This window comes from Odontesthes bonariensis, chromosome 7 (genome assembly GCF_027942865.1).
Source record: "Odontesthes bonariensis isolate fOdoBon6 chromosome 7, fOdoBon6.hap1, whole genome shotgun sequence".
NCBI lineage: Eukaryota > Metazoa > Chordata > Actinopteri > Atheriniformes > Atherinopsidae > Odontesthes > Odontesthes bonariensis.
The window spans coordinates 19,344,905-19,474,742 of NC_134512.1; the positions used below are offsets into that span (position 1 = coordinate 19,344,905).

The following is a 129,838-nucleotide window of genomic DNA, read 5'->3' on the forward strand; positions in this document are numbered from 1 at the left end:
TTGAAGAAAACTTATTATATATCCTTAATTGTCTTTAGGGCAATCATTTCCATTTTTCTCACTAAGAGTGACAGACGTGAGCCATCCCATTGACCATAATTAATCTGTGTTTAGAAGTACTCTTCTGCATAGAAATGGAGACATAGCCCAGGGTCTGGGGACCCGTGTCACAGGACTAGCTGTCTGGCCCCATGCATCTCGATGTAATTATCCCATTGCCATGAATAATGGGACAAGGGGGATCCCAGTGATGCTTTGATAGAGATGAGATTAGTTTAATCAAGTTCATTGCTTGGGCTAGGCCACCGAATCTCATCATCGTTCCTCTCAAATCACCGGACCCTCACCCCACCTGCCGAAGCTCCCTTAACGCCTGCCACATTATCCAGAAAAATTTATGACATCGTTAGGTTTAAGTGCTACCACTGTTAGGACAATGCATACTTAAAACAGACGGCTTTGTGATTAAATGATTCATATTAAACTGGGGAAAAGTAGGAGTCCTGAATCTGTGGGGAGTAACAATCATGAGTCTGTGGGCACAGTCACAAAATGGGAAAATTTGCGTGACTACCAAATAATCACATCTGCTCAAAGATGAAGAAATTTTTGTGCCTTATGTTTAACTTTCAAGTCATCTGTTTGTGTTTTGTGCATCTGATAAATTCAGCTTTAACGTTTAATTTTACTCTCCATTACCAAGTCAAACGTGGGATTTATCATTGTAATGTGTTGCATCCCTGAGGCAGATATTCATGTAAAGCAGAAAGAACATTACATAGCTTTCTGTGTATTTACACACAACAAATCATGCTTGGCAATAGTGACAAACCCAGCTTGCGTCTAAGTCATTGGACTCCTATGGTGATCTTAGATAGGAGAAATCTATGGACACATACTTCCTTCAGCACACCATCACTCTGCAGCTGGGCTGACGTCAGAGGACGGAGCCCAAAATGTCTACAGAGGACTACAACTTTGCAAACAAAGCCCGAAGTCAAGCCTCTCACTTTGACTTTCTCCTATCTCAGTGTCAACACACAGCTCCACAGCCCCCTCAAGACATGAAAAAAAAAATTACCACTGTTACTGCACAATTTGGGAGCCATTCATCAAAAAAGACACTGGATTAATTAAGCCCGAGGACGGAATTAGCCTCCCTCTTCACTCATCAAGGTGTACCCTTGGCCTGGGGTAGGAAATGGAGGTGGGGACTCTGCACTGGTGAGGGGGGTGGGTCGCAGTGGGGCTGGTGATGTCATTTAACTAGCATATGTTAGTGCACTATGGATTCATGCTGGGACAAAAATTAAAAGCTCTTTATCCCCAATTTTCATATGATGTATGACAATAAATTACTCAGAAGGGAATACTATACTACACTGTTCAGTACATATTAGCTCCATGACAATATTAACCACAGAGAAAAGCCTTTTACAAAAATTTAGAAAATGATTAAACAACAGAACTTCTGTCCTTTCAGGGCCTTTTTTCTGCAACATCAGAAACACACACCCATTTCTGATGAATATTAAATGTTGAAGCCTCATATAACACAATGAGATTCAGCCATCTAAAGTTGTTTTTAGTTGAATAATTACATCTATAGGAAGAGGACTAGCGACAGGGACACAGAAGACAAAGAAGAGCGTTCTGTTGTTTTATGTGTTATGTAGGCCTGTAATAAGCAAAGATTCCCTCTCCTATGTACAGAGATATGACACGCATACGTTCATTAAACCATAGCATCCTGTCCCTGACTGAAGGGGGTCATGCTTTTGATGAATGGACTGAGCAGTGTGTAGCTTGGGGCTAAGACTCAGAACCTCAAGAGGACACAACTCCGAATACAGCGAAGGAAGGCAAGAAAGAACAGAGGAAATGAGGGAGAGCGAGGTGAATTTGGATTACCCGAGAGTTCTGTCTCCCCCGAGTCCTGCAACCAAGATACATTATGAATCTAATGTGCTATTATTCTCTATCACCCCCCTAAGCCTAAAACATCTGTCCTTGGGGTGTCTCCAGTAATAGACAAGGGCTTACGGACCCTTCGCTAAGACAAGACAGAGGCTTCTACAAGGGCCCTTGACGTCCGACCGACTTAATCTGCAAGTGCTTCCACAAAATCGACATTGCCTAGAGAGGATAGCAATCAGCAGACATGATGTTGCAGAGCATCTTTATTGTAGCAGCAGTGCTTCCACAGCAAAGTCTGGCTTTTTAGTGAAAAACAACTGTAATCCTTTTCAGTGGTTTCAATCTTGTAAACACAAATTTACCCCAACTTTAAGTTTCTTCGAGATTAGCTTTAAATGTGCTGCATTAGTTTTGCATAGTATTACAGTGGTGATTTGCATTGAAGGACTGATTTTATGTGCTTTTCAAATTATTTTATGACAGATGGAGAGTTATCTGCATGAACTTAATGGCAAACTCTCATTATTCTGCAAATGTTTAGTGTATAAAAGGCTTTATATCAACACCCCAGTCAGTGATGATTTTAATGTGATGATCATTTTTTTATGACTGAAGTCAAATTTTTATCAATGACTAGTTGTGCTCCTTACGACACTTACAATCCAAATGTTAACATAAACTCTAAATCCCTAATGAATCTTGTGTGCTTAAAGGATAAGTCTGGTGACATTCTGTATTTTTCCTAATGTCCTCATATCCCATGAAAACTAACAATTAATTTATCATAACAAGTCCAAGACAAAGCTGCATGTGCCTGAATTCCAAGAGCTATTGAAAACACATGAAGATTAGCACGAGTAGAGTAGTTTATTTAGCATCTATCCCACCAACCCCCCGACGGCGCTGTCACTCATAAGCACAAAAGCAGAGGTCCTTGATCGTGGAACTTTCAGCAAACCTGAATGAAAAAATGAATGTGTCCAGATCCAACATCAAAAGACAGTGCTTGATGGGACAATGCCTCACATCTGGAAACAATTTTCAAGCACATCCTCTAAAACTTGTTTGAGTAATCCAACAAACCCAACAAATCTTCAATTCATACAAACATAGTTGTTGTTTGTATATACTCTTACATATAACCTAAGAGGCTTTCAAAAATAATTTGAACTGAAGTTTCTGTCATTTATTGGGTTTATTGCTGAAATATCATAGAACATATGTGATCTTTATCATTTATGAACAAAATGCTGGGAAATTTAAAACCACAGCAACACAGAGAGAAGCTGAGACATTAGAGATCTATGCACAAATACAGATTTATTTTTTTTCAGTTTTACACATTTCAACATTTCGCAAAGTGCCATTTCATATCGAAACAATAGAATTTCAACACTGCCCGACAACAATTTATTTTTTTTACCTAAAACTCACCGTACCTGTGCAACAAAGCAACTCCACAACATCAGAAAGTAATTGTTTTAATATGACTGGAGATGCAGTATTAATGATACTCACTTTCAACATGAAAGATCTGTTAATGGAGGCATAGTATTTGATGTTGTATTTCTACTAATTGATTTAAATATAGTCAAAGAGCAGAAGTATTTGTCCTGGGGGCTTTTAGGCCCCAAAGCTGTGATTATGAATGGAACCCGTTTAATGAAAAGAATATATCTTGATTCATTAATTATTAAAGAGTGAGAGATAAAACACCATGAGTACTCATTAATTTAAGAGAATTAATATCTCTTTGTTACACAGGATAGCATAGCAACAACTCTTCTATTAGAGACGCTAAAGCCCCATAGGTTCATCATGCAGACTGCTGCATGTGTATTAAATAGGAAGTTTTGTTGCTAAAGATATGATGTGAGCTGAACAGATGGCACAAACCTGTGCCTTTCACTTCAGTTTCTGTTGAGCAATTAAAAGTTTCTGGCTGTTTTTCTCCTGCCCCCCCCCCCCCAATGTACAGATTGCAAACATGACAAGAGGTCAAATATCTGCGAGGGAAAAAGGAGTGGAACAACTGTTCCACCAAGCTGCTTTGGCCACAGCTGGTTTACACACAAATGAGTATTCACCTGAACGAGGATTGGAAATCACCCTCCACCAAAGTGAATAATTAGTGGCATAATTACCAGGCTTAAAATGAATCTGCGAGCTGCCCTCTCTCACAGCACCATCAAGAATAACAGGTGTTGAAAGTGCCTTGAAGGGACAGAGATTAAAGATTATTTCGTTACACTGTGTCTCCTTCAGGCACAACTATCTTATGTTTTATCCTATCATCCACAGCCAGGGTCGTGTGGGGGCTCATTTTCCTCTGGCTTGGCAGTTTTGGGAACCAGGCATTTGACAGAGAGTGAATGTTGTTTAATCTGGGAGTGTGAGCCGTCCTTGAGCTTCCCGGACTCTCCATGTCCACATAACCTCCAGCTACACGGAGGTAGGTTCCACTAATAGTTGTTATTAGCAGCCAAAATGTCTTTTCCTTGTAACAAAAAGCATTTTGGTGCCAGTGTGAACACACGTATGTTGACTAAAGCGTCCCATCAACAGAATAGTGATGACAATAAAATGTGTCAACATATCTGATTAAATTAGTGGTCCATACCTGTCTGATTTCAGTGGCAGCCTTATGGCTGTGTGTACTCCCTGTTTTGACTTAAGCAATGAAGCAAGTGAGCCTAAGGGTGTTTGTTCTTGTAAGAATTACTTAAAGACTTGTCAAGATGCCACAACTCATGCTTCAGCTCCCAGGCTCTTTCTGTGTTGGTTATTCAGAGTTCCTGTGTGTTTTTGAAATTGCTACAGCAGGTGCAACGCATGTTAGACCCTGTGAATTAAATATTTGTTTCTAATGCTGAGCAAAGTGTATTTTGTATTTTAATCAAGGAAAACTCGGAAAGTCTCAGTAGTATTATACGGAAAGGGCAAAATGATAAATTGTCATTATATCGGCAGGAACAAAATAATGCTGAACCGTATTGTCACAGTATTCTTGTGCTACACAAAAGGATCAAGCTGCATAAATAGCTGTTTGGATGAGATTCCTTTGTGTTTCGCTGCAGCGGTGACTAGAATATGTGAATGTCTATGCAAAATCAAGATGAATGTGCAGTTAAAAGAGACATTGGTTGAGTATAGTATCAATATGACATGCTGCACTTTATCTTTTACCCTGCCCTGTTGTCCTATAATGTTATATCATTAGTTTCCCTGACAATGATTTAGCATTCAGCCGTCTACCCCATTGACCTGTGCTGTGTTTAAATGTAACCTTCTCTTAGCCCTACCCATCATTTGTCACCTCTGAGCTGTCAAATACACACAAATTGGACACAACCTGCCATGGCCGTTTGACAGCGAGACACAGAGGGGCTGCAAAACAGAAGCAGGGCAATCAGCTGCATCTATCACATTTACATGGTCTGGGAGGGTTAGCGAGTTGTTCCTGAAAGATTACTGCCTCTAATTTCTTTGGGGAGGGTGGGACCTTGGGTCTGCTGGCAAGCTTGCTTTTCAGGTCAGGGCTCCCTGAATGTTAACTAAGATCCAGGAGCAGGTCAGCAGGCAGGCCAAGGGACCAGAGGAAAGCCTGGCTTTCTTACACTGGTGGCCAGTAAGTCGTGCAGAAAGTTGCCATCCATCTTTGGCACAGTCCTAATGATCTGTTCCAGGTGAGGTTTGCGGTTGGGAAGCCTGTCCGGGTTGCTCTCCACTGGTGCCTCCATGCTGCTAAGTGGAACACCAATTCTGAAATCTCTGCCAGCTAAAAGACAAACTTGCCTCCCAAAGAAATGATCCAGGATTTTCACAGGAGGAGGCAGCATTGTTTGATGTCTTCGTCAACCTTTTGGTTGTCTTCTTCAAGCTACGCTGCAAGACATTTTCACATGCCGCTACGGAGGAGCACTCTGCTTTCAGGAATTTAATTTTTTAATTAACTTTTACTTTGATCTAAATGATCCAAATATTGCAACTCAACCTCAAACTGTGATGAGCATTGCAGCTGTATTACGGCAGTTGTGGATTTTCATCTTAAAGTGCCATTCAGACTCGTTATGTTGCAGGTGGCTAAATACATGAAATGCACAAGTGCAGTATGTCCTATGAAGCGGTAGAAAATACTTGCATTCGCATGAGTCCAAATAATGTTGCAAGAAACTTTTGTGTCATTTTTTGTCAGTATTATCTTGGACACATCTGTTTTGCACAGTAAACCAAAGTACATGCTATACATTTGTGATGAGAAAAAAAATGGGATATCATTTGTTGTGACTGCATGTCATTAAAAATAGAAGACATCTGAACTAAATGCTCATTCATTTCATCCACTGTTTAGAGTATAATGCTCCATTGATAAGTATTTAATAATTATTAGTATCATTAAAAGCTGAGGACATACTTAATTAAACAACTATGAAGGTTGGCACTCTCAAATGTTCTCAGCAGATCTACAGTAAGCCCATGAAGTTGTTTTGTGCTCTGCTTTCATTTGATAATCACACAGCAGAAGGAGCGCCATGTGTGTTGTTGCTCCTGCCTCATGTTGGAGTTATTTGTTACTGCAGTGTGATGCATTGGTGCAACAACATCCCTCTCTCCATTCAGTTAGTAATGAAAAACAAGAGAGTGATCTTATTTCATGCAGTCAATACCATGCAATACACAAGTACAAATGCAAAATACACTGAAGAAAAAATGTCCAACATGTACATGACTTACTTTGAATGTTTGAAGGGCTAGAAAAAGAGAGGAGGACAAATTTATGTATGCTACATTCACTCAATCAATTTCTACAGTCCAAGAGCTGACCAGAACGCTTCGATGTGTTCACCTGTCTTCACTAAGTTGTGCTACAAAGCTCTTTTTTTTCCCTTTCTGAAGTAAATGGTGCTTGAACGGCAGAGAGATCGCTCATTGTTAACCATATGGTTTTGTGCAAAAAGGTCACCAGTGTTTCTGAGGGTTAATATCAAATGCCCAAACAGAGACAAGGGGGAGCCACGCATATTAATGATGGGTATATATTCCCTGGTGGAATATATACTGTGAGCGTTCAGTCACAGACAACGAGTGAGCGTTCAATCCATTCGTGTTAACACGCATCAAGTTTAAAGATACAAACATTATAAAAGGTTGCAGTGAAATGTGTATAATATCTCAACTTTCCTTTGCCGACATTTCTTTACACTGACCGTGAGGGGGGCGATTCTCCCCTCAGCCACAGCAAGAAATATTGACTTTTAACACTACCGTTAAAACAGCTGGATGCCGAAGGCCATTACAAGACTGTGCAAAAGCCTTCAGCCTTTTATGGAGTGCGTTTATCCCACAATTCTGCAAAAGGAGACCAAAACAACTATTACTTCTTCTGAGAATTAGCAAACAGCTACCATTCCTATGACATAAAAGGCTCCGTGCCAACATGCACTGGAATGATAAAATATTGAAACGTCTATGAAACAATAATGTGAGTTCTTGCTACATCTGTCTCTTGCTAATTGAGTTGCTACCAAGAATGTTCGTACTCTGGAGAATAATTTGTCAGTGCAAAACATGGAATGGACCAATTTATTGGTTGCTACAGGCTGTAGAGTTCCAACAGTCTTTGATCAACCTTTTTAGGTCAGTATCTCGTGAAATACAGAGAAGAGAATTACACAGCAGAGAAAATATTTTGTCTTTTGAAAAGACAAGGAAAAGTCTTTTTGTAGTTCCACTGTTTGGCTGTAATTGTGAATACATGTTTTAGAGGACTTGAAGTCGGGGAGAGAAAACAGAGGCTTTTGTGTTTATTGTTTTACGTGGATGGTAGCATAAACATTCATAGTAAAACAGAGGCAGAAGGAGTCTTTATAAGTTTTGGTTTTTCTCATCTCTGACTGGATATATGATGCACGCACTGACAGTTGTCGACTTTTCATACGCGCTGACTTGACAGTGTACTTCAAAGAGTTTCGTGTTAGCTGAGGGGTTTGAGCCAGCTTGAATTGTGAAAATTTTTTTGGCATTTTGACAAATCATGTATTTAACACTGTTTGATATCTAAGTCAAATCTAAAAATTCTGTTTCGCCTCAATGATGTTGTAGCTTGTTAATGAGTCAGTAGTAGAATTATTGTGTTGGTCTTTAATACGAGTGTGGGATGGCAAATTCACTTTTATTGTATTTAGGTAAAGTGCTTTACATTGATGTATATCACATTACAACACCTCTCAAATGTGGATCACATGGGCTCAGTTAGGAAATATTCATTTACTTAGCATAGGATTTCAACATAAACATTAGAATGCTACTATTATCTGAGCTAAGTCTACCTTATTGTAAATAATGTCACCAGAAAATTAATTAAATTTATTTTTCTGTAAAAATCAGGATGTGCTCATTTTTAACAGAATGCGGCAACAAAAGCTGTTCTTGCCAAATAATGTCTGTATTAAAAAAGCTCATCGTGAGGTTGTGATTTGACTGAGTAATTGTACATCTTAGAGGCCCACATGGCAAACTGAAGACTCAGAACACTGAAGTCTGAAAGATAACCACAGCCCATATCTACAGCTGAATGAACTCGGAGCTGGTAAAAGGCTCTAAAATCCTCCAATAAACATGTCAGTTATGACATGAAGAGCAGTAAATGGTACATTTCTGAAAACATATGTTCTTTGTTCATGGAAATTATTCTTCATGGCCTGCTGAGTTCAGACAAAGCCATCAGTCACGAAGCTTCTTCTGAATAATTTAACCTTTAAACAAAATGTTCATTTATATCTTATTTTTTTCTTCCATCCCTTTACTGACTACCAAACACACTGAGATGTTTTTGCCCGACCTCTTTTGCCCTGAATATATTTAAGCACACTGTTTACCGTTTGTGAATACTTTGCCTCAGCACCCATCAACTTGGGACTTGGAGCAGTCCTACGGTACATTTCTAAATTCATCCCACCTGTTTAACCTGACTGTAACATGTTATGATGACAGATGGCAACTGAGTAATTCAAAATACATGAGCATGGAATGTTCTGAAATAATATATCACTTTACCCGTAAAGCAATGCATTGGTGTGCACTTAGGAGTGCAGCTGGCCATTCTCTATCCAAGCAAATTTTGTGATGAAAAAGGCCAAGAGTCTACGTGCTGATCGTCATCTCATCCCATTCATTATACCAATGAATGGTCCCTTGGTCACAGGGCTGGAAAATGTAGTTCTACTGGATGCAAAAGAAAATTCTGAGTAATTCATTTAAAGATGCTGAATTGCTTTAATTAATCAGTAAATCGTGAATTAGTTAGTAGAGGTATATTCTCCTGTGTCCCGTCAGATATGCCGTCTCAACACCATGCCATTTCTTTGCTGGTCTGCGCCTACGTGAATCTAAATTAATCTAAAGGACACATTATGGAACCAATTAAAGTTTAACAGATTTTTAAGTCTTCCGAGTTCATACAAATCATCAAACACAATCAGGTTTAATGTGGCCACAAGCACTGCGTTTATCAACAACGATGATAATCTGCTCACAAAGCAAATAACCACATGATAAATCAAAATCAGGCTGCAATTAAAACCCTTGTGAGACAATCAAACTGGAAAAAGTCAGAATTATCACTTAATTTTGGCACAATAAACTAAAACATGTTTGCTTGGAATATATCCACATTCCATGATAGTGAGGTCATGCAATTAATTTTTACTGAAAACATTTCAACAAGGCCCTCAAGATAAGATATCAGGTTGCGCAGCTCACTACATCATTAGCTCACACATGTACAGCGTCTCAGAGGACCTTTAATTTGAGTAGGAAAAGTCTGTTCCTTCGCTGTGAGGTTAAAGAGTGGGTGACAAGTGAAGAAAATCACAGTGGAATGCATTAATTAGGTAGACCTAAAAGCATATTTATCAAAGGCTAAGCCATATGGGAATTATCTTAGAAAGGATCTAATAAAGACAAGACAGGTTAATAGAATAAAAGGCCTTGAATAGAATGTGTGCTTATACATAAAATATCAACCACATCTCACATGTAAACCAATTATTAGGATGTACGGCTTAAATGTTACAGCAAGCTGACTCTTACCAACTGAGATGACCTTCATGTGGTTTGACAGTGACAATTGGCTTCTAATGCTCGCTCTGATTAAAATGTCACAGCCTCTGACTTCATTCATCTTGGTAAGATTCCACATGAAATGGCCCAATATTTGCTCAGAGAGAAAAAGACTGATTACATGAACATGAATATGCTGATATCAAAAATAAATATTTAATGAACTCCCATAATCAGAAAACAGTGGTCCACGGAGGAAATAAACAGCCCAGTGATTCTGGCTGAATCATCTAAATGGTGTCAATCACATGTGAATAAAGAGGGCTCTGTTCCTGGGTTGTGATGACTTATGGTCCCTCGGTGGCGATTGAGACAGACGGGGCTGATTGAGAGAGCTTATCTTTATGAAGGGAGCCATGGAATTGTTAACTGGATGTGATGGTTTGCGTCCTCCGAGCCGAGCTGGGAAATAAAGCTGCTGCGCTCCAGCTGCGTTGCCATCATTCACAGAGGTAATGATCTTTGTCTGGCTCAAAAGTAAGTAATAGTCTGCCCACAGGTTAGTAAGGTTATGACACAGCATCGCTGGCAGAGCTGAACTTCAACCGATGAGCAACGGTCGGAATGTCAATACATTTGCAAATCGATCTGATAAGATTTTTAATGATCAGAATATGGTGTAAAAACTAAAGTTTGTAAAGATTCCGGAAAAAAAGACGAACAGCTCTTTATTTCTACCCCTGGTCTTATGATCCAGGAATGTTGCAGCTGTTTTCATCTATTTTCTGCGAACACACACAAAAGTGCTCACAATCATATTTGCTAAATGCTGTTGGTGTTGTTCAGGATCAAAAGGGAGGCAGGGATGTGTTTAGTGGATGCAGTTAAATAATCTAACTCCATTCAATTATCTTCACCAAGATAATTAATCAATTCAGTATGCACATCCGAGTCTCAGAGGCGTCTTTGAGATAATTGTTCTCATTGACTTGAATAATTATTTGTTTGCTGATTTAATTATTTTCACATTTGGAAAACAAATGAACGTCCGCTGGTACACACTTAAGAATTTTTTTCTCTGTTTCAATATTAGTAGGTGAAAATGCATCGTACATCTGAGTGTCAGACTGTGACCCCAGTGATATGAAAACTACTTTATGTAAAAAAAAATTAGCTGAAATCTGACACAGAGTTTATGTCATTATGTGTACTCTTCAGAACGCCAACCTCAGCGTGAGGAAGGTCAATAAAACATGAATTGTTTCTGCCTTGTGGCTACAATACAAACCACATCGAATCAAAGACTTATATTTCTCAGATAGGAGGTTAGCTCTGGGTTACAGACACAGTGTCCTCATTTCATGACTGGCATGGTGGAAAACAATTGTTGGAGTCCTCGATTCGCACCATTACAAGTATGAGCAAGACCTTACGGCTACTGCAGCAACTAGCACAAATTACTAGGGCCAATTTAATGGCACTCACTACTGTTATTCATAATGCTGTTTTAAATGTTTTGCTCATTTGTTTCCATTTAATATTTCATCTTCCCTTAAATATTAATTTAACTTCCTTCTTAAATTTTTCACCAGTCTCTTTGCAGTTGCTATCTTCTTGCCTCCCTTTTAGGCTTTGCAATCATAAATAATTATTCATCTACACCAAAAAAGAGATTGCATAAAACATGCACATGAATCCTTTTTGTCTTTTCTCATTAGTGATATACTTCGGGTAGCCTAAATACTTCCCGCCACCCCATTTATGGGAAGTGGTTGGAAAATCTTTTTAAGGATCCTGCTTCACAAATAGGATGCAGCCTTTGTTTCTGATCCTTACGTTCAACCGTCCTTTCATGATAAATTGAGGGGTCTGCTTTTATGAGGAGAAATGATCCTGACACATTCTGAATTAGACAATGATGCTTTAGCTTTTATTGTGTGGGTCAACTCCAGGGGTACTGTGGTCCTTCTGTATATACAACAATCCCTGTTTATATGCACTTAGTTGTAAATTGGGGCCCGAGTTTTATAATGAACAATAAAATGTAAGGTAAAAAAAAATAATAGATAAAAAATTACATTATTTCTTGTCAGATGTGGTTATCTCTTTTTAATATTTCTGATATTGTGCTCTTTCACATTTCATTCTTTGATAGTTTGGATATGTTACTCTAACTATTGTTGCATGCTAATGATATAACCTGGCTGAATAGTTTTCTTGGCAAAAGTGTCAACATCCTTCTTAATTTGACAATTTCAACACGACTCGTGAGCTATATAGTGTCACGATGGAAAGTGGAAGGGACGCATAAACTCTCAATTTGCCCGGATTATCCCTTTGTGATGAGGCCTAAAGATCCAGGAGAGTAAATAGCAATGTGTTAATTAGAAATTAAAATAAGTGATCCGCTCCACACAGAGGAAGCATTAACCAGACAGACTCATTAAAATTGTATTTGCTCTTCTTTTTGCAGGGAATTCTGAAAACTGAAAAAAAAAAAAGAAATAAAAATAAGTATTTAAACTATCTTCAAATGAACAAACTATTGTGCTTTGGGGTTTTTTTTGTTTTTTGCTGTTGGGTAAAATGCAGGCGATAGAGTTTACCAGAAAAAAATACTGACAAAGTGACGACCACATCCACGTAATTTTGATAGCTAAACTAAACAAGAATTTACAGTATGCGTGTATCCTGGATCACAAAATAAAAATAAAACACGACAGCATACCATTACTAAAATCAGATGAAACTTGGAAAGTGAATTGAAAGTTGTTTCTTGAGTTACCAAAGTTGACAGATTCAATACGCATCAAACATTTCGTTTTTTTTTTATAGTGGTAATGGAGTATTTTTTTTCAGTAAAGTTATTCCCAAAGACTGTAGTATTTAAGTGAGCTTCTGCCTCCACCTAGTGGAAATGGTTGGTCGCAAGACTTACTGAAGTGATTCATGTAACTGATTTTAAAATCAGATTAAAACTCCATCGGTGGAAAGAAGCACAGTTAACAACACATTACTGATATTCAATTGCATTAAACGTCATTAATCAGTTGATAATACTGTTATAGGTTTCACAATCAAAATGTGAAAATGTTACTTGGATGAAAACAGTCAATTGCAGCTTCTTGTGTCTGTATTCTCAGTACAGAATACAATGAGTGTCTGAGGCTTATGTCATGAGCTTTAGGCTACTTACCTGTAAATATTAACAACAAAATGTACATCAAACACTAAAGTGACGCAATTCCGACAGAGACATCCAAAAAGTTTGTGACGCAAAATACTCTCAAATGGTTACAAAAGAGATGCAACATAGCTAACGTATAATACAAAACTGTGTCAATTTAATTCAAACGACCAAAGGATGTCTTAAAAACGACCAATATGAAAATAAACAGCCGCAAATACAAAAAGACTATAGCCTACAGATGTCTAACTGTACAGACAGAAACAGCCAAAACTGGGACGCAAAACAGCCACAGACAATGTAGAAAAGACAGACAGAAACAGCCACATTGAGGTGCAAAAAGTAACAAAAAAAAAATGAAAAGACATTTGTAAGAAGCGCTCCTGGAGACACGTGAATTGTATGTGCATGGACTTTTATAGTTAGTCTCTTTTTCAGACTCGTTGAGGGGGGGGCGCTTTTACACATTTGAGCCCAAAGACAAACCGTCCACGGTGTCGACCGGTACATTGTCTGGTGGGATGTCAGAAACTTTGATAAGTTCAGTAAACTGGTTTTATCGATATGCCTAAGATGGATCCACGGAACAGCGCTCCTAATGTTGTGTCGTAGCTCTCGGCTGGACGGACTCGTGCTTAATAGCGGGCGTTAGGTGGAATAACATAGTTTTTCATTAGCCGTAGCTGCTAGCTAAGTTAGCCTCCTGTAGCCGAAAAGCTAGCGTGACCAACGTTTGTTACGTCCACAGGAGAGGAGAGCGCTGTGACTTGGAGAAAGGAAGGAAGGAAACTGATAAGTAGGATCACTGCGCACTGTTGCTTGTGCAGAGCTAGCACTCTTCTGGCCTCTCAACTTCACACTGTGACGCATTTAGAAAAGGTGACTAAATCCAAGTACCCTGTGTGACATTTGACACTATTTGGTTAATTAGAGATGTTGTGAGGGCGCAGAGCTAGGAGCTGGCAGTTTGTGTTTTGGCTAGCTGTAGAACAAGCGAGAGCTAACCCGTTAGCTGCAAACTTCTAAAGAAGTTGTGTCAGTCCGGTTTTGCAAGTTGATCAATTTAGGAAAACCAGCTGACCGGGTGTTTTTTTTTTTCAAACGGACTCTCGCACTTAGCATCAGGGGCGAACGGAGAATAAACTCATGGCATCGGACGTGATAGAGAGTGAAGCAGCGTTGAAGGGTGTGAGTGAGATGAGTTTGAACAATAGCAGTCTAGATTCTGTCACACCCAGCAGGACTCATGAAGATTTGGGAAACAGAGAGACTTCTAGTCCCTCATCTTCCGGAGTGTCGGGAGAAGGTGATGAGGAGGATTCCAGCGAATTTCAGACTAGCACAGCTTCTACTGTCGAAAATGGCGAAGAGGCATTTGAAGAAAGTCTAACAAAAACAAGAAGTACGCCTGGGGCGAGTACACCTCAAGACAATGTGCAGAAACAGTCGAGAGGAAGAAGCTCTACCCCAGTCAGCCTTCCCCAGCCACACTCAACACCTGCACCCATTGGGAGGTCTGTATTTTCTTATGTTTTGCGTATGTGTTGGTTACTTGAAACTGTTAATGTTATTGTTTCATATCTTCATCTCTTTAATTCTGCTTTTCCAAACGCCAGCGGCTGAGTCAAATGTCTCTGTTACGTACAAGTGTCTTTATCCCTTTAAGTGCACTGGATTATCTGAAAGTTGTTTGACAGGCCAGAGATTGTTGAGCGTGATTGCCAAGAAGCTGTGCCTGGGCCCATTATGGTCATTTGAACTTCCCCAGTTAATTGCTACTTTTCCTAAAAGTGAAATAATAACTGGTAGTGTGATATATTTATTTATACAACTTGGATTTGCTCTCCAACTGATTTTGCTATACAAGTTGTAGCCAGCACATGGAAATTCAAACAAAACCCAAGTCAATAAAAGCGGAGTACATAAAGCAGTGAGCAGTTACTCCAGTGGGAAGTTGGAGAAGACTAACTAAGAAGACTGGTGTCACCTCCTTCCCGTGTGTCTTTGTTTTATAATCCAAGTATCTCAGTGCTTCCATGCAGCCTTGATTGGGCAAACTTCAAGATTCCCCCACCCCCCGCTGCAAAAAAACTGTTTTCAGGTTGTAAGAAGAAAAAAAAAAAAAAAAAAAAAGCGTCTTTAAAGACGGAATGAGTAAGAGCCCCAAGAGCTGCCGAAGAGCTTGAATTTAGGTTTAGACGTTGGCTTCATTTGTTTTCGTCTGACATGCTGCTGCTCTTATGGCACATCCTCTGCTTTCATACTTTCAGATATTGCACATTTGCCTGTGGGTCTCATGTTCAATACCAAGTCCAAACCCCTATTGCTTATTGTTACAATTTTTGTAGCATTAGTTTAAACAAAATAGACACAAAATAATCTGTATTGTGTAAAAACTTTCTTTTGATATGTTATCATAACTTTAGGCAAGGCATCTTTATTTATATAGCGCATTTCATACCGCAGGCAACTCAATGTGCTTTGAGTTGCCTTTTTAATCTTTAGTCTATAATCTTTTTTGGTATCCTGTCCATCATTGCCTTGGCATTGTAGGTTAGCAAAGATGTGTGGGTGCAAAAATGTTTTTGTTTGGAAAAAGATGACACACAATAGGACCCCCCCCCATACCAGCTTTTCAACAAAACCCGTTTTCCTAATTCTTGCCTCATCCACACACAGCCAGCGAAAGGTGAGGATGTATCTTTTTCAGACCTTTTGCCATTCTCCTGCTTGTACCTTGATCAGGAGAGAGCAAGAAATGTTACGAGTTAGATTTAGACTTGACCTGCCACAGACAAAAACAAGTTTAAACAACAAAACCTTCAGTTCACTTCAGGACCGTAACAGCGGGCGATTCGTTTCAGCATTGCTCATAACTGCTGTTGCAAAACTGTTAGAAATGAGCACAGCTGTTGTCCTGAAGTTACCCACTGTGTTGCTTTTTTCTGTGAAGGAACCAATCCTCCACGGAATCGCAACCGCTTGCACTGATTGGAGTATCTTTCATTTAAACCCGAAGATAACTTTGTAAAATCCAAAACCCACTGACTAGCTGAAAAAGGGCATCGTAACATTGACTGTTTACATAACCATGATGGGGCAAGTCAAACTCTTGCTGACTAGAAGGGATTGCTCTGCTACCTGATAACTGGATGCTTATCTGGACAACAGACTTAACTGGAGCTATAACAATGAGCCTGACTACATGGAGGGACAGTGTAGACTCACCTTCTGGAGGAATCATTTTGCGCATCTTCTATAAGTCTGTGGTCAAAAGTGCAATCTGCTTTACAGCCGTCCGTTGGGACAGCAGCATCTGAGGCGGTGACTAAAAGAAGCTGAACAAACTGATCATTAGGGCTGGCTCCATGCTGGGGCCTGCTCTGGAGCCCCTGAAGTGGATTTTGCAAAGAAGAAAATTGCAATCTATAGTCTATAATATCGATAATGTTAAAAGAGGTTTATTGCTGCCCACAGCAGTAACTCTACTCTGTGACTTTATGTTGCAGAAAATGAATAAATAATCTTATTCAGTTCAGTAACATAACTTTATCTGGTTAAAACACCGTAATGAATCGGATTTAAAAAGTGTTAAAGAGAGAGCTCGTATCACAGAAATATTGCTGATATCATAATCCAGAAAACTAATTGTTTATTTTTCAGTCGACTCACTTTACAAAGATTTGCCTTCACCGTGACATTTCTTGAGTGAAATTGGAGTGTGGAGGAAGTCCTAGCCTAAATCTAACCACCCTCCATTGATCTGCATCATAATTAACCCTTCATGAAGTACAGTGTTGTGTTGTTTAAGCATTTAAATTCTTATTGGTCTTTTCCAATTGACTTCTAAATGTAGGTAATTCCATTTATTTAGCCATCGTGCTGGGATAGAAATGAGTTACTTCCAGGAAAGCACATTCCCGTTGCAGTTTGATTCCCCCAGTGTTCTGTTGGGATTAGCGCTGCGTATAAGCAGACCGCTAAACTGATTTGTTATGAAATGTTGAATGCAACATGTGCACAGCGTCCATACGGAAGCCCAAACGGTTGTGGATTAGTGCATCAAAGGGAGCTCTGTACAGCAGCGATACAGATACCATGGTCAGTATTAGTTAGTAGTCTTGTGGTTTACAAACTAAGCTTGTAAGCTTTTCAAGAAGCCAGCGAGCTGATTACGATGCCAATTGCAAGCTGAAACTCCTAAAGGGCATTCCTGAACATGGGACTGTGCGTTTCACTGTATGATGATTACATCCATAAGGAATTGTGACAGTATTGTAAATGCAAGGTAAACAAGTGAGATGTATAGAAAGAAATATTCTCGCTTGTACTTCCAGGGTGTGTGTTCATGCAATAGATAAGAAAAACCTTTTAATGTGAAACTGCAGCAGAATTCTTCTCTATGGTCCATAATACCATCAGGATTCAGAGAATCCAGTGAACTCTTCGTACACCGGGATAGTGCGGAAAGCCAGTATCAGATGGTCTACATCAAGAATCTCTTGCGTAGGAAAGATAACCATCCGCATGGATTTCACAGATCCTTCATCCTGCCCTGCTGCTGATTTTTAGTGCAACTTTCACCATCAAGACTGTTAACAATGAGATATTGAACTCAATTTGTGTGCTTTCTCTTCCCCAGCCTGGAGCGGCAAGAGTCGGTCGCTACAACAGAGGCCCGTTTAAGAATGGAAGGAGTTGAACTGAAGGAAGAGTGGCAGGATGAGGATTTTCCACGGTATTGTGTCATGCATGCATTGTTCCTTTGTAACTAGCTTTGTGTTTTGTAAGTCCATGAATCACACGTGTACTCAAGGCATGACTACCCTCTAATTACACATTAGACCCCTCCCAGAGGAAGAGGAGCTTGAAGATGATCTTTTTGCAGGAACCTCAGAGGAGCGAGACCCTGGTAATCACAAAATCAATCACACAACATCACACCATACATCCCTACAGGGACCAAGGAGAGTATTAAAGAACTTTTTCAAATATATATTTTTTTCTATTTAATCCTCAAACTTGCATGAACGATAAGAGACATTGGTGGTTATCATCTGTCCTCTTTACCCTTGTTTGTGCATTCTAAAGTCCATATGAAAGAAGTGAGAGGACTTGGCAGTCTGAGTTGGTACAATCATTGGTTCATTCCAACCTTGTTAGATAGCGTTTAATTTCTGGGCCTTAAAGGTTGGGTAGGGGATCTTTTTCTGGAACATTTTTTACATATTGCTTGAAATACTCTTCACACCCCCATTGCAACCAATTAATTAAAAGTTTTGACACAAATATGAAAAATTTTAGTGGCCTCTAGAACGTACAATCTAGGAAAAAAAGTATCCAATCATACTGAACGGACCGTTCACAATGATTGGATACTGATGCCGTCTATCAAACTGCAATCTGCTCCTCCCTCCCCCTCCTTCCCCCTGTGCGCGTACCCTGCTCCGTGAACGAATTACGCGTCCAGAAGCTTGGCAGGAAGCTAAACTAGAGCCAGCTTGGCTAGCACCTAGCATTATTAAACGTATAGTTAGCATATACTAAATACAGCAACGATCGATGCTTGCTGTCAGAACAGCGCTCGTTCACCTTTGTGCTCGTGCGCGTTCATGTACTCTAGAGGCGTGCCTTCGGGGGGAAAGTGAAGTAAAGGGTTGGAACTTTTTACCTGTGTATTTTCAAAATGCAGCTTCGCGGGACTCAAAATCCAGGATCTCCTACCCTACCTTTAATTGAAGCGACTCAGACCGCTGAAGACTTGGCGAAACCTTTAGCGCCAACTAACACCTGGATTTTGTCTGCAGCTGCTTGCATTAGTGGTGGATCAGAGGGAGATTTCCTCACTGCATATGATTATTTTGTCATCACTGACTTGGAAAAAATATCTACAAATTGTTCCCACAGATGGTATATCCACTAATAATCTGCCACCTACCCCAGACTATGCAGTGAACCATGGCAAGAAGGCGAAGAAAAAGCTTGCCGCTCCTGAAATCAGTCTCACACTAGACCGCAGTGAAGGCTCTGTACTCTCTGACGAGCTGGATGAAAGTACAGAGCTGGACCTTGATGACATAGACACACCCTCTGACGACAGCAATGAGTTTGAATGGGAAGGTAAGGGATTTATGTCATGTGAAAACAATAATAGCAGCTCTGCTTTAGCCCTTTAGACTGTCATTCAACTCTTGTTTGCTTAGGCTTGCCTTGTTAACACAGACTTTGACAAATAGTTAAATTGGGATTAGTATAGCTTCTAAGAAAGGTTCACATTGGGTTTATGTATGAGCAGATGCATAAGGGATTTAACGGTCGGCTTATAGAACAGAAAGAGGCTGGTTCTTGCATCCATGGACATTTACTCTCGTAGATTTTGCAGGTTTGCTTTGGAGGGCTACTGTCTTGAGTATGGTTGAAATATTCTTTATTGTTTTTGTGTTTCTACACTGCTGCCTTCTTCTTTTACACTTGGAAGAATTGTTTCCCTTGTCTGTCTGGAAACAGGCAGCAGGCCAGCAGCAGGTTTTTCTCTTCCTTGTGGTAAGGTCTGTTGGACAGCCTTTCTTTTTCAAATGTTTTCATTTCTTGTGTACCACGCCTCAATCAACTCCTATTATCCCGATCATGTTTTCAGTTTTTCTAACAAGTGACATGTGCTTTTTCACATTTCACACCCTTCCAATTCTACTTCATGTTTTGCCCGTGTTGATTTTTTTTTCCCTTTCTTTCAAATTTGAGATCATCACACCAGCCATTTAAACATTTGTGCAAAAAAAGCAAACCACAGCAAATCAGATCAATTAGAATTAAAGACAATGTTAACATCAAGTTACAATCAGGCAGCACACAGTTAGAAAAAGCAAATTCAACCTCAGAATATTTTAGCTTTTGTTCCAAGACGCTTACCCGGCTTTTTGAACTTGAATTTGTAGTTAATTAAATAAATAATGAGCAGTTTTGCTCTGCATAGGGAGTGGAATTTGGATATAATGCACAAAGGTGTACTGGTGTCATTATTCTGAAATAATTTGCCAACTGGCAGTTGATAGAAAGACATCGATATATGTGTGATGCCGTGATTTGGTTCCACTATTTAATTGATTATGATTCTGCTTTTTGCATGCTTGATGTACATGGTGATACCAACACGTTGACGTCAGAACGTTCTGCATATCTTGCAGCTACACATGATGCACCAACTCCCCGGGAATCTCAGGAATGTTGTGTTGCTGTGAATGATGTATTTTTTTTTTTTTTTCACCCTTCCTTCTGTATACTGTGACGTGACAGGCGGACTGCACGGTGTCCCCTGAAAATTGTTAACTTCCTTTGTTTTCTTCTGTTTCGCACTGAAAGGGATATGTGGCGTTAAAACCTGTAATTGTTGGTGTAAAATTGGAGAAAAGCATGCTGTAAAGAAACGAAAGAATCAAGCCAATAAGTTGCTCGATTGGAAAGGGAAAACACAGATAATGGAGTGATCTGAAAATCCGACGACACCTTTTTCGATCAAAACGTATCTGATTTGGATCACGGCCGAGCGTCGCTGTTGATTTAAAGTGCGTTTGTTTTTGTTTTTTTTTACGTCTTCAGATGATCTCCCCAAACCAAAAACCACAGAACTGCTACAGAAAGGTGTGGAGTCGGTGCAGGAATACTCGGCTTCAGAAGAGAGGGATGAGGGTCGACGCTGGAGGATGTTTCGTATCGGAGACCAGGATCACAGAGTGGATATGAAGGCCATTGAACCTTACAAGAGAGTTATCAGTCACGGAGGTCAGTGCCGTTATTGTACAAATTTACGGTAAATTTATTTGCAGGATAATCATGTAAATAAATTTTTTTTTTTTTTTTTTTTTTTTTTTTTATGGAAATAGTTTTATCTCAACATAACCTTATATTGAGAGCTTTTTGATGTTTTAATTTCTCTCCACAGGTTACTATGGCGATGGTCTGAATGCCATCATTGTGTTTGCTGTGTGCTTTATGCCAGAGAGCAGTCAACCAAATTACAGATACATCATGGACAATTTATTCAAGTAAGTCTTATTCGAATTACTTTGGCTGTTCGAGCGTGCGTTTTAAGAGCCGTCATTAATGGGGAATTCACGTCGCAGGTATGTCATCGGCACGCTGGAGCTCTTGGTTGCCGAGAACTATATGATCGTGTATTTAAACGGGGCGACTTCTCGGAAAAAGATGCCGACTGTCGGCTGGCTCAGAAAATGTTATCAGCAGATCGACAGGAGGTGAGTCTGAATGGGTTCACCTGTTTTTTTTTTTTTTTTTAGATATATTCCAAAGATGTTGGTTATTTTCAAATGGTTGACTTCGTGTTGACGTTCTCTTTGTACAGGTTACGGAAGAACTTAAAGTCTTTAATAATAGTGCACCCCTCTTGGTTTATTCGCACCCTGCTGGCACTCACAAAACCTTTCATAAGGTACCTGTAACGTTGAAGTCGTTGGAAAAATGAAGTGGTGAACGCGAGTTATTTAGGGGTCATGTTCCTAACTTCCCTGCTTCTTTTTCACAGCTCCAAATTTACTCAGAAAATCAAGTACGTGTACAGCTTGACAGACCTCGCTGAACTCGTCCCAATGGAGTATGTGTCCATACCCGATTGTATCAAACAGTAAGTATGTGAACACAGCAGCACTGTTTTTAAATGTATGACGGGGTTTGGTACAAGTCTGTGAACAGTAGTTCACCAAGGGCTGCGGTCATGTGCTGATCAGTAGAAACGGATTAAGAAATGAACGCTTGACACTCCAACTCTGTTTGTGTTTCTTCGTAATTCAATTGGATCAACGTTTTTGGCCCTGCAGCTCTTTTTAAGAACAGTGCACATGCTCAGCTCTAACACTTACATACCTTTCCTCTGTGGCCAGTGAGGAACGAGTGTCCGATTTACCTTTAATTGCCCATGTTTCATCTTACAAAGCCTGAATGTTCACAAGCAGGAAATACTTTTCAACATCATGAAAATTGTACACTTTAGTGATATTATCATGTTTAACTACTATATCAGAGAACAGGTCCCGATGCAGAGTACACGCACACGGCCATGTTCATAGCCACATTTTTCCTAGTAGTGTTGAAGATTTTGTTATATAAATCAGCATTTAGGAATACTGCCTTCCTTTCCAAGTGTTTCAGTATTTACTGATGAGCTTAACTATTGACCTCTTGCTGCAGAGTTGTTCGTGACGTCTTCCTCCTTTATGGGGCTTAACATGTGGCAGATGTTTTGTCGTCACTGTGTTTAAAAACACTGCACAGAAACTCATCCTGACCCAGTGAAGCCCAGACAAAAATGTTCTGCTCTTTTGGATTTGTGGTTGCTGTTGGCTGTGTATTTTTCTCTGCTAAAAACCACTTTCCCTGCCCCCTTCTTAAGGTTTGACGACGAAAAAAATAGGAAAAGCCATAAAAGGTATTATGCACTTTCAACAAGGGTCGGTCTCCGCATTCTATGCATTTGTTTTTTTTTTTTTTTTTTATAAAACTAACAATAAAATGATCAGGTGGCTTAAAGAAATGCACCAAGACACCTATTTTCTCGCATATTATTAGAGTTTGATGATTTTCTGTTAACTTACGGCCAAAATTGACAAGTTTACTCTTCAAAAGCCTCCATGCCTTTCTCTTAAATCCTTTAGGAGCTCCAGTCCAAATAAATACTCTAAATGGCAGTTTGGTGGACAAAAATAGGTGGCTTGGTGATTGTTTAACCAACTAAATTTCTTTTCTGAGCCAATTCTGTGTCGTATGCATAAATTTGCTCCTTTTTATCGCCTTAGAATTATATTAGCTATCTGTACGTCTTATTTTAAATTTTTTTTATATGTACTACCAAAACCTTCAGATTTTGTATTTAGAGGGAAGTTTTTCCTTCTCTGTGATGCTAGATGACACCAGAACCTGCATCAGCGTGTGTGAATAGTTTAGCTGGAGCTGATGTCGTGAAAGTTGGGGGTTTGATGTTATATTTACTGACATGTCATGTCATGTCAAACACAGGTTTAGAGTTTAATGTGTTCGGTGTTGGGTAAGTTTTTTTTTTTTTCTTCATATCTGTTTGACTGAATGAGGGCGGAACTACAACACAAGGAAGTAGACTGTCGTCGTCACGGTGGTTTGTGGTTGACATTAACCATGTCCTCACATGGTTGGCCCTCACTGAACACCCAGCTTGTTCACTCTCACAGCTCTTTGCATGACTCACTGCACTTACTCTCCCTACGTATTTTTGGCAATTGCAAGAGACTTTTGTCAGCTTTGCTTATGCACACAGAAATGTGTTGCACATTACTGATAAGGACTGAGTGTATATAGTTGCTCTGATGATTAATTGGGTGTTGCACTCGAAAAGTATAATAACCGCGAGGCTGTAGAGGACCCGCGGGCCTGCGCAGGGGTTTTACTTTTGTATTTGCTTAAGTTAATTTTTTTGATTGGGTGCGATGGGTTTATCAGCGAATTAGCAAAACAAATGAACTAAAGCACACTGCCGATTTTCTGACATTCACTAAAAAACAAAAGAAAACCAACCCCCTCCAGCATTTCATCATCCCACCACCTTTGTGAAAACACATTTTGGACTTCTGCATTTGCACATTTTTAAGGGAAGTAAGCCGATACAGTCGACACCGATTTTCATATCAACCAGGAATTTGAAGAAGTTGTGATAAAGATTACGAATAAACCTCGAGGCGAGCCAAGTCGATGCTGCATGCGTTGCAGTAGTTTGCATTGGGGAAAACGGGGCTGGTTTTGACCAGAGTTGTGCATGATTGCATTTCAGGATCTAATTGCGTTGGAAAGTGCGTGTTAGTGGGCGGTGTAGTAAGCTGATCCTATCTCTGTGCGATGACATGCTATCTCAGTCACACGGCTGTCTCCTGACTACTTGCATCTGTCCGCAGGATCGACCAGGACATGAACGGCAAAGTGGAGGTGGCGGCTGCCGCTGTTCCGGAGTGATGCGCCCTCACTGCAGGACTCGTCGGAGAACCATGTAGAGCGTTTAGACTTGAGTCGCTCATGTGTTAATGATGTGGCCGATGTGACTGTTGAATCAGGAAAGTGCCTTTTCTGAAACTTTGCTGCCTGTTACGTCGTCACACGTTTTTTTTGCTGTATTTTTGTGCCACGCGGCTAAAGCCTCAGCAATCTGTCCACATGCTGTCTGAAATGTTTTTAATCCTTTTTATTTACTCCCGAATATCGTGTCAGTCTTGGCTTATTGGTGTACCCTAATAACTGTTGTATCTACACTTTATTTAACGCACTCTGTTACAAGTGGGTGATGCATGTTCTGCTTTATTACATTTAAATATATATATTTATATTCAAAAGGTGTCAAAGGAGAGAAATTAATATATTTTTATGGTCTGATTTTAAACTGCATTTTAGGTCATTGACCCACTGAGTGGCGTTTCACAGAAAAAGTCTCTGACAACACCTTTTTTCACTGTTCACTGCTGATGTTCTCTGAAATCCTGCCTGGGGAAAATAAAGCTTTATTTTGTTGCCCCTCACTTGAATTTGCCCTCTGACTGTCGAAGGGTGAACGTTTGTGAAAGCAGTCTGAAACTTTTGAGGAGAAAAAGATGATTGTACAACACAAAGTACAAAATGACCAAACGAGCCACAACCTCTTGCATTATCTAGATGCTTTTAACAGCAAAAGTATTGTTGGAATACGCAGGATTTATTACAGATCTGCTTTGGAATAACTCGTCCATTAAGACTCCACCCAAAAAATGCAGATTTCATTGAAATCATAAAGGAATGTAATATTGTAGATTACAAAAAAATTGTGGAAGACATCCTGACCATAAAAAAATGACTTTAGGTCTTTTGCAATATCCTGACAATAGCACCCACAGAATAAACATAAAATTCTTGAGACCCGGTTCCTGGTGTGAAGCACTAACAATATTGCACTTTTAGAGTAGATTTGAATATTGTCTTGACAGCGGGTCATGGCCTAAAGCTTTGAAATGCAGAACCGATTCAAGGCATCTGATTGCAACATTGTCAACTTCAGGATCAAACTTATTGGCAAAGAGGTGTTGTTGTCTCAGGAGCCAGGAGAGGTCACCAGCTCCATACACACAGACAGCCCTTCTGTGGGTCCCTCTGCATCGGTTGTACGGGGCCCCTTTGTTCACGTCCCCTTCCAAATAACTCCACCTCACCACGCGAGCGAGAGCCTGCATGTCCGACGTGTCGTACTTGTCATTAGCAGGCAATGATCCCGGAACATAGGGCATTCTCTGCAGAGTTGCCCACACGTGCTCATCTGGGCTGTATGTGTCCTTCTCCCACTCCAGAAAATTCTGCACCTCTCTGTCCTGCATCACATGTTCCACAAAGGCTCTTGTGACCACAAAGTAGGCATTTCCAGAGAACATGGGGCTGCTTATGGGTGGAGGACTCTTCCTGATGTCTGTACCGGTAATGGTGTCGGTGACGTTGTAATGATACTGCCAGCGGCGTTTCTTGTGGTCAGCGGTGGCTTCAGATTCCAGAGTGTTTCTACCGTTGAGGACTTTCAGTGTCATCACCATCTCTCTGTTTGTTTTGATGGGAAAGTCTGTCCCACAGGTGTTGAGCAGGTACTTCCAGTGGACAGGCGATTTCAACAGATCTTTCATGCAGTTCAGATCTGCCTGTACTCTGGACCAGGAGGCATATATGACTCTTTCTAATTTACTGGCTATGAATACATTTGGAAAGCAGGACGCAATTGCCACCACAGCTCTCTGAAATTCGGGAGAGGATTTCAGGTCCACATGTACACAGTAGATGTTCTGAGGAGTGTAAATAGCTCGTAGGAGTCGTTCAAACATCTCAATCTTCTCGTGAATCACCATAGAGTATGCAATAGGAAAATGACTCTCCTCCTCACTAAGAGGCACTGTAATGAAACCTCTCCTTTTGATGTAAGCTGGACAGTTTTTTGTTTCGTTAAGGTAGAAGTCCTCGGAAAAAAGAGTCCGCCTCGTCCTGGATGCAAGAAGCACTTCTACTTCTTGCTTTTCTCCCACACTCCCGCTGATGAAAGCCAAACAGCCGGGCAGGTCACTGGAGAACTGCTGGGGTGTTTTTTGATCAGAGGATAACCGCATATGAGGCGATATTTTCCAAAAAACTGCAGAAAGGAACATACCCACGAGGATGAGAGGGACAGTCCTCAACATCATCCGCCCCCTCAGGAACTTCGAATATGGCATTTCTTTGCTTGAAGTGAGAAAAGCACCGCTCCACTGGTCTTGACTGCAGTTTACAGTTCGAGTCGGAGGTTGCGGTGTGTCAAGAAAACTGAATCACCCACCTGGGTAGGAGTGTCAAACGAGGGCGTGTAGTTCTTTGCTAGGATCTGACAAATCCAGGTGATGGTAAAAGGCGGGAGCTGTGTTTGCTCATATGTCACGTAGTTGTTAAACTGGCAAGGAAATATTTGTAAGCATATGTGTAAAAGGCGTACTTCTTTATGAAGGCGTTTATAGGAAAAGATTTTATTTTGATTATCATCGTATTTACAACAAATCATGCAGATTTCACTTCACTGACAGACCAGTCTACAGCTCCACAAACGCCCTTTTAATTTCAAGTTAAAAAAGAATACACACACACACACATAAATATATATGTATGTATGTTTATGTATATTCACACAAATATTTGTAATTTTTCAGTTCAGGAGTTTTTCACTCTTCTAGCAATGTGCATTATACAGACACAGGCACTTTGTAGAATAAAAATATACACATAAATTTAAAAGCATACAAAAGCAAAGTACCACTACCTGCTCCTTTAAGCATTAGCTAACCTACTCTGAATTCTCCGTCAGTCTTGACATTGAGCATTAAAAATACATTCAATTGCTGTACATTCTGGTCTCGTTAAATCTAAGACTGGCTGAGACAAGTGTTTTCATCCACATCCTGGTCTGCGTCAGTGTCCTGCTCATGAATGAAGCTGTAGCGTCTGTATACCGATCCACCCCTGCTGGTGTACACCACATCTACCTCGTCTCCACTATCAGGCTCAGGCACACCATGTGGCATGTTGGCACTGGCGCTGCCACTCAGTCTCTCATAGCTCTGGTTCCAGCAAAGCCTCCTCCTGGCGTGGGCCTTGATCAAAGCAAACACAGCCAGGGCCAAACCTGCTGCCAGCAGCAGGGCAATAGGCAAGGCAGCCGAGGTGTGCTGCAGGGCTCTGGAAGACATCGTCATGTCTGTCTCCTGCCTGTCTCCTGACTTGGGCTGTGGAGCTTCCACACAAAGTGCTAGAATAGAAAATATGACTTTTGGTTCAATATTTCCATCCGTATTACCTCAAGTTGCTTCTGAAAGGTGGGATACCTACCTGAGCGGCTGTCACAAACACAGCAATTGGTATGATTCTCTGCATTCTGACAGCAGCGGGCACAACGGTTCTCAACAGCATGAAGAGCAAAACTTCTGTGACAAGTCAAACACTGGTCAGGTCTGGGGCCAGTGCAGTGCCTGCAGGTGCTGTCACAAGGCTCGCACGTTTCCTACAAACCAACAGTAGTTCACATTAACGTCCTGAAAGAGAGTGTTTTGGTAAGCATCCCTTGTTCAACGTTGCGCGGCACTCTCAAAGTGAAGCTAAATATATGCTCAATTAAACATGATTATTATTTAATTTGTGTTTTATGCAGTAAGTCTTAAACAACTATCCAGACCCAGATACTTCATCACAGCAGTGTGGTTGTGACTTGGCTGCATTAGATAAACAGTTGCCTGACAACACGAATAAACCGCATTACAAACTGCTATCAGATATCACATCCTTCTTTGTGCAAAGTTAGTCAAATTACAATATTTGTTGAACCGAGCCCCCCCCAAAAAGCTCAGAATAAACACAATGACATTCTATAAAGTACATGTGTCGATACCCATTCAATACAATATCTCATGACAAATAACAGGACAAATCTTCAGGAGAAAATGAACACTGCTGATTCAGAAAAGTTGTTGCTGATGTTTTACTTGGATGAAAATGGACTAAGTTCAAAATAAATTTGTAATGTATGCAGTGAACATCAGCAGAATCTCATTAATAGATGCAAGATGCTAGCTTGAACTATTTGTAGAAGTTATTTACTAGAACATGTATGTGACCAATCTGTATGACTTTAAGAGAGAAACCATTACTAACTGCCTTTAAATTCCTGATTATGATGTACGATGTAGTGCGCAATGCAGTATGATAAAGCAAAATCAGAATTTCACACAAATCTTAAACACAGGTCCATAGAACCCTTCAAATAAATGAGCGAATCTGTGTAAAATTGGTCATTTATTTGTTTCTGGTGTTACTTTTTCCCCCCAAATGATTAGAACTGAGTATTTCTGAAAAATGTTTATGAGTCTTGTTCAATTTCAATTTTAACTCATTAATCTGTAGAGAACAACTCTGGGATGTAGGTGGTATTATTCACACAAACTCTCTTTCAGGTCCTTCCACAACATTTCTGCTTGATTAAATCAAGACTTCAACTTGGCCAGTCCAAAAGTTTATGCTTTAAGCTTCTTTTGATTTGTGTGCTAAAGGCTGTTGTCTTTTGGTATGAGCTGCTTTCTCTTCAGATGCAATTTATTATCAAACGTCCAGACATTTTCCTTTGAAATTAACTGGGATACTTCAGAATTCCTTTCTCCATTCATTTCTATACCATGATACCATGACACCACCAAGTTCCACCATGGGATAAGGTTCTGGTGGAGTACTTTCTTCCATTAATAAAAGCAATATTTATCATTCAAACCAACACCAACTGTTTTGGTCTTGTGAATTTTTCCAGCCTCGGGACACAGTAGATTCGGACTTCAGCAGGCAAGCTCTGACTGTTCTTTGAAATGAAACAAGATGCACACTCAAACCCGACCGTCATCCCATTGGCTGAAAACACCTGGCTCTTAATGTCAACTTCATATCAAAGTCTAATCCTAGAGATTCCCATACTTTTGCCATTTACCAATTTAACTTGGATCATTTTTACTCGAAAAATGACCAAGTACAACGTGTTTGTTCTAGAACTTCTAACAATTAACGTTTTAGGTCACATTTATCCAGATGCATAAACATTTTTAAAAGGTTCACGAACTTTCAAGTACATGACTCATATCACACCTCTTCAGAAAAATATCGTCCCTCCTCACAATGTGGATAGCAGACTTTGTTCTTGAGAGTGCTGCCCATGTCGCATGTCACACAGCCTTGAGGTGACGAGTCTGCAAACAGAGGATTCCTTACAGCGAAACTCATATCTGCATGTCAAATAGTGATGCATTGGAAAGATAAACATTATGCTGCAGATGGACAATGCAGCCTATTGCTCAAGTTCAAATGATCAAATATTAGACAGATACCAGTCTGCCCTCTGTACCTGTGCACGTCTGACAGCTTGTGTGACACTGTTTGCAGATGTCACTGAGCTGATAGAAGCGGTGTGGGCAGTGCTCAACACACAGCTTGGTGCCTTGCAGCTCCAGAAGTGGAGGAAGGCAGGCCCTGCAGGACTCAGGTCCTGGTCCCATACACAGCTCACAGGATGGGTCACATTTCTGGCAGTGGGAGCCCTGTCTGTAATACCTGTAGAAACATGTCAAGTTAGTCAGTTTCAACAAGAATTTCAATCTCACAACCATGACTTAAGACTCACGAAGAGGTCTTCCTGTGTTGTTAAATTTAGGATAAATGATCAGTCCACAGTGAAATGAAAAAGAAGGAAAGGAATTTGTAATATATCTAGGAAGGAAAAACATAAAGGAACAATAGTAATGACATATCAATCCGTCCATCCATTTTCTACACCTGCTTAATCTAATTCAGTGTTGCGGGGGGGCTGGAGCCTACCTCAGCTGCCATTAGACGAGAGGCAGGGTAAACCCTGGAGGGGGCACCAGTCCATCACCGGGCCACACAGGAACAAACAAAAGAAAGGGCCATGCACACTCACTCATAGGGTCAGTTTGGAGTCACCCTTTAACCTGACATGCTGGAGTACCCGGAGAGTAGCGATGAAATAATTTGATAATATAATTTCTAAGATAAATAAGTCATTTCTGGGTTTTTGAAGGGCTTTCTCTGCAGCTGAAAAATACATAAAGCAATTACATCCTGGCTCTGTAAGCAAACTGGATATCCTCTGTGGCTTTTAGATGAACAGGACACAAAGCCTTATCTAAAACTATGAGCTTTTGGTTTTTGGTACCCCGTGGGACAGTGGGTGACACAGAGCTGAAAGAACCGCAGGTATCCAGAGGAACAAGTCAGGCAATCTCGTGGCGATGCCCCACTGCAAGTTGAACAGACATGGTCACATGGAAAACAGAATCCCAACTCCTGTCCATCGGCTTCCTGCCTTGTGGTGTATGTACCAGCTGGACACTCACTTACACAGGTGCCATCTGAAAAGTAACACAGAAAAATTAGTGAAGAGAGAGTTAAGTTGGAAGGTGAAGCTGTGATTTTCCAGTCAATGCACTGTGGGTAGTGACTGACAGAATGAGATTACTAATGGCAGTGGCAGATATGAGCTTCCTCCTATTCGTAAGGCTTGCTGCCCCTCCACATTAAAAGTCTCCAGTGGCGGTAGAAAATGGACGGAATAATGGATCTCATTCTTTGTCAGACAACAGGAAGGTTCATTCTGCCACAGTCCAAATCAAATTAGCTCAGGTCCAAAGGCAAATGCATTTTTTTAAATTATAACTCGCAGGAATGTTGCAACGGCATATCTATTTATTTCCTTGTTTTTTTTTGTTTTTTTTTTGATAATTCAAAAGGAATGCTTTACATGTATGAATGGTTTTCATGAATATGTAACCGATCAAAAGTTTTATACATACAGCATATCTTGTCGATCCATTCATTCCTCAAACTGAACTCTGTTTCTGTGCTATTTTCAATTCAATAAAGGTTTAAATGAGTTGCACATCATTGTGTTCTGTCCCAAATATATATTTGAAAGGCTGAGGTTGTGCATGTAAATGGTGGGAATGCACCATTTTTTTGCAAGCTTCTGTCTTCAAAACAGGGACCTCTCTTTTTCTGTGCATACTTTTAGACATATTTTCACGTATTTCCTTATCTTTTTCGGTCCATTGTATGTCTAAAGTACAGTTAGAGGGGATGAAGAATTCACCAACACGAAAGTCTGAAAGCACAGCAATTTTTTACCTTGCACTGTTGTTTCAAAGCGAGACCAACAGGGAGTTGGTTGATTTCGAAGAATTAATTTACAATTAAGCCACTTTCAGTGTTGAAACTTCAATAATTGTTATTCATTTTTTTCCTTATTCCATTACAGTGTAAACATGTTGATTTAGATGTCCATGCCTGTGAGCAACAACAATCAATCGAGTTGTTGCTGTAAAAAATCTGTTATGTTTTTTCGGTGAATGTGCAACTGTGAAATAATTATAGGCATTTCATCAGCATGCAGACAGTTTTCAAACTGTATAGAGGGCATTTGCTGTAAAGTCTGGTTGAGAAAATCCATGACTCAGACCAAAATTCCATTAGTCATGAAGGATAAAGATTTATCAGGTCCCAGGAGAGCTAAAGGTTTAGAGATAAAATATTCTGCTTTGTTATCTTGTAGCATAAGAAATGCCCTGTTAAATAAATGTTTTTGTGCTGATTTTTGTGTATACCCATAACCACCTTTGTTTACTATATGCACTGAAAGAATTAGTGGAGAATGCTCACTGTGAAGGTATCGGGGGAAGGCACAGGTCTGGCATTCATCGTTGCCTGGCCCCTCACAAGAGTGACAGTGCTGGTGGCAACCCATGCAGGTGAACTGGTCGTCGTGTAGGTAGGTTCTCGGGGGGCATTCTGTGTCACCTGTCACGCCACACAGTAATGTATTTGGATCCAGCACGAGTCCCTTCTCGCAAAGGATACACTGATTTGGATCTGGGCCAGTGCAGCTAATACAAGTCTGGTGGCACTCTGCAGATAACGAAACAAGTCAGACTGTGTAAGTGACATGTCATAACGCTACATTTCCCAAAGAAAATGGGATCACCACCACAGTGTTGTAAATGATTGTCGTTTTAGGTGAATACTGTGCTCATAGACAGAGACAACACCGCAGTTCTGAATGCTAGTACTGCTAGTAATGCTAGTATCACTGACTGATAACCTGAATCAGTCTGAGTTCAGTGAATTCTTTTTTTTTTAATCACTCTATTACATTTATCCCTTATCAGCTTCAACACAGGCTTAGTTAGTGATTATCAATCTAAAGATAGAATAAATAAAGAGTTAATTTCATAACAGCATATAATAATTTAGTTAAGAATGTTTATGTAATATTCCTGAATTGCTGATTGTTTTTGCTTTAAAGGAGTTCTTCTTAGATCACTAAGAAAATGTGGTTGTATCTTGATCAAAGTTACAATTGTAGTGGAGCACAATCAGACTAAACTTGTAGCGCAAAAACTGACATATTATTTATAATCTGTCATAGTCCAGGCTGGAGAAAGTACTTAAACTTTGTAATAATAATTTCTCCTACAGCTACTTGGAATCCAACTTAATGAGGTGAGATTGTGAGAGTGCAGGCAGTGAGCAGGAGCACTTCCAAGAATAAATCCCAACAATGTCTGGTGACTGACAAAGTTTGCAAAAGACCATGTGGATGCTCCACAACAAAATCTGAGACAGTGCTCTGCAGACAGATGGAGCAAAAATGAACACTGAGGGAAATTATACACTATGCACATTAACTAAAACCTCATCCCATCTGTGAAGCATGTTGGAGAGAGTATTATGGTTTGAGGGTTATTTGCCATCAAGGGAACAATAGATTTAAAACTATATGAATTAATTTCCCAATGGAAAGACAGGGTAGCAGTTTGCGATTCTGTGAGTTCTTACCCTTAACAGTAGCCAAGGTAAAAATCCTTTCTGTTTCTTTGCACTAGTTTTTGTGTTATGACATACAATGCAGTCAGAAAAGGATGTTACCTTACATATTCAATATTTATCAAATATCCAAGTCAAATCTCTTAATCTAGAAGCTCACCTTGACACTCTATAGCTGCTGTCTCATAGTAAGTACCAGTGGGACAGTCCTTGAGGCATGCTCCTTTATACAGCTTGGGGCTGAAGGTTGAGCAAGTCTCACAGTCATCTGCCAGGGGCCCTGAACAGCTGCCACAGGTAGGGTGGCACTGAGCACATCGGCCTTCCTCCATATCCTCGAAATAGCCCATGGGACAACTAGCCTTGCACACGCCGTTCAGCATCAAGTAAAGGAAAGAGCATTCTGTAATGACATGGAGGGTGGATGAAACTGCATATTCCAGATCTCAAGGAGTTATGCAATTCTTTGCAGTTGTCATCAGTTGGGGCATGTTTCCTCTCTGAAAGCTAATAACTCACTGAAACAGGTCCTGTCGTCGGAGCAAACATCACAGTGGGGAGGACAACGTCTGCAGGTACCGTCATCCGCTGGGTATGTCCGCAATGAACAGTTCAGTCCACATGAGCCGCTCTCTAAGTAGTGGCCATCAGCACAGGACAGACACTTGGACTTGATCCCATCACAAGTGAGGCAGGAGCTATCACACGCTTCGCACGACCCTTCTGCATTCTCAAAAAGGCCTCTGAAATTAAGTCAAGATATAGCTGATCACATATAAAGAAGAATAATAGTAAACGAGACCATATTTGATCCTTTTACTGCTTACTCTGGGCAATTTGACCAACATCGTCCCTGGTGGAGAAAAAGTGCATTGCTGCCTTTGGAACAGCTGATGCAGTTATCACTGGTGTCCACACAGTCATCACAGTTTGGCGAGCAGTCTTCGCACAGCTGAGTCGCAGGGTTTGCATAAGAACCGGATGGACACTGCTCTACACAAGAACTGTCCTGGTCCAGAAAATATCCTTTGACACACAAATGCACACATGCGGCGCAACGTAAGAACTTGGATCATTTTCCAAATAACTGTAACATTAGAGAACAGTAGATATTTGTACCTGTGAAACATGAAGAACAGTCCAATGCCTGTGGACCAAAGCAGGCCTTACAGGACGCATCACATGTGTGGCATTCACCATATTTCCCTGGAATTTTAACAACAGACAAAGAACAGAGGATGTTTTAACTTTCCCCGCCACTGGAGGGAAGCATAACCAGTTTAAACCACAATGTTTCTCCTGCAAAAATGATTGGAAGAGATCAGTAGGGCATTGCTTCAAGTACACAGTGCAGTCCTCATGTGTTTTCAAACTGTTGGTGTGTATAACAGCTGTAATATATATCATTATAAAAATATCTTAGGGGGGATGTTAGTCTGCATTAAAAAAATGCACAAAAAATTAGGATTGTATTCAAAAGGGCTAACTGTTTGAATGTGGGAAAGAAAACTATGTATTAATTGTATTTGATGAATGTATTAATTTTTCTCTGCCGTTTATACACAATACTTACATTTAAAAATATCACATTTACATAACTATTCTTATGTGAATGTTATGACACAACTGAGCTGTGATGCATCCCCCTCCTACCTACTGGTCTTGAGACGCTCCTACAACTTGCATAAATTCCACCTAAGCCTAAGTGACTTCAAAGAACCCAATTCAAATTTCAGATTGAAAACCAAGCCAAGTGTCTCCGAAGAAATACCCAAACAGAAGCAAGAGGGATTTTTGTCAAGGCACAGATCTTCGGACCATTTGTACAGCCAAAAGCACAGCAGCCTCAATCATTCTGATGGGAACAAACTTTGGCACCACTTACAGACTTCTTAGATCTACTGGAGGAAACCAGAAACAACGCCACACATACATACCCCAAACACGGGGATGGAAGCATCAACTGGTGGAGATGTTATTTGTTTGTTTTAGTGTTTTTTTTTTTTTTAGTGTTGAATTGAATCAAATCTATTGTAAGATTAGTCTGACAGAAAATGTAGAAATATCGAAAGGGCTTGAGAAAGAGTTCTGTGCTGTTTGTGGATGAAGTTGTTCCTGGCATTGAAAATACAAAGAAACTTTTAGATTAAAGTCAAACAAAACACACCAAACGGAAGCAAGACCACGCAGAAGGCAGTTAAGAAAAGCGCTTGGTTACAAGACAAGCAAGACGGGGAGTGCCATGTCAAGGTTAGATTGTGAAGGTAAATAATACAAGTGATAAGGCAGAAATGTTGACCCTCAGCTACATAATGTGATGGATAACAATGGAGCACTGGTTCCCTGCGGTGTTGACCCAAGCACCAGATGGAAAGCCCTTAAGGAGCCAGACACTTGAGGCAGAGGAGCCTTTCGTTTCCATGACACCTACAGTAAACATCCGTATTGCTAAAGTGTCCTTGAGCAAGACATTCAATCTGAAACTCCTGTGATTGAGTACTGAACTCTATTGTCATCCATGGGAGAAAAACAGTTATTTCCATGAATCAGACGAGTATTTTGTTATCAGTGTGATCAACCTATGACGCCACTGTACTTTGCTCATTTTGTCACATTGTATGTGATCACTGTGACAGGTCCCCAGCCTATAATGTTACTTACTGTAACTCTAAAACGGTACATGCCATTTTCCTTGATTATATTGGCATGAGCTAGCTGTAAATTGCATGTGCTTCCTTAAGGACATGGCAAGTAATTGATTGAGGAAGGTGTATGTAGTGTACAAACTCAGCTAAACTCAGGAAGGGGCACAAGCAAAAGCTGCACCAATAATATCTAAAACGATTGCACTTGCTGGACACTCACATCGGCTGACCTGGCATGAGAAGAATGTATTTCTGCATAAAGATAAGTGGGGTGGAAAAGGGAGAGTGTCTAACCTTTTAGGAAATGGCATATTAGCTCATACACGTGTAAAAACACACAAATAAATAACATCACTGGTCTGTAATCTTTTTTCTCATTCAGCCCGGATATTCCATGGCTTTTAATTTCCAGTTCAAAGATATTTTATGCCCCCACATTCGATCACGCCACATATGGATTTTCTAAATTTCAATGCCCTGAGTCTTAAAAGACAAACAATTGCTATGATAAGCCTCTTAGCAGTGCTTTTTCATAGTGCAGACCTTATTATTGACCCGGATAGCATATTAATGTGAAGCAAAACTCTCTTCTAATTTCCTTTTAGTCCCAACCACATAAAAGCATCCACTAGAACACAATGGATGGTACACAATTACAGCTGGGATTGATAAAACATGAATCTAGTATTTTCTCTGTGTAATACATCATGGGATGTCCTGGTCTGAATTACTTCTTTGTTTGGAGCCTGGTAGATAACTTTCTCTACAACCTGTCTTCTTTAAAAGGTGCCTTTCTAAAAAAAATTGTGATAACCAGACCAGTAAAGATTTGTTTTTATGTTAGATCTCAATACATAATGTTCCACCTAGATTTGACGACTTGCTTTCGTTAGCAGCATTGATCTTCTTTAAAAGATGGAAATATGTGAGTGAAATGCCTTGATTACTGCAACTCCTCAATGCTGCTTAATAATCCTGTTTGCCTCTGTTCACTAGACGTCATTTCCTTTTTTTCCAAACTCAGTCATATCATCCTTGATCCAACTGTAGAGTATTTTTGCGATGTCTTCTCAGTTCGAGAAATCCGTACATGTTTATCTATAACAATGGACAAGTCCAGAAAAGGATTCATTTTGAGCTTATTTTATTTAATTTTTTGCACAAAATCCAGTTCTCATTGCTGTACCCTGCATTGTTCCTAGAGGGAGTCCTGAGGACAAGCACAGTAGATAATGGTTAGGTGGAAAAGTGTTGGACTATACTGACAGGAAGTGCCGTAGCATTTAAGTAATTAAAAAAAAAGCCATATTTCACTACTATGATTCACATACAACTCACCAGCTCACATGATAACTTAATTCTAAAAAGGCTTTTATGATTGGCAGATAAAATCAGCTTTATCTTGGTTGTTCCACCTACCATCGAAATACTGTCCCACTGGGCAGCTAGCTTGAGGGCACTGGCCATGCAGAGGAAGATTCCCACTGAGACAGAGATTACAGTCTGATGAATGAGGTCCATGACACGTCTGGCATGAGTTGTGGCAAGGCTGGCAGCGCCACCCACTGGAGTCACTGAAGGTTTGCGATGGACACTGTTTTACACACTCCCCTCCTGACACGGCACAGATGTGAAGAGAGGAAGTGGCATTATAATCATGTTATTATTCCCAATGTTAATACGGCCATTTATGTGTCTTAGAAAACAAGGTCCACAAAATATCTAGCAGATACAACACAGTAGATGTGTATTATACATACTGCGCCCTCAGTTTATATAATCAGAGGAGCAACATTTGAAAAAGACAGTGTTTGGATTTTTTTTTTTCAAACAGCACAGAAATGATTTGCCCATTCCTCCCTTGGTCCGCGATAGTTTAAATCCTTCTCCTCTGCCTGCCCTTCCAGGATCACTCCCTCTCTAAATTCCATCTGACTGCCCAGGCAAAAAACAATGACCTAAATCTTTCTGAAACCGAACCTTGTGGCTGAAGGTAGAGACTACGCACTCACTGCAGAGCCAAACGGACACGATGTACACTCTCATGCTCATAAAATGTGTCTTTGTTAACATTGTTTTGATAGCAGTGAGCTTTAACAATACTATACTTTTCTATTTAAACAACAACAAAGCTTTTTCTCCGATGCCTAATGAGAACAACACAGTCCTAATTCCTTTTTTGCGTAAACCCATACATTTGCATATACTTTCTTACAGATCTGCTGACACAGATGTTATTTGCAATCCAAATGAAGACTCAGAGTGCCATTGTTTGACTTCGGCAATAATGACTGCACACAAACACACTGAGTTAGAGTAAATTTAAAAAGCTCTTTGAGCCCAAATATAGTATAAAACAGTCACCTGCAGCTTTTCATTCGATAGCAGTGAAGAATACAAATGTGTAAGTTGTTATGTTTTTGCTAAAGGTACCATTGAGAAAGTAACCAGGCTGGCAGGCAAGGCAGTGCGTGTTGCTCCTGCAGTCTGCACATGGTGCTGGGCAGGACAGACAGACTCCCCTGCTGTGGTCCTCATAGGAGCTCTGAGGACAATGTCTGCGGCACTGGTGTCTGAAACTGTGGGCAAAAGCTCATTCAAACACCATACATAATCTTCATAACATTTTATGAATTATGAATCCATAACAATTAGCAAACAATTTGTCTAGAAGTAGGCTTGGTCAATGTGTGTAGAACAGGTCAATGATTAACTTATCACATGTCATAGAAAAAGATGACCTTTTGTAAATCTGCAAACAGGCAGAGCAAAACTTGCTGTTGAAAACAATTGTGCTTTTATGGAACTATTAAAGCTTTGCTGCGAAAGAGGGAGTCTATTGCTGTAGGCAGCTTCAGCTCACATGAGCTTGATGTTGACCAGGGATCCCAACATGCCAGTCTACAGCACACCTGCAGCTTTATTGTTGACTTCAATACACTCCTCTACCAAAAGGTGCATTCAGTCCAACAATACCGATGGCAAACAGAGAGGAAAATAGAGGGCAGACCATCTTTCCTCCAGTTTATTGTGCTTCTATTCTTCTCTAAAGGCTGAATTTTGATTCTTGTCTTATTTGTTTCCCTCAGGTTTAAAATGATTTATGTCATTAGCTCATCCAATAAACCCATCGGGGCTTAACTAAGTGATCACATATGAGAATGCCGACCTAAAATTAATTTAAACAAGTTGTGATTTTAAGTATCAACGATGCCACCCATTAAATATTGAAGCAAGAAGACTTTGCACTCCAAATGAGACAGGCTATAAGCCAATTAGCCACTAACTTATGTAATGCAACATCCTCTGCAGTCAACTTCCTCCATGAGAAAATCTGACCACTGACAGCCAAAGCTGCACTTTATACTGCGTTGCCTTGGATTTGCTGCTAAGATGTGGTTGTTGTTTGAGGAAGAACAGCTGGAGGAGCCACACAGCATCCATCAACTGGCTCACAATAGCAGCTAGTGGGGATCAGGATCTGTCTCAAGCTAGGAAACAGTGCTCTACTTAAGAATCCGCACAATGTTTAAGAATCCCTCTGTGCAAATATTAGACTTTCCATTTCAAGAGCCCATTTCCATTTCCACTGCACCTCTGGTGTAGGTCTTTTACTGCATGAAGTAGTTAGAAACTACGCTGTAGGTCATCTCTAAACTTAAGAAAACCTGAGGAAATGAATGGTTTAAACCATATTGAGAATGAATCGCAGCAATTTGCCATTTAGCCGCACTTACTCTGCACCTCAGGGAAGAAGGTAAATGCCAACAAATACCAAGCATCCATCATGTTGGGTTTTCCAATAGGCAGTGTTTCATGTAAAAGTAACACTGGCCCCTCAAGGATCCAAAGTCACGCCAAAACTGTCCCTCTTTAACAATTTCATTACAACAAGCAAAACCTCAAATAGTAGAAATTCTTGCCAGGAATCGTCACAATCTATCACAAAGAGATGGCTCTCCCACTTTATGATCGCCTCATGGTATATTAGATTTGTTTTATTGGAGTTTGCTATACGTGGTAGATGTAATAAGAGCCGTGGCTACAGTAGTTACTTTGATGGTCTGTCATTTCAAATCCCTAAAACCATTACTCTTAAAACAAAAGTTACACACCGAGTTGCACAAAGGAAGACCGAGTATCTCTGTGAATCTCTGCAAAGCAGTGAGTGCAATTAAGTGGTGGATTTTCCTTCAACCCTCATCTGTTGTGTTTCACATGAGCAGTCTGCTGCACCCTGTATAGTCACATACTATCACTAATCACACGCTGACTTGGATTTCCACCTATATGCAGTCTCTTATTCTCTGCTTTCCATTCTTCTTCATTATAACAGTCTGTTGGGTTTCTTCTGAGTCCAAACCAAGACTCAGATAACAGTTTTTTGACTGAGAATGGTGGGTAACCTGACTCACACAATACCAGGAGGCCTGAACTCAGGGGAGAGGTACACAATTGAAGGTTTGTTCAAGCTCTATAACCGGTATTACTCACTGGGTCTGACTGATAAGCTGGTGTAAACAGAAATCCTGGTGAAACTTCTTGTAGCACGGAGAAAAAGTGAATTTCTGACTATCAGTCCCCATACAAGATATTGATTTAAAACTCCCTCTATAGCATGGAAATGCAAATGAAAAGAAAATATATAATAATATCATTTTGAAGTTTTTTTTGTCAATTTGTATAGATATATTTGATGTTTATTATTCTCAAATAAATTCTCAAATAAGCCATTTTAAGAATGACAATTTGTTGCTTTTCTAAGCTTCATATGATTGCCAAGGGAAAAATCTTTGAAGTTGAAAGAATTTGGAAAGAAGCATGCAGCTGAAAAAATGACAAAATGGGAACCGTAATGTGCACATTTAACTTTTGAACATTTTGGAATACTTGGGGTTCTGTTGTAAGTAATAGACAGACTAGTTGAGGTAAATGAAACGTTACATGACAGTTATCTGGAACCATTGCATTTGATTTTACAGCAGAAAGCAGGGGGGATTCACAATAAGCCTATTTATCAAAAGATAACAAAGCAAGAAAAAGACTCACAGAAAGTAACCTTGAGCGCAGCTGTTGCAGATCTCAGGGTCTTCTGGGTACAAAGGAGAAAAGGTGATTAATTATAATTCCAAGGCAGAGGCAAACTGCACAGCACACCATCATCATCAGGGTTTTTTATATATACATCGCAGATACTCTCTGCATTAGGAAGACAAGACTGGTCTGATTCGAAGGCATGTTTACCTGTAGAACATGTTTTGCAGCCCGTTTCACAGTCAATGCACTCTCCTGTATCAGGGTCCTGCACCTGCCCTGCAACAGAAACCCAGGACAATGGATGCAATTCTTTCAAGTTACAGCCAACACAGACTCTGCTTTGAATTTACCTATATCACACAGCGCTGGTTGGCAAACCCCATTCTGGAGTTTGTAGTGTTCCCGACATTTGGCACATATGTTGCCATCTGTGCAGAGTTCACAATTGGTGATGCAGGGCAGGCAGGCATAGTGACCCCTGTCAGGATAGAATCCCCTGGGGCAGTGTGTCCGACAGCGACCTTGGTGCAGGAAACGCTCCTGTCCATCTTCATCTGAGGAGGAGGAGGACACAGAGGACTTGTCATAAAACCTGCTCTAATTTCTCTTCTGATGAAGTGAAAAAACATTTAGATTCTAATCATAAATAAGGCGATTAAAGCCATTACATGAGATGGAGTGACGATGAAAGGACTGATGAGTGACTATAAGAAAGTTCAGCACTTTCATGAGAACAGATTGAAATGCAAGAGAAGTCATTTGTTCACCAAGTGCATCAATACAATTTATTTAAGAAACAGGGGATTCAGGTGATCAATCAAACATGTCATAAAAAGAGAGGCATCTAACCCCAGCAGCTCAGTATCTTCACTAATAGATCACAGCGTGAAATCATCTCTTGACTGGTGATGCTTCAAATAAGTGGGAATTAGGAACAGTTGAGAGATCAGAGCTGTTGGAGGAGATCAAGTCTTGTTATTGTTAATTCTGGTTCATAACTTGCCACTGGCAGAGCAGTTGAAGCACCAGTGGAAGCAGCCAAGTCACAGCATTGTCATCAGCGTCACGGCACCGATTATGTGTGAGAATCTGAATTCATACACGGAAGGCAGGAGAGACACCAAGCTGCAGACTTTCAAACCCTCCCACCTCCCAGAGACTAAACTGCAGCATGCACAGAGTAATGTGGCAAATGGCAATAAACCGAAACAAAAATGATCCACCTAAATGTTCATTAAATAGTCAATGCAAACACGGTTGTAGTGATGTCAGTCGTATTCAGTGTGAGGCGTGTGTTTGGGGTGAACCAGTGAGCTGCTACAGCAATAGCCTATTTCTAGCCCAAGGGAATCCGTTTTCTCTCTGATTAACAAAGGCCCCATTCTGACATGATCAGATTACACAGTGAAAAGTCGGAAGAAAAATGATCACACCTTCATTTTGTTCGCCTTTTTTCCTGTTTCAAAGGTGCCACTGTGACAGAAAATCAACAAGTCCTAGGGCCCAGCTTTGAATGTTTAACAAGAGTAAATGGTAAACCAGATCCAAAAGCTTCTTGTAGAATACAAAAGCCTTTACAACGCCGTGCTTTGGTAACCATTAATGAGTGCTTCTTTGAAGACGAAAACAACCTCCCTGTTTGTAGGATTAATGAGCCTGAATGGCTTTGTTACAATCTGGCCAAAAGCACAACAGCAAACGAAAAGAGGAATAATTTGGCCAGAGGAAAGCAATGTACTGTTAATATTTTCTACATTTAATATAACGAGAGCAACTGATATTGTTTCAATAAATGCAAAACTTCGTAGCAGTGAAAATCAATGCATCGCATGATAGGGAAAAACAAATAATGTCTAACACTTAGGTGAATAACTCACATTTTTCTTTTGGCTGAGCCATCAAATTGACATTTATGCTATGTTCAAGTACTTGTCAGGAGAATCAAATACTCACAAACTCCACAGGTAGTGCACTCAAACAGCTCGTGTCCACCGCACTCGGAGCAGGTGGGATGACACAGGACACACTGGTTTTTTAACATAAACTGTCCGCTCGGACAGGGCGACGAGGGTTTACATCCGATAAATCCGACACACAGGACGAGGAGGATGAAGAATGAGGCGAAGGACTCCATGGCTGTGCCCGGAGACTGTCGGGGAGAGACTGCCAAAGACGCAGCGTCCGTGCGGCTGGCGGATCGATCTGTGGGGCTGTGTGACACCAGCGCAGAAATAACTTGCTGGACCAGTTCGTTCAAGTGGCGCTCTGGACAATGAGAGTCGACTGCGGCGAGCATTTATTAAATGACCCTGGGAGGAAACCCACGATCCGTGTAACGTACGAACAAATAGATAGATAGATAGATAGATAGATAGATAGATAGATAGATAGATAGATAGATAGATAGATAGATAGATAGATAGATAGATAGATAGATAGATAGATAGATACAGAAAACGATTAGAATAAAAAGGCACCTGCTGACCAAAAAGAGATATAAAGTCACCTCGCTGGTTTTACTTATTAGAACGTAATATTCTTCCAGCCAGCTGCTGCTTATCAAATCCAATTGATTAGTTTGTCATCAGCAAGTATGACAACCTCCAAAGGTTCACCTCAAGGTCAGACAGTGCAGTGCACTGAGAAACTGCTAAAAAAAAAGAAGAGTTGGAAGAGTTGCAGGGGAAAGTTAATTTTGAAACTACAGTCCTTTAAACAGACAACTGTGAAGATGTTTGGCCATTATGCGAAGCGCTACTTTGGGCAGAAACCAAACACAGCATATCAGCAGAAACACTTCATTACAACTGTCAAGCATGGTGGTGGAGGGCTGGTGATTTGGGCTTCTTTACAACCACAGGGTCTGGTTTTTGAGCCAGCCACGAACCCCTCAGTTAAACCAAACTATTCCAGAGTCAGTTATGAGGCAATCTGTCAGACAGCTAAAGATGACTATACACTGTTACATACAGCAAGTCAATGATACCCTGCCCACCGGTAAATCTATAACACAAAAGAAAGAAAAGAATTGAGGTGTTGCAATGACCCAGTCAAAGTCCAGATCTCAACCTGATTGAAATGCTGCTGTGGGACCTCAGGAGAGCTGTGTATAACAATTTCCTGCAAACTTAAGCAACACTGTACTGTAAAGTAAAGTGGACCAAAATTCCTCTGCAGCAATATGAGTGACTGATAACATCATAGATAAAGTTATTTATTTCAAGTTACTGCTGCTAAAAGTGGTTCCACGAACTATTGAATATTGAGGGGGACTTTGTTTTCCACAAATTGCTTCCACATTTAGGCTTAGTTTTTGTTAAATGAATAATGACATGTCATAAAATATTCTGTGTCATTGCTTACCTCAGGTTGACCTAATTTAATGACCTGGTCATTATCAGATAATTGAAAGAGGGCGTATTTCCTTTTTTTAATAACTTTAGACAGGCTACAAAAACATTAAAAAGACCAAAATGAGATTCAACATATCGATAATGATACAATGGTACTTTATATCACAAAATAACTTAAAAGAGACAGCATGGTTATGAAGAGATGCAAAAATGACCAGTATCAAAATTATACAGAGTAGAAAGGGGATGTCTTGTCACTAAAGACAAATGGTGGGAGTCCATTGTTTCATTATTTATATATGGCTACCATGTTTGGAAGCAGTAAGTTATTACATGTAGGATATCAGTAGGATACAACTTCAGCAGGTGCTGAACATCCTTATCCTTCTCAAAATTTGGTGTCACATTGGCATTGTCAGGGTAAAAAAAAAAAAAAGCTAAAAGGAAAAAGGTATTGATAAACTCTTGCTTACTCTTTGGACCAACATACTTACTAAGCTTAGACTGTGTTACAGTGGGAATATTAACATAGCTCATGTTCATGATAAGTTTTATATAAGAACCTTTTCAAACGTCCATGCGGTCTACATCTCAATGATGGGCTACATTCACGTTTTCTTTCCACACTCAAACTGAACTGATTTGTATTTGTTCAAGCACAGCGCCCTCTGGCGGCGCCCAACTGGACGCGCCTCCGAGGGGAGCGTGAGAAAAGGCCGTCGCCGGGTGACGTCAGGACGCACTAGGAGGAGGCGCGGCTTCGTTCTGCTGCAGCGGAGAAACATGACATGGGGATGAGCAAGAGAGAGGGAGGGAGTGAGACAGCCTGATAGGAATAAACGGTTCGTCAGAGGTCTGGACTGAAAACGTTATGATGGGGAGCAATGACTGAAAACACCACGGTAAGACACCGACTTGATTTGATTCACTCTGTTACCCCCCCCCCCCCCCCCCCCCCACGTAGAGCTCGACTGGACTATTCGTGGCTCATTTGACAGTGAACACAAAAGGCTGCCACTGCAGACAGGTGCACCTGCCTTTATGCGAGTACGTGCCTCGATGCATTCAACTTCAGGTTCCGTGAGATTGCCTTTAATTTAGGTCGAAGAGGAACACACCGAGGCCCCAGATCTAATCGACGGTTTAGGATGATACGTGCGCCGGAATGTTGGAGTAAAATGCTGTAAACATGGGTCTGCATGCTTAGTCACAGAGCTTTGAGATGTGGGACTATACAGTAGCATTGTAATAAAGCCTACATGGGAGACAACTGGGTGAATTGTGTGACGGGAGCACATCCTTAAAATGAGCCCATAAGCTTTATGAGGTATGAAGCCATGGAGGGTTAAGATTATATCTGAAGACATATAATATTAATCATCACAGTGTGATTTGGGCCAGGTGGCTTACATGTTGATTGTGATCAAATGCGTATCAGCTAGATGTTTGATCTGGAAAATCACAACAGTCTCACTTCTGGCTGGTCCTTTTAAAAACACAGGAAGCCATGAAGGAACACCTCTGCCTGGTTTCATTTTAAATTTTTTTTTTTCCTACTGGCCTGGTTCACTGTATCCACCGATGTCTGCCTTTAAAGATACTGAGGCCACTGATTCATCGCTGTGGTATTTTTAAACTATATCCATGTCCTCTGACAAAGACCTACATAATAAAACCATGGCAGCTTTGATTTGAGCAACTCTGGACTCCCTTACCTTCTTTGTAAGATGACGATTGACATCGCGTCAACTTTGGCATCTCAACTTTACAACTCATTCAGCCACCTATTACTAATGTCTCAATGCTAGGCTTGTGAGACAGTGTGCCGACAGCAGGCATGCGTGATACAGAGATTGCACGAATAGTCGGGGCAGAGCTACAATAGCAAGGCCCGTGGCTGGTAGGCCAGGCCAAGCCAGGCCAAGCCATGCCATGCCAGCTCCACTGAGGTCTACGGTGCAGCAGGGCACGAGGGAGAGGGCGCTTGGCACCTGATCAGTTACCACAGTGAATTCTGTTCCTGTCACTGGCATTTAGCAACAAAAAAGCAGAGCGGAGATGACTGTTGTTGTTGAATTGGGCTTTAATGTCGCTGAGGCGGTGCTGCTTTGTCAACCTGCATCTGTGCCATTTGGCCTCTACCCACCTCTAAACATTGCTAGAGGAATGACCCTCATGTGATGTCAGTGTTACAAAAAACACTGAATCTATCGTCAACATGATACCAGATGTTTACATCTATTGATACACATTTCTTCACCACAGAACCTGGCAGCGAGTGTGTTTCTCCACTCGTCTCACCAGCCATTAACTTAAATGATCAAAATAAATCATTTTGAATCCCGAGTCTTAAACTCCCGTTTCCTTTCAAAAGAAATTCATGTCTCAGCGACTGATTCCATCAAAAGTTTAGCACTCGGGAGACATTAAATGACTCGAGTGCCCGTGGTAATCATGGCCCAATCACGGCTCGGCTTTGAAGTGGGTCCTGTCCTTCAGACATCGCTACAGGTGTTCTGTCTGCAGGCAGAGAGAGGTCAGCCAGAGGCCATGGAGGCAGGTACAGGGACTCCTGTCAAACATCAAAATAGGGAGGGGTGGAGGAGGTAGTGTTCTCCCTCCCCAGAGTCACTGCACTTTGGTCAGAAGTGTACTGGCCGTTAGAATGTTAGAATCCTAATTCTATCTCCCTGAAAGCAAACCCGAACTGATCTACAACACGAGCCTCAAAATTCAACACAAACAGAGAGATGAGCTTAGCAAAAAAATACATTTATTTTGTGTTTTCAAGTGTTGTAACAAGCTGATGGTGGAACTCATTTAACAGTGATTGATCATTTTATCTTGGTTACACTGAGCCTAGATTTATCACAACTTACTTGCATGGCCAGACCTCATGCTTTGTTTGTCTGTTTTTTTTTTTTTTTTGTATGTCTGAACAGCTGAGGAATAGCACACAGTTTGTAACTATAGTCTGAAGGGACCAAGAGACCTGCAGGTCCTCAGGGGACGTTTGGAAGGTTTGACTCGTCTTTAAATTATTGGAGCAGGATCTTACTAATTAGAGCCACAGCGAGGACAATCGCATGGTTGGCTGTGATGGGCTGACACGCATAGTCCTCTTTCAACCTTTATTTTCTCTTCATGAACCAGCTCTCCATCGATTCACATGGAATACTGTGACATTAGCTAATGAGACACAATCCTCCTTTGAAATGTATCTTATGAGAGAATTTGTGGGCTTTCTCTTGAGAAAAAGGACGGAAGCAACCAATTCCTTTACTTACATTTTAATGATCATTGGATGAAGAGTCTGTTTACAAGCGATTCTGCTCTGGCTTCAGTGTTTAATCCTCTGTTTGATGTTGAGGAAGTAAAAAAGGAAGCTCAGTTTAGTCCCTGTTATGTGACAGCTGGTATAAAGTCAGGGCGCATCATGCAATGGTATTTTTGATGATTGCCTGTATTTAATATTTTGATTTGTGTTGTTCTCAGTCAGATTTGCTTCTGAGATTTGATCGTTGTAATATTTACTTTTTCAGTTATGACCCAGAAGATGTCGAAACCTCTTTGGAAGCCAATTTGTGTACCATATAGCATGTCTGATGGGTTGGGATAACCAAGGGGCTTCTTGGCATAAAATAATGGTGTTTCAAGAATTTTGGTTGCCCATCATTTTCAGAGTTGAACTCCTAGGAAAGAGGTCATCAGGTCTGGGTTTTTCTTCATGGCAGACAAAGAATGTTTTTTGGTATTAATCCAAATGGGACACAAGCGCCAACCAGAGATGAATCCTCTGTGACAGCCTGTGTGTGTGTGTGTGTGTGTGTGTGTCTGTGCCCCCTGCGCCTAACTGCATTTGGGTTGCTCCCCTCGTCTGGCGCTGCATCTGGGAGCAGCACGGCTCCTGGAGACGCCTGGCGCTGTAACGTTTGCCTCGCAAGGCCCAGAGGGCGCAGCCATCTCCTGTCCTGCCTCGAATCAGCAAGGGAGCACTTCTGAAATCAAACAGAACACTGTTGCACAGGATACTCTCTGTGACTCAATTTAGAATCGTGCAGGCCCACAGCGTCGGTCATTTTCATTCATTCAGAAAAATAGGTCGAGATTCTTCTCCTGAATTTTTCTGAGAACCTAGCCGCGATTTTTTTCGGGAATTCAGTGCAATCTTTATTCAGTCACATTTATTTCCGTTTAGATAGAAGTCGGAGGAGAAATGCTGGTCAGACACAATCCTGATAGAAAGAGAGAAATAAACAGCTGGGGCACTTTTCAGGTTACTTTCTGCGTCATTCATTGTGTACCATCAGTAGAGTAAACTAACGCTTCATCGTCTGTTGCCGTCAGCTGCGTCTTTACTTTGTAAGCCACCACTCCAGTTGTCAAACTTGTTCTTGGAACATTGCAGCGCAAACTCTGATGCATTTGTTTTCAACGGTCCTTCCGTCCTCACTGCATTCTCTCAGACGAGATGAAGGAATTGAGAAAGGAGATAGCTCAACAAGTACAGTAGTTTGTGTTCTGTTGCCTTCCAACTGTTTGCAGATACCCCGCATTGATGCCACCCAGGGGTAAGAGTCCCGCAACTGCAGCTTCTAAACGCCCAGCAGAATATGTGGCGATGGTCTGCTCTTCTTCGTCTTTTTTTTTTTTGTTGTTTTGTTTTCTAGTTTTGTTGATTCTTCCACATTTTCTCAATAATTGCTTCGGTCGAGTAATTCCTCGACTGCTTTCAACAGGTTTGCAAGTGAGAGTCGATAAGGGGAACTACGCCTTCTGCCCAGCTGCCAGTGCTCAGATCATCGCTTGCTTTTTACTTATATATATATATATATATATATATATATATATATATAGCTGTTTTCACAGCTGCACTGAAAATTTGCTTCTGACTTGCAGAAATGACCCGGCCACCTGCCTTGTGAGGCTGGTTTCGCATCAGTTGTGTGGCGTGTGCGTTGTATGTGCACTGCAGATTTTCTGCAGAGTGTGTGTATTCACACTGCCGACCTTGCAGTCGATTTAGAAAGTAGAGACAAAAAAAGTTGCCCCGCTTGTAATTTCAGACATCCCATGCAAATCCTGAAATAAAAATTGGGTGGAACGGGTAGCTGCTGGTGGCCAATACCAAATGTGAGCAGGACCTCTCTAGTGTTTGTAAATACACTGCACATTGGAAACATCCAAGAGGCTTAGGTGTTCTCACCAAAGTTCAAACCAAATTCTACTCAGTTTACTGAGTTCTAGCAGAACAGCATTTTTTCTTCTTTCCTTTCCTTTCCTTTCCTTTCCTTCCCTTTCCTTTCCTTTCCTTTCCTTTCCTTTCCTTTCCTTTCCTTCCCTTTTTTATTTTTTTCAGCATGCCAGCCATCATGCTTGTACGTTTCTTTGTCGTCTTCCTCTCCTTGGTTTACCTCTGTAGTGTCCCCCTTTACCCCGTCTCCTGCATTCTCATGACCTGCGGCTCCTCGTGGACATCGACTCATAAACGCCGCACCTGCCAACTCCTCCAAAATATAGTCAGTATTTGGTTGGCGACTGTTATCCTCTGTATGTTTTCACGTGTTCAACATAAACTTTATTCTGCGTGAAATAATGCTTGGAAAGAATTTAAGAAACACTGAAAAATGTAGCTCCTGTGGCTAGGCTTCATAGAAATGTTTGATTAATAAAGTATTTGGAGGAGGGCTTTGGGATTCTGCCATTAACTGACATGAACTGGGCGGATTATGAGTGCGGCACGGAATGATCCGGCTGTGATCTGAACAACATGACATGCTGTAAATAACTAAATAAGCAAAAGATCGTGAAGTCCTTCATCGCTGCACAGCTTGGTATGTGGTTGTATTTGCGTGCGTGTATTTCTGTGTCTGACTTCTGGAACAGGAAAACACGGATACGGACGTTGCAATGATATAAACTGGTGTATTCCTCTTCTGGGCGCAAAAAAAAAAAAGATCTCTACACTATTTGCATATCCACAGCTATCACAGTTCTGCAGGTGAAAACCCATAAGCCCATTAATCTAATGGAGTTTTTGTAGATGAGGAGGATCGTGAAAGCAAACGCGTGTTCAACACAAAAGAGCCTCTTGGTCAGCATAAACTGAAAGTGGAAACACCAGCTGGCGTCAGGCTCGTTGTTCCGAATATCTCATGTGGGATCAGAATAGACACGTTCAGATAGAAAGCAGTTCTTCTTGTCTCGCTGTATACATTTCCTTCATCCCCCTCATCGCCAAGTCTTGTGTACTCCTAACACAGCCTAGTTGGTGTGTAATACATGTCCGTTGCGTGCCGGGTCTTCCATTTAGTTGGCATCTTCTTCAAATCAACAAAAAGTCAAAAGTCTTCTTTGGGACGGCTTCTCTCTCTCAGTCACAGCTGTCCGCTTGTGGCAATTTGTTGAAAATGGGGAGGTTTTGACCGCTGAGGCAGTGTGGTTGAGGGAACTGACATTTTAATGGCTTATAATATTGTTCTGTGCCCCTCAGCAGCCAGTTCTTTGTAGGGGCGTGTGCTCAAGACACAGCTGGGCTGCTGCTCGATTAGAGCAGGAGATATGACTTAATGATAAGGTCAGAGAGAAAAAAAAAATGATAGTCATCATTATTCAACATATTCATAGGTCTTTAGGTGATCTGGCTCAACTGACGCTAACAGCGGAGATCCCGCTAAGCAGTACTAAAACATTTGTCACCAACTCAGTTTTCCGACGCTGGGTGTGTGCAAAATGGGTCAAGTTGGTTTAAGATGACCAATCTTTAGCTACAATTCTGGCAGACCGAAGAGCATTACAGCTGCTGCTGGTGTCAGATTTATGTGGACACGAACATGAATATACAGACATCGTTTGATGCAGTTTTGTAAATCCTAACGAACAAGGAAAGAAAAGCAAGGACATGTTTTATATTTCAGTGATAAATAGAAGTTATTGATATCAGTTCCACATCTTTAAAGGTCAGCTGGAACAAATTCCAGACTGTTGATGCATCAGTGCCTATTTGTTATTTATTTTATTTTCATTTTCTAGGTGAAGCGATTGGTTGGGAGCCAGTGCTTTTACATTAGTTGGTCTCTCTTCCAGCACAAGTTATCACTGCCATGCACCCTGGTAAGAGGTGATACTGAAAACGCAGAGCCGAACATGAAGTGTCCTCGCTAAACCATTAATCCTGCTGCGTAGTATGGGCCCCTGATCTCATGACAGATGAAAAATAGCTGCAGTTATCCACAGCACAAAATGTAGCAGTTGTACATTTGCTGTGTTTTTGTTTCCTCTGTAGATGCGGCTAAGTTTTTTTTTAACCTTTTGCAAGGGTTCATTTGGCTACAAATGCCTATAGGGGGTAGTGGAAGAAACTAATCCACATACCTTTATGCAAGACACCTCTGCAGGTTTGAGGCTTGACCTGCACATTTTTCTCTATTACTGCACTTCTCTGATTCCCTCCCTCTCCCGGTTCCTTACTTTCCCACTGCACTTACAGCTGTATATGTGAAGGGTTAAAAGTTCAGTTAGTGTTAGAATTCACGTAGCAGGTCTGCATGTTACAAAATACATCGTTGCCATCTTTCAATTTCCAGCCAGGAAGTGTGAGACTGCTCCACTTGGACAGAAAACATGTAATACAGTAGGTAGCTACTTCACTTATTTCACATTTGATGGTGAGGCTGGTTGGTGGGGTGGAGCCTGTTCCCGCTGCATTAGGACCAGAGAGGCTGGGAGCACTTTGGACAGCTCAGTAGCTCATCGCGGAGAGGCAGACACTGTGATGTATGGGCACATGCATTTCTGAGAAAACCTATGCAGGCACAGCGGGAATGTGCAAACTACACAGAAAAACTTCAGCTGAGGTTCAGGCTAGTTGGGGGACAACAACGCTATCCTAAACCGTGCCAGCAGGCTGGGATTTGGGGATTTTGTGACATAAAGCAGCCTAAATTGCAGATTGTAATGGCTGAATGTCCCTCAGCTCGCCATCCTCATCCAAGCATTTACAAACCTCTTAAAAGGTCTGCTCCAGATTATGGAGAGAGACAGCAGTTTGCAAAAAACATGGCAGAGGGTGAGGGGTTGGAGCCACTACATGTTTGTATGTCAATAGCTGTCTATAGATAATAAAAAAAAAAGCTCAGTCACTTTTGATGAAAGCATAATTCTGATTATTAGATTGCCCTAAATCCTTGACAAAAGTTGAATTATTCCAACCATCTCTCAGGTGGATGCTGTCCTTAGCGCAGAGCTTAGGCTAGCCGCTGCAGCTTTAATCAAGATTGAACTCAAATATTAATGTGAGGATGCATTTTAGTGCAAATTAAAAACATCTCCTTTCCATGAATATGTTGTGCTGGCAGTGTGCAGAGCAGCACTGGAGATGCAAAGTGACATTATTGCTTCTAGCAGCATCTTTCGCACCAGCATGTGAAAAGCGGGATGCTTTTTAAGTTTAGGGTTCTTTGGAAGAGTTCTTTTGTCTGTGCTTCCTGTTTGACGTGCAACATCTTTCCACTTCATCTGTTGTCAGTCGTTCCTTATCCCCGTCCTGTGTGAGTGGTCCGTCTGCGACGGGTCAAAATTGGCCGGCAATGTCAACAACATCTCAAAAATGAAAATGGTCTAACGCGACGAGCCCATGCCAAGTCAGGAATCCTCGCCAGAAGATGTCACCCAGTGCCCTGCTGGAAACACGCCATACATTCCACAGACTGCCAGTAATACAGTTTAGATGTGCAAACATGAACAAGGGAGTGCCGTCGTACACGATGATCTTGTGCTGAGGCACAAAATCGCCATCACAGTACGGACAGAAGTCAACAGAGACTGAGGCGCTTCATCGAAGCTCCCTAATTAAACCTTGAGATCTCAGTCAAGGACTTCGAAGGAGTGGAGGTGCGTAGTTTGTTGTTTGATGAGACGTCATAACATCCCATTACACATATTTCCCGTACCGGTAAAGCAGGCCCTGCTTGGAAGCACGCTGGCAATAGGTTGTGTTGATTATTAAGTATTGATGCGAGGTGGAATTGATGTGTTTTTCTGGAACAGCGCTCATTTAATTTTCCATCATCAATTATCACAAGATGATTGTTTTTCCAGCTTTTTTTTCTCCCCAGCTCCTGCCTTTGTTCTCTGTGTTCCTCTGTAATAGTTGTGGAGCAGTGCAGGATTGAAACGGGGCGTCTTTAGTGCTTCAGTCCTGTAGTATATTAAAATGTCAGAGCCGCTGCCATTGTTGCAAAAATAACAGGCTTGTTTTTTGTTTTTTTTTCTCTCTGACCATAACTGAGAGGGTGGCTTGACATTTTGCTGTGCACAGGCATGTGAATAGGAACCGGGTAAGAGTGAATGCCATCTTTCATTATTATTACTGTGTTTTGGCAGCACTCTGTGGATGCGCTCGTTCTGTTTTTCAGATTTCTTCACGTACTTGGGGCTCCGAGCAGTGAACCGACCATAGGTGCACGCATGCACGCACGTGCATGGCTGTGATCTCGCCTGCTCCAGAGAAGGGATTCATGGCGTGTTTTATCTGAAAGTGAAACGCAGCCCTTTCAGCTCGCTGGTGCTTGGCCCCTGCTAGCTGAGGCTCAGCTCGTTCGCTGGTGCTGCAGCCAAACTGCGTGACCGAGCCAGAATAGAAGATTTTACTCTCTGCTTGCCCTGAAGAATCCAAAACATTTTGTCCAGCAGAGAAGGGATTATATTCATTGAGGTCTGAGTAACTAAGTTTGTGTTTAACTAACGAGCCCGCGTCTTATATCCGGACTTCGTTTGACTGGTCCCTCGCCGCTATTTTTTTAAACTAGGCTCAAGTTTTAGGTTTCACTGGTGTTGCTCTCTCATCTCACCAATGCGATGATAAATTCTTGTTTTGTTTAATTCTTTATTAAGTGTTTTTTTTCTTTATTTACTTTGTCTGCGATATATCGGTCCAACAGCATGACAAATGAGCAATGAAGAGTCGTTTATTTTTATTTTAGTTTTTATTAGAAAACCGCACGGTTGAGAAACTCTCCATGGTTTCCTCTGGTCTCCTCTCCTCTCCTCTCCTCTGGTTTCCTCTCGTCTCCCCTTCTCTGGTTTCCTTTCGTCTCCTCTCGTCTCCTCTCCTCTCCTCTGGTTTCCTCTCCTCTGGTTTCCTCTGGTTTACTCTCGTCTCCCCTTCTCTGGTTTCCTTTCGTCTCCTCTCGTCTCCTCTCGTCTCCTCTCCTCTCCCCTACTCTGGTTTCCTCTCATGTCCTCTGGTTTCCTCTCATGCCCTCTCCTCTCGTTTCCTCTCCTTTCATTTCCTCTCGTCTCCTCTCCTCTCCTCTCCTCTCCTCTCCTCTCCTCTCCTCTCCTCTCCTCTCCTCTCCTCTCCTCTCCTCTCCTCTCCTCTGGTTTCCTCTGGTCTCCTCTCCTCTCCTCTCCTCTCCTCTCCTCTCCTCTGGTTTCCTCTCGTCTCCTCTCCTCTCCTCTCCTCTCCTCTGGTTTCCTCTCGTCTCCTCTCCTCTCCTCTGGTCTCCTCTCCTCTCCTCTCCTCTCCTCTCCTCTCCTCTCCTCTCCTCTCCTCTCCTCTCCTCTGGTTTCCTCTCGTCTCCCCTTCTCTGGTTTCCTTTCGTCTCCTCTCGTCTCCTCTCCTCTCCCCTACTCTGGTTTCCTCTCATGTCCTCTGGTTTCCTCTCATGCCCTCTCCTCTCGTTTCCTCTCCTTTCATTTCCTCTCGTCTCCTCTCCTTTCGTCTCGTCTCACCTACTCTGGTTTCCTCTCCTCTCCTCTCCTCTCCTCTCCTCTCCTCTCCTCTGGTTTCCTCTCGTCTCCTCTCCTCTCCTCTCCTCTCCTCTGGTTTCCTCTCCTCTCCTCTCCTCTCCTCTCCTCTCCTCTCCTCTCCTCTGGTTTCCTCTCCTCTCCTCTCCTCTCCTCTCCTCTCCTCTGGTTTCCTCTCGTCTCCTCTCCTCTCCTCTCCTCTCCTCTGGTTTCCTCTCGTCTCCTCTCCTCTCCTCTCCTCTGGTCTCCTCTCCTCTCCTCTCCTCTCCTCTCCTCTCCTCTGGTTTCCTCTCGTCTCCCCTTCTCTGGTTTCCTTTCGTCTCCTCTCGTCTCCTCTCCTCTCCTCTGGTTTCCTCTCCTCTGGTTTCCTCTGGTTTACTCTCGTCTCCCCTTCTCTGGTTTCCTTTCGTCTCCTCTCGTCTCCTCTCCTCTCCCCTACTCTGGTTTCCTCTCATGTCCTCTGGTTTCCTCTCATGCCCTCTCCTCTCGTTTCCTCTCCTTTCATTTCCTCTCGTCTCCTCTCCTCTCCTCTCCTCTCCTCTCCTCTGGTTTCCTCTGGTCTCCTCTCCTCTCCTCTCCTCTCCTCTCCTCTCCTCTGGTTTCCTCTCGTCTCCTCTCCTCTCCTCTCCTCTCCTCTGGTTTCCTCTCGTCTCCTCTCCTCTCCTCTGGTTTCCTCTCCTCTGGTTTCCTCTGGTTTACTCTCGTCTCCCCTTCTCTGGTTTCCTTTCGTCTCCTCTCGTCTCCTCTCCTCTCCCCTACTCTGGTTTCCTCTCATGTCCTCTGGTTTCCTCTCATGCCCTCTCCTCTCGTTTCCTCTCCTTTCATTTCCTCTCGTCTCCTCTCCTTTCGTCTCGTCTCACCTACTCTGGTTTCCTCTCCTCTCCTCTCCTCTCCTCTCCTCTCCTCTCCTCTCCTCTCCTCTCCTCTCCTCTCCTCTCCTCTCCTCTCCTCTCCTCTCCTCTCCTCTCCTCTCTGGCGTTTGGTTGAAGGCTGACACCAGCTGTTCTGCCACTGGCACATTCACCAGCAGTTTGTCACCATGTGACATGCAGCCCTTTAAAAAAAAAGGTTTCATCCGCCATAATCAGACAAAACGAATTTACACTTTGTCATGTCAAGATGGTGTTGCAGCAGTGGAGGGTGGAGAGAGGATTTACTTGCTGTTTAGTGGTGCATGACTCACTGATACATGTGCGACTTTTTATTTTTAACTCATTGTAATAAAAAAATAAATTAAAAAAATGATGTTTTCAAATCTCTTTTTTTTATCCACTGTTTTTCTGGATTTTGAATCCCTTTGCATCACTATATGTGTCTTATTTTGATAGCTTTGTAATTCTTTACTATCACATTATTTATTGACCTATTTTGGACGTTGTCCCTTTTTGTGGCCACCGTGCGTCACTTTATGGTTTATTTGCATGTAGCTGCTTCTTTTTGTATCGACTTTTGTTTGTTTTGCTTATCTTTGTCGCCATTTTGTGGTGATTGACTATGTTATGTTGGTGTTTCTTTTGTTTGTTTTTATGCTATTTCTTGGACATTTACATTCGGGAAAAGACAACAGTATGTCTTTGGGCCCCTGGGCCAGTGCCCGGTAAGCTCGTTCAGTAATCTGCCCATGGGTGCTTCCGTTGTTTTGTTCCCCTGCTGCATTGCAAACTGCATGCCTGCATTTTGTCTTTTGATTAAAAACCCTTTGGGGGGGGATTGTAGAAATCAGAATGTGAAAAGCCAAAGTACAGTCAGAGCAGACAAGGCAAGTTCGTGGAGGCTAAAACGAAAGCAGCTCCTGGAATGAAACGAACATGAATGAACAAAATCTGAGTTTTTATTATTATTTATGCCGTATCACACAGTCCCTAGGGTGTACTAATGAAAACAAAAATGGAATTTTAATAGAAACAGGCTTTTAAAAGCTCATTCAAAGCACAACTACAGTCATATAAACTGTTGGTGACCTTAGTGTGAGCATACATGATTTGCAGCTTAGGTATTTTGCAGTTATGGAGGAGATGGAGTGCAAAGCGTTCGAGTCTCAGTGTTCGTACAGTATGTTCACCTCCCACCTGCTGTGTATCAGCCTTACAAGTGGGCGATCGCTGCTCACTATGGAGACAATTATCTCAGCCATAAGTCATCCTTTTTGCTGTTAAATGGCGACATGCATACACAGATGTGCATCATGGAAACGTAGCCAGCAGCTCATTTGCACATTTTTTTTCACAGAACTGTATTGAATGACAAATAAGCCCCTGTCTGCGGGGAGCAGATTGTGTTGAATTGTGCTTCCTGTGGTTGCCCGTATTGTTCTGTGAAGCGGCACATTATTTATGAACTTTGTTTGGATCCCCATCACGGTTAAGTAATTTTCTACTTTTTAATCAGCCAGCCGGTTTGCTTGTGGTTCAAAGTGGTAAAGCCTTACACAGTGTTAAACATAAGGGAGGAAGCCGTAGGTGTCTGTGTGCTCTCTTAATGTTTGCCAAGTTCACAGGTGATGTTTTGTTCTTTTCACAAGGAAAGGGTGGTAAGATTTTTAGGAGGCAAGAGGAGAATTTCAGCTGAAGTGTTCGCAGAGGTAGGCTTACTGGCTTGTGGTGTAAAGTGTGCCGTTTTAAATGGCATTCAATGAAAGGCGTCTTTGATTCTTAAAATACAATTGTGGCAACATAAGGCTCTCGTGGGATCGATCAAGCTGCTCAGCAGGTAGATTATTGACAATAGTTTGAACCGCACTGTTGTACATTCAGTTTATGGTCGTTCTGGATGAAGAGCTGTGTTTTAAATTCCATATTTAGACAGGTGCTTCATTCTGGTACATGATATTTGATGCTTTTGTGAGCATCTGATTCAAATTGGCATTTTCTTGTCTAATATTTCTAACCGGATTCCAGGGTTTATTCAGGTGAGGCGTTTGTTTTGTTCTGCGACGCCTGAGGAGAATTCAGTGGGCAGGCTTCCAGGTTCCGTCCAAAGAGATAATTAAAAGAACAAATCCTACAATCTCTCTTTTTTTTTTCTTTATAGTCCACAAGCGGGCCTCATAAATATGAAGGCACTGCAGGCAGAATGCTGACAGGTCAGTTGACCTCAGGAGGCAAACAACGCAGTTGGTGTCTGTGAGCTTTTGTGAATACAATAAGAGTACTTAACTCTTCTCTGTTACCAAAATGTCTGCTGCAGCAGTGGAACTGGTGGGGTGTAACAGAGCAGAAGCAATGAAGAGACGGAGGCTGTTGCATGACCACATATTTCACCTCTGGTCTAAAAGTACAAGAGCGGCGCCCATAAGATCAAAAGCCAATCCGGCAGCTCTTTTATCTCTGAACCAAACATGTAGAGCACAAGACTGACTTATCACCAGATGTTGAGAAAAGCAGCGTGCACTCACCCTATCGGAAACTCAAAAGTCTGTTACCACTTCCACTTGCTTCTACTTTCACTTACGACTTTAGTGGTGTGAAGCATTCTCTCTGAAATTCTGTGGAAATAAAAAAATGCAGACATGGTGCAAGCATTCGGACTAATTACCCAAATTATTGATGCAGTAGCAAGCACGGTGTAGAAATATTCCAGTAAAAGTCTAGTAGAAATGTTCCATGCGAATTCATTGCAACAATAGCAGGTTGAGAAATGGAAAGAGGAAACGGCCAGTCGCGTAAATCACAAACTTTCTCTAAATATAGCAAATTAGTCGAACCAAAAGAGTGTTGGAGTGTTGGTTTAAGCCACGCTTTGTATATCCCTGGTTACGATCAGGTGATCCCACGGTAAATAACCACCAAACTGCCAGTGAAAGGCAACTGTGCAAATAAACAGGATGCAAACTGCGTATGAACCTTTCTTCTGCTGATGTGAATTATGCATGACACTAAAGGGTATTTCAGTATCACTTAGGAGAGCTTTGACACCAACTCCTCAGCACTTGACAGTGTTCTGCTAAAATGGCGTTGGCTGGCGCGACCCGTCGGAGGACAGCACGGTGTCCATTGGTGCATTTCCACTGTGGATCTCGGCTTAGATCAGTGGTCTCAAACTGATCCGTGAAAGGGCCGTGTGGCTGCAGGTTTTTGTTCCAACCCTGCAACAGCACAGCTGACTTGTTTCATTCAACCAACTGAACTGTCTGCACTGAAGGTCTTAACCAGTTCAGTTGATTGAATGAAACAAGTCAGCTGTGCTGAAAAACCTGACAAAAACAAAAACCTGCAGCCACACCGGCCCTTTCACGGATCAGTTTGAGACCACTGGCTTAGGTGCTTTACACCGCCTCCATCCGTGTATGCCTGTGCCCACTGCGCAGTCACATCTCTGACATCTTTGTCGTTTACTGTCGGATCATCCCATCACAAAACGGTGACCCAGTGCCTTTATACTGATCTCAGTGTTTCTGTCGCATAAGAAGCATGTGGCCTGTAGAGCGTTTTCTGTCGCACGTTAACGGTTGAGTCAAATCAAAAGGAAGCAGTTGGGTGGCATTTCTGATACTAACTCCTTTGTTCAGTCCCACGCTACGTTGATACGAGTTAATTAGATCTGCCACTGAGGGGCTTTTCCGAGTCGGGCAATAATATGAGACGATGCTATAAATATGGCTGTACAGCATGTTTCCACATGACTTACTACGCAGCATTGTGAAAGTAGGAAACATGGTGTCAGAGCTATGGGGGAGTGTCACAAGTCAAATGGCTACTGTAAGCAAAAAAAAAAAAAATGGGTCGAAACGTACAAGTAAGGATGAATCAAATCAAAGGCAGAATTTTTGGGGGAACACTTGCTCCATGTCTGGGAAATATACAGTATTTCCACCACAGAACCACAAAGAGACAGTAAAAAGATATTCTGAATATAAACACATTTGTATAAATCATTCTGGGCACTGATATATTTAACGTTTCTCACAAGTTGAGCTGAAATGTAAAAACCATTTTGGGGTGTTTGACAGTAAATTCTAGCTGAACTTACTCAATAAGAATATAAGGACATAGCCTTTTCTTGTTTTCAGGTAATAACAGTCAAATTGTCCGTGTGTGTTTCAGGGCTGTCTGCATCCCCACAGTCTTCCTCTCCTCTGCGCCCGTTGAAGCCATGGACTAGGGGTCTGCCTGGTCCTGACAGTCCCGTGGTCTTCAGATGGCTCCTCAACAAGTGTCGGCGAAAACACAGAACGTAAGCTTGACGAAAAACTTAAGAAAAAGTTGGGTCGTTGTCACATTCAGCTGCTGAATGAAACCCTCCAGTGTGATGAGAGATCATCATATTCCCTGAGAGGACCACAAAACAAATATGAATTGATTCAGCCATCAACTACTGCTCGGAGCCTGAAGCCTGAGTTCTAACTCTGTTCAAATGTTTCCGTTTGCTCTGCGAGAATGCGTCTGCTTCCTTCCCTTTCGAACAGCTTTTCATCTAGCTTTACTGCATCTCGGGTCATCACAACATTCATCCCCTGTGAGGCCAGATTTGGTACTATAACGGCACAGAAAAGTGCGATCGTTTCGCTCGGGTTGGTTCTAGGTTTCTGCACTTGTTTTGAGAGGCTCTAATGTCCACATCCGTATTAAAATGTCTCTCAAGCTCCATACTGTTTGAATTTTGCAACAGACTCGGACCGATGAATAATAATGAAACTAATGAACAACTTGTGCTCTGCACTGTTGTTTTCACTACACATATTTACATCTTTTATTCTTTTGGTCTTTCATTCATTAGTACCGAAAGATGATTATCAAACAAATCAAATCAAATTTATTTGTATAGCACATTTCATGTACAAAACAATTCAAAGTGCTTTACATAAAATAAAAGCATTGCAGCAGGGAGTGTAAGAAGCATTAAAAATACATAAAAGAATATAAAGAAAAACAAATAAAATAATTTAAATGAATTTAAAAACGAGAAACAGTCCAGATAAATTAAAAGATATCGTGCAGATTTCATCCATAGACACATGAGAAAAGAAATGTTTTTAACCTGGATTTAAAAATGTCTACATTTGGTGAAAGTTTAATCTCCACTGGCAGTTTGTTCCACTTGTTTGCAGCATAACAGCTAAATGCTGCTTCTCCATGTTTAGTCTGGACTCTGGACTGGACCAGCTGACCTGAGTCCTTGGATCTAAGAGCTCTGCTTGGTTTATATTCTCAGATGTATTTGGGGCCTAAACCGTTCTGGGATTTTGTAAACCATCCGCAGGCTTTTAAAATCTATTCTGTGACTGACTGGAAGCCAGATCAAGGAAAATGTTCCCAATTAATCAAAAGGGTGTAGGTCTGTAATATATATTATTATTGTTATATATTGGGATTATTGATCCTGCTGTTTTATGCTGGAAGAAGGGCTAATTTGCGCTAATAAAGTGGAATTAGCCACTTTATGATTTGTTTCTGTGATTGTTAAAATATTGGGTATATTATAAAGAATGTTGTGTATGTTCAATCTTAAGCAAAGTCAATGGTGTCAACAGCTGTTGGATAAAGGTAACTTTAGCAATTTGTTTTTCGACATAGTGGTGCAAATACACTTTATAAAGCAGCAAAGAGTAAAGTGGCAGCTGGGTATTTTCCACTACAGCACCCCTATTGCCACAAGTGCTTAAGAACATACTGTACTAATACACAGCTTGATAGTGTATTTCTTTACAAAAAAAAAAAAAAAAAAGATATATTGCCCATTTGCTTAAGTATTTCTAAAGCTGGAGAATGAGAGCATCCAATATCATTCAGTAGTCTTGAACTTTAGAAGGACGGGCTGACACACCAGCTCCTTTGTTCTTTTAGTGTTTGTTTTTTCTTTTTCTTTACTTCACCGAGCTGCCAGTCATATTCTGAAATGCCAGATTCGGCGTATGTCTGATAGATATGCTAAATGTCACGATGTTCAACAGGAACCCGGACAGTGCGAGGTTCTTTGGGCCCACGTTGTTTTACGTCAGATATAGAAATAAAAACGCGCTTTGTGGTGTTTCTGAGTCATAATTGCGCCCCCCCAACAGGGAAAGTGATCTGAATAGAGCCGCTCTTAGGGGAATACATGAGGTCATTTCTTTTAATAATCTGCTATTTCTGTGTCTTGCTCCACACTACTAATCTCAAGGATTTTTTGTTCTGCAAAGCGATATTCTCACTCGATGCGCAGCGTATTATTTTACACTCGGAAGAGTTCACCCCTCGAGTGTAATTATGCGCATGTGTTGTCCCATGAGTTCTCACAAAAGGCAAACGGACTCGTTAGGTCTTATTTTGGCCTCTTAAGTGGTGTTCTTTAACTGAAATGAATAGTTTGTCTTTTTGGACACTGACAATTTGTCACTCCAACCTTTTTACCAGAATACCTGAACACCAGAATGAGCTTTAGATTAAATGTTCACACATTGGAAGCAGGGTTCAGCTCTTTAACACGTGCAGCCCTCTTTTGGTGTCTCAAAGAGTTTGTCTGTAACTCTTCCAGCTAACCACTGTCTTCTTTGCTTAGATGCTCTCCGTACAGTAATGCTCATGTGACACAATGCAATCAGACAGTAACTAGGTCAGAGAGTACAGCTTAAGTGCAGCTTTAACTCATTAATAATGGAGATGATGGAGACTAAAGTTGCTGTGTCTTCAACAGTCAAAAAGCCCTTATATTTTCTAATATAACAAAAATATTTCTGATGTCGTGAGCTCCTAATTTCCAGGCTGAGCGAGAGGAGATTTCAGACCTCTGATCTGCACACAGAAGCCTGGTGTCAGAGTTTGGGACCCGTGGGTGTTTGTGTTTTTTTACTGGCGATGGCCTGAGCTCGGTTCTTCTGTCACCCACGCAGCCTCAAGTGGAATGACAGCTATGCATGGACTCATTCATTCCATGAACCGAGGGAGTGAGTGCGTGTGCATCTTATCTGTGTTATTTATTACCCAACAAGGCCACACTTGTTGATCATTAGAGCTGTAGTGCATCATAGCCATGTTGTAAATATCATCTCTAGTTAGCATCGTACTAAATAGCATGACGCTGAATCGCCCGGCTCCAAAAGAAACAGGCGGCGGACGTTCCTCCTTGGAGTCCAGCTAAAGTTTAGAGATTGGATGATACCCAGAGACCACTGATTGACACTCAGTGGCAGGAAGCACCTAAATGTTGTTATGATCGTGGGCAGTGGTCCAAAGCTTTTGGAGATAAGCAGGTGCGTCCTGGATACGAGCACAAGCTGTGTTGTTGATATTGCATCTGTAATGCTGGACATTATGTTATGACTGCTGACAGGGTAAAAGGAGGAGTGCTGGGAGTGGAGTGCTCCTCACAGTACCATGAACTATCAGCTCTCTGAAGCATTACGCATCAGTACAAACAGGCTGAAACTACCGGCTGGGACTGAAATAAGAGACGGGGCCGTCCAGCTTGTATTTTCCCACAGGGGTTTGTCAGGGATGAGGTTTTTAAAGGTGTGGCTCAGCACTTGACTGTAACAGTGTGAGTAAAGCTTGTCGTGTTTCTGGCTGCTTTTTGTAATTTTTTTTTTCTTCTCCCTCAGATGAGAACGTGAAGGCTGGCGTCCACCAAGGCCACCGCTGCACCACCTTGGGCAGCGCACACACATGATCACATGACTCTGGACATGGACGCGGTCCTGTCAGACTTTGTTCGGTCCACGGGGGCAGAACCTGGTCTGGCAAGGGACCTGCTGGAAGGTAAGTGAGAAACATCGACTGTTTTTAAGAGTATTCAGCCGAGTCTGTTGAGAGCGGCCGTTCCCAGTGGTTGCACTCGAGAGCACAGGAGAGGAAAAGAACGAAAGAGGAGAGGAAATGAGTGGAAAAGGAAATAACAGAAACAAGGGATGGGAGGAAAGAAGGGGGGCCTGCAACAGAGGGCCAGCTCGGTGATTTAGAGACGAGGGTGACGGGTTTACGAGTGCACTCCCCAGGGAGAGTTTTTTGCCCATTCATTGCAACTCATTGAGGAGCAGAGTGCTCCTGGCACTTGTATAGCTTAGATATATCGCCACTTTAAAAAGAAAAAACAAAGAAACACAGGAGAACAGAAGTGGACACAACAACAGAAAGCTGGTGGACGGTCATCTGAATCGGCGTCAGTGTTGCTGAAATATTTCCATTTCACTTTCATCAGATGAAGTGTTCAAATCATTTTTTTCTGCGGGAAACAAAGTGTTCACTGTAACAATCACGCTTCTATTAGGGGATGAAATGCAGTGTTTGCAGTAGCCTATGTGTCTATCCTGTAAATGTTTTTGTGTCTGGTTTAAAAGGTGTCTAATCTGATGAAATAATTCATTTTTGGCAACCCCCCTCTTCTTTGACCATTTTCATCTGAACCTGCACTGGCGCAAAGCCTCAGAGGAATATGTGTGACATGAACAGACATCAAACAAGACAATGCACTCAGACCAGACAGACATGAGCCCAGATGTTATGTCTCAGTCTCTTTCTTTTTTCTTTTTTCTTTTTTTAATTCCCTACTGCTTTACTCTGATGTTAGCATAGCTTTCAAAAGCTACATTGACCAGCTGCTCTCTTTCCCCGTGGTCTTCGTCAGAATGGTGTACAGAGATGGAATCGTGTGTGGTGCTTCCCTCTGGAGGATATTTTAGGTACTGAACCACGATTGAATGGGCTCAGACCTTTTTCAGTTACATTTAATGAGTTCTTAGGTGACAGTTTCATATTTTCACAGGAAATAAAAAGTGTTTAAAATCTTGTTTTGGTTCATTTGCTTAATTAAAGCAATAGATTTAAAAAAAAATTTTCATTGTAGTTCGAAGGTATGTCATATTGGAATGGGAGATGAGCAAGGCTGCGCTGTTTCTAATGGACTCTGATGATGTATGTCCAAGCTACTGATGAGTTTGTCAATGATCTTTTTGCTAATGACAGCCATTACCAATGAAGGCGCTGAAACGGTGCTTTCCACACATGCATTTGAAGACAATGCATTAGGTGCTGAGTGGCTGTGCAGCCAGACCGTAACTCATGCTCTTGACTTTGTGTCGCTCAAGCTGCTGAAATCCATTCGGTGGAATCAGTTTTGCATTGATTGGCGTGAGAGCCAGTGATTTGCGGTGCTTGGTTTCATGTTCAGACTGTCGACAATCATCGTGTCTGGAAGTCGGAGAGTAACTTCCTCCAGGTCTCTCACACAGCGAGTCCATTAATGGAGCCTGTCTCACAAACACACTCAGGTTGCATGCGGCGCATATAGTTGGAGGCGTTAATGTCCTGCTTTCTTTCCATGATTCTTTTTTCAGGACAGGTTTGCCGGTAGTTTCTGTGGTGCTGTGAGAAATCACACTGAGATATAAAAAGACTGACTTGTGTCTGTTAAACCTTGAGGGGATTTCTGTTGGAGAGACAGTACCCAGAGGAGACAACTGTGTCTGTCTCCATGTGCACACCGGGATATTGTTGTCATTATCTTCTTCAGCATGTTTTTCTGGGGTAAAAGCACGACATGGTTTTATTCTGTATGAGCTCTATATCATTATAGTTGGGGTTGTTCTTAAAAATGACTAATGATCTGAAAGTATTTGTCTTTTTTTTTTTTTTTAGAAATAATCATCTAAAAAATACTTCATTTTGAATGGAACTGGCTTGTCTGCAGCATTCTGAGCATTGTTTTTCTCCTCACTAACCACTATGGGTATCATATTTACCACAGGTTAACCCTGTTTACTGTAAACTTTAAGGCACAGTGTCTTGTTGCACAGACTTTTAGATGCATGGGAACACTTTGTGAATCAAACCTGCGAACACGAGAACCTTTTCTTTTTCTTTTTCTCTTGATATTTGTCATCAGAGCCAGAGTTTTGTTTTTGTGTCCTGCAGGTAAAAACTGGGACCTCAGTGCTGCTCTAAATGACTATGAGGAGCTCAGGCAGGTCCACACTGCCAACCTGCCGCAGGTCTTTAACGAGGGCCGCTACTACAAGCAGCCAGAGACGCGTGACACGCCCACCCATGTCAGTAAGATCGACAAGCCGTGTGCACAGAAGCAGGAGGACAATGCGCAAGGTAGCAGGCCCATCCGCAGAATTAGATGTTTTCTCTGTGAGCATCTGCTTCAGACTTGTCCATTCAATACCTTCCTGTACTCCCTTTCAGAGAAGCGCCTGTCCCGCGGGATCTCCCATGCCAGCTCTGCTATCGTCTCCTTGGCACGGCTGCAGGTGGCCAGTGAGTGCACCAGCGAGCAGTTCCCTCTTGAGATGCCCATTTACACATTCCAGCTACCAGACCTCAGCGTCTATAGCGAGGACTTTAGGAGCTTCATAGAGAGGGATCTGATAGAGCAGGCCACCATGATGGCTCTGGAGCAAGCTGGTGAGTACTTAAGGAGGTAATGCATTTATTCAGAGTACTTTTCCTGCAACTGATAAATGTGAGAAAATCCCGTGCATTTCCCTGCATCAACCTATTTAGAACACACTTAAAACGCTGAAGCACCGCAGAGCAGCAGCCATGATAGATGCCAGTGAGAATCGTTAATGCAGACAGACGGACTGTCTGAGACTGAGACTGAGACTGAGCAGATCAGAGCAGCAACATCAAGAGGAAAGTCGACAACAACTAATTCAAAGCATTCCAGATGCCAAATGATTCATATCCCAGCTGACGCTTTGAACTGATGCTGAGAAACTAGTTTGAGAAGTTTCAAATCTGCAACCACGCTTCCTTACACCTCTCTTAGCTGATTTATTCTACAATTTACAAAGCGCTAACCAAGAGAAATATTGGGTTGATTAACCATCAGGGCATTGATCAGATAGAAGCTGGCTTCATGCTCTTAAAGTTGCATTTTAAACCACGTGGCCCAAAACAACAGAGTATCTGATCTCTGGTGATAAGTGAAGGATTTAGAGTTTAAAAAGAAAATCGCAGCCGTAGATTGAATCCAAACTAGAGGCCTCACAAATTGTGGGCACACCATAACACATGCTCCCATAAAATGCGTAGTGTTACTTTAAAAAAAAAAAAAAAAAAAGCTACAATAAAGTGCAACAAACCAGTTGTATATTCGCTTATGGCTGGTTATTCCTCAGCCAAAATTGTCCATGTGCGCTGCATATGGATCAGTCTTTGATGTAACATCATAAAGAGGCATGGGAGGCATGGGGTAGCAGTCCAAATATCCTGAACATTTCCTTGGATATCTAACAAGAAAAAACGTCAAGAACTACAAATTGAGAAACCACCTGCATTTTTATCAGCACAACACTGAGAGCTAAATCATTCTGAGGCTCCCTTTCTTCTTGCTGTTGTTAAATAAATGATCCAGCCAGATCTCGCCAGGCTCAGAGTAATGCGGACTGCCTGCGGTGCTCAGAGCTGTAAACTTTCCCTCAGGGATGGAGGTCGGGTGGTGATGCAGTGGCGGCTGAAGATATTGCAAAAGTAGGGGAGCATGAACTTGTTAAGAGTGGGTTTTCTACTGGTTCTTTAGAATTTAGAGGTAATGGACAAATAAAGAGTTTATACATATATTTGTCAGTACCTGCCAGGGCACCAAAGTGTTCTGTGACATTTGCAGCACAGTGGGCATTTACTGAATCGGATGTTTGAAAGCTAATTGCAGTCATTTCATGAGATGCTCAGGAACTAAAAAAAGAACAACAACCCAATGATTTTAATCATTTATTTGGAGGTATTTCATCGGTTTTGTTTTTTCAAAAAAAAAAACAAAGAAAAACTTTTATTGAGATATCGTCACATGGGTTTTCTTGCCATCAGCCTGTTCTGTTCATTTTTTTGCGTGTAAAAGATCCACAAAGTTATTCTGTCCCACATTCTCTCCTAAACCTTTTTTTTCTTTTCTTTTTGCGTGCCGCCTGCTTAGTTTGGCACAGCTCTGATGAGCAACTGTCGTGCACTCTGGCCTTTCAGGAGGGGCTTCTAAAGCATTAAAGTACAGAGCATAAATGGGAGAAACTAACAAATATCGCAACGTTGACAGATGATTTGTTTTGGGCCTGTCCCGGTGAGACATTGTGTTCAACACTCCCCTGAGGACTGATTTTGTAAATTGTGTTTGTATGTTTGTGTGTTTTCGTGCTTCGGTTTTCTGGCTAGTTTTGTACGGAACTTCCTTGAAAAAGGGTCCTCATGGTGCACATCCTCTGTTGTGTTCAGGTCGTCTGAACTGGTGGTCCACCATGTGCACCAGCTGTAAGAAGCTGCTTCCTCTGGCCACCACAGGGGATGGGAACTGCCTTCTGCACGCCGCGTCTTTGGGTGAGCTATTTGTGTTCTCTGGGAGATGCCTGATATATTGTCCCGTGCAAATTGATGTTTTAGCTGAGGAGCATTCAGTGCTGCGTCAAAAACTGGTTTGAGAAAAGGAGATGTTAGAGCTATGCAGGCGAGGAAGGGAGAGGAGCAACCGACTTATAAATTGCAAGAGACTGTCACGGAGGCAGCATCTTCAGGTATGTGCTGAAAAAGATTCTTGTCTCACCAGCGTGAGGAGTGCTTGAGCAGCAGAAGGCTAGCGGCACCAAAGTAAATGTAATCTGCACTGACAAGCTCTGTCTCTTCAAGACATTTTTAGCTAAAGAGCTGAGGTCATCTCTGAATGGAAAAATGAGCATAATCGCAGCACATTTTTTATCTGCAACATCTAGTTTTAGTCAGCTGTGTGCAGTGGCTTTCTTGCTTCATGCGCTTATTTGTAACTTGCAGTTGTTGTTGTTGTGTGTGTGTGTGTGTGTGTCGATCAGGGATGTGGGGCTTCCATGACAGAGACCTGATGCTGAGGAAATCTCTGTACACCATGATGAAAAGCGGAGCGGAGAGAGATGCTCTGAAGAGGAGGTGGAGGTGGCAGCAAACTCAGCAGAACAAGGAGGTTGGGAAAGTGTCCATCTTTGCAGGCCGCCCTTTCTAAATACAGCATCTTTCACACATGACACATTCGTATGAGCAAGTGTACAGATGAGGAGCTCAAAACCTCGGTTTATCAGTGCTGATTTTAGCTTCTTTCCTGAGTCACATTTTTAAAATTTTTATTTTTTTTAGATTTTTGCTGAAAGGAAAATCTGTCTCACCGTGTGCATTGGTACTGTGGCGATACTACTAATACTGTCAAATCCTCTGCATTTCTTCTCCCTTCTCCTGATCTTAATGGATTAAAGTATTTTCAAATCTAGTCGAAAAAATTGTGTCACCAAAGATGGCTCAGGAAAGAAGTAGTCCAGATGCTCATGATTTAAAAATGCCCCAGGCGTCCTGGTGGCCTAGTGATCTAAGATGCATCGCGTGCGTGCGTGCGTGCGTGCGTGCGTGCGTGCGTGCGTGCGTGCGTGCGTGCGTGCGTGCGTGCGTGCGTGCGTGCGTGCGTGCGTGCGTGCGTGCGTGCGTGCGTGCGTTGGTAGGGACCAGAAAACATATGTGTGGGAATGCTTTGAATAACTTTGGTATTGATTACTTTGAACTGAATGCAAACAGAAAGAATACCTATCGTAGCAATTGTGTGTGTGTGTGTGTGTGTGTGTGTGTGTGTGTGTGTGTGTGCACGGCAGATGTTAATAAGAATTAACATTTTTGGTGTATTCATTTATTTATTTATTTATTTTTATGTTTTTTTGTGAAGTCAGGGTTGGTGTACACCGAGCAGGAGTGGGAACGAGAATGGAACGAGCTGCTAAAGTTGGCCTCCAGTGAGCCTCGCACACACCTCAGCAAAAACGGGAACACCAGCGGAGGGTAAGAGCTTCAACCCGCATGTAGGCATTCATCCCGAAAAACCCCACAAGCATACTCGTGTTAAACTCCCAAGACTCTTGTGACCACAGTTCTGCTGTAGTCGCACTGTAATCACTGTACGATGTGAACTAAATGATAGAAGGCAGTGGAGTTTCCTCTTTATGTTTACATTACCTCTTTCCTGCTGTGTTTCTTAGCCTTGTGTGTAGAAATGCAGCAGAGGGCCAGCTCCCAGTTCCCACTCTGCTCCTACTCAGACTACTTCTCTTGCAAACTCCTCTGCAAAGTAACAGTGTGAGACTATGCCATCTACTGGCAGCCACCTGCACCCATCAAATCTGCTGTAACTGCCTCCCCTGGGTTACTTTTAACTGCAGCAAGTTGTGTAGATAAACGTAGGAGTGGCTTTTTTTTTCATCATGTTTGAGATGCGGATTGGAAACTGACTCTGGTTTCCTCCTACGCAGAGAAGCCTTGTGGTTTGTCTGTGTTTCCATATTCTCTGAAATAAACATGCATATGTTCTCACGTCAATGCTAGCAGCTGGTTTGATGGAATAAAAAACATCTGTGATAAACAAAAAGGTATGAAATAAAGAGAAGCCTTTCATTGCAGTCGCAGTCATTACTTTCACCTTAAAGATGAACACAAAAGCCTCATAATTTACATGAATACTATTTTCTGGTGACAACAAGATATCTCTGCATGACTTTTCCAGGATAAATGTCTGAAAATATCCCTTTCAAGAGTTATTTACTCATTTAGTCTGGATGTTTGAACCTCTCATTGAGTTTGACTGTAATAAAGTAACAAGGTTCGGGGTGTTTGATGGTCCTAGTGTGAGATGAGCCTCTGAATGGGTTGAGTGGGATTCACATATTAAGTGGCTCTTCATTAGAGTGAATTTGGCAGCGTTGCTGTTTGTGTGGCTGACAACTTAATTGTTCCACATCCTCTGGTTCCCCCGGTGGTTGCTTGCTTGAGAGCTCTGCCTCTCCTCTCCCTCCTTCCCTCTCCAGCTTTCTTTTAGTGAAAAACATGTATGAAAAGATGGATGTTGTTGTGCTGCTGCCTGTAAGGGCTGCCAAAGGGGGAAATAAATCAAACATGCACAAGATTGGAATGGACATTTGCCATGTCAGTGACTGTCAGTGTCATGTGTGTCTTTACGTCAGGGTGGATAACTCTGAGGATCCAGTGTATGAGAGTTTGGAGGAGTTCCATGTGTTTGTCCTGGCTCACGTGTTACGGAGGCCGATTGTAGTGGTGGCTGACACGATGCTCCGAGACTCGGGAGGAGAAGGTTCGTGAACTGCATCTTGACCCGATCTTCCGCAGCACTGTAGGATAAGCATAAGAGTGACAGTGCCATGTTCTAACTGAATTCCAGCATTTGCTCCCATCCCGTTTGGTGGGCTCTACCTGCCGCTGGAGGTGCCTCCCAGCCGCTGTCACTGCTCGCCGCTGGTCCTGGCCTACGATCAGGCTCACTTCTCCGCACTTGTGTCCATGGAGCAGAGAGACCAGCAGCGAGAGCAAGGTAAGCAGATGTCCAGCATCACAAAACCACGTGCATTATCTTGAGAGAAAAAGCTCATGGCTGCCTCGGGTTTGATGTATACCTTCTCCTCTGCATAAAAGTCCGGTTTCAGCTGTTATAACATGCAGGAGCTTAGCGGTCTTTGCTTTTAGAATTGTGGTTAGACTGCAAGAATAAAGGTGCGTGGTCTGCCTGTCCTGCTGGAGGTGAATAATGTATAACACAGCAGTGTAATTACCTGTGATCCATTATTAAAACGGGCTAGTTCAGGCAGCATAAATCAGGGAGGGGCCAACATGCAGGAAAGTGGACATCGTGATGCTTCTTCTCACTTGTTAAGAGCTGACAAAATTATTCAAGCTTGTGTGTCAACGGTGCATTTGGTGTCTGTGGTGGCTGTTGTGAGTTTAATTTCTCCCGGTAGGTGTGTCTGTTTATGTGTTTGCCTCTTTCACAGGAGTTTGTCATATGGTGTTGACTGACTCTTGTTTTTGTCTTGTTTTGCCCATTCAGATGCCAGTGTTCCCACTCCGGATGCATTGCTTATTCTCGAGGTCAGAGCATTCCTCACATGGAGTTCCTTTAATTGACAAATAGAGTGGATCTCCTTGACAACCAGTCTTAGTAGTCACGGCACTCTTCTGTGTCTGGCTCAGTGGGTGGAACTCACTTGTCATTTGCGTGGGAAGCCGGCCAAATCTGTCTCGGTCTATGTTGCTCACTCTCGAGCATAGACGCACTTCCTGTCTGCCTTCCTCCTTCTCCTTCTCTCCGTTTCTTTTCTGAATACCCAAGGTCCTTAAACTCTAGCCTAGTTATTAAGCCTGCATACGGCAGACACACCATGACTGATCCCCATCTTGAAATCATCCCCTTTAATGCCCCATCAGCACATTAAAGTCACCAATCTCCACAGCCCCTTACTTTTCATTACTTCCGTGGGAGTTTCAGAGTGGAAGATGGGGTTCTCTTCTTGTCCACCAGATGGTGCATATGTCCAAAGAACCCGCTGCAGCTCGGTCACAACAACAGTGCGTGGCTGTACTTTTTCATCCGGGTACACTGTGTCCTGTGATAAGATCAGAAAGTCTGCAGTCTCTCGTCAGAATGTTATGAAAACACTCATACCGCTAACACGGTACACTTGTATGTCAAGTGATAACTCCTATTACACAGCAGTGATACAATTTTAGACTTTTTTGGAGCTGCAAATGTGTGAACTGAATGTTGAAGTGAGATATACACAAAGTGTTATTTCAAGAAGCAACACTGAGTTGCCACACTTGTCTGTATTTCTGAACAGGTGCCAGACACACGGACTTAATCTTCCACTGCCAATAAAGGGAGAGTCGCCCCAGCACGCCCCTAAGCCATGACCACATCACCGCATATGGGCAGGGTCCTGGGCTGCTGGGGCGCTGACAAACCCACCCTCTCCCCTGACAGTCAGGCCACTGTGTGGACGTCTCAGGTGGATTGTTGCTGTTAATTTCCCCCTGCTCAGCGAAGAGCATCAGAGGGGTTGCTGGCCTCCGTGTGTGTTCAGGTGTCAGAGGCTGGGTTAGAATACTGGCTCTTTCTTCAGCCTTCTCTATGGAAGATTATAGCAGAGTCCCTCCCAGTAACCTGAGTCTAAATCTCACTGACGGATTATGCTTCTGCTCCTTTTATGGGCTGCCTGCATGGCGTCTGGTGCTGCATTGATGACGGATGGTGAATTAACAACACAGGAGGGGTCAGTGAAGCCAGAGGTTATTGCTTTAAGATCAAAACGTCCTTTCACTTCAGCTTTTATGAGCATATCCCAAAAGAGCAGTCAAGTGGCTTTCTCAAGTACAGAACTCAGCTCAACCAAGAGTCCGGTGCAGATGTGGGTGTGTCATCGCAGCAGTCCATTCCTGCTCACCTGCTGTGTAATAATCACTAGCCCCTCAATAGATGCTGCTGCCTGTCTGTCATCGTTTAGTTTGCGCTCCTGTGGTCAAACGACGTATGAGAGGAATTGACCCTCTGGAAAGCTCTAGAGCTATATTAAGCTCTGGTCTCGATACCTAAACACTTCCAGGTTTTCTTTGGCATCCCATCATTAAACATGTAACTCTCATCTGAATGTAGAAAATGGCTGTCTTTCAGGCAGAGACCACCTACATAAGAGTATGGTGTAAACATGCAACTCTGGTCAGGGGTCACATCTTTTTCTTTTAAATACACCCTGTGTTGCTGTCACTCAGTGGAGTTACATGGCACTGGAAGAATCGGATTAATGGCTAAATTACAATAAGGCTGAGTTATTAAATACCTGTAGACACCTTAGTTTGACTAAAAATTGGACCGGATCGGGTTATTCGCAGTCGGATTAAGACCCCGAGATAACTCGGTTGAAAGTCACACTAAACGTGCTTGTAGATGGTGAAACACGTGGTGAATCAGACTTTGCGTTCTGCGCATGCTCGAGATTTTTTCCCAAGGTCGTAACCTGGAAGTCAAAGGAGACGATATCACTGTTGTTGTCGCCGCCGTCGTAAAGAAACGAACAACGCGATGGTGAATGCGGCGTTGTGCATCGCGTTTGTGCAACAAGCAGCTCATCACAAACAAAATGTAGAGGGACGTAGCTTCATCTAGCTCTTTGTTCGCCATCTTTCTCGAATGCCTGAGTTTGTTGTTGTTGGTGATGAAGTGGTCAACTGGAAGTGGCTCTATTAGCAATAGTTGAAACGGGTACAGCGCCACCTATCATACATCTTTGTGCCAATGATTCGATTCATTCACCGCCATTATCCAAGGATAATTACCCTTGCTCATATAAGGAGCATAACCCAACCATAGCTATAATCGAATTAATCTCATCATGTAACCCCACTGACTGTAATGAAGTCATTATGGTCATCATTGTTGAAATTCTGTTGGCTGTGTGTTTTTCATGTTTGCCTAGATTCAGAAATGATGTGCTTGTAATTACTGACGATTCTTGTGTTAAAATTGGACGCTAACCCTCTCAGGCTCGTTAATATGCACGACTGCTGCTTGCTCTCATGAATTGGACCCTGTAAATCTGCAGCTGTGCAGATTGAACCACAGCAGGAATTCAGATTTGTCAGTACAAATTGTTCTTGAATCTCACTACAGAGGAAACATTGGATGAGAGTTCCTGCTGCGAATCAAACCTTGTAATAGGTGGCTTTGTCTTCCAAAGGGAGTGAAAGAGGAGGGGATCCACCCTCATTATGTTCCCATGATACAAGGCAAGATGTATTTGAGGTTCTCATTTTGCAAACCAAAAAAATAAGAGAGAGAGAGAGAGAAAGGTCTTTATGTCCAATCAGGTTTAATGAATAAATGCTGAGAAAGCTTCATTTCTAACAGCTGTTTCCTCAGAGTTTAAACACAAGTTTGCGCTTCTTCTCCTTGTTTGTATCCATGCTGAATCAAGCTGTAAACTTGCTGCACAATTGAGGCTACCAGCTATGTATCTGAGTACACAGCTAGCATACCACAGAGGGTTATGATGTCATGCATTTATAAGCTATGGGAATTGATCATTCAAGGACAACAAAATAAGGCTTCCAACCGGGATAGTAAATACATTACAGCACACTTCAGTCCCCCAGAGCTCAATTGGCAGTGTCGGATCTCTAAATCTGGACCAGGTCCAAGCAGGAACAACGACACACACAGCACTTTAGAACAGCGAGAAAGGAGGACAGCTGCATTGTGGGGGCCAGGACGCCACGCACAGACACTTGCCTGCTGCATGACCCGAGTGGGAACTGAGTGGGAGCCGGTTCACTGTCTTCTGTCTGAATGTGTGTTTGTGATTATGACTGATTTTTCAGGGCAAGACTATTCTTGGAAAGACCCTTCCTTGAAGAAAATCATTTTTCCTCTCCGTTTACGGTGCTTCCAAGCCAGCCTTCTCATTGCCGTTTGACTGTGTGACCGCAGGTATTGGTCATGAGTTGTTTTAGGGAGTTGGTGTCAAGGGCATTGCACGTTCTACTTGCGGCCAAGTCAAACTTGACACATAGGACAGATTTCTGGACAGATTTCTTGTTTGTCCTCAGCGCTTTAAGTAATGTTCTGGCAAGGGTGTGGCCAGACTTGGTGTGTCACAGTGCATTTCCCACCAGTATTCTGAAACTTAACACTGTAAATAAGCAGAGGAACTCAAAACAATGGAAAATACTAGGAGGACAAAGTTTGACCTGTCGTGTCCTCTCGGACGCAGGAGAGGTAGGTGCTGCTGGCGATTTATTTCTCCATGAGGCCTGCCGAGCACTGCAGCCTATTGGCAATGGAAGAATTGATGAAGCCAGGAGGAGACTGTGTCTTCCATCTGGGTCTGACAGTGAAGGCTGGAATGTCCTCAGCCTGAACAGCCTGTCTCTTTCTGCAGTCATGTGGACAACAGCCCCCACAGTAGGTAGCCTGAGGAGAGCTGTCATGTGGGCTAGTGAGGCCCAGCTAGCTCTCCATGTACTGTTGTTTTAAAAGGCACCCACGCACTCAACAAAAAAACGTGTACTGTAAACGCCTGCACTGTGTACACACCGTGAGCACATTTCCCACGAGAGGAAGCCCGGGTAGGTGTCTGTTTTATGTTGTGCGTTCACTGATTAGTGTTGAAAACCCCTTCCTGCTTGCGAGTAGATGATCATATCGGAGGAGGATGAATGTCGATTATTTCAGCAGCTTTTATCGTGCGCCGCTGCGACTGCTTGCAGTCTAGTACTAAACCAAATAATGGTGTGTGGCCCTGAGCTACTGTGGCCCTGACACTCGAAGCACAACATGCAGCAACAAAGCAGAAAATCCAGCGTTTCAGAAGACACGGCAACAAAAAAAGAAAAAGAAAACACATTTCTTGAAACACTTAAAACGCACAAAATGCAATTTGTAAGACTGCAAAGAAACAGATTGTACAAAAACACAGACGCAAAGTACCAAAAAAAAAAAACATTTCTGAGAACGAACAACAAAACGGAAAAGTTCCCCGAAACGACTGGCAGACATTTGATTCACTATAGAACAGAAAAAACAAACCAAATGTTTAAATAGTGGCTTATGACATTCGTAAATTGTTGCAACTCTATTTTCATTTACATTTTTACACGACATCCCGACTTTTTTGGACTTGGTGATGTACGATATTTCTGAAAAAAAAAATAAATAAATAAAAATTTATTGAAAACATAAAAATTTCTCTTTTAGCAGAAGTTGGTTTAGTTTAGTTCTTCTGTCGTGGTGTTTGCTCTCTGAAATATATTTTTGCCTCTTTGTTTTTTTTCTGAATTGTGTTTGGGGTTACGTTTGAGTTTGTGAAACGCGGTTGGGTTCTCTGATTTGTGTTGTTTATTCTGTTTGGTTGTTGTGTGACAAAAGACGTATTTTTGATTTCCTTGTTACGTTTTGTCCGGTGTTGTTAAGTTTTCCTCCTCTGGACTGCTGTAGTGATCAGTTACTGTATTTTTGTAGTGTTTTTTTTTCCATCCATTACTTTTGGTAAAGATCACAGTAAAGCTTCTCAGTAGTTCCGACAACACACTGAGGGGAAAAAAACAAAATACTCTGGAGTTAGTCCAGTTTTCCGGCAGATGTTTAGATGTCAGGAGTTGGAAACTGTTCTTGGTAAACTGGCTGCATCATGAGCTCCGTTCAGTGGCTGTTTTGGATCATTCAGTTCTATCATATGCAATGTTTGAATGCTCCTGATGTTTTCCTGATCAGGGAAAACTAAGCTATACTAAACAGGCCCGTCTGTGTTTTAAGCGAAATAATCAAGTTTGACTATTATGAGTGACGCTCACCAGTTGCGGTGACTTCTCCACCTGAAAAGTGAAGCATAGATCAGATATACTGTCAGGATACTATACTTAATGCCACCGGGCATCATGGGTAGCCAACACTGCGTTATTCTAGTGTGACGCCGGGTGTGTCACGTCAGCTTGTAGGAGAAACGATGGCATGCAATGTTGTCTCTGCTGGTAAAGCTGGACCAAACTGATGTTCCGATAATCTCATCTCTTCCAGCTGTTATCCCTCTGACCGACTCGGAGCACAAGCTGCTGGCACTCCATTTTGCTGTGGACCCTGGCAAGGACTGGGAGTGGGGGAGGGACGACAATGATAACACCAAGCTAGCCAAGTGAGTCCTGTATAGTATGTCCCAGAGTGATGCTTATCAACAAACCACACAGAGGCACTCCCTGCGAAAAAAACGACTCCGCAGAGATCGACGGTGAAAACTGCCGGCCAAGGCAGTGCTGTCAGTCCAACCGCAAGGCTCTGTGTGGGGGATTTAAGTCTGATTAGGAGATCTGGGCTCTGGTCACTTCAAAGAGTGTGGAGTGAGAGAACAAATTGTGAGTCACGTCAGTCATCCGTTGGGTTTCCCAAGAATGGCCTCTCTAAAGCAGCAACACCCTCTCGGAGTTTAGCAAAAAGTTTATGTAAGGGGTTCTGTTTCACATTCCTTCCAGTCAGGGGTTTAACTTATCCTTGAGTAATCTGCGATATGAACAATGCAGATACACATAGAAAAGATGCTGAAACAACCTCCTATACCTTGATACGTTATAGGCATTGTTGATCTTTGGACTTGTGAACTGCAGCAGGTTACTTTGAATTGAGCGACCTCCAAACAGTGATAACAACCTCGCACAGAAAAAAGGCCATAAACTTTTTCTTAAAAACAATTGTTAAATGCATCATACAACTCCCGGCTGTTGATAAACAATACACATTCTTCCACAGTCTCATCTTGTCTCTGGAGGCCAAACTCAACTTGCTGCACAACTACATGAATGTAACATGGATCCGAATCCCATCTGAAACAAGGGTGAGCATTTCTCTCGCATGTGCGTTGTATTTGTTACAGTTAATTCAACTTTGGAGAGGCTCCCTCATTCCAGATGTTCTTGAAACCTCAGAGTCAGTTTTATTTACTGTCTGAATGCAATCATCTCTGGCATTTATGTGTGTACTGGTTATGAGTCATCAAAAATGGGCAATTAAGCTCTTTTTGATTTATTTCTTTACTTTTTGGAGAATTTTTTTCTTTTCTACTCCTAAACCAGTCCTGCATTTTGAACTTTATCTTCATTGTGTACTTTCTTCAGTTTTGTGTGTCTGCTTTTGTGCAGGCTCCCCTGGCTCAGCCAGAGTCTCCCACAGCCTCTGCAGGTGAGGATGTCCAGTCTCTTGCCGAGTCCATGGACTCTGACCGCGAGTCTGTCGGCAGCAACTCTAATGTAAACACTGGCAAGCCCAGCAAAGAGAAGGACAAAGACAAGCAGCGCAAAGACAAGGACAAGAGCCGGGCTGATTCTGTAGCCAATAAACTAGGAAGCTTCAGCAAAACACTTGGTATCAAGCTGAAGAAGAACATGGGAGGTTTAGGCGGGCTTGTGCACGGCAAAATGAACAAATCAAACTCTGGCTCAGGTCGTAACGGCGAGAACGGCGGGGAAAAGGCGAAAAAGAAGGAGTCAAAGTCAACCAAGGGAAGCAAAGAGGAGTCGGGCCAGTCCACAAGCTCCACTTCCTCTGAGAAGGCCACTAGTCCCTCGCCTACAGACGGAGACAGACCCTCCAGCTCGTCCCCAACCGAGAGACAGGACAGTGCAGGGAGAGGCTCAGGGGACAAGACCCTGGAAAACTGGAAATACAGCACAGATGTCAAGCTCAGCCTCAACATTCTGCGGGCTGCCATGCAGGGCGAGCGCAAGTTCATTTTTGCAGGACTCCTGCTCACCAGCCATAGGCACCAGTTCCACGAGGAGATGATCAGCTACTATTTGACAAATGCCCAGGAGCGCTTCAGTCAGGAGCAGGAGCAGAAGAGAAAGGAGGCCGAAAAGAAGCCCCCTGCCGTTAATGAGGTGGCAGTGAAGAAGCCTGAGCACGAGCGTGTCTTCCAGAGGGAAAGATCAGACAGTTCACCTCCGGAGAGCTGCTCTCCTGTCCTGCCTCACCACACCTACAACAACTCGCAGCATCTGAAGATGCAGGGCAGAAACAGTCCCACTCCCGCAGCTCCACTTGTTTCTGTCCCAGTCGCTCCTCTCACCCCCCCAACAGCTTCACACCACGTCTCTCACCCAGCCCCAGCCCCTGCGCCTTACTCCTCCCCCAGTATTGGTGCTAAGAGAACTGGGCCCGTTCCTGTGTCTGCCCATTACAGCCATACACCGCCCATCCAGAGGCACAGTGTGATTCACTTACAAGATGTCAACATGCAATCCTCCATCTTCCAAGATGAACCCTATAAGCCTGTGGTAGGCACTCTAAAGACATGCGCCACCTACCCCCAGCAGAACCGCACACTCTCCTCCCAGAGTTACAGCCCCGCTCGCCTGTCAGGGGTCCGCACTGTTAACACCATGGAAACCCTAGCCTACAACATGCCCGGTGAACACAAGTCCCACACCTACACCAATGGATTCAATGCGGGAGACATTCAGGACTGCCTTGAGTTTGCTGATGAGGACAACTCGTCTCACACCTGGCTCAACCAAGACAAAACCAAAGGGCGGAGCTCTGGAAGCCCTTTGTACTGCTTTCAGCAGCGCCGCTGCAAGAGGGGGAACTGCTCCTTCTACGGGAGGCCGGAGACAGACAACTACTGCTCGTACTGCTACAGAGAGGAGCTGAAACGCAGGGAGAGGGAGAGCAAAATGCAGAGGCCTGTATAGCTATCACCACTTCTTCAGCCACAACACGGCAGCAGGAGACTTGAGGGAACAAACACCATCTGCACTCTGCATTTCCGGTTACATGTTGGCGAACATTTCCTGATTTTAGTTGAAGAATGCTTGCGTGTTCCCGTCACCCTTCCCTTGTTAGTAAAGATTATTACTTTATGATGGGGGAAGCAGAACTGGAAACAGGGAGCAGCTTTGGCCAGATATTTTTTTCTTTTACTTCTGTCTCATTGAATTTAGTCTTTTACTTGTTTTAGAGTAAAAGTCATCTCTCTGTGATGTAATTTTCTGTATGTGAAGGAAAGTCCTTTATTTTTCGAAGTACCAAAAAAAAAAGAAAAAAAAAAGAATTGCATCGTCATCAGGAAGGAACATTTTAGCTCTTTTAATCAGTTTGAATGCAATACCTCTGCCTGGTTCTTCAAAAAAAGTCTGTGGGAAATTTGTAGTTGTTTTGCAATCAAAGGAAATTTGATGGGGGATTAATATTAGACTTTAAAGCAATAAATTGGTGATTTTTGCTACACTCTCTCCCAATTTTGTCTATGCACCAATAATATAGTTACTGTAGGTTAACTGTGTCTTGTAAATTATAAAAGAATGTCACAGTGTGCTTTTGTAAACAAATTTGAACTACAGGAATTAAAATGTGTACGCATTATAGATTGTAATGTTGGATTAGGATCAAGTGTTGACTTGTCATCTGTTAAGTGTACCTTTGTTCTTGCCATGTTGCGAGGGGTTTCCTGTGTCAGAATTGGACTCGAAATATTGTGTAAGACATTTCATGTTTTCGCCCGTAGTCAAATTCCTGAAGTCCACAAGCACTGCCAAGCTGGCTTCTTTAAAAAAGAAAAAAAAAACAACAACAAAAAAAAGCTAATTACAGTCCAAATTTTCAAACTATTTCTGTGCCAAACACTGAACAACATGAGTAAGATGAGTTGCCTCTCAAATATGCAGTGTTTTGTTTTTGGTGTGTTTCTTGAGTTGCCTGTCAACTACTCTACCCCGTAAATGTGTTAGATGAGACGAACTGTGAGGGCAGGCTGATCTGTATTCGTCCAAAGTGTTATTACGTGTCTCTCCCCCACACGCAACACGATGTGCAATCATGCTAACAGCACTATGTGGTGACCTGCAGTATAAACGTGTCACCTGTCCAGTGTGAGATTGTTCTTCTTCCATATCTAGAGGCCGTTAAAAGAAGCACCTGCTGCTACGAGCACCTCAAGCCTTTGTGATCATCAGTGCTTTAACCAATCAGTGGGATTTTAAAATAAAACCCAGGCCTCCAAGTGCTTTCTGCTCATTTGACATGACTACTGTAAAGACGCAGTGTTTGTGTTGCTGTCTGTTCTGGTGATGCTTGGATAATGTACCATGCTGTCCTTAACGAAGTGTGTCCTGGCCAAGGATGTCCACTGCTCCCTCAGTTTGCTTCTGTCTCTCTCCTGTACACACTGCAGTGTTGCTCCTCTTTGTTTCTATGTTACTAGTTCATGGACTCTCACCTTGTTAGGACTGTAAGATATTATTTTGTATTCCTTTAAGAGTTTTACACTACTTTAAATTATTGATTTGCACATTAGGTACAGATGTAAATATGAAAAAAAAAATAGTTTATTGTTACAAATATGGTGTGTGTGTGTTATTTTGTTTTGCAGCAAAGAGTGAATTTGATTTTCAGGCTTATAGAAAGTTGTTTTCTCAGAAGCTTCTCAACATACACTACAATACAGTTCCTATTTGTTTGCTTTGATATGTTCTTTTTATTTTTCTAGTGAAGCCTAAAAGCATTATGATAAACGGTTAGAACTACTTTATACCAGATAATCCAATACGGTCGTGATATTTTACACACCCGAACACGGATGACTTTCTTTTAAACTGTTCCAGCTTTGTTAGTGCTTAAAGTTACACATCATCCTGAGATGGGTGGACCAGCGGATTAGTGCTGCATTTCTATAATGCTGGGAGACTTGCATGTGACAGATTAAAGGAGCATGCTGTTAACATAAAGGTCAATCTGCTCAAAATGGAGAGTTGCAATCAGCCTGTGAAAACGGTTATAAAATATCTCGTGTAGGGTTGATGGATTTTTGTCAACTCTGAGGGGGGGGGGGGGCATTTAATCAGGCTTATCTGCTACTTTATTGATAGGGTATGGATTTTCGAAAATAGGGACGGCCTAATTAAAGATGGTAAGTTATTTCTCAGTATCTGCTACACAGATATATTTCTTTGTCCATCTGCGGCCAGTTTTACAGAAGTGTGATTCGGAACAAATTGTTAGAAAAGTCTTTTTAAAATGATGGTCATAACTGATTCATTGGACACTGAAACTATGAGGTCTTTTTTCTGGTTTCTGATTCACGTGAAACACCAAAAACAAATTTAAAAAAAAAAGCCTGACTCTGAATTTCAAAACTAGGACATGTTGGAAAAAAAGGTAATTAGTCTTGGCTTTTTGGATGATTCAAACGAAAATGGACTGAGGAAATGATTCTCACCAAAATTGGTTTGGGGCTACAGAGTAGAGTATCTTCTACGAGTTGCCAAGTAGGGCAGCATTCCAGGCCTAGAGTTGTAACCGTGCCTTATTTCTCCAGAGACATTTCTTCATTGGCAGGAGGATTGACACCAGGCTGTGAAAGAGGCACGCAACAAGCCACAGAAAAATCTGCAAGCACATTTGTGAGAGGTGTCCTCTCACTCCTGCTGTGGTTAAATGAAGGGGAGGGCTTTCTGAATGTGAGCATTTTAAGACAAATGGCGTTTACCACCACACAAACTGAGTCAGAGGATATTCTAAGAGATTTATTTGTCATCGCAGCAGTGTTGGGCTGAAGTTAATTACAGCTTAATTTAATCTTTTAATGGAGGGAACAGGAGCTGCTCGTGAGAACAGTTCAGTGAGAACGGTTTCATTCTGCTGCTCTGTTCCCTAAAAAGTTTAGAAACACAATTTCACCCCTATGTTTAATCATGACAATGGTATGACAACACCCTTGTGGGTATTATAAATGAAAGTAAAGGTATTTCCAACAAAAAAAAAACAAAGCTCAAATGGCAAGATGTCAGTGACATAACGGCTTAAAAAGCACTGAGATGAGGAGGGGTTCACCACTCTTTGAACGATTTCAAACAAAATGTATCCGTATAAAACTGCAAATTTGGGGGAATTTTAGTCATCTAATTAAAAAAAAAAAGAGAATGTTCGGAAACTGTTTGGAAGAACTACACAAATCTCTACATGCTAGACAAGGCTTAAACCATCCATCCATCCATTTTCTAGACACGCTTAATCCAATATAGGGTCGTGTGGGGGGTGGGGGCTGGAGCCCATCCCCAGCTGTCACTGGGCAGGCTGCACCCTGGACAGTTCGCCAGTCCATCATCGGTTCACAAAGAGACAAACGAGACACACAATCATGCACGCTCACCAGTATGGAGTAATTATATCATTATTATTTAGCATACTCTTTTATCCAAAACAATTGATAATTGTTGTTTTTCCAACGTCAAAAGAGAGAAACACATTAGGGGGGCAATATATGGAGTTCAGTTTCTTGACTTGTAGACTGAAGCCTGATTTATACTCGGAAACCAGGTCGTCTGCGTGTGTGGAAGAAGGGGATCAAACAAGTGATCTTCCTGCAGAAAGACAGCCGTTCCAGAGATGCCGCCATTTTATCAGTTTAAAGACTAGCATCTCTAAAGATTTGAGAAGACACCAAAAATTTTGAATAATACAGGTTTTGAAGCAACATATATATCATCCCACCCAGACAACGTCTTCTTGAGGAAAGGTTTAGCTTATTTCAACAAGACAATAACAAGCCACTCTAATCTGTTGCAACAAAACGGCTTCATGGTAAAATAATAAACTGCCCTTCCTGCCGTCCAAATCTGTCATCCATTGAAACAGAAAGGAACATTATGAAACCAAAAAATGTCCCAAATGAGACCCACAAATGAAATTGGAAAGAATAGGAAATCCATTTTGACTCCAAAACTACTGCACACATGCAGGTCTCTCTCAGTTCCAGAATAAAGTGATTTGTTAAAAGAACAGATGATGTGTATTTTGAGTTACTTTGTTTTCGTAGAAGTTGGCCAATTATGAAAAAAGTAAAAGACCTGCAAGAAAGCATACTAGCATAACAAAGGTAGTATTTCAGCTGCTTTACCCTGGCTTATTCACATGCTGATGGAGCTCAAAGCAACAGTGTGAGCTAACAGCTTGACTCAGAGGTCATGTTAAGACACAATGTACCTGCATTTTCTAAAACAGTGAGGAACAATGGGCTGTCACAGTGATCAGTGTAAATAAATCAATGCCTCTGACGATTGTTGGGACTGTAAAATGCATAAGAGTTAATTGCCTATAAAGGTTTTAGCTTTACTTCGTTTTCAATTCATGAGTGTGAGGTACAGTTGCTGTACAGTAGCAGAAGGCTTAAGATGGTGGAGGGTGCTCAGCCTGTAATGAGTGGGGTGAACTGCATGCTTCTGAGTCTCATGACTGAGCTTTTGAAGACGATAATGTGGATTACACTCACTTCTCTGACTTATATCCCACCGCACAGACTGTAGCTGCCAATAGCATGGAATGACTTGAGTTTTAAAGATGAATTATAGCTGCAAATTACGTCAAGCGTTAGCAGAAGGCATTTCAATGTCTTTTCCCCCACAGCAGTGTATCCGCAGCTCCTCTGTCGTTCACTTTCCATAACAAACTCTGAATGAGACAGAGTGCATTGTCTGCTTTCATGGAATCCCTTTCCTTGGGATTTCCTTTGAAAATACTTTTAAAAAGGACAAAAAGCCCTATGTATACAGCTGTAGTAAGGCAGGCTTTTCAACTCCACCTCCTTGTTGTTAAATTCACTCAACTCCTTTCTAAGCAGAATTCGAAAGTGATTCTGGTTTCCAGTTATTTGATGCGTCTGTGCCCTACCTCATATGATTAAAATGCATTAGAAATCTTAACTGAACACAATAGCTCATAAAAATTGATTCTTATCGTAAGTAGGTGTCTTATTAGAATAGTGAAATTAAAATGTAGAACAGACACACATCTCCATGGGTTTATAGATTGAACATTTGAATGATAGTGGCACAATTTTCCACACAATGTCCCCTTCTATAAAACTGAAAGCCACTCTACCTGACAGTATTTACAGATTTGTTTTCAACAGGGTTACCGCCTTTGATGCCTCTGCTGCTGTGAGTGGTGTGCCAATCCCTTTCCCTCCCCCAACTACCCACCAACCTCCTATAGCTTAGCCTTGTTCTCAGCCAGTGCCAGCCTCCAATATCTGAGCTCATCCCATCCGCTCCACAAAATCTAGCGCCAGTCCTGCCATACACTTCACTTGAGAGTGGGTGGCATCACATGGCCCTTCATCCTGCCTTCTGGGGATTGGCTTGGAGGAAGGCATCAACACATACACACACAGAGGCCTCAGTGTGATTAAGACCTCTACTGTGGCTGCTACTGGCCACCTCTCTTTCATTTTTTATGTGGTGTAATTCAGCTGATTCTCAAAGTTAGTGTTGCCCACACACCTCAGTGGACCGTAGAGCCTTCTAAGCTCACAGAGCCTCCCACGGTTTGGGTGTTATTAGATTGGGAGCACCAATCAGCACTTGTAGCACCCACCCACCCCCTCATTCCTGTCTTTTTTTTCTCACTCACTACCCTTTTCCTGCACTGAGATAATGCACTGAAAATAACATGGTTCTGTTTCTAAACCTAAGTTTCTGCTGCGTGAAGAATCCCAACTGATAACTGGGTGCTGATAATCCAAAGGAAAGGTGTGACTGAAGAGATAAATCAGTCAAACTGAAACCACCTCCTCCGCCCCCACATCCTGTCTGCAGGGTGATACCAGCAGAGATGTGTTCCCACTGCTCGTATAGCTGCCTGTACTTTGCCCTGCATCTGCAGCAATATACCACACTAAAGACAAGAGAATGTGTCATCTTGAGAGTAAACACGTGACTGAAAGACATGAAACTCAGAGAGAATACATGCCTCACCCACGCAATCAGAAAAACCCCGGATGTGCTTCATATTACAACAAGAGGACTGTGAATAATCTGTGTCAGTGGTCTGCAGAGGCACAGCATTAAGACTCCATTGCTGTATACCAGAAGGTCCACAGTCATGTTGAGGCGAGATGCAGGATTTACATTAGGAGTTTAGTTTTGATAGTATTTGGTTTCCTTTCAAAATTCTAAGCAAAACCCCATCAGAAAAATGAGTGAAATATTAACACATATTACTATCCCTTACTATTGCTGCCCAAAAACTGCAGGGACAAACAAGCTCTGGGAACATGCTGGCTGTCATGGCACAACACTGTGTGGTGGTGCCAGGGGTGGCAGCTTGTCTGTTTGTGTGCTCCAACCAGCCAGGAGACAGGAGGTGTACAGCCTGAGCAAGGAGAACACCTGGCTCCTCATCAAGAATTTTAATGTCTGCGTTCTTTCTCTTCCTTCCTGTCTCCCTCCACATTGCATATGATTCACTGAGCGCAGGAAAGGCCACTCCTGTGATATCTTCTGCTGTTGGTGGCCAAACTTGGCTGAAGAGGGCATAGACCATTTGTAGGGATTTTGAACAAAGAAGTGAATGTGGATGAGAAAAACTCTGTTTTTGTGTGTCATATTTAAAGTGTTTTTACAAAGAGGAAGCCTGCATTTTGCAGTGAATAATTTATTCTCCTCCAGTTGCAAGTTTGCTGAGTCTGTGCAGCAAACTTCACACAGTTTATCAGTCTGTTCGGCCTGATATACCATAAGGAAGGAAGGAGTCCCCAGCAGTTGCCGCCCCACCCATTGTTGATATCCCAGCAGTTACTGTAAATATTTGCATGAGTGAAATGTGGGGAACAAGGTGTACTTCCTGTTGTAAGAAAAATACTGAAGCACATGGCAGGCTTGTGACAAAGGCAGTATATGCTATGAATATTTCCACCCCCTTGTGCAGTAATGTGCTGTAGGTCTAAAAGCCAACTTCACGGCCATTTCAAATATCAATCCCTGAAGTGAGACTAGGCAAGAGATAATGACAAATTTCTCAGGAACTGAAATAATTGTGCAATTTGTAAACAATAAGAAAACCACCTTGCCTTTATCAGTTCAACAGGGCCATTGTAGCTTCATTTGCATGGCTATTAGCTCACTACCTCCAGTGTTTGCTACTGTAGTTTCTAAACATAAAAGGCATGCATTACAAAATGTGTTGTAAGATTTAGTTACTCATTTCTGTCTCGTAAATACAGCCTGTGGTACATACTCACTGAGTTCAGTTGATATGTTGTATAAAGTATTGACATAACCTACTTTCTCAAAAATGAAGCCAAAGTGTAAGTGCTCAGAAAACCTTATTGGCTGATATATGCCAATAAAATACAATACATTGATTCTCTGAGTGTGTGTGTGTGTGTGTGTGTGTGTTTTAAACAAAACAAAGATACACTTTGAGAATAAGTTCCTTTTGAAGTTCTGAGAACACCCCACCACAAGATCTTTCCACATCAACTTGTGACGTTTAGAGGAACTAAAATTTCTAGGTCTTATGGATGTTACCTCTGGACAAAACTAGACAAGCTCTTTCCATTTTTCCAGTTATTATGCTTCCTTAAGCCAAATTTCTGCCACAATAACAAGATGACACATTTCAAACTGTGTCAGTGATATGAAATGCTCGAGACTCCTTCTCTTGGGTCGGTGTATGAATGAATAGAGGTACACGTAAATATAGTTTGTATGATTTTGTTGAGGGAGATAAGTGGAAGTTCCACATTTAGTTAGAATATATTTGGGTCATATGTTTATAATTTACTTTGCTTGGAGATGTCTGTGCTGCCAGATCTCACAAGAGTGTGCCGGTGAAACACAGAAAGTTAACTTTGTCTTATTTGTTGGTTTGACAAATTTCAGTTTAATGTAAGCTTGTTCAGAAAATGAGTGGCTGGTGTAAAAAGGGTCCAAAATTTGCTTCAGAGACTGTGGGTGTAAAGTGTGTGTTAGATTTCTCTTCATCTTCACCTCTCCCTTTAGAATCCTTGCATTCAGGACCCGCTGCTGGTCTCTTTTCTGAACTGCTTTCTCTCTGCTGGCACCAGCCACATTTAGCATTTACTTTATACTACAGCACACATGCATTACTGACCAAAGAGTGTAAAAGGAATCGAATTTTACCGAGGGGTAAAACATTTTTCCCGAAATGTCATTTCATGAGTACAGTTTGTGTTAAACAGAAAAGAAGTATGAAGAAACAAATTGTGGCGGCTTATTTTATGAATTTATTTCCAAATGTAAACCTCACTATTTCATGCATACAAGTTATGACAACAAACATTATTCAACAATCTGTTATTTTTCATATTTGCATAGGACATGGTCACAATATATTGTCTAACATGTAAAAAATAATGCCATAAAAAGGTACAGCAGAGCAGCTAAGACCAGCACATTAGATGTCTGTAGAATCCAAGGAACTGTACAACTGTAATACTTGAATGTAGTGATTTTGGTTTGCTGAGAGGAAAAAAAAAAGTGTCACCTGAAGGTTTGAGGTCATTGCAGAATGTACTGGCCATAGCTGAGTCGAGAGTTATTTACAGAGTAGATTATACTGGTGCTTTAAGAGGGGAAGCAGCACCATGGAGCCACTACAACAGGCAACTGATGGTGAGGGGCAGAAAAGAAACACAGAGGTATCAAGAGAGCAACATTATACTGAGGAGGTACACTGAAGACAAACATTTACAGGAAACTGAACCAAAAGGCTAGTGAAAGACTCTCTATTTGTGAGGTCATTGACAGCGATATGTGCTGCAAAACCTGAAACAGACTAATCCTTTAAGGGCAACAATAACCAAAAGACTTCCTCTTTAAGCATTCAGCAGAGAAACGCTGCACTGTGACAGCTCAAGCAGTTGAGCGAGACCACACAGTAAGCGAAGGGTACCAACAGATCACGTCTGCTTCTCTGTCACACTGCGCTTTCTTTAAAGAGACGGGGTCTCTTTAGACTTGTGCAGTTTGTTTGCTTGTATGGCTGATTAGTTTTGCTCATTCACGTTACTTTTAAAAGCAAAAAAATAGTAATAAAGTCACCTACTTGAGATGTAGGAAAAAGGTCCATATCAAGCAAAACATCCACTGTATCAACACATAGAGCAAATAAAATTGAACCCAGCAGTACAAAAAGGTGATGGATTCAAAATTACCGCAACATTCATCTTTCCCTTCAAAGCCTTTGGTAACAACGCTCAACAACCAGTCTATAACTCTGTGGCTGCCTCTTGGAAAAAAAAAAAAAGACCCCTATCGTAAAAGCCTCAGGCCTGTGTTCTGAGGGAAGTCGTGCTTTGTAACTTTTAAATATCGTAGGTTTTCATTCAAATTACCCTAATTCTTCAAAAAGAGCCTAAAAGAATGCTTGACAATGTGGGAGAAAGGTACCATGTGCACGACTCACAACATGTAAAACCTCACAGTCAGGACAGGCTTCAATAAACTACAAAAATGCATCGGGTCGATAGAAGCAGCACATTTATAGCAAACGCAGTCGTCAATCCTTTGGAATGGTTGGGCGCCTATTAACAATAAGACCGTTTTATGTCAGAAAAATACCTGCAATAAGCCATTATACACCGCTTGAGTATTGAACAGCAACAGCAACAAAAAAAAAGGAAAAAAAGAAGACGAAATTAAATAATGAAAACAAAGCTACACATTCAAAATGTTTACATGAAGCAGAAAAGAGAAACAAAAATTGAACTCAGAGCACCTGCATATAACACGTGCAGAGTTGTTTCATGAAAATCCTGTACATAACAGAAAGACATGTCACACGCCATAAAACTGTACAAGTTTGTTAAATGTCCGATAGAAGCTAGGTTATTTACCCTTCAACATTTGTATCCTCTTTATGAAGTCACCCCAATAGTTTTGGCACACAACTGTGTCGATCATGGTCGTCCTTCTGCAGACACTGATCAGTGACATATTGAACATATGCACTGCTTATAGAAACTGTTAGTTGTTTACATACTTGGCAACAATTCATTTGCATTTATATAATCTTTATAATTAGAAGAAAATATTAATCGGTACGCTGTTAGTATCTTGAAACCTTGCATTGATCTTTTTTGTTTGTTTCTTCTTTTTTACTTTTGCCAGAAATCTGTGTTCTCACTATGTTAACAAGCATATGGTTTTATGAGGAAAAGCTCAAACCAAGACTATGTGGAGAATGGTAGGGATGTTTAAATATTTTCGTAACGTGAAATGATAATAATAATAATGTTTTTTTTTATGAATAGAATTCCTGGAAAGATTATTTCTTTCACCTACAAAGGTGACCTGGACCTGGCAACATGGGATGTTTTTTTTTTCATAAAATGTAGACCAGTGTTTCGTTTTGTTTTGTTTTTTTTACAGAAAAAGTCTCTTTCTCTTGTTTTTCGTTCAAGTAGGGACAAATAAAACCAACGAATAATCGTGCCACGCATCAGGAAAACAAGCTACATAATGGATGCTTTGAAAAGATATGAAGGTAAAACAAAAGTCAAATATTTCAAGAGGTATGATTTTTTTTTTTAAATATACAACCTTGAACATGTCATGAAACAAAATAAATCAACAAGAATAATAGACAAAATGACTACATTGCTATCTCACAATGCTGTGGTCTCTATCTTTATGGAAAACCTTTAAAATGATCTAAAAAAATAAAGCAAATGAATTACTTCATCTGAAATTGACACACGTAGAGGTCGAGAGGCGCCACCCGCCCAAAGTTCTTTTTTCCCCCATGACTATAAGGAATTTCTGGACAGCGGGCTATGACCCGCATCCTGACATCAACAGAGCATTTAATGTTCCTGATTAAAGGGGTAGAAGACCCCGTTAATAAAGCAAAAATTCTGCTTCTGCAAACTGCTCAACCAAAAACAGTCAACTTTAACACATGAGATGAGTTGAAAAAAAAAACCCTGCTGAAATGACCTGAAAAATAAATTTAAAATCTAGAAAAGAAAAACATGAAAATCAGACAAAAGAGCAGATGACTATACACCTTTCTTCAGAGAAGTTAATAATTAGACACACACACAAAAGAAAAAAAAAGCCAGTACAGTAAAACTGGACATTTACAAAACTGTTCAATGGCCTTTTGTGTTGGAATTATTCAAGTACATTTGTTACAGTGAGAGTAAAAGTTCTGAGACACTGCCTGTGAACGCCTACATGTCACAGTCTGGATGGATGGATAGACTGGGATGTTCATCCTGTCAAAGTCACTTTATTTTCAGACGATAGGCGCTTTTCTGTTCTGTAATTTCACTTACGCTAATGGTCGAAGGTATTTAAAGGGGCATTTCACTGAAAACAGCTCCAGAGTACATCAATGACAGGACTGTAGGGTGTTGTATCAAGACATATAGTAGGCAAAGGGGCCGGACCTGTGCTGAGGTGTTCCTGTGTTTCCAGTGTGGTCGGACACTGACCAGCAGTGAACACTAAGCACCCAGGAACACCAAGGGGAGGCAGGCTGATATATGTGTGCAGGAACTGATGGAACAACTAAATGACAAAACTAAATTGTCCCATATCTGCTTAGCAGATGTCGACCCTGAGGAATATGTGCAGATTATAGATTAAAAACTGATTGATGCTTGATGGTGAGCTACTCAGAAAATTCTTTTTTTTTTTTTTTTTTTTTTACATTTTTTGCAAGAGTTACACTTTAAACCAGGTCAAAAATTAGAATGAAAAAAGAAATAGTCATGGACAGAAAAAAAAAAGGGAAAAAAAGCTGTTTAACAGCAATTCGAAGCATTAATTTTTAAGAAATGGTAAACGTAAAACTCTCACTACTGTCTCTGAGAGCTACTGATCAGTGGCATTCAAAGTGTCATCTTGCAGCCTGGAAACTAATCTAACATCTTACAAACTAGTGATTCTTTTCCCCCCCTTGCTTACTTTTTCTTAAATATGGTGTTCTAAGGAAACCACTGCATTTGATCTGAAATAGGGATGTTTTCTTTCTCGAGAATGTAACAGAGCGGATTCATCGCTAGTTGAAGGACACATAGCTGTTGTAGAGAACGAGGGACAAGGACCGCCATTCATGGACTTACACCTGCCAGATCGCCTAAAAAGAAAACGCTCTTCGCTTTCAAGGCCAAGTTTACATGCAAAGAGCGTGGTTGAGTCAGGAGCCAGTTGAGTCGAGTTAGCACATGCAATTCATGATGGCAGTAAGTTTGAAGTAGCCTGACAAGACTAATCTACATGGATGGCACAATTTCCAACTGTAGCAGTGAAGCATTAAAAGAAAATGCAGGCATAACACAGACTGGTGGGGATGCAGCAGTTTTGATAGTGGTGCCTGTTTCCATGGAAAGTTTACTGTGCCTTTTGCCTAACTTATTGAGGCATGTCTGTCTAGAAACACAAGTCAGCTCTCTCACGAACATCTGAGCTTCACATGCTGGACGACATGAGGCTGGTGAGCTCTGCACTTTGCTGATATGTTCAATTTGGTTCAAATGTTTTTAAAGCGGTTTAAGAATGTGAAGCGGTTGTGAGAATGAAGTTTGAAAGCAGCTGTTTGAGTGTTCAGGTTCATCAGTGTGAGCCTGGAGCCACGGTTTCTTTGACATTGTGAAATTTGACTCTCTAGCAGAGGAATTCTGTTTGTGCTTAGGATGGAGTTGGGTACATCCCACCCACACTGCTAGGGTTGTCTACATACAACGGTTGTTCATACACTTCTCTTATCCTAAAGTTTAGATCAAACCCCTAATTACAGCCATTTTTCTGCTGGCTGTTTCTACAGTTGGAGGGAGGAGGGGAGTTGGGGAAGGAGGAGGAAATGGGGGTATCTGCGACTGCTCGTTTCCTCCTTTGTGCTGTTCAGCTTGTGATAAACTTCTCCTATTTTATCAGGGCCTGCTCTCTCTTGCCTGCTTGTTGCAGATATCTGCTTTGTTCCCCCTGTGCTCCATGATGTTGCAGCCCAACCCAGCAGCTTAACACTCTGGCCCGCATTTAACCTCTGAGTTAGGCAACCCAAATACAATTTAGCTGGCTCAGAGCTTTACAACTCTTTGACAGGACAGGTAGAGCCAGATGAGGAAGGAGTCCCTGGGGAATGGCATTCCAGCACTCCCTCTAACAGGCTCTGAAAAGCTTCTTTTGGGTGCAGCTGTTTCCTCCAGGGCAGCCACTAGGGACAGAGCCAGGAGGCGGGAAATGAGCAGCCGTCTGGCTCTACCTGCTGTGATACTGCCAACCAGCAGCTCCAGACCACAGTGAAGGGCAGCTCACAGGACTGAATAGAAAGCTTTCATTCACTCTTGTCTTTGGTACTTTTTTCCTGTGTGCTTGAGAGATGGATAAACCTTGATTCAACTTAAGTCCCTTTGTTTCCATTTTACATTTTAGAAATGTGGGCTGATGAGACAGTATTTTTTTTAAGCATGAACAGCTGCTTTGAAACTCAACTGTCTCTATATTTAAAGGTTAAGAAGCTTTTTTTTGTTAAACTTTATAAGTACATTTATAAAAACTATTAACCCAAAATCATCCCAATCCTCACACAGTGCAGATTCGTATGACTGCACAGAACTATTTAAAACAATACACATCTAAGCCAGTGTAATGTCCATGAATATCAACATTGCAGTGAGGGAACAGACATATTATTCCCTTAAGAAGATGGGGGTAGTGATTGTTTTCTCAAAACACAGCAATTACTATACATTTCATAAGAACCCCCTCTTAACATAAGACAGTACAGAACTTAAGTATTGTGTATAAATGACCAAGTAACTGTAGGGCTTGTTTCCTTGAATGTGAAAGCCAACAAAGAAGCGTAGAGTGCAAATTGTGTTGAGTGTAAGGCTGCAATGTATGTACTTTATGTTTCTCTTCACCATGTTCATTCTTTCAAGCTAACAAGGCCATCCCTGAGAAGGGCGTAAAATCCAACTCCCGTTGAATTCCAGAGTAAAGTGATGAGTATATTGTGCAGTCAATGAAAGTACTCATTAGTACTGTGGTTATTACAGAAATAGCAACTGTCTTCAATCCTGAGGTGTGTGTGTGTGTGTACCCCTTCTCCTAACCCGTTCCAAAAACAAAGAAAAGTGAACTACAAAAAAAATCTTTTTGATTAAAAATTATCAGGGTGTCTGTTTTTTCTTCTTCTTCCATCTTCTAACCGTGAAACTACACTGAACAACTAGCCATGATCAGAAGCTTAAAAAATACAGACATGTGGTACAGAATGTAGATATCGCCATCTGGGAGAGGAACTATCTTCTTTTCAGATCACACAAGTAATTGCACTACAATAAGCAGTTATGTACAGTATGGTACACCACAGCAAGCGCAGAAATAGCAAAGAGGTTGTTTTGGGGTAGGGGGGTTGCAGACAACTGCGCAACAAAAGTGTTATGATGAAAACATGGGCCTCACAGTCTAGAGGCAGAAAAGTGCGACCGGGTTTCAATTTAAGGCGAGTTGGCTGGGCTAAGGGCAGGGCTGAGGGTGGGGCTGGAGGCATCTGAGCGGCTGTAGTCGCTGAGGGAGCTGGGACGTGTGGTGCTACCGCCGTGGGGCCTCTTCAACATCCCAGGCTGGAAATCTGAGTGGCGCCTGGCGTGCTTCATCAGGTGGTCGCTGCGCATGAAGCGCTTGTCGCAGAGAGGGCAGACAAACTTCTTTTCTCCCGTGTGGGTGCGGTAGTGCCGGGCCAACTCATCAGAGCGGGCAAACTTCTTACTGCAGTCGGGCCAAGTGCACGGGAAGGGCCGTTCACCTAAAGAAACAAACAAGAAAAAAACCCAAACGTGAGAAATGTGCATTCACACAGGTAAAAAGCAACGTACCATTGAGATCCCTGAATCAGAAGTTATAAGCCTCTCAATATTGAATTAGCAAATTCAAATTCAAAGAAAGAAAGCGGGACTGAAATCCCTCAGTAATTACCGTGCTTCTGTTATCTTAGTCGAGGCTACATGAATATTGGTATTGCAGTGCTGACACGTAAAATATATTTGTGCCTTACAGTGGTCGAAACTTTCTCTCATTGGACTGTTGCATTTCTTTCCTGATGCACCTTTCAATTTTCAACATGCTGGTTTTAAATTCACCTCTATGCAGTCATTAAACCCCCCGACTCTGCGTCTCTGAGACTGTCATTACCAGAGATGAAAGTTTGACTGCTCATTTCAATTATGATAGGTCTTCTAGCATATGACAAACACCTAATGGACAAATTAACAAGGTTAGAGTGTTCTATTTACTGGAGGCTGTCTTTCATAATGTGGTGAAATGAATGGGAGCCAATGGCTGCCTGAGAGGTTGAAACAACACAATCAAAATCCAATTAAAAGTCTAAAAACTCATACTCGTCTTGGGGAAATGGTGAGCAGGAATGTAAACTATATGCGATTTGTGGTAGATGGGCCAAAACATGTTATAGCCACCCAAAATGCTTCCATCTTCAGTAGTGTTTAATGTTTGACTTCATACTGTAGGTAAACAAAGCCATTTCAGTAGTGCTAATATTATAATCGTGAGTGTAACCGCGGCTGTGTGCATGTTTCTGCAGTCTAAAACGTGTTCTCAAAATGTAATAAACAGCTCATCACAGGGACTGGTGAATCATACACGAAGAGCAATCACAAAATTGCTCTATACAGTATTACTGATAAATCAGTAAGGGGAAGGAAATTAAACACCACCAAGGTATCAACAAAATTATATGGGACATAGGTTTAAAAGGCTGCAACAAGAGGATTTTGATAAATGACCAAAAGATTGGCATGGCACAGTTTAATTACCAAAGCTCCAGATGCTAATCACACTCACAATTATTACCCCGCCCATTTTCTAACATGCAACTATATATGACTCAGCACATGGGAAATTACAACCTTCCCCATCCATCAGGCGATAAAAATGGGCTTTGAGAGAAATGTACTCAAAGCCAGATGGTAGTATATTTATTTACTGTATATATCACTGTATATCTGGTGTTTTCTTTCCATTCTGCAGTGGAAACTGTGAGCATCACAGACCTATAGCAAGGGGTAGGACATAATCTTTAAACATTTAGGTTCTCTCCTTTGAATTACAGTTCATCAATCATCATTTGCACACCCATGCCAGTAATTTTAAGGATGGAAGGGAAAAGATAGTAAGATGAATGAATTTGTATAGATAGCAAATAAAGAATGGGCCTTCTTTGCTCTGTGGTTTCCTTCTGTGCCACAATGCAAACAGTGCTATTCAGCATCAAACACGCACATGATACGTGATTCCAGAGAGTCTTAAAAATAAGAACTTGGTGCACTACTAGTCTCTGTCCCTCCCCCCTATACTGCATCGTTACAAAACATGCAGACAGACAGAGCAAGTCTAGACAGTACGGCCTGTGTTCCTGCCTCTGACGCCTCACCTCAGCTCCAGACAAACTAAGTCAGCCCTTCCCACCACAGTTGCTGTGGGTTCATACAGGGCGTAATGCTTTTAAACTCTGTAAGTTATACATATAGATTTGCATATGCTTTGTGTTCTTCTTTTACACAAACTGTCTGTGCCGTTTTCACCTTTCATGTGGAGATAAAATACATACAAAGACACAAATCTGTCCTGCTGAAAGTTACAAAAAAAGATTAATTAAATAAGGTGGGCTTTGTTGTTCAAACCTGCTTACAAACCCTTGACTACACCTTCCTAGAAGCATAGCTCCCGCAGAAAATGAGGAGAATGTAAATTCTAAGTAACTCATCTGACTAAGGTGTCTCGTGTTAGACTTGTTTTATAATATATTAGCAAGAGAAGGAGCCCGGACAGCCTCCTGTCACTTCAAAATTAGTTATTGGCCTAAAAGTAGAGCTTAGCCCTGCAGGCTGCTTAAGGTTTAATAACCAGTGTAACAGATCCAACAACATTAATATTTAAACAGACACAAGAGAGCTGGGCTGAGATATCCAGACTAGCTGTCCTGATACAGTGACAAGTAGTGGAAGCATCAGGTATCGAACAGCAATTCAATGGAATGGGTCAAGTTATTTGGAACCCATCTTGACCTCACATGAACAGCTCCTGGAATTGAGGCCAATAGTTTGAATATTGATCAAATCAATAAAAACTCTTGCTGCTATGAAGTCAGGTTTGAGAGACTTGCGTTAAAGAAAAGTATGCAATGTCCCAACATACTCTTGTGCTTGATTTAAAGCAGACAAGTTACTGTGGGGAATCCTGTTCTGGTCACTCAGAGGAGCTTTATGGCACAGGTGCTTTGATCCTGAGTGGAAATGATGACACCACGTGTGGCTGGTGGACGTCACTGTCCGCGCTATTTTAATCGACCGCAGCGATTACTCAGCATCTCTGCTGAAAAGAGAAGGCAACTGGCTGCTCCGCTTACCCTGCTTTTTCTACCAATCTAGTTACAGTGCTGTCACAGCAGGATACCGTGGCGACCGTGATGTCTGACCCACCGATTGGTTGTTCCGCGTCTGGCTACGTGCCACATAGAGGGTGTGGCTTGTCTTTCTCACAATGTGTCAGTTGCAGAGGGTGAGGGGGAAGGGGAGGAGAAACGATGGAAGCTTTTCCCTAACGAACACAGTGACCCAGTTACCCATAAAGTGAGTTACATCATGCACGCAACTGCACCTCTACTAAGCACTAGTGTCCCCCCTCCAAGGCGGTGTGATTATGTCACAGGTACTCCAGTTATATAACTGTTCTCTCAGAGTCCAGTGGGTCAGTAAATAAACAGCTCATCCCTCCATCCTCCTCTCATTCATATTTGAGGACTTTCTGCAGAAAATTGTCTACTTCAAACAATGGAAATATGTTTTCCCAGGCATAAGGGATGCTATCTTTAAAGGCAAGATCAAATCTCTTTTTGACGTAGGCAGTAGTGCATGAACTGAACTCGATCACCAGCTCCAAAAACAGCTACCAGCATTGCAGACAAATTTAGATAACATTCCTGATGTGTCCTCATACGGCATACACCTGAAACCTACATGTGAGCCCATCGTAAGTTAGCTAGAGTAAATAGCTCGGCTGGGTGAGAAGGAAAAATGCAGTTTCTGTGGATGAATCAGAGATCACTTTGAGGTTAACTCTGCTCTGCCTGCTCAGTGAGAGCCAGAGCAGGAAATATCTCAGAGCTCAGCACAAAAACAAGAAGTTCCTCAAACCTGCATAGTCTTTTAAAAGCAAATGACTTAAGAAGAAAACGTAAAACTGGAGTCAGACTGTAGATCGCAGCCCATTAGAGTTGGAGCTCCCTCGCTTTGGTGCTAGCTTGGTGGCACAGCCAGCTTGGCAACATGAAGTAGGGGGGACACCACTAATTCCAGTGGTTGGGCCGAGCACAGTCCTATAATTTGGTTTTATGTTTACAACAGACTATGACCTGAAAGTAGCAGTGAGCAAACATCACTGCCAGCAGACAGACCATTCATGGGATTTTGAGTAATACTAAAATGACTGCAGAGTCCTCAATCTGCAAAAACCACTGGAGCAGATGGGGCTAACCCAGCCTCTCCCTCTACACGCACCGTCACATGCCAAGACGATATAAACACTAACATGTGTGTGCAGAACAATAAATATACATTAAGACCTTTGCAGCTCCTCCTTCCTTTCTTCAGAGCATTATATATGGGCTTCGCTTGTGCAAAAACAACAACAAAGACATGAAAGGTTCTGTGGTCTGTAGAAAGACATTGCTTGATTTGAAACACATCTGTGATCAGAGCAATTCCTAATGTGGCTGCTCTTCTATGAAAAATAACTCAGTGGAAGGGGAGGAAAATAACAAAAAAAAAAAAAATCACTCCATTATAACATGTTTTCTCAAAGGCTTCATTCAGAGTTAGTTACACATAAACTCTGCCAGAGCAACAAAGGACTCTGCAGGTAGGTCAGGTGCTTGAAATCGGTTCAAACTTATCATGAGAAAGCTCAGAAAACATTGACCGTTTAAAGTATTATCATCCTTTGTCATGATTGAGAGGGACCTTGCTTGTGGCTGAATAGTGTGCCTCCCCTTGTTGAACAATAGCAACAGCCTTGCTCCCAGCAGGAGAGGCCCTCTTGTAATGCATTTCAATCAGACAGGGTGCACGTACTAACCGTAACTCACTCCCCTTGGTCAACATGCAGGGCTATTGACATTCACAGAGACATGCAGTGGAGTTCAGTGTGACTATCTGATTCCTGCACACACTTTGCCATGCATTACTGCATCCACTCAACCGTTTCAGAGAAAGGCAGAGACAGCTTCACTGCATTGACCAGCGCATCACATTTGCCCCATTTAGAAAGAATGAGCACTCTCTTTCAGCCTTGAGTGCATGTTAAAACAACAGCCTTGATGTGTTGCAGACACTGTTCTTATCTTTTAAAGCCAAGTTAACTTACAACACACAAACCGCTGTGGTCATTAAAGGGTGTTTACAGTTGGTTCGCAGAAGCAGGTGGGAGCAGGGATGCCCCATTGTCCGTGACTCTCACCAGTAAAATACCTGTTCATTCCACAGATAACGTGTGACACCGTAGCTAACATAAGATCGACATCCTTCATGAGTAACGAACAAAGAGCTGACAGACCCTGACAGGGCACACTACACTGTGATTAGAGAAGATAAAGGTGAGAGATAGTGCCAGATGTCTCAATGTGTATTACGGCTGATACTCTGGATGGTGAGTGGAGGAGAAATATTTACATGTTTCATAGAGAAAATGATGAGGCTTTCTTTCACTAAGGCACCAAAAAATACTGCTCAATTTGTCCTGAGGACCACACCCCAGTGTGTTGCGGTCTGCCACAGTTTGATTTATCACGCAGACGAGGGGGACACACCTTACATACCAGAGTGAGCAAAGACGCCACAGCTAGGGAGAAAACACTCTCTCCAACATTAGCTGCACAGAAATGTCAGCCTTCCCTCTCTCATTCAAGCTGTCGTCAATGCAACACGGTGGAGGCATCCAATCTGACTCTCAGATGGGACCCTATGAGCGATGGCCTGACAAAAGAGGGTTCTGCTACTGAGGTCACAGCTCCTCAAACGTTAATCAGATTAGCTGCAGTTGCGGCTGAATAAATGACCTACATCAGTGGATGGCATTGACAGTGAATATCCTGGTATCTAACCCCACCCCCATCCTGCTGCACTCCACTGTACATTCTGTCTTTGTGCTGCCGGTCCCTCCCTCCCTCACATGCGAGATGTGGCTGACAGTTTTTGAACAGTGGAGGGAAAAAATGCTCAGTGTTCCACAGGTCTGCATCCTTCTCTTCCTACTGCTTGTAATCAACACCATACCACAAGATGTGGCCTGAGCTAAGCCTCGCAACACAACACGCTTCAGCACCTACTTCGCTTTACAGGCTGGAAAAGGGTGGGAAGGGCTGGTGGGGGAATAGTGTAGCTTTTATGGAGCTACTCCAGAGCTAACTAAAGAATACATGACCCCCGTTGGCCACAAACAGCACAGCCAGAGGATTGCCTAACAGAGGACATTCAGTATTATGACTGTCCACAGTGCATGCTCTGTTGCTTAATCACAGTCAAATCAGAAATATATTCAAACATGAGCCAGAAACTGTCCCACTATCAGTACATGTAGGAGAACATACGGGCGGCAAGTGCGCCAGCACTCGCCTCGAAGATGTCTTCCATGGGGTAGTAACACTGCACCAGAGGATTAACAGTCAAGATGGTGGCTCCATTCTGGTTTTATTTACATCCGTAGGATCAAGTAGATTTAACTAATACCTTGTTTCCATTGGACAAATACTCTACAGCTACAAATGGACTTCATGAACTAACCAGATTTCATTCATGAGGAATGCTTTTGTTCACAGGGTTAGGAAAACACTGCACTATACAGATTAAATGAATAACAAGAGCTGTCAGCCATGAAGTTGTAGTTTAAGGTAAACTGATGTTAGCTAACATGCTAACAAGGATAACGCTAATGTGCAGATTCTGGTAGGGTGTGGCGTGTTTAGCATACTGGCAAGTTGACATGTTATTAAACACAAAGTGGTGAAACTGATCAAGTGTTGGACAAATAATAATTTTAAGTTCATCATGGGACTTAATGGAAAGAGGATCCTCTTTGTTAACAGTTATTACAGCTAAATACACCCTACCAGATTTCTGAATATGCTTCCTTCTACATCTACAAATGTCAATCTGCTTGTGGTACTTAAGTAGTCTGTAGCACAACCAAAGCTTTTCAGATTCAACCATGGAACCATGATATACACAAATTATTTGTATTACACCACATATTTGTTGAAATATTTCTGTCAATACAAAAGATGTGGGCAGAGACGAGCGTGAAAAAAGAAATATGAAGTGCCAAACAAATCTAAACTCTTCTTTTCATGTCTGGAGAAAGATGGCTTGACTGAGAGCAGTGGTGGAAATCCTACCCTGCGGCAGGTAGACGGACTGAACTCTTCTACCCATGTGGAGTTCTTACCCATTGCTATGCCATAGTTAGACTCAAGCAAGAGCAGGAAAACCCCATCTCCACCCTGCTACCTCATCCCTGCCACCAGCCACACAGGAACACTGTGCACTCTGTTGCAGTGCAGCCAAATATAAAACCACTGGCAGGGATGAAGCATATATAATCAGACTCCCGCTGCTTTTTCCATGTGGAATTTGGGGTAATTTCACATTAAAAAACGCCATTAACCACAGTTATTCGACTGAAAATAGGTAGCACACATGAATAACTGGGTCTTCGTGGCAGTGGAACTTTGCTGCCAGGTGGTGCCTCTTATTTTTTAGGACACTAAAGGCTTTTTACAGCCATCTCACAGTATTAGAGGTACCCCAGCAGAATACAAAAGAGGTTCAGACAAAACATCAACCCAACTGTAAAATATGTCATTATGCCCTTTGTCGTTTCACAATATTGACCTTGTTCCTCCCTGTGAGTCCAATACACTTCAGATAGGTAGTGTACACTGATAAGATGGCCTTTTGTAAGACCTGGCTCTGGGGTGCACAGACGATCGAGCTGAGGAAGAGTGAGGGGCCATGTCTCATCTGAAGATGGCAGTCTGCGTGACATGACCTGAGCAAAGTAATGAGGCTTCACAGGGACCGTTGTGTACTCCATGACCAGGAGACACCTCTCAAGAAAGTGGGTCATATTCATTGAGATAAAGAGAATGAGACTGAAAGAAATAGTGGTAAAAGAGTAATAAGAAGGCTTCTGAGGTGCTTTTCAAGTGGCTGTCAAATGCACCATTATCTGTACATCAGCGTTATATGACTGCATTTTCCATACCACAGGATATTTGCAGCAAAGAACCTCCACCTCCGACTCCAGACAAAAGCTGTCTGGTAACCTTAGACCCCTGAACTGCTGTGGATTCTTCAACATCATGCTCAATGCAGCATAATGAGTGATTTAAATTCAGTGTGTACTCCTATGTCTGCTACACCCCAACGCTCCCCGTGAACTGTGCGTTGGAGAGCTCTATTGACACTTGAACTTTTTTTTTAACACATTTACTGAACACAATGTAGTTCCCAGTGACTTACTTATAATCTACAGTTCTCACTGTAGATTGTATTTCTGGCACTGTCAATGAAAACCATTTGCTGTAGTTTTTCTAAATCAAAAACAGATTTTTAATGTGGCTGGAGTGACAGTTCTTGTCAGGAGAAAACAGAGTTTTCGTTGATAACTTTTAGCTAATGTACTACACACTTAGGGAAATTGACCCTTTACGGTAAATTCAGTAGCTTGCAAGACACAAACATACATCACATTACAAAATAGAATATACTGACACTGCTAATTTCACTGCAATAATAGACTATTTTAAATAGTAATAAAGAACATGGTATCATAAATTGTAATATATCATCATCATCATATCATTTTAGTATGTATGTGCTACAAACGTAAAAAAAATTTGAAAAACAATTTCCAGTTCCATTTCCTCCTACAATGAGAAATCAGAGACACAAAATCTAGGATGAAGAAGGTTTGTTACAGAAGTCAAGTGAGGACATCTTGTCCCTGGCTCTTTGTTTAGTGTCTATAAGTGTTTCCCTCCTCAATTAGAGAGCGGTGTTTGGCTGAACCTGACTGGGCTGTGATCCATTCTCTCTTGACTCTGCTGGTAGGGGCTGAAGGGAAGCATTGCCAGAGTCCGACTCCATGAAAGCGCTGCAAGATTGGCTGAGGCAGCCTTGCTGAACTCAGATGACCGACATTCTGGGCCTACCCAATCAAGCAGGCAGAGGGAGTCATTATTAGCAGAATTTATAGGACACAACCCAATTGTGAGGCCAGACGCAAGAGCGTATCCAAACAGAGAGGCAGGCGAAAGGAAATGCTTAAGAGGCTCAGAGACACAAGGGCAGAGCTAGTGCGTAGCAATAAAACTGCACTAAACTCTGATGGTCTGGGTTGAAGGGAGGTACACTGAGTGGTGGAGGATGACTGAGAGTGCTGCTTCAAGTTTGGTTGAGGCGAGGCAGCAGAAAGGAGACCTTCTATAACTTACCAATCAAATAAGCAGAAATCATCCCTATTAACAGAAATTATGGGACACCAGCCAATCAGCTAAACATGGGAGGGTTTCCCAATAAACAAAGGAGATGCTTAAAAGGCAACAAGGCATGTAGCATGGTGCTGATGAACAATAATAAAGCTGCACGAAAACACAAAGTACAATAGATGCAAACATTTATCTTGAACTTCATACATTGGGAATTAATTTAACAAATAATTCTGAGGTTTTATGAAGCCCGTATCATATATGCGAGTCAAATAAGCGCACCTATTTACCTATTCTACACAGCTGTCAGATGCAGCTGCAGTTGATGTCTAACAATGAAAACCTGACTGCAGTCAATACCATAAGACAACCCACCAGTCACACAGGAAATCACTGAACATGTGGTCCCTTACTCTGTTTCACACAATAAGCGATTAGTTTGATTCGTTAACTGTGTCAGGGCTAAGCTTATGATTATGTATCTCAACTGAAAGGCAGGGAGTAAAAAAAAAACGGTCAGGGTCGATAGACAAATGAAGGAGAAGTGTTAATTGGCTTGAAAGTGTCCTCCATGTCATTTTATTGAGTTGCCTTAAATTCTTGCACACCCAGTATTTCTAGTGTCTCATATGTGGATCATGTTCACAAGGTGTGTTTTTCTACTGCGATAAGGGGAGTTGTTTTCTTTCTGCTCTGTCAAGATGATCCATGTGTCTGTGTGCGTGTACAGAAGGGAGTGAAAAGATGAGGTGTGAGCTGCAGTATACAAATCAGAGGAAGGCAGTGATTCCTCGGTCGAGGCTCAGCTAGCTGAGTCTGTTGCTGGCCAGATCAGCTGGCAGTCTGTCTAGCGGGGGTGTGGCACATCATAACAAAGGGCTATGGGCAGACAGGCGACTGCACAGCTCTTATCAACCCCCCAATTTGAGTCGATCTGTATCTCCCCCACACCCTTCCCACCAGCACCACTTTTCTATAGCCCATCCTGCGGAATGCAAAGCGTAAATATGGTCCTTCAAGGAAGGTCACGCGGAACGTACTGCCGATTTGATATTCTTTCACTCCTCTGGACTGATCCTGCAAACTTTCTGCATGCCCATGCACACTTGGCTTTGTTGAACATTGATGTCTTTCTGTCACGCCGCCGCTAAAACAAACTAACGTGGAGTCGATGTGAACACAAGGAAGGCTGGACATTTCAAATGCATAATTCCGTTCCACGTTTATACTGCAGTTTCAAGTGTACACACTGTCCAATGCAGAGGCGTTATGCGCGTGTTCGGTGAGGGGGGGCTCAGAAGGAAAGCCGTGACAAAGCTCACTTGAGTGGGAGTGGCACTGTTTTCGACCCCCTCCCCCTTTCTTCCCTCCCCAGAAATTAAAAGGACATTTCAAAGTTCACCCAACTTTATTAAACACGTAATTATGAAACTATCCGGGTCCAACTCTACTGACTGCGCTCATCATATCCATTTAGGGTGGATCCCTGTATGAGACTCCATGACCCAGAACACAGCAACCATGCTCATCTGCTCACATTTCGCTATAGGCTACACAACAGAAACCCGGCACTTCGCCTCTGTGTTCTCAGTTTTAACACTACCTGTTCTCATATTTGCAACTGAAACACACCAAGTCATCTTCACAGCAACACACATTTGCATCCAATGAAACTGACCTGTGTGTGTCCTTAGGTGGGCTTTGAGGTGGGATGATTTGCCATAAACTTTTTCACAACCTGAATAGTGGCATTTGTGCTTTTTCTGAGGTGACTCTTGCTCAGTTCGACCTCTCGATCTTTTGCCTCTTTGTTTGAGCGAAGGATCGGAGATGGTGGTAGGTGTGGCAGAGTTTCCATCCTCTCTGAGGTTCGGCATGCTCTCATCCTTTATTTTTGCCTGCTCGGCAGTACAGTTGGGAGTCTGCTGGTTAAAATCCGCCAGAATCCGCGCCACCACAAAAAGCGAGGAGTTATCCTTCACCAAAGGCTCTTTTATTTCCTCTCCGTTCTTGGAGGAAGATGGGATTTCTGGTTTAATCTCTCTGTTGCCTTTAGGAGCGTGAACAACTGCACGGCTGGACATAGAAACAAGGCACTCTGCTGCAAAGTGATCCATTTTGTCTTTGAAACAGCCCCCTCTGCTTCTTAATGACATTAAAAAAATAAATAAAATGTAGCCGCGTGGGGAAAAATGTACTTGTACCGTGGTTCCTTTTGTGGACTGGTGGTGGTGAGGAAGAGGTCGTTCTCATCAGAGAGAACTGACTTTATGAGCTTACCCGGCTTTCCAATATCATCAACATCCTGTGTGAGAAACGCCTCGGACAAAAACGCAGACAAACCCCCCCTCTCTCAGAGAGAGAGAAAGAGAAAAGAGAAACCAAAGTCTTTGTTTAGTGCAACGACGCCGATAACAGGAACTCTACAAACTTGGATGCGTTAACTCCCATTGCGGCTTCAAACAATCTCCAGCATAGTGAGCGTGTCTCCTGAGCGCCTGTTCCTGCTCGTTGTATCCATGCTGGGGGCGTGTCGGCCGGCAGCGCTCGGTAGCATCGTCACAGTAGCCGCTCATTCATTGGATACTTCTTGTCCCCAAGTGCACCGAGCAACACGAGTTACTTGAAAGTTTCACCACAGGTTGTCTCCATGCGCTCAGATGATGTATCCCTCTGGTTGCACTCATACCTTTTTGCAGAGGCCGTTAAGAAAACCTCATTGGTGTGTGCAAGAAAATCTGTATTAGACACCCACCGTTGCAGAGATGTAGCCTATCCACCCGAGAGGTTCCAAATTCTTTCTGCAGCACACGACGCTGACCTATCAGGCCTAAATATGTGCAACCTGAGTTATATAACCATCCTCTGCAAATACAAGAAGGACTTAAATAGCAGATGCTGGCTACTCCACATGTCACAAGGGACTTATCATCCCTGAGTCTGTCTCTTTTACACAAAGACAGAGACACACACTAAATTTAAAAAAAACTGCAAAGATGAGGGGGTGCAGCACTTGTATTAGGACACAGGATATGAGCCCAATCTTCAACTAAGCAATTTTCAAAACGTTTTAAGTGCCACTGTGTAACAGGGCAATCTATTGGCAGACATACAAAATAATGTTCATATAATGTAAGTTTTCATTGGTGTGGAATTGTGCAAAAATGACATTGGAGCATGGGCGTGGCTACGGGGGCGCTGGGGGGGGGGGCCTGAGAAATGCCCCCCTGAGAAATGCCCTGTCCATCCAAAGAAAACTGGCCATAAAAAATGCCACGATTTTTTATCTCTGTGTGTGTCTTGTATTAATAGAATAAATGCAGGTGGTGATTTTAGAAAAGCATATATCTGCAAAGTTTATAGCTTTATTTATTTTATTTTTTATCGTGTCCCCCCCCCCTCAGTAACCTTAACCCCTTGCTGCTGAAAAAAAAGGCGATTTTCACATTTTCAGGTGTTTTTGTTGTTTATAATGATCTGAAATGTAGACTTAATGAAGGTAATAAAAAGCTGGAGTTGGCTGGATGTCTTGCCCCAAGTATCTACTTGAATTTAAACCCTCAATGCAGAATGTGGAGCATGTTAAACAAAAGCTATTGCATCCTAAAGTCCTGGTCTAAAAAACCTCTCCAAAATAGGACATATTTGCAACATGGCAAAGGGGTTAAGGGGCAGAACAATCGTCAAAACTGCTTTCCAGTTGGTTCGTTTGAATAGGGGGCGTGTCTGTCAGTCCTCCATTCAAATAGCAAGCACAACGCTGTGCGGGAGTTTACTTTAAGCCCATACAGTGCATGTGTCGGCAGCTTGAGCTTTCGTCAACCAAATTGAAATACCTGACAACTTCGATTCATGTTCCTATTTCGTTCTTCTCTGTCATCTAAGTGTAACCGCAGACTTGTACTGTAGATAATGGTCCAGGTCAAAGGTCAGCTATTCATGAATACCAGTAGATGGTGCATCCCAACATTTTCAATGTCAACATTAAATTTCCATTCAGCATAGCCAGGCTTTTCAAAAAAAGTTAGTTTTGTTGGAAGGTGGGGACGGATGGCTGTGGGGGGTGGGGGGTTGCTGGTGCACCATAAGCTCATCTGGCCCACAGCCTAATATCATAATGACTACAATGGGCTATGTTTCTGTTTTAGCTCTCCTGTAGTAATCATATGTTGTATACCTTTGATTTTATTGATAGCTTGCTGTTGGTTGCATGCATCATACAAGTTCTACATTTCTTTACAAAAAAAAAAAAACTTCATAAAAAAAATTCCACTGAGCCACAAACGAGATCTGACATAGGCCTACTCTGAATAGTTTATAAACAATTTAAAAGTATTCCAGATGGATGTGACTGTCTTGAAATTGCCTAGATAGAGTGGTAGTTGGGTTTCATCCTCTCTTACCTTAACAATGCCTCTGAGTGTTGAACACTTTGTTCTTCTGCTGGACAATGGATGTAGATTTTAGTTCTGGTATACAACAGGACTGGAGGGTAATAGTATTCTGGTACTCTCAGCTTTATTTCTTCTCTTTAGCAGTTACTTGGTGAACACATTTCGTGTGACCCTTATGGCGTTGTAATGGTGCGTTTGCATGCATCATACAAGTTCTACATTTCTATACAAAAAAAAAAAAACTTCATAAAAAAATTCCACACTGTTAACAAAATTGACGGTCATGATTTATGCTAGTGTGACCACATTTTACCAAATATTACCGAATTGAATTATTACTATTATTATTTTTATTTATTATTATTATTATTATTATTATTATTATTATTATTATTATTATTATTATTATTATTGTTATTATTATTATTATTATTATTATTATTATTATTATTATTATTATTATTATTATGCTTGAAGTTGTAGTAGTGGTTTTCCACCGATTTTTTCAGGTATTGTTTTCTGCCCCCCCAGATGAGCTAACTACCCACCCACACATGCCATTCTGGTCACACCTCTGCCTTGGAGCCAGCAATTTAGACAAACCAAGGGTTCCTGACCATGCCCCCTAACCCGGTATACTGTAAATGAAAAATGTGTTTAGTCATCTCGGTATCAGAACATTGGCTTGTGAACTGCAACTTTTAGGCATTGACATTGATTTGGTTGCAGCCATTTTGATATTTCTACCCTGTCAATGTCGTACAACCCATTTGTCGGAATAAAGGGTTTCGATTTTATATTTTTACAAACTACAAATACATATCAACTTTATGCCTCTGAAACACAGAAATATCCCCATTGTATCATTTGTCTTTGGTGCGACAGCAGAACAGTTGAAGCAGTTCTGGACATAGATAGCAAATGCTTGCGTTAAATACGCATCTGCCCTCTCCGGGGGAGCCTCTCTCCCCCGGTCGTCTAGATCCCCATACCCCTCTCCCTTCTGGCTCCTGTACACAGCACACATTCACACACGTAGGGTTTGAGGGCGGGTGTGTTGTGTGGGGGGCAGCGGATGGGTCCACGTAGGTGGTCCCCTTTGCTGCACTCTGCAGCCCCCCGCCCTTGTTTTAATTACACCTTAGACATTACTAATCATGAGACACACACACACACACACACACACACATTAGGTTTTGGGGGGGCGATAGCACTGAGTGGTATCTGGTGGGCGGGGCTCTTTGGGTATGTAGGCTGCCCGCAGTGCCGTAACCAGCATTGAGGACACACAGGTCATGACCTCGGTATTTTCCCCTGTGCTTTTTTTTTTTTTTTTTTTTTTTTTTCATTCATTGAAATGTCAAATTAATATATGATGAAAATCGTTCTGACTTTGATTGGTGGAAATATCAGCATGCATTCTCATTTGTTTTTCTGAAAATAAAGTCCACATAATCCCTTTATTCACGTTATATTTTAAAACTGAGCGGAAATACGCCACCCGACATTGGAAACATGTTTATCATATTACGCAGCTTCGACGCAAAAGTCAGCAAGGAAATGGAAGCAAGATGAGGAAATCTACTAAACAAATTAAAATCAGCTTTGGAAAGCCAACTGGGCAGGGGAAAAGAAAGAGAGGAGGTGAGTTCATTTCGCCAATCGCCAGTGAGAATGAGTGACAGTTCATAATGGTATATGCGTTCAAAGCGCGGCTAGGAATAGGAGGATGCTAGATCATTGTCAGCATTTCAAGCAACAGTCACAAAGCCCCTTGGTTAGGATTTCGTTTTCCAGTCGGCACAAACACACTGCATACAAATCTCTCTCTCAATTCGATTTTCCAAAGAAAAAAGTTGCGACCTGTAATGAAATTATTGGGCTGTTAAGCTAACTTTTTTTTTTAATCAGGGCTTGACAGTTTTGTGCCAACTGTGGCTAGTGGTCATTCAGCCTCACTAGCTACAGTTTTGTTCAGTGCTATATGGGTTCCTACATGTAAATAAAGCAGACTAATAGAAACTAGGTCAGAAACTTATATTTTTCTTTTACTTAAAACAATTGATGATGCACATGGGGCAAAATAACAGAATGAAATACCCCGTGTACTCTCTCATATGACACAAACTTGAGTTAGTTGTGCTGCTCATGGTGCATTATGAAGCCAAGTTTTACCAGCATTTAGCCAGTTGTCAGGCCCAGCATGATACCTATGTCTTCTCTGTGTTGAGTGAATGGATGAATTGAGACTATACATCTAAAATACAGCCAACATCTTGTGGTCTGTTTGGCACATTCTACGATGTTAATTTAGTGGGTGGATTCAACCAGTTACTTAGGTAAAATGATTGCATTTTTCCGAATGAACCATTTGGAATTTATTGCAAATGGTGTCTAAAATTTTGCACATCGGTTAGACCAATAACCCAACTCATTCATTTGACCTTTTAGTGGGTCATGCACATGCATGGTGATGATGGTGACAATAGTAATAGTAGTAATAATAATAATGTAATATTTATAACAATAATACTACTAATAATAACAATAATATTAATGGTGATGATGATGATGATGATGATGATGATGATGATGATGATGATGATGATGATGATGATGATGATGATATTTTAAAACAGATGACACAGGAGAGGATGAGAATCAGGGAATTGAAGAGAGAGAGTCAGTAGAGGAAGAAAGGGGAAGAACTGAGTCAGGAGAGGAAGAAATAACAGAATAAAGATAGGGAAATGACAGGTGAAGCTATAAATACAAACTTTCCTACACAGATGAGGAGAAAAGGAACATTCTTCAGGGTAGATAGACTCACTCACTCACTCACTCACTCACTCACTCACTCACTCACTCACTCACATTCATTGTCACTCACTCACTCACTCAAATACTCTACTTTTGTGATCACAAATTGTTATAATAAACTTGTTCACCTACATATTTACCTCCTTGATGGGCTTGTGATTTACCTCTGTTTATTTATTTCAATTAAACCATCCAAAAACTGCTAGGAGGCCCTTACATGACTTCAGCGTTTCTGTCTTCATTGTAAATACAACCATGAAAAATATAAACAGAGAAATTCTCACGTCCATGAAGCTGAAACAATCCAAAATGTGGCATTTTGCCTGAAAGGTTACTAAAGTTATCAATAAATCAAAAAGTTACTCACTAATGAAGTGAATCAATTGGGGATATTAGTTAATGAAAAAATGGATATACAAGATTGTGTAAAATGTATAAATCACAGTATGATGAAAGAAAAGTTAACTACAATCACATTTCTCTCATTGATAAAAAAAATAATTTCAAGGACTTGAAAGTTGTATGATACAGTCATGTCAAACATCCCATTAAATTAACATCTTGGATTGTTTTTGGAAGGTAGATGCTTCCTTTCAGTTAATTTGCAATTTAACTCAGATCCCTCACAACTCTTTGGTCTCAGCCAACTGAAAGCCAGCTACTCCCTCGGTTTGTCCTCCAGGACCAGATAAGTGACACCAGGACCTGGAGGAAAGAGACAAGCAACAAAGCTGTGCCGCTTTATGCTTACTTTCTAAACACCATTTATATCATGGTGATAGATTTTTGGAAATCTGATTTCAATGGACCTGAAATTAAGTCCTTTGAAAGGTATTTTCTAAAATTCAGTCATAAAACTGGAAAAGCACACGTCGTTCTTTACAAAAGTCCTGGCAGAGAAAAAGACAGTTGATGCTATAGATTATAGCAGCAAGGGCACACTTAAATGTCCATGTTAACTCTCTTTGCAGAAAACTCAACTTCACTGCTGAATCAAATTAATTTTAAATATCTATTTGTCTCTTCTTAGAAAACAGCAATAAAGCTTTGAACATCATGTGCTCTGGTTTATTTTTTCATCTCTGTTGAGCAAGTTTCAAGAGCCAGTAAGAAAAATAGTCAGAGTGAAAGAAGATTTATTAAGAAAAACAAAATAAACTTTTGCTTCACTGATACAGGATAAGACCTGTTTTCCTGCAGCAGCTGAAGCTCTCGTGTGAGAATGAATGCACACTTTCAGCACTGTGCACAAAAGCCCATACTACTAAAGTTCCCAGTGTTCAGTGTGAGCAAGGCAATGTGGCATTCAGTGGGCCATCTGGCTGTATTATTTTACATATTCTTTCACCACAAAAACGTGGTGTTCTTGTGTTTCATGTGGTGCTCTGGCAATCTTTTCTAACGAGAGCACAGCAAGAGGGTATAGTTCCTCTTTCACAGGGTTATTTCTCAGAGCTGTGTAGAAACTGCAAGTGTTTATCAATTCCCATTGGGCGTCAAGTGCAAGAAAGCCAAATTAGACAATGGGGAAATCAGCTGCAGATTGTACAACTGAACCTCTCCAAAGGTAATAAGCAGCTGTACAAGTGATCTTTAAAAAAAATCTCACTCAGAGGCAAACAGAGAAATATCTCTCCTCGTAGCTGAAGCAATGGGATGATTCAAGAGACCTTTTGTACATTCCCAAATCCCAGCACCAACCCCCAGTGCACAGTGTCCAAACAACACACTGTCTGGCCCTGACATAATGTTCTCAGGCAGGAACAGCGATTTGATTGGCCTCTTCACTTCTGTTTGCAATGGGATAGATCCTCTGTAAGCACATGGCAGCGTGACCACTGTAACATTCTGGCTGGCTGGGCTGTCATGTCAAGGCTCTTGTGGCAGAACAAAAAAAAATCCCTTCCCCCACCCCCAACTTATAGAACTATACAAGCTACCAACACAAGTGAGTTTTGATTGTTGTCAGAGGTTTATCAGTGAAGAAGGGTGCTGACCTCTCTCATTTTGATCCTAAAGTTAGAGCCAGAAGAGACATAAAACCACAATCTTTTCTGAACCCGAACCATGTAGTTTTGTTGCCCAACCTTAAAGGCAAGCTCGCAGTTACTGTTTGTAAATGCAGAGTTCGAGCTAAGTACATGTGCTGCAGATGGAGCCGGAATGTGTGTGAAGATTGCTGTGTTTATAGTCGTTACACCTGTACACTGTCATCGACTGTTACGCAACCTCTTCCCAAACTCTGAAGAACAAAAATTCAATGAAACATAAGATGTTGAAAAAATAATAGAAATTAAGGAAATAGAAGCAGATTGGGGTGCCTCTACAGAGAAATACACCACTGCAGACTTCCATTGGGTCATACAACCTAACTGAGAGAAATTACTTTGGTATGAGTTTCTATATTGTCATTCTTTGGAATGTTTGGTTTCAAATGATTGTGTGGAGTTATGTTGCCAAAATCTAACCAACTATTTTGGTGACGGAACATAACTTGTTTTGCCTAAACCTAACCAACCAAAGATTAAGAACAAATGTATATGAAAAAAAATAGAATGGCCAGTTACAGGAGTTGAGCATAAGCCTTACAGGCAGGGATGAAGTTAATTATAGACAACCTTCAAAACCATGCAAACTTTCAAATGAGTGTTCGTTCGTCAGGAATGACTTTAATCTCTGGCAATATTTGTGATATTATAGCATATCTGGGAAGACATTGGTCAGTCGTGAGGTTGTTTTCTGTCTCAAATTTTTTTCAAGTGTTTCTTTAGCTTCTTCTCATGCACATCAAGTCTTTTTCTATACAGGCAAAAACCCACCTCAAAAAAAGTTTAAACTTAGAAAGATTTTTTCTATTTCTACCACTTCTTTTAACTTTTTCTTATTCTAATCTTTTAAATGCAAATCAAAAATAGTATTGGAGACCCAGCTAGTGTGCAATTTTATTTATGTGACTATAGAAATGAAGAACTATCTTTTTCCATGTGACAGCTGAGTTATTGACAGACACCAAGCTGTTTTAATGCAGAACTTTGTCATCTTGAGTAGAAGGTGAACTGACCATTAAAATATGTGGTAATACATTTGTAGGTCTATTTTGGTTCCTCTCTGCTGACCTTCAGCTTTGCCTCCAAAGCACCCATCATAGTCACACATAAGACACTTCTAGATTCTGAGCTGTTCTTTTCATTCAGACATGGTGGATTTTTTCAAACTGCATTAGAAGACAAGTAGCCTGATTTTTGTCTCATGTGATGTTTCTGCAAATCCGATCATTTTTTAAATTCAAGTTACCAATTTCTGTCTTAACTGAAGCCAGAGTGTGTTTCTTTAATGTTACCCAGTGTCATGCATACACATACTTTTAAAGAACTACACCATATTAGCAGCTTATCAGGGCTGCTTAAGCACAGCAACTGTTTGAGGTAAAATGCTAACATGCCTACAATACAATATGTTCTTGTGGCAATGCGTATACACAGCACGGCGCTTTATGCACTTTCCACGTGTCATTTATAAGCATCATAAACCAAAGTTTCAGACACTTTGACCCTGTGGTTGTTTTTAGGTAAATGGACGACCTCCAGCTTGGCTAAAATAGTCACACTTATGTTTTCTTAAATCAAAATTTAACTTCCTATAAACCTGATCATTTATTAACCAAAACTTTTTTTTCTCTGCTTCCTGCAACGCAACATTTAGGTTGGAAGGTAGCTCCAACTGCTTGTCACACTTCAACGGAATTAAAACTAAGACACTCTTATCAGAACAAAAGAAGTAATAAAGCACTTACAGATCTTTTAGTGGAGCGCTCTTATCAAACCGGTACTTCTGGAAACACTGTTTTATTATCTGCTATCGATTCATCGGAAAAGGATGCAGAATTGTGGCTTTGTGTCAGTTTGAGATAAAGATTCATTGACTTAAACTAATCAAAGCATTCAACAGGTAATGTCTGCTGTAAAGGGCAAGGTGCTAGAGCGAAGAGACTGTGCTACACTGTTTGTCTTATGTGTTGTTTCTCTACAAGCTTACTCATCCTTAATAACACACCAGCAATTGGCGCCATGACTAATGGTGACAAAACAGGCTTCATTTTCACCTGCATAGAAAATAAGAGGATTAGTCACATAGAAGACACACAGGTGTTAAAGAGTAAACATGTAAGTTTAGCACGTGCTGTAAACAGGGCGTGCACTCGCCTTCCTGGCCCTGTACAACAATGAGCCACATGTTTGTGTTTCAACAGAGTGCAAGTGAAATATTGTTCCTTTGACTGAGAAGTGAAAAGAACACGGGATCGTGTATGTATGAATGCAGTAATGGCATAAGGTCCAATGAGTCAGTCAGGTGTAACAGAAATGAGTAAACAAGTCCAAACTACGTGTTATCGTAACAAAGTTCAGCCTGCCTGCTGTCTTGCAGGATACACTGGTTATAGTCTTACTGGGTCCTTATCAAGACTCAACTGTCACAAGATCACCATCAGATACAAAAAGTGCAATCATGAGATTGAACCAAGACCAATGGCAGAAAAGAAAGGCAAATTATTTTTTGACACATGCGTAAGATTAAAGTCCCAACATTTTACAGCCATTCTAAATGAAATCTCCAAGTTTTAAACAAAGAATGTCTGAGTTATAATTTTGCTTAAAAATCAGTTATTTTCCTAACAACACAAGGAGTTGTTTTTTTGTTTTTTTTTTAAAGTAGATGATGTCGCATTTCTCAGATAAGATACAGCACACAATGCCCTGGACCAACTTAAATATTTCAGTTTGACTTATTTACAGTCAAAAAGTTCCATTTGATGATGATTTCATTGTAGGCTTTTGGACATTTTGAGATATGTGGAGTTAAGATTAATTTTTAAAGGTGACTTGTTAGGATTACTGTAAGTAGTTTTGAGGCTACTCAGACCATCTGAATGAAAGTTTTGTGTGTTTTAGGTGCTCACATGCAAATTTCATTGTTTTCAAGGAGAGACCGCCCTTCAAAGACCCCAAGCATCCAGGTCTTGTTGAGCTAAATCAACATGTTTTCATGTGATTGTAAATGAATAACATATCATTTCTGGCACGCTTTGTGTTAATCCTATGCCTTAAAAGTTTTTGCGTGAGGCACTGCGTAGTTAAAATTACACAACAAATAGTTAAGATTAGAGTAAAAGTGCAGGGCAGGGAGTCATTCCTTCAGTGCATGGTGTGCTATGACACACAAAAACCACGGAAGGTGTAGTAATGACGCTTGACATAATTAGCATGTTATTAATACAGTGATTAGTCAGACCAGACGGACTAATCATGAGAGGAATCATACATAAAGACTTGTGCACTGTGGCAGTCATATGTGCAGACAAATCTGTTGATATATTAAAAGAGAAAATCAGTCCAGAACAGTCTGTGTACATGTAGCTCTTTTTAAGAAACAATTGTTGAGACTGGGGTTGAGGTGAAACTATCAAGCATTCTTTTGGAATAAAAGAGCATTCAAAGGTGCTGCAAGAGGCACCTTACAGGAAGGAGGATGGGGCTGAAAAGGGGTTACTCGGGGGAGGTGTTGTCTTGGGTAGACTTGAATTCAGTTGTCATCCTCCTTCTTCTTCCTGCCTCCAGGCTTACAATGTTCATCCACCCAACAGAGGCAGCCTTCTTCCCCACTATGTTAATCCTGCCTGCCACCCCCACCATGGTGCTGTCTCTCCGCCGCACTACCACAAAGAACAGAGCTCTGCACATCATCACTGACATACCATGTTGGATTTTTGTTGTATAATTTGAAAAGAAAAAGACAGCTACTCTGTGATATGACGCGAGAGTGACGACTGCCATACATGTAATTGAGCTGAGTTTTGGAATCACAAGCTAACATCTACGTCACTTACTTGACCCCAGGGTGATGCTGAGCCACCCCAACTCTGTACTGCCATCATTGTGAGTCCACATAGCAGCACAGTGGCTTTGTTCCCGCCACACAATAGCGCTCAAAAGAGCAAAGTGAAGCGGACACAGGTTTGTTTTTGCACCCATTTGAGGGTCAGTAGCAGTCCTATTCAAACTGCATTGATCAGTGCAGTGGTTGGAGAGGGATGTACCTCGCAGGCACCTGTGAGGGGACCTGACTAGGGAATACACCATTCAACTGGGTGGTGAGTCTGCAGGCATTGCATTAACTCACTGTGCTGATGCTACAGAGATCATGGCCTCCTTTCCAAGGCCATTCAACAAAGGCACTTAGTGTAAATGAAATGTAATCCATGAGGAATAAACACGGCCCATGATTAGCCCTATGTAAGATAGGGAGGGCCATTACAGTAAACTGATAGTAAATGAGAAAATCTATAAGGAGTTCAAATAAAACAGCGTACTTGAAACTAATTATTAATTTCATTACTGATAAATTGTTCGATATTTTTCCAATATAAAAATAACCGTCACCAATCAGGCAGAAATGCTATAATTTTCCATGTCCAGAGGTCCTTAAAAATACCTTTTTTTTTATCTGACCCACAATCCAAAGGCCAAAGGCACTGAATGTAAATGTAAAACATGTAGATAACCCTATCATTAGCCCAACTGATAGTGGTGTGAACAACTAAAACAATAAATTAGCTGGCACTACAAAATAGTTGTGTTAATCTATACACTGATGGATGTCCATGATTGTCTAAGTAGTCTAAACATGCTTTCTCACACCGACGCTTGGTCAGGAGTCTGCAGTCAGTTTCAGATGCACAGGGTAAACCACAAAACGTCATATTTGGATGTGCTGGGTTTTGCAAGTTGATTTCTTATCAGTGTAGGAATATGTTGTCATGGCAACGTGGAAAATGTCCTTGAAGCTTTCCAAAATAAAACACATTCTATTCTGTAATGTCATACTAAGCCAGGATGGTTCCTTAACTTTAATCAAGTACTTTTAATGCCCACCCGTGAACAAGTGTTTTTAATGTGTAACAAAGCGGTTCAGTGGTAGAGCAAAGGTAGTCCAAAAAACACTGAAAAATAAGGCAGCAGAAAACAACCGCCTCAAGGTTGGACTCAAACATGAGTCCCACACTTGGGAGTTGGATGACTATCCACTTCTACCCCTCTGACTTCATTACATAATCCATGTTAATGGTTTATTAAAGAGCACTCCATACTGACTTCTCCTGCTCTTGTGAGCACTGGAACAGCCGTTGCGTCTCCTAGTTCTGCAGCAGAATAACAGGCAATATGGAGCTGTAATGCAGTCTTCTGTACATTGGGAAGTGACGGTAAAGGAGCACCCTATGCATTGAAAACTGACGAAAAAAAGCTCTTGACCAAGCATCAATATCAAGATTGCAGGACAATCTGACCAGTGTCAGCAAACGTTAGTGTAGATCCTGAAATGTTGTTTCCTTGTTTTGTTTTTAAGTATTGTCTTACTCTGACAAATGTTCTACACTTGTGCTGCCATACTTTGGCACCATGTAGCCTGTCATAACACCATTGTCACGGATTTGCCTTCAGTGCACATCTTCTAGCTCATTTTCTCTGGCTTGTGTTTACACAAGATCTTTTCCTGTAGGCTTCATTTTGGCTGCTATATCAAACTTGCAGTTGTGCACAGCAATGATGCACTGCAGGCTTGTAATTTAGAGGAGCAACTCGAGTGCTCCCCCTTCAAAACTCTATGTGGTGCAGAGGGAGTTCAAACGGAAAGCAGCGAGGCTGAATTTCAAAACATACGATTTCAACAGAGGTACTATTACATCACACGACTGTTTTCACCGCTCAGACCACAGTGTGCTCCAAAGTCATCGGGTTCAAAAGTGGGCGAGGCTTCACGCAGAGAAGTGCACAATCCCGGCGGCCCGGTGCGTGAACCAGCCAAAACGTGACGCGCCCGGTACGATGGGATTCACAATGAAAGGGGGAGAATCTGCAGCGACTCCCTGAAAACTTCCACACCATAGTGATCCCGTTTACAGGGGACGCACTCTGTTTATCCTCGAATGACCCCAATGTTGAAACGAGAACATCCCGTTCTTGAGATATTAATAGTTCCCCTTGCGTCACCAAACTGTGGCGGACGGCTCTGCTCGGCACGCAAAGGAGCCACAAATTGTGCCAGCAACACATTCTCTTCCAAAGCAAACATGGTTATAAAACAGGTAGTCATCACTCTCCACCAGCTGTCAGCGGGCGTTACAGTCAATGTGATTACCACTTGTAAGTGCTACACGCTTTGTTATTAAGGAGGTGCGAACGGAAACACGGTGACAACAACTCAACCGGTCGGTGCACGTGCTAAACTTTAATATGAAACTAATTTAGGGCGGTTTGATGGTTTTTATTCAAAACAACAGCACAAATTGTTCCGGTGGAAAGCAAATACCAATACAGATGTCCACAGACTGCTTTAAAGTCTGCGGCGCAGTCTTCAAGCCTGACATCAAGTCTTTTGCGCGCCTGGACGAGAGCCATTGTCGAAGAGCTGAAAGCAATAGCCTACAATGCACAGTGAGCCATATGTTAACCCAGTCCCTTCCCCCAATCCGGGAGCCAAATGAGGCAGGGGCTGAGCGCAGAGCCTGGCCCGCATCGCTCCAGGAGGGAGGGAGGGGAGAGCGATGGGAGGAGAGTTTCTGTTGCTATGTTCACTGGGAGTCTCCTGTCTGGGAGATCTATGCACAGGCTGACTTTGAAGGCTGACATGGCAAGTTGTATGTAGGTCAGAAACAGTAAAACAACGAGTGCAGCCCCAGCAGCCCACTCTAAAGAAAGCAACACTAAATCTTTACTTATAACTGACATAAAAACAACAAGATTGAGATGCCTCGCCAAGTCGTGCAATCGGTGCTGACCTTTTCTCATATCATCCTTTCCATAATGTGACTGCATGACTGCTAAGCAGCTCCACACCTGCATCCTCAAACACAACAGTGGAGGCTTTCACATCAGGTCGATGCCAAATAAAACCTTCTGAAGAAGTGTAGTTGGAAAATTTCAAACGATCTTTAGATTACACCTCATCCCTTTTTCTCCCTCCTCACTCTTGGGATATATCCTTCTTTTCCATCTTAAAGTAAAGCTGTGCGGCGTACTTAGAAGCAGTCAGTGTCGTACCTGTGTCGGAGCACTCTCAGCTTGGAGAATCAGATAGGAATTCTGACTGGGAGCAAAGCAAGGAACTACTCAAAAGGAGGCTGCAGAAGAGCAAATCTTCGCATCTAAAACAACTGACTTCTCAATGAATTCATAGTGCTTCACGTTTATGATATATATTGTGAATTTTAAACTGCATCAACTGTTTACTTTGTCACTATTTTCTCAATGTAAGAAAATCTGTACTACACACTACTTACCATTTTTAAAATCTTTGTAAAAACAATAACCGATACTGCTATCCAACAAGTTTAATACAAGTCCTTACAGACTCAGTGGCAGGTTACATACAGGCCTAAATACATCCCCATGGGCTGTTTGTTCGTGCAGGCCAAAATGGCCTTATTAGAAGGATGTCGTCCGTGGAGGTGACAGATGCAGTGACTTTTCAAAAAGAGTGCAGTTTAGTTCAAACCGTGATGATTTTTCCAACAATAACCAAGTAATGATATACCTTCAACCCAAACAGAAAGTGACAAAAATGTTTTGGTAAAGTGTTGTTGTGTTTTTAAACAGTACATAACTCGGAGGTGAAGAGTTGTCATTTATTGGTCTTGAACTTTTGTCATGAAACCAGGAATGGTTGAAAGCACTGCGCTTTACGGTGGCATCCATCCACCCCCCACCCATCCCATCTCCTTATGAGGATTTTGGGGCTTGTTCAAGGAAACACTCACAAATGAAGTCTGCTCTGATGAGGAGGCGCTTTGTTTCTGCCAAAACTTACCTCCTTTGAGTGAGATGAAACAGTCCTTTGTAAAGAAAAAACTGATTTGCCTAGAGTCTAGACAATAAAACTGAATCATAGTGAACATAGGTCAGCAGAGCTTAAGCTTGCATTCCCTACCAACAGTAACATTGGGGTTCTTCTACAGTTAAGTGACTTTGAATGCACATAATTTGGATGGTGAGGTTGAAAATCTTTATGAACGCCATGAGGGCATGACTTCACGTGATTTGATTGTTAGTGGTCTTATTTGATTAACTGCAATTTCACATTCTAGAATTTAATTTCAGGTCCATCAGACCCTCACCACGGCTGTAATTCATAGCTCAAGAATCTTTATTTGTTTATTTCTTACATTTTTAATCGTATGTTTCTTAAAGGAAGAAATTACAGTCAATGACAGCCAACTGCTTTGTCCTGACTCGATGTAGTGAGTGCTTATCCTCAACTCAGGTCTTTAAAGATTTGTCTGCTCCCACCGCCTTTGCTTTGTCTCACCAACACCATCTGTGTTTCAGATCATCCAAGACAGATCTAATTACAGTCACTGGCAAGAGTCCATAAATGATGACGATGCTGCTATGATCAGCAAGATTAGACAGGTGCTTGTCGACTTGTTTTGACTTAGGCTTTTATGGTCTGTAACAATCCGGACAATCAATGAGGAGATGAAACCCTAATTTGAGTCTTTGTCCTCTGCTCAGAAACATTTACAGTACGGCTTTCTTGAACAAAAAGGTATTTGTTTTCACATGTCACAGTTTGATGTAGAGCCATGTCTCAAGGCAAAGAAACACTTTGATTAATGTAATAGTTAAGTACAGTGAAGCCAGTATTGTACGATTGACACTCCTCCTTTTATATTTAAATTGTGGTTGTGATTCTGAATTCTTCCGTTGTACTTCAGTTAAAATAAAGGCTTTTTTTGAAAATGGAGTGGTTTAGTATTTTTACTTTCCTAGGTCCACCTGACTGGGCCTTAAACAGGCATCATTCACTGTTTACTGCGCTTTCATACAAAACAAATTGCTTTTAATTCACCCATTCAGGCACACACAGAAGATGTCGTCTAACAATCTAGATCAATTCGGTTTCAGTGCTTTGCAGAAGAACACTTTGATATGAAGGGAAGCTGTGATATGTGAGTGACCTCTTGTCTATTCAGGCAGATCTACCCGATATGAGCAGGTGATGGTGGTATTTTCAGGGCTATAATCTAAAGAAGACGACCAATACCAAGATTTCCTTGTTTGTGAAGAACAAGTTATCTTAAAAGGTCAGAAATTCCAGGAAATTCTCTATAGATATTTGTACTTTTTATGGATTCATTTAAACTTGTTAGAATGTTTCTGGGCTCTTGTACGCCAAACCGACTTGAAGAACCAGGACCAACAACAGGTGATTTGTTTCCTCACGTCACCAGCGTCAGAACAAATAAAACATCACCTGAACAGTCCAAAGGCGGTTTCCAACTTCTGGCCAGGATGTACAATTTGCGCCTGTGCAGACCTGAAATGAGCAGTGGTATACAATATGCAATTTGATAATAATCAAATGAAAAGAAATTTAAAAAATAAACAGAGCAGCTTGTGCTTTTGTTTTTTGTAATATTAAGCTGAGCTGACCATACCGATGTTAAAGTGTTGCTTGTTTTAGAGAAATGAAGATGACAAATGAAAGGAGATTGTGTGTAACATGTAAAGTTAGCTGTCTGTCATCACTGTTGCCTACCTTCTCGTGCACTCCTTTGCTACTCAGAACAGGCACTCAGAGTCGGCTTTCTCACCAACAGCTGCAGCCTAAATTTTACAAGGTAAATCAGCTTAAAGAAGAGAGGCGGTCTCCCACTGACGGTTCAGATATGACTAACGGCCAAATGTTGGCTTGGTGCACAAGCCCCCTCAGACTTCATACCCTGACTGCTCCTGTTGTGGCATGGTCAACTTTCTCACTCATAGCTAAGAGAAATATACTGTCAGCAGCTGTGTAGTTAAATATGAAATATGAGCAAACATCACAGATGTAGAAACTGAGATTTTTTTTAAATAATAGATGCAAACATCACAGTTCATCAGATTAATTGGCAGCTGGTCAATAAGATCATTAGGTACACAAAAAGAATCTTGTGGAATCAGAAATCAATATTGGATATTGAGTGCTTTTTCAATTATGAAACATAATATAATTGAACATTTTCAGTGATTTTCCAGAAATATCTTGAGAGAAGAGACTGAGAACCAACACTGAATGGTTGTGCTCTTCAGGCCCTCAGCTAGCATAACGCTGACAAAAAAAAACACAAGTATGCATTAAAAATAACTGAATGGGCACAGGAATATTAAAAACTGTTGCCAGTGGAGAAAATTTGTAGCTGCGGCCACAAATGTAGAGGTAAATTACCTCTCAACCATGCAGAGAAAGAAAAAAAGACCCAGAAAACACTGCTGCTTAACTCATTTAAGGTGGACTGAGCTGAAGTGGAAAACTGGCCTGTGGTCTGACAAATCAAAATCTGAAATTTCTCTTGGAAATCATGAACTCTGCATCCTGTCAGGTAAAGAGGCCAGGGACTACTCAGTTTAGCACACAGTTTAGAAGTTGATGTCTGCCAACAAATGCTGAAAACTGCATTCTGCACGTATCACAACAACATGGCTCCTTATTAAGCGCTAAAGTGCTAAACTGGCCTGTCTGCAGCTGAGACCTGCCATCTATGGAAAATATGCGGTGCGTTATGAAATGAAAAATGGGACGAAGGAACCAAAACTGATGAGTAGCTGAAATAAAACATAAATCAACAACGGAAACCATTTTGTTTTTAATACAATAGTAAATATCTGCCTACAAAGTGTTGTTAAAAGGGGAGATGACGCAACACTGTGGTAAACACAACTTTATAGAAACATGCCGCTGATATCAGTTTAAATTAGGCTTATATTAGCTTTTAAAAAAGTTTTCTTTGTACTACTTAATTTAGGTATAGCTTTAAAATGATTTGGGGATCACTGCATTCTGTATCTACACTTGACTCAGCAACCAAACTTCTGTTTAACCACAGCTGGCGACCATACGTGGAATAGGAATCTGAATGTAGCTCAAGTTTATCCTGTTGTTTGTTCAAACAACAGTCTGGTTCAACTAGAATTATTGTTTCATTATAGCATCTCACTTTAACCTACGTCCACTGCTCTGTGTTAAATATGAACGCATGTTATGTCAGTGCTGTGTTAGATCCTGACATTCTGCTGTTATGTGAGACTGGAATAAAACAGTCAGAGCTCATGACTGCTTGTTTGCCACACGGAAGGGTTTATGAATGATCCAGTAACAGAAACATTTCTGTGGATTGAAGAGAACTGCCACAGCATTAACAGTCGCCTGTGGGGATCAGATGAAGCAATTGATAAAATTGACCCTTTTTTTGGCTCATAATGTTCAGTAATCTCGCGAACAGCAGCTCTTTGCCAAAAGAGGAAATCAAACGAGCACAGCAATGATTATTGATTTTGCTTGTTTGTATCCAGTTCTGACATTCATTTACATCTATAAAACTGTGGTTGTGGTCTGTCGCAAAAGACAATTGCATCACGTGGCTTCAGTTCCTGGTGCAAAAGTGTTGATCAGCAGTTTTGTGCTTTTTGTCTGTCTTGCTGTCTGTTCTCATCTCGTATCTCAAGTTATTGGAGGGCAGCTCGAATCTTCCTTTCATCACATTCCTGTCAGTCTTTTAGAAGGTCAGGGAGAGTGTGGTTGAAATATGACTTTTGAGTGTGAATCCCACATCTGGTTGTTTGGATGTTGGCCGATAAGCTTATTCTGGAAGTTTACGCAGCTGAGCACTCCTTTTCTGCTTCACTGCTTCTTGGGAAAGCACAGATACTGCACTCACAAACATGGAGGTTTATGAAACTTCTCTGATCAAAGCAAAGAGCCACTGTTCACTTCTGTCAGTATGACAAATTGTGAAACGAAGTCAGTGGTTGGAGTAACTTCCTGCAGGTTAAGAGCGCTGCTGTTTACAGCCCTGCTGCACCATATGGATTCCCTGTTAACCCTTGTGTGGGCCCCAGGTCCATGTTGGAAATTCCTTATGCCAGTATGTTCTCACTGAAAAGCAGAATAGAGATAAGTACACTGGATATATATGCTAAAGCATGGGATTCATGGAATGCATTTCTCCCAGGAAACAGGTTTCCAGGAACAGCTCTGCTATCGTTGTGTGTAAAGCGCCAGTCTGTGAGCATAAGCACACAGATGGGGGGGGCAAAAGCTAGCCTTGGTGTTCATATATGAAACTGTCAGCCACAGACAGACGTAAAGTCAGACAAACCTCCTTCCCTAAATCCATTTGATGCTGTCAGCACAGTACAGAGTGACCACTACCACAGGATTAGATGGTTAGATTAGATTTTAGTGTCATTACACATGCTGCTACCATAAAATGCACTCTGAATCTGTTCAGATTCAGTTTCTATTACTTTATTGCAACAAGTTAAAGGAAGCCTTTTCCCCATCAACAGCCAGTGTAGCAAATATGGGGAAAGCTCGTTATAAACACAGTAGCAAAATTAGAGTCATAAAGCAATATATGTCCAAAGTATGCCACCATAACTGATACTACCACTTGGCTAAACTGAACAAATGAATGTTTATATGTTTATCAGTTAAACTTCTCATTTTCAGGATTAGTAATCATTTACTATAAAGTTACACAATTTTTTCTCAAATGGTAAAAAAACTCAACTTAAAGTTAGACTTGTTTTAATTCATGACTTTGAACCACAACTCTTTAAAGAGCCCATGTTATGCTCATTTCCAAGTTCAAAGTTGAATTTGTAGGTTTAAAAGTTTAGGTTTACATGCTTTATTGTAATAAAAACACTTTTTTTCCCCCTATATAGCAGTACGCTGCTGCAGCATCTTCTCACATTCCATATGTAACACTCATTTTTAAGTGATAAAAGGGGACATATTTTCAATTTAGATGATACAAAAAGCATTTTCTCTGTTGCGTGCTATGTAACTCACAACATTAGCTCTGTCTGCTTGGCTGTAACAGTACATCATGAGTGATGTCAACAGCAGTGATAGCCCAGCTCAATTACAGGGCGCAAGAAACAGCAGCAGTCATTATAGTCTGAATGTGTGTGTTTATTCAATTAAATAGTTCAAACATAAGAGAGTTAGCCTGGCGACGCCATCCTACGTACTCCCGCCCAAAGATTTTGGCTCCGCACATAGTCTGGCCAAATCCCCCTACCTCGGTTCGCTCAGTGTTTTGCCAATCAGCAAACAGTTGCGAGTGGTGACGCAGAACTCACGCGCGGAGTCCATTGTAGTCCATATAATTGTAGTTCAACCGCAGCGGAAATAAACATGGCGACGGAAGAAGAGACGCTAGAAGCTATCCATGAAGTTGTCTCAACTCTGGAGATCATTACACAATTAAAACGAGAGCAAGAGGAATGCCTCGTCAATTTTGTTAGTGGCAAGGATGTCGTAGCTCTCCTTCCAACTGGCTTTGGGAAAAGTTTGATTTATCAAATGGTACCGGTATAATGAAAGCGGATGTGGGAAGCGTGATTCGCGAGCTAGAGACTCGCGAGAGTAAGCATGAACCTCGGCGCATAACCAACGTCATTTCTAAACATTATGATTGGTTAAGGGAACTCCGTTACTCCAATGAATTTAAGTTGCTGGGTAAGGTCCCGCCCTCCATGGAAACGGATTCCTCTTGGGTTTTCCCAGACTGTTTGACAAAGTCAACACAACAGTCGGCTTTCGCCCAGGCTATAAGAGAGTATGTCACAGTACAAATGCTTGGTTTGGAGGCCAAAATCCAAAATAAATGGAACTGAATGTTTGGTCAAACCAATCCATTGTGATGAGAGCTAAACAAGCTGTGGTTATTTAACCATTCATTTTAAATCAAATATTCGAAGATAAAAAAAATCTAGATAACACCACTAAATTCAAAAGATACTTTTAGTCGAGATTCTACTAAATGAAGCAGTTTTATTCAATTGCACAATTGTGTCACCATGCAACTACCCTGCAAATTAGTTGGCAGTCCTACTTTTGTTTTACAGTGTGCCAAGTTAGTCGATGGGCAGGCAGTATGCAAACATCGAGGAGTAACTGAAGAAACAACTGTGCTACAAATGTCACTTTGCAGATCTACTCCTTGCACAAAAAACCATGAAGTGCACTGTAGAAAAGGGAGAAACATGGCAAGGATAAAATGCCCTCTTCAGTGTGTCTTTATGTTGGGTTTAAGGCAGGCAAATGTTTTACATTGTTATGCCAAGTTCAAGATCACAGAGAGATCACAGAGATCACATGGAGGGAACAAGCCCATACATGACCCACTTCTAAAGAAGCTTGAAAACAAAATTTCCTTCCAAGAAGTTCCCTGGTCTGTTGAGACAGATGAAATATTATCACACTTAAAGAACATCATCTCTGTGGTGATTTATCTCCTGCTGAACATGTAATGTAGTGTTCTTTTTTTCAACTGTATGCATGTTATTGAGGGTGTTTGTCCTCCTCCGTAGTACTCGGGGACTGAACACACCTGAAGCACCAAGGTCTCAGGTGAGGGTGTAGTCTGTTTCCCTGGCAACCAGGACAAACATTGGCGTCTCACCAGATCAGAAACACATAACTTTTTCTTGTTTTGTTTCTGCAGGTCACTGCAAATCACTCTGATAAGATCCAGTGTGCACACAAACAAAAGAAGACGTAAATGCCTTTGTTTGGTGTTAAAACCCACAGATTTCTGCAGCACTCCTGTTCCGTACATATGAATGTTTGGGTTTCCTTGCCAGAGGCTGTGCCTGTAAGCACTTCACAGGAACAAAGAGGGGCTTCCACAACACAGACAAAGCTGCACAAAGGAACGTGTCCTCGTCCCTGAATAAGATTTCTTTTCAGAGAGTCCCATTTGGAAGTGGTTTGACCCAAACCTGCTCTCCAGCTGCTGGCTTTATGCCATCTGGTTTAAGTCATGAGATTAGTCACACAAGCATTTACAAATTATCAAGTAAAACAAGTCAAGGTAAATTGAGCTTGATGTTAAGCAGAGGCCGTGAGTCTTTCACTTAGAGTCAGATAAAGGGAAACAGTGCACCTTTTTCTGCTTCAGTATGCAGATTTCTTGTTGTTGCTCTGACCTTTGAGACAACTACTGAGACAACTTAACAGAATAAGCACAAAGTGTTTCTTACAATCGCTCTCTGAGGAGTCCCCGGCTACAGCTTTGCACACTGTCCATAGCGATACAATAGTGACCTCTAGTGGCTGTAAGTTGGGAATTCCAAGTGAACTGATAATTCATGTCGAATTTCAAATAGTCAGGGCTTTGTAAGATATGGTGTACTGCTGCCTGTTAATTCTGGCACGGACTGCATATTACTCAAATAAAGCTGGATTATCATTGCCTAGACGATTCAAAAACACGCAGATGACGTGAATGGACTTCTTTAGGATCACATTTGTAGGGTGGCCTGTTCAATTCTAGCATGCTGCATTATGCAAAATCTCAAAATCTTGCTGTAATGTTTCTTTACTACTTTCTTTCCCTAAATAAACATCCCCCATCTCTTGTGCTCTACTCAGTCCCCTACCTTCTCCTGAGGATAAATAATCTCCTCCACTGACCAATGCAAAGCCACTAACAGATAATAATAAAGCTCATTTGTGTCTGCTTACGAGGAGAAATTACGCATTATCCATTCTTAGAGGATAGACAGCTCGACACATGGCTGGGATGGACGAGAGAAAAGGGGAAACCATCCATTCATGACCTGTGTGTGTTTGGGATTATGATCTGAGGCAATAATGACGCTTTCTTCACTTTCCACTGCAGGTATAAATGTTTCTCATAGCCTGTAGTATTAAAAATAGCATTAGGTGCTTGGTGATCTCTTGTATTCGCTGAGGAGTTGCCTATTTTCTTTACCTTTGCATAGTTTTAAATGGCCATTGTTTTATCCGCTGCAATGTTATTGTGTTTCTACTTCAATGTGGATAGCTTTCTATTGTTCTTTGATCTTCTTGTTCAGTCAAGATGGCTGTCATACCCCCTGCCTCTCTATGTTTATTCTGAACGATTTCGAAAGTTGCCTTGGAAAACACCAAAATATGTCAACTCCTCACTTTTTTTCCCCCCTTAAGACCATTCCATTTAACATCCAGCAGAGGGAGTTGCTGGATATCAAATTTATTCACAGAAACGTTTGTGAAACAATCTGCAGTTTAGATTGTGCCATTTGAATTTGCTTTCCAGTTTATATATCATGGAACATCCCCTACATTCTGTTGCTGCATGTCATTTCTTGACATAGACCTGATGTACAACATATTTAGATTCTAATATGTCGAATTCACATATGAGCAGACATCTCATTACAGATGTGGGTCAGATCTGGACAGTTTATGAGGTTTCAGGATTTGTTTATCATATTTCAAGATTTCTCTAATTATCAGCATTGGTCAAATGCAGTAAAGTATTTATTGGCATAACAAGCAAGCAAAGTTACATGTTTCCTTCATAGATAACCAAGTCAAACAGTTGACTCTGTTGGTCGATTTAAGAGCAACAAAAATGGCACCAGCAGGAAATGAGGGATTAAAAGACCAAAAGATATTTTTTGTTGAGATTCTACTAAATGATGCAGTTTCATCCAGTTGCATAATTGTGTCACCATGCAACTACCCTGAAAATTAGTTGGCAGTCCAACTTTTGTTTAACAGCGTGCCAAATTAGTCGATGGGCAGGCAGTATGCAAACATGATGAAATAGACCTAATGTACAACATATTTAGATTCTAATATATGAGCAGGCAACGACTTACAGTGACTTTGCACAACAGTGGGGCATATCTGGACAGTTTATAAGGTTGGACTGTGGACACCTTTTTAATTATACGAGTCAAGCAGAATCTTAGATGTAATATTTGGGCAGAGCTAATCAGGTGCGCTACTCCAAGAAAACTAGTTCTGAGCAGACTGAAAGTGGTGTTCACTCTGTGTAATTTCTGTTTTTCTGCCTTTTCATCACTCTCCTCCTGAGTACCTGTTTGCACCCTGCTCGGACTTTACTGTCTCCCCTGTCAGACACACTGAGCCTCATCTGGTGGGACACCCTTTGGCATTCCGCTGGCTAACTTTAGCTTCACAGCTTGCATGGTTTCTCTAAGCTTTTGTTTTTTTGGGTTGTGGTGTGCTAAAGTAGATTTACCTTCAATAACCATTTATTAAATCACTATCCATTAGACTGAGGCTTCAAGAGCTGGCTGCATTAAGCCTGATTATGGGATACCCAGCAGTGGAAAAGGG

The 129,838-nt window shown here is 41.7% G+C and overlaps 5 protein-coding genes across 10 annotated transcripts; 2 read left to right on the forward strand and 3 right to left on the reverse strand.

Annotated features, from left to right (window-relative positions):
- Positions 1-13,626: 13,626 nt before the first annotated feature.
- On the forward strand, positions 13,627-24,711 carry bnip2 (BCL2 interacting protein 2). 5 transcript variants are annotated; one of them, XM_075469889.1, is made up of 12 exons: positions 13,628-14,679; positions 17,808-17,903; positions 18,010-18,077; positions 19,073-19,285; positions 20,762-20,944; positions 21,105-21,207; positions 21,286-21,417; positions 21,525-21,611; positions 21,705-21,803; positions 22,569-22,604; positions 23,192-23,219; positions 24,097-24,711. In XM_075469889.1, exons 1-11 carry the CDS (start codon positions 14,312-14,314, stop codon positions 23,202-23,204), a joined length of 1,398 nt encoding a protein of 465 aa, XP_075326004.1. In that variant the 5' UTR covers positions 13,628-14,311; the 3' UTR covers positions 23,205-23,219; positions 24,097-24,711. The 5 variants fall into 5 exon arrangements, with proteins under 5 accessions (XP_075326002.1, XP_075326004.1, XP_075326001.1 ...); XM_075469887.1 differs by lacking the exon at positions 23,192-23,219 and having other exon boundaries at positions 13,627-14,679; positions 19,109-19,285; XM_075469886.1 differs by lacking the exon at positions 23,192-23,219.
- Positions 24,041-26,475, reverse strand: gcnt3 (glucosaminyl (N-acetyl) transferase 3, mucin type). The gene has a single exon (XM_075469891.1). It carries the CDS (start codon positions 26,410-26,412, stop codon positions 25,123-25,125), a length of 1,290 nt encoding a protein of 429 aa, XP_075326006.1. The 5' UTR covers positions 26,413-26,475; the 3' UTR covers positions 24,041-25,122.
- A 211-nt stretch (positions 26,476-26,686) lies between these two features.
- Positions 26,687-43,072, reverse strand: LOC142384860 (proprotein convertase subtilisin/kexin type 5). The gene is made up of 16 exons (XM_075471170.1): positions 42,730-43,072; positions 41,127-41,330; positions 40,984-41,052; positions 40,789-40,831; positions 38,173-38,318; positions 37,159-37,353; positions 34,214-34,300; positions 33,922-34,120; positions 33,614-33,837; positions 33,255-33,497; positions 31,931-32,176; positions 30,432-30,627; positions 29,604-29,809; positions 29,348-29,448; positions 27,554-27,725; positions 26,687-27,473 (listed from the first exon to the last, which is right to left on the reverse strand). The coding sequence occupies exons 1-16, from the start codon at positions 43,070-43,072 to the stop codon at positions 27,091-27,093; spliced, it is 3,057 nt and encodes a 1,018-aa protein (XP_075327285.1). The 3' UTR covers positions 26,687-27,090.
- A 1,793-nt stretch (positions 43,073-44,865) lies between these two features.
- Positions 44,866-81,852, forward strand: otud7a (OTU deubiquitinase 7A). Of its 2 annotated transcripts, XM_075469892.1 has the most exons (13): positions 44,866-45,031; positions 59,921-60,050; positions 63,394-63,550; positions 65,702-65,887; positions 65,978-66,196; positions 68,003-68,104; positions 68,590-68,717; positions 69,462-69,574; positions 70,750-70,877; positions 70,965-71,114; positions 77,145-77,259; positions 77,868-77,952; positions 78,257-81,852. In XM_075469892.1, exons 3-13 carry the CDS (start codon positions 63,466-63,468, stop codon positions 79,805-79,807), a joined length of 2,862 nt encoding a protein of 953 aa, XP_075326007.1. In that variant the 5' UTR covers positions 44,866-45,031; positions 59,921-60,050; positions 63,394-63,465; the 3' UTR covers positions 79,808-81,852. The 2 variants fall into 2 exon arrangements, with proteins under 2 accessions (XP_075326007.1, XP_075326008.1); XM_075469893.1 differs by lacking the exons at positions 44,866-45,031; positions 59,921-60,050 and adding an exon at positions 63,210-63,304.
- A 6,262-nt stretch (positions 81,853-88,114) lies between these two features.
- klf13 (Kruppel like factor 13) lies at positions 88,115-105,942 on the reverse strand. Its single transcript, XM_075469894.1, has 2 exons — positions 105,103-105,942; positions 88,115-94,670 (listed from the first exon to the last, which is right to left on the reverse strand). Exons 1-2 carry the CDS (start codon positions 105,578-105,580, stop codon positions 94,363-94,365), a joined length of 786 nt encoding a protein of 261 aa, XP_075326009.1. The 5' UTR covers positions 105,581-105,942; the 3' UTR covers positions 88,115-94,362.
- Between the last annotated feature and the right edge of the window lie 23,896 nt (positions 105,943-129,838).

Coding starts and splice junctions, on each gene's coding strand:
- LOC142384860 (XM_075471170.1), bottom strand. CDS start 43,072: ATGCTCGCCGCAGTCGACTCTCATTGTCCAGAGCGCCACTTGAACGAA. Junction 41,331..42,729: donor GTGCACTACCTGTGGAGTTT/GTGAGTATTTGA, acceptor CCTCCTCCTCAG/ATGAAGATGGACAGGAGCGT. Junction 30,628..31,930: donor CTTCCCCCGATACCTTCACA/GTGAGCATTCTC, acceptor GTTACTTTTCAG/ATGGCACCTGTGTAAGTGAG.
- gcnt3 (XM_075469891.1), bottom strand. CDS start 26,412: ATGCCATATTCGAAGTTCCTGAGGGGGCGGATGATGTTGAGGACTGTC.
- otud7a (XM_075469892.1), top strand. CDS start 63,466: ATGACTCTGGACATGGACGCGGTCCTGTCAGACTTTGTTCGGTCCACG. Junction 69,575..70,749: donor AACGGGAACACCAGCGGAGG/GTAAGAGCTTCA, acceptor TCTTTACGTCAG/GGTGGATAACTCTGAGGATC. Junction 77,953..78,256: donor GAATCCCATCTGAAACAAGG/GTGAGCATTTCT, acceptor GCTTTTGTGCAG/GCTCCCCTGGCTCAGCCAGA.
- bnip2 (XM_075469886.1), top strand. CDS start 14,312: ATGGCATCGGACGTGATAGAGAGTGAAGCAGCGTTGAAGGGTGTGAGT. Junction 17,904..18,009: donor CAGGATGAGGATTTTCCACG/GTATTGTGTCAT, acceptor ATTACACATTAG/ACCCCTCCCAGAGGAAGAGG. Junction 21,208..21,285: donor ATCATGGACAATTTATTCAA/GTAAGTCTTATT, acceptor TTCACGTCGCAG/GTATGTCATCGGCACGCTGG.
- klf13 (XM_075469894.1), bottom strand. CDS start 105,580: ATGTCATTAAGAAGCAGAGGGGGCTGTTTCAAAGACAAAATGGATCAC. Junction 94,671..105,102: donor CCACCTAAGGACACACACAG/GTCAGTTTCATT, acceptor TTGTTTCTTTAG/GTGAACGGCCCTTCCCGTGC.